The sequence below is a fragment of the Lepisosteus platostomus genome, chromosome 27, assembly GCF_059453375.1.
Source record: "Lepisosteus platostomus isolate fLepPlt1 chromosome 27, fLepPlt1.hap1, whole genome shotgun sequence".
NCBI lineage: Eukaryota > Metazoa > Chordata > Actinopteri > Semionotiformes > Lepisosteidae > Lepisosteus > Lepisosteus platostomus.
Genome location: NC_142637.1, coordinates 7,798,156 through 7,905,960, shown reverse-complemented (window position 1 = coordinate 7,905,960; position 107,805 = coordinate 7,798,156). Strand labels below are relative to the sequence as shown.

General features: G+C 46.5%; 4 protein-coding genes and 1 long non-coding RNA gene across 9 annotated transcripts; 2 read left to right on the top strand and 3 right to left on the bottom strand.

Annotated features, from left to right (window-relative positions):
- Positions 1 to 1,584: 1,584 nt before the first annotated feature.
- Positions 1,585 to 11,540, top strand: LOC148639229 (uncharacterized). The gene is made up of 2 exons (XR_015930763.1): positions 1,585 to 1,935; positions 11,346 to 11,540. It is a non-coding gene; the product is annotated as an uncharacterized LOC148639229 (long non-coding RNA).
- hcn2b (hyperpolarization activated cyclic nucleotide-gated potassium channel 2b) lies at positions 5,246 to 54,801 on the bottom strand. 2 transcript variants are annotated; one of them, XM_088621711.1, is made up of 9 exons: positions 54,549 to 54,801; positions 50,594 to 51,766; positions 43,328 to 43,751; positions 35,556 to 35,717; positions 29,199 to 29,417; positions 19,490 to 19,636; positions 18,593 to 18,833; positions 15,957 to 16,121; positions 5,246 to 13,309 (listed from the first exon to the last, which is right to left on the bottom strand). In XM_088621711.1, exons 2-9 carry the CDS (start codon positions 51,730 to 51,732, stop codon positions 12,345 to 12,347), a joined length of 3,462 nt encoding a protein of 1,153 aa, XP_088477837.1. In that variant the 5' UTR covers positions 51,733 to 51,766; positions 54,549 to 54,801; the 3' UTR covers positions 5,246 to 12,344. The 2 variants fall into 2 exon arrangements, with proteins under 2 accessions (XP_088477837.1, XP_088477836.1); XM_088621710.1 differs by lacking the exon at positions 54,549 to 54,801 and having other exon boundaries at positions 50,594 to 52,240.
- A 5,754-nt stretch (positions 54,802 to 60,555) lies between these two features.
- Positions 60,556 to 74,267, bottom strand: bsg (basigin). Of its 2 annotated transcripts, none has more exons than XM_088621729.1 (9): positions 74,041 to 74,267; positions 67,580 to 67,930; positions 65,792 to 65,957; positions 65,077 to 65,165; positions 64,732 to 64,868; positions 64,186 to 64,462; positions 62,489 to 62,501; positions 62,189 to 62,261; positions 60,556 to 61,812 (listed from the first exon to the last, which is right to left on the bottom strand). In XM_088621729.1, the coding sequence occupies exons 1-8, from the start codon at positions 74,126 to 74,128 to the stop codon at positions 62,201 to 62,203; spliced, it is 1,182 nt and encodes a 393-aa protein (XP_088477855.1). In that variant the 5' UTR covers positions 74,129 to 74,267; the 3' UTR covers positions 60,556 to 61,812; positions 62,189 to 62,200. The 2 variants fall into 2 exon arrangements, with proteins under 2 accessions (XP_088477855.1, XP_088477854.1); XM_088621728.1 differs by having other exon boundaries at positions 62,489 to 62,513; positions 74,041 to 74,265.
- A 4,804-nt stretch (positions 74,268 to 79,071) lies between these two features.
- rnf126 (ring finger protein 126) lies at positions 79,072 to 89,632 on the bottom strand. Of its 2 annotated transcripts, none has more exons than XM_088621997.1 (9): positions 89,506 to 89,632; positions 85,990 to 86,048; positions 84,604 to 84,664; positions 83,339 to 83,574; positions 81,955 to 82,023; positions 81,256 to 81,325; positions 80,906 to 80,999; positions 80,657 to 80,772; positions 79,072 to 79,872 (listed from the first exon to the last, which is right to left on the bottom strand). In XM_088621997.1, the coding sequence occupies exons 1-9, from the start codon at positions 89,578 to 89,580 to the stop codon at positions 79,723 to 79,725; spliced, it is 930 nt and encodes a 309-aa protein (XP_088478123.1). In that variant the 5' UTR covers positions 89,581 to 89,632; the 3' UTR covers positions 79,072 to 79,722. The 2 variants fall into 2 exon arrangements, with proteins under 2 accessions (XP_088478123.1, XP_088478125.1); XM_088621999.1 differs by having other exon boundaries at positions 83,339 to 83,529.
- Positions 89,633 to 93,684: 4,052 nt separating this feature from the next.
- Positions 93,685 to 105,256, top strand: fstl3 (follistatin-like 3 (secreted glycoprotein)). Of its 2 annotated transcripts, none has more exons than XM_088621973.1 (5): positions 93,685 to 94,133; positions 96,916 to 97,101; positions 101,430 to 101,645; positions 102,365 to 102,592; positions 103,493 to 105,256. In XM_088621973.1, the coding sequence occupies exons 1-5, from the start codon at positions 94,058 to 94,060 to the stop codon at positions 103,543 to 103,545; spliced, it is 759 nt and encodes a 252-aa protein (XP_088478099.1). In that variant the 5' UTR covers positions 93,685 to 94,057; the 3' UTR covers positions 103,546 to 105,256. The 2 variants fall into 2 exon arrangements, with proteins under 2 accessions (XP_088478099.1, XP_088478100.1); XM_088621974.1 differs by lacking the exon at positions 93,685 to 94,133 and adding an exon at positions 94,143 to 94,727.
- The last annotated feature ends 2,549 nt before the right edge of the window (positions 105,257 to 107,805 follow it).

Sequence of the window (107,805 nt, the reverse complement as noted above, 5' to 3'; positions counted from 1 at the left end):
CACCTGGATTTACTCTAATGCGTCCTACAAGGGAGGCTCAGTACTGATTATTTGACTCTGTTTTTTGGGGTAAACAGGCCGAGATCGGTTTCTGCCATTTTATTTTATGTAGAACAGGAGTTTAAGGAAGGTTCTTAACCTTCTCTGGCTGAGGTACCCCCCATTTTGTGATATCAGTTGCGATAAAGAAACCCCAATACACACCACCAATTATATAATTATGACAACGCGACTGATTAAAAGTAAAAAGACTAATCTTTAGCAAGCTCTTGATGTCAGGGGGCATCAACTGTGAAAGAGTATTCATTTTACAAACTGCAAGATCTGAGCATGAAACAATTCCTGTGTTTCTGGGGAGCCCCCAGACCTTGGTCAAGAACTACAGCCCCGATATTTCATAAGTGCAAAGGTTAGAAAGCTCTCATCTCCAAAAAAGCCAGATATAAAACAAAAAATCATTAGGAATACAAAAGGAAGCTTGTAAATATTTTTATCCTGCTACCCTGCCTCAATGCAGAGGAAGGCTCAGTACTATATTCTAATAGTATTTTATAATATATAATATTATATCATTAGGCCCTGAGGAAGGGCTGTATTCCCCCCTCTCCTGTCTGGATGAGAGGGAGCTGTCCTTGTGCTGACCTTGTCTCAGCCTCGCACTGCTGGGCTGCCTGTGCACACAGAGGCCTCATCACTGATGCAGCGAGGCTGCTGTCTGCAGAGGAGCTCCTAGAGACAGTCCTGTCTGCAGAGGGGGGGGCTGTGCACAGCTCATCTCAGCTGGGAGGTGGGTTAGCTAGCCTGAGTGCAAAAGGTAACATCTACCAGCATTGCCTTGTACTACGATAAATCGTAAAGAAATGTATATCCTGTAAATATACACCCATATGCTTAGTCCAGCATCAGATATATTTAGTACTTTTAGAACATTACTACTGTGTATTGATTCATTTTGTAATTTTCAATTACTTAGACTTCACAGGCAAGGAAAAGGCCTTGACTTTTCTTTAAAAATGAAGTTAATTTAGTCCTCATTTCCCAGCCTCAGCTACTCCTGGATGGTTGGGCTGGGCCGATCTATGTTGAAATGAGTGAGGGGATTGGAGCCGGGCAAAAGAACGAGCGACACCAGTTAGTATGTCAATGCTGTCATGTTTTATTGTGCAACGGTATCTGCCCTTCCTCCGAGAACTGCGCTGTTGATTGGTGGACGGGGGTGGTGTGTTCTGCTGCCCCGTGGACGAGCGTGGCTGAGATGGAGCTGGACATCAGTGCAGACGGCGCAGGATCTGAAGCTTCTACTCATATTTGAGGGGTTTCCCCCCCCCCACACACCCCGAAATTGATACTCCCGACCTCCCTTAACATTCGCCACCAAGCACCGATCTAATTTGTCCCTGGGACCTGAAGCCTTCCTACTTGTGAGTAGCTGCTGACATGTGCTGTTTCCTCGTGGGTCCCCCTCCTGCCCACTTTGTTTAGCAGAGCGAAAGAAGCAGTCTACATGACGTTGCACAAAATTCAGGGGATCCCCTTGCAGATAGCCCTCCCAACATGAAAGCGAGAGACCAGTCACAGAAATTGTCCCAGGGAGGAATTAAGGGAAATGACACGGGTAGTATTTACAGCGAAGATTGTTTCTCTTCTTGTGCCAACCAGGAGAGAGAGGCATGTTTTCAAATACACAGGCTTTGCAGCACTCCTTAACATGATATCTGGGATTTTCTCTTTACAGAACTCCATCGCTGTTGCCCAGGTCTCTCTTGCTCGATTTCTGGCACAGGTGTGCACATTTTCAAGACCCGGCCTGAGCTGGATTTAAAGATCATCACCTGCTCCTGACCTCTGCTGTATCTGCACTGATATCTACGGAAACCAGGAAGGAGATGCAGCATGCCCCCCTATTGCTATGTCACATTTACGGCAGCACAGGAGGTTGGTAGTTGCGTGCCCAAGCACAGAGTACAGAGCTCAGAAGGTATATTACCAGGCTTTGTGCTGAGGTTTGAAAGTAGAATAATTAACCACATACCACCAGCTCATATGACTAGTTAAACCATTTTGCAAGTTTGTTTTCTCCTGGTTACTTATTACAATAAATTCTTAAGATCGTTATTAATTCTATCCAAAACAAATCTCAGTATAGGTTTGCAATAATAAAATAATGGATGGGTTTTCTGTACAGGAATACCGATTTCCAGAAATGAAAATATTTTCAGACAATATGGCATTTTGAGTGAACCCCAGGCACTAGGTATAAAATAGAAAAACTATTTGCATCTTACAACATATACTTGATAACAGCAGGCAAGACTCTTATGTGGATTCTGCACAGCAGTTACAAGTCCTGGCCTGTTCTCAATCTGACTAAACTCCTCAGTTTCAATCGGAAAGACCTCTAACAGGGATTTCAGGCTCCTGGAGGAGCTACTGTCCTCTGGTTTGCATTACAGTGTGCAATCATTAACATGATTAACCTATCTTTGATATATAGAGGAAGTTTTCTTAAGGTATTTTACTGTTGATCACTGTAATGAGGAGAGCATTTACTTCATTAAAGCTCTCCAGGAATTTAGTTTAACCCACTGATCTATAGGGTCTACTGGTTATTATTCTGCTTGAGGGTTTCATGACTAAATTAAATCAATTAGAGGCTTAATTTATCTAATTATCCCCTGTGTCCTGGTTTTTCGCTATTGAGGATCTTCCACTACCTGTCAAAGCTGGATCAGCAGTATCACTGTTACAGAAGACCTACCTAGAGCTGACCTTCAAAGACAAGTGTCTTGCTGACTACTCCCATGTATCGATGTGAATAATAACTTTCTGCTTGATCTCGAATCATGTTAGCATGTTGCTATTGACCTCTCCTTCTGCAGAGGGGAAACAAAGTCTTAGTGAATGAGATTCAATTTTGCAGAATGCAATTTCTGGCGAACAGCCACTTAATCTTGACATGCTACAAACGAATATGACTTTTTTTTTATACTAATCACAGGGCTGTTGAGCTCGGTAAGGTGTTTGTCCTCCACTGAAACGATCTAAATTTTGAGGATACAGTCCTGAGATTTGGAGGATACTCTAATTGCTGCAAGGACTGGAAAAAAAGAACAAAATCATCATGATATTTATTCAAGAACTACTTGTAGGAGCCCATGAAAATAACATGGAGAGTTTTTTCCTCAGTCTCGTAAGATTAACAACTGTTTTGAAATGTCATTCAACAGTGCCCATTTAAAAACATTTTAGCATTAGCTGCAGTCACCAGGGATTCACCGTTTCCCAGAAGCAGCCCCACTGCACAGACTGTTCAAGCTCAGAGGTGAACTGAGCCAGGAGGCACTGGACTCCAGGGTTAACAGACCCTACAGACAGGATCTTTAATGGCCCCAGCTGTCAGGACATCTTTTCCTTGTTTGCTTTTCTTAGCCAGAAGCCCTTATCCAGGGTGAATAATTAGGAGAAGAACATGTCAGCTCCACACAGATGGCAGCCCAGGATGGGATCAAACTCAAACCTCGAGGGCTGAGAAGCAGCAGCACTAATTTTCATGCCTCCACACCTCCACAGTTTCATATCTGTGCTGAAAGATGGAACCTCCTACAGCACTGTGTGCCGTACTGGGACACTGGATTGGAAATTCTGGCACAGAGGTAGGAGTACCACCTACTGACCTGCCACAGACAGGTCTGTAGGTCTATACCTACTGTCCCCCAGCAGTACATATAGTAGCAACAAGGTGGAAATGCTGCTGGCCACATCAGAGGAACTAAGTAGAGTAGAGTTTATTGTCATATGCACAAGTGTACTTAAATGCTTATTTGCATGTATGCTCCTAAACAAAGACATCAAGGAAATACCAAAAACACAGAAAAGCTGCAGCAACAACAACAAGTTAAATAACATACATCTTAAGAGACAAAAAAAACATCAGTGTGAGTCAGTGGTGGGGGTAGAGTTCAGTAATCTGACAGCTTGTGGGAAGAAACTCTCTCTGAGTCTAGAAGTTCGTGCCTTTATGCTCCTCTAACGCTGACCAGAGGGAAGGGGGAGAAAAGTGAGGAACCAGGAGGACTAGTGTCCTTAACGATACAGCTAAGAGCTGGTTTGCTTTTGAGGCCTGATAGTATATAGTGAGTTCTCACCTGCTGCTTTAATATCACTGGGAAAGACCCTCAGTTTCTATCGGGGGATAGCAAATTACTGAATAGCGAACGTGCTCACTCCCTATTGGGCAAGCCATGGGTTTGGACAGACAGCTGCAGTGTTAAGCCAGCATCAAAGATCATTTTGTTCCTCCTTCATCACAGCCTCCCAGCACTCCCACTGCTGCTCTGTCTTCCACTGGTATCACTTAGCAAGTTTCCAAGCCTTAAAAGAGGGTTGTAGGAGTGCAACATATCTTGATAAGTTGTGGACTGATGGGCCGTCTACCTAGCTCGATTTCCACAGTGTAATGCAAACGGAGCGCATGAGAGTCACCCCATGGTGACCCCCAGGAAGCACTGCTCCCCATTCAATCAGCTGGGTGGCTTGCCAGCAACTGGGGTAAAGCGTGTTGCTCAAGCTACAACAGCAGTGTCTGCACTGTGGACTCGAACCCACTGCCGAGCAGCCATGAGCCCAGAGACCTACAGTACCAACTGCACTACCCCATTTCAGAGTAAGACAGTCAAGTAAGTATCATCCAATTAATATACATGCTTGCTGGAGAACACACCATTGCACACCTGAATGAATTCTCCAGTGTGGCTGTGGGTGCATGGATCTCAGCTGTCGAAAGGCATTTAGAGAGCAGTGGAAATACTCAGAGAACCCCTGGGAAATTGCTGTTGGGACACAAGAAGAAAACAAGTGCTTTGTAATTAAGTTAACCATCGTACTGAAGGACGATGACAGTGATATCCCTTCCTGGTTCTGGAGGGTCCACCTGTCCACCGGGTTTAATAGGCATCGTTTAAGCGTTATTGTTATAGACCTGGAAATGGGGATAGACCAAGTGACCAAGGGTAGAGCTGACATGATCAAGTCACATGGACTGAAAACCAGAAGACAGTGCCCCCCCCCTCCAGGCTCTCGAGCGACAAGCAGTGGACTGTGGGGTTGGAGGAGTGCAACAACCCCAGATGACTGTGGGGACATGCAGTACCAGTGCAGATCACTCTTGCCCCAGCTGAGTCTGATCCCAATATTCACCCACAGGGCCAGAGCAACAGGCTGCTCACACACTACAGACACACGCTAATTAATATGGTTTCCCTTTTAATCAATTTCTGTTTGTTTTTTTTCGTTGCTTGTTTTTGAATTACAGTGCATGAGTTATTTTTCTGGTGTTCATCATCATTTACATACATTCAACACAAAAAGGCTACAGATATATTGAGATTATAGCTGCAGTGGTTATTGTAGGTCATTATGACATTTTTTTTCAGTATGTTCTTTTAAGCTCTATCCCATACCCCCCCTTAGTCCTTTTACAATTCCCCATAAAAATGACCCAATATAAGTCATTAGAATAGTAACAGATCCAGAAAAATACAAAGCCTTTCCCATTATAGGTTTATAAAGCAGAGCATCACAACATTTTAAAGCATTGAAGTCCTCCTCTTACTCACCACACACTAGGATGGAACCAAATACTACTCAGAGAGACTGGGTGGGAATCAGTTTTGATTGGCTTATCTTAATTTCCAGATGTTCTTTTTTAAAGAAGTCCAGAGTTTGGGCCTCAAACACTTGGCTTGAAAACCTGTTCCCTACACCCGCTACTCTTTGTGTAAGATTGGCACAACTGTGGGGACAACCAGGCCAAAATTGATAAGGTGCCAGCTGAAAACATAATGCAGCACCCCCCACTCCATTGCAGATGGGAGTCAATGAAAATCCTTAAGTCTGAAGATTGAAATGTAGCCACAATATTTTGCAGATGATATGAAATGACAAGAGCATACCGTTTCTGCTGAGGTGGAGACTAATCTGCATTAACCCTAACAAAGGAAAGGCAGGAGCCTATTCAAATCTACAAGTATGCAGTAAAGTACATAATGAAATTTCCTCCAGTACAAATCTTAGTGTGCATTTACGGCTTATGAGTCACTGAAGAGTTAGATCTTCCCTACTGGTGTGCTGAATATTGCTAATTATTACCAACTTAGAAAAAGAATGAGGTTAGCACTTTGTTTTTGAACATTTCACATATGTGGTTCAAACTTCAGGAGTTCAAACCAGGATCGTTGTGCTCCATGGAACGTCAAGAATAAAAATAAACTTATTCCAATGAAAAAGATTCAATTCTACAACATAGCTAGAAGCCACTGCAAGAATTGACACAGAGCTCAGAAGTAGAAACCCAATTTGAATGTCACCTCTTTGCTGCCTGCTTTTCAACAGGCAAAAACACTGGCTTCACTTCCCTCTGGGTGCAGGCCTTTTAAGAGGGCGCATCTTCTGTATTAAGCATTGTAATGTTTCATTTGTGAGGCTGGCTTCCATTAAATCATAAACATTACAGCGAACCGCAGTGCCCTGTCCTAAGCCTGTTCCAGCTGGATCATTTCTCTGTACTCTAATTACGACCAGCCGACGTTCAAGAGCAAAATTAAAATCAGTTTTTTCCCCCCCATCCCCAAATTAAAAACATTATACAAGGAATCTATGAGGGAAAGCACGTGAGCTGACAGTGGGATGAGGCCGTCCTTGTGGTTCCCAGTCCTGGTCCTGGAGAAACAGTGTCGTCTTGTTTTTCTTCCAGCTGAGTGCTTAAACACAGGCTCACTGATTTCAGTTTTCTACAAGCAGCATATTCATAAATTAGCTTTCAGCTCTTCGAAATTCAATTGGAATTTTGTCCTCTGCAGAAGGAAAAAAAACACACTGTGGGCAGGTCTGATGTGATGCCACACCCTTTGTGGGTGTGTCTGTTACAAGGCACACCCACTGTGGGTGTGCCAGACAATACCACACCTATGTAGGTTTGTCTGATAGTGTAACTTCCTGCTGTGTTTGCTCATCATCAATTCACCTACTAGTAAGAGCTGTTTATTCAGAAATAACAGAAGGCAAGTGGACGAAAAAGCACTCTGTTGTTGGCAACAGTGTTCTTAAGGTGGGGGTATTTTTGACACTCAGGACTGAGCGAAGAAACAAGTCAAACAAAATCGAAACAAGCAAGCGGATCATTTAAGACATCAATGAGCGCTGGAGATGTAGAGCTCAGCTGGAATGGAATCCAGCTCCTCTGGAACCAGGGTTGTTAAGCACTGCACTGGCTTAGCCTGACAGCGCATAAGACTACTCCTGGATGGAAAGCTGTTCCACTGTGGACCAGTCCTCACCAGCCAGTCCAATACCTTCTTATACAACCCAACTGTTGCAGATGGACAGCAGCAATCAGGTTGATGAAACTTGGTCCTGAGTGGAACGTTCCTCCGAACTGTGAACCACAAACCAGGCATCCAGTGAGGAAATACCTGTGGTTTCGTCTGTTTTGTTGCTGTGCGCCACAGAAACACAGCTGCTGTCTGGTCAATGCAACAGCTGTGCTTACACAAAACGGCAGGCTGATTAGAGTTCATGGGTTCCTAAAGGGATGTTAAACCGATGAAGGTAAAAATGGTGTCTCCTGCAGACTTTCTGAGTAGTATTTTTAGGAGTGCACACTTATTGCAGTGAGAATAGCTCACATGATATGCACAAGCTAGAGATCAACTCTTGACATTTATAGTATACATATTGCACTTGGAAAAATTCAGGAGATGCTTAAACAGAGACAAAGGAAACCAAATCTTTTTTTTTAAATCCACAAATCAGGAAGGGTTAATTCAAGTTCTAGGCTCAGTGTTCAGCTCTATATGCACAAGGAACAAAGAGAGAATAAATGACTTCAGTTAGGCCCCTCCAATCTCCCTATTGCCTCACCTTAAAAGAGCACTAATACATTTAGAAAGCACTGCTTCGGCAGACATTAAAGATAACTTCATGTCTGATACCAGTCAGGGCTTCATCTCTGCCATTCCAATCTGTTGGCTGTTTCATTAAATTTAGAAGGATTTCCTTCGTAGGCCTCTATTTGTAATTCAGATCACATTTTGTCATATTAAACCAAAACTGCCAAATTGAACTGATTTCTGACTAGCTGCAATTTTTCAAAGAAGCATGCTTTCTCGCATCTTTTAAGCCCCTGCACATAACCCTTGTCCTCATGCATACAGTGCATAATCTTTAATCTAGGTATGAATTTGTACACGACAGCTGCTTTGGTGGAAACAATACACTAGTATTGTTTATATACACTAGGTTTCTTCTTCCGGTTAAAAGCATTCATTTCAGAGTTGCAGTATTACAACTCACAGAAGGTGAGAAAACTACTGTACAATCTTCAGGAAGGCCCAAAGATGTTTTGCTGCAAGCTGTGATAGCATTAAATTTAACACAATCCTGAATTCAGTACAGAACACTTAGGCCTGTCTTTCTCCCAGGAAACAGCACAAGCTTGTGTAAGACTGTAGTGAACCTTTACTTTAAGACCAATCTTTTACATCAATCTAGCAGACTCTATGGCAAAATGTGCAAAATGCTAGCAATTTTGAATATTTTTTGTTGTGGTTAGTTTTTGAGTTTTGCTTTTTTTTTTGTAAAATCCTCTGCGGTAATCAGGATCTTATTGCTTTAATAATTGGTCTCTTCTGTGCATTCAGTTTGTTCAGACAACACAGAGTGTGTACCAAGCTGGTGACATACTGTAGTTGCTGATGCCCAGTACAGGGACAGAACAGCTTAATTTTCAGATGAGCTGGAAATCGCAATCTAATGGAGGGAGAGGAAGGGATGTTTCCATGCTTTTCTTGTTCTTAAACTAAAACAAAACTTAAAACTGAAAAAAGAGCACTAGCAGCTTTTTCTGAGATGATTTCAGAACATACACACTCTGCCCTGTGATAATTCAAGGTGCAGTTTGTCTTTTCTCGTAGGATTAAGAAATTCTGGGTAGGGCAGAGAGCTTGGCACAGGACTGACAGGACTGCCACAGTCTCTGGGTAGGGCTCCAATCCATGCCATTCACTTTCACAGGCCAAGTGACAGGCCAGGCGTTTTTTTTAACACTGTCACTGGAGCTGAGTTAGCACAGATGCAGTGGGAGGTACTGTTTGTGTTGTCCAAATCCAATTGCTCCAGATCCAGTGCTGTGTTTTTTTTTCTTTTACAGTTCTATGCTTCGTATCCCAGTTTTACATCGTATCACGTACTGAATACAGGTTGTTTTTTACATATAAAATGGGTGTCTGGATCTCCAAAACACCTGCAGTTACTTTATTACAGAAACACTTTTTCTCCACTGTAAAACCTGTATAAATTTAACAATAATGGAATGCATAATCCTTAACATCCTTGAAGCCCACAAATCAAAGACCCATTGCTGCGTGTACAAACAGTTCATTGCCCACAATACATTCAGGCTGCAAAATTTTATACTGTACTGTACTTCAGTTAGGAAACAGGGAGTGAAAATTAAGATCCCCTTCACAAATGCACAGGCTCTGATGTACTCTGCGTCAGTAATTCAGATGTCAATTAACATTTGAACTACTACGTCCAACTACACGTTCCCCCAGTTAGAATCCACACTTCTGAAAAGCGCCACTCAAAAAAGTCAAATTGCTGAACTAGATTTTCAGTCAAATTCAAACTCCCCTGCTTGAGACTACTCTCACTGAATCAGTCTGATTTAATCCACCTAGAAACGCTACAGAACAAAACCTGCCATTCCAGTCCAGCTCGACCAAATCCAGCCTGGTCCAGTATGTGATCCCGATTAAAAAAGGCGGTGGCTGAAAATAAGTGCTGGCCCTATTGAAGAAAGCTGCAAATAAAAAGAACTTTCTGAAGAACTGCAACTAGCACCTTGGGATGAGCTCATTTTGCGGTCTGCTTCTTAGAACAGGAACCAGACTGAGTCAGGTACTCATTCCTCAGCTGCTGACAGCACTGCTCATGTGTGTATTGCTTGCAGGAGTGGGTCACGAAGGGATGTTGAATCCTACTCCTAGCCATGGAGACCTTCATAAGCATTTGACCCTAGGATTGAAGCTGTCCTGCCTTGGGCAGAACTGTACTCTGCAATTCTCCGTTAATCACCAGGGGACTTGGGAGAGGTTCGAAAATGGGAAACTATTCTTGGAGAAGATTGCTTTCCACTCAGGAAATGTGCTGCTACTGCCGCCAGGGAATACCTGGGCATCACAGTCAACTTTGGAATGATGTCGATGCTGGAAAGACTCCTTGCAAATTTGGGAATTCAAATGTCTAAACCTTGCAGGATACACCAGCCAAAGGACAGGCACATGCACACGCATAGGGTTACTCTGGACGTGTCCGAGTGACGCAGATCCCACTGTGTTTGCAGGAAGGATCTGTGGACTACGCCTCCGGAGATCCAGTGACCGTGGGCTCGTTTTGGTCGCGGGGGCAACATCTGGACAGTCAAGTCAAACGTGCCAGTGGGAATAAAGTGGCTACCAGCTGCTGTTCCAACTGGCTGTCAGATCTACTAGTTGTATCTGTAAATCGCAGACCTTCCTAAGCTGATCAGTATGTTAGGCACAGATATCCATTCCCATCAGCCCTGTTCAGCATGGTGAGACTTGATCCGTTTCCTAAGTAAGGAGTTTTTCTTCCTGTAGCGGGTTTGACTGGGCTTGCTCATTCATCGGTTCTGTACATATATACAAATGCATGTCTGCATGCGTGCAGACTTAAAATATTGAATTTTGGCATTAATATGATTGCATCTTTTCACTACGAATAACACCACCCAAGAATTAGATGTACTGAAAAGATCATGGTTAATCCAAATTTTGGCTGAAGCCACTTGGCTGTGGGCCGACCTCCTGCCCAGAGGATGAGGAGGCAGAGAGACCCCCCCACCTCCCTGCAGAGTGAGGGGTGACCAAGGGGCAGCTGCAGAGGTGCTGATGGGGTGGAGGAGGGATGTAAAAAGATGTGTGGGAGGGAGAGAACGGGATCACGTACAGTATTTAGTGTTTTAGGAGAGGAAGTGACAACAGAATTGATTGTGAATGACTGACAGCCAAGTCTGACTGAACTAGGCTGTTGTCATCCCTCCCAAACTTTCATTATAAACTCCATTTTGTGGTAAATGCTGAACTGTGTATTTTAAAAGGGAGCATTTCCAATAGATCCCTTACTGAAAAGCCGATGAGTGGGGGACATTTTTTTGGCAGTTTAAGATCCTTGTGAAGCGATTTTTTTTTTCTTGGGCATTATGGATGACCGGTAGTTTAATGCTCTCTGACTCTCCTGACATTCGACTTTTCCCCCACTGCCAGGATAACCCGCTGACAGCTGCTGGGCAGCACTCTCCAGGCTGGGAGAACAGACAGAGCCAACTCAGCACCAGCATTTGGAAAGGAAAGCAGAAGGAGGGAGGAGAGGGGGAGTTGAGAACAGGCCTGACGAACCTACAAAATCGCCACTCTTGTAACATGACAGAACGAAGCAACACACACACACACACACATACATAAAACTAAGAATATGGCTTCTAAAGTCAGAATCAAGGCAGTTAAATAAATGGCATTTTTCGTCGTCGCCGTCGTAGTTTCTTTAAGATGACAGACATCCCAAACAGTGTTCAAGCTTAACTTTGGTCTTGAGAATATACAACGAAGATTCAATTGCCAAAAAAAAAACAACACATTTCCCTTTTTTTTTGTAACCTATCGATTGAAGATCGACCAGCGGTCTAAAACACTATCAGCTCTTTTTTTTTTTCTTTTGTTTTTTTGTTTTTTCCAAAACGAATGCCAGGAGATAACCATGAGCAGAAACACCAAGTTAATTAGCTCGTTGAAACAGGGAGAGAGGAGACACTGACACCACTCTGTAAAGCGTCGACAACACCACTGTCGCCAGTAGCAGGTCCCTGATTACCCTTGTGTCCAGCTCGTGGTAGGTTGCATTGTTTGGATTCTGTACAGTATTTAACCGATACAATATTTATGTGTCTGAATACACTTTACAGGAAAGAAAGCAGAAAAAGAGGTGGAATCAGAGACAGGACGTGGGGAGAGACTACCGTTACGCATCTACGCTTGTGGGCAGAGTAGAAACATCCCATCAGTTTTTAAAATTGGTCAGTAGATTTGTACAGACTTCAGATCCTTAAACACACACGTCTTGGGCGTTCCTTTTCGGCCCTCGCCCGACAAACATTTGGTGGATTTTCGGATTCGGGAATAAGGGGAGGAGGGTTGGTGGGGAGGGGGGCAAGACCCATTTTGAGCTCAAGAAACGAAAGACCCCCCACGCCGATCCCACGGTCCAGGTCACAAATTGGAAGATAGCCTAGATTTGGCCAGGTCCGTATCGGGGAGGCTGACTACCGAATCTTTCTTGGGCGTTCCCGAGTCCCCTGGCGCCGGCGCGGTGCCTGCTCCCATCCCTGGCGCGGCGCCGGAGGGGGGCGTGGGTGGGTAGGACGCCACGGACATCTGATGGGGCAGCACGACCCGCTGGGGCCCCGGACCCCTGTACCCCGAGGACACCGGGGTGCCGGGGTGGGTCTGGGGGGGCCCTATGGAGGTGGAGGAGACGCGGGTGGACTGGGGGGGGCTGGGGGCGCCCGGCGGCGCCCCGTCATGGGGGAGGGAGGGCTGGGAGGCGGAGAGCGGCCGGGCGTCTTGGCTCAGGCTGCCGGCGTGCAAGGAGTGGGTGCTTTTGTGGGCGGCGGGGCGCTGCGGGGGGCTGGGGGCTCGCTGCTGGACCAGAGAGAGCTGGGAGCCGGACTGGGTGCCCCCCCCAGGGCTGGAGCTATACTGGAAAGTCCGCCCCGCCGCTGCCAGGGGGCTCTGAACTGGGGGGCTGGAGATGGCCGAAGCGAAGGCCCCGCTGGACATCTGGGGGGGCTGGGGCGGGGGCTGGGGCTGCAGGGGGGACATGGACACGGGGCTGGACAGGCTCTGCACCACCTGGAAGCGGCGCACCATCCGGGGGGACTGCAGGGCCACCGAGCCCACCAGGGGGCTGGCCATCTGGGGGCAGAAGCTCATGGCCACTGCCTGCTGCAGGGTGGCGATGGCGGAGCTGACCGGAGGCTGGCCGGGCGGGGCGAACAGGCCCCCGTGGAGCGGCGGGGTCATGGACATGGCCCGGGGCCGCTGCAGGTCCACCTGCTGCGCCATCTCACGGTCGTACTTGACAATCTCCTGGATGATCTCGTTCTCGCGGTTGTTGAAGACGCCCGAGTTGAGGTCGTGTTGGACCTTGTGCATCAGGATGGAGTTCTTCTTCCCTGGAAGGGGGGGGGGGGGGGGGAGGAAAACTTTCAATACAAACCGTCACCAGGAACACTGCGACAACCCGAAGGCACCTCTCTCTGGCTGTGTGTGCAGCTGTGTAGGTAAGGAGCTGATAACCTGCACCATTATGGCTGAAGCTGACATCGTCCTCTTCCATCAGCTCTCATTTCTGCACTTAAAGAGCTGATAGGCTGGCAGGTGACAAGAGCTTCTTACAGGCTTGTCCCGTCCAGGAGGGACACATTACATTGCTATTAAGTTAATGTGCGACTTAGCCGTCAACTGTAATTAAAATCCCATTTTGTAATTGGGCCCTACACAGAGGATGGGGACAGTGACCCTGCCTTACAGAAAAGAGTGAATGTTTGTTTATCTGAAGGAGAAGACAGCAGGCTGCTACAGTTTACTGACATCCCAATTATCTTCTCCCCTGGCTGTGTCTGTCGTGCCCCCTGAGGGACAGGTCCTTCAGTCTTCGTTGCTTTAGGTCTGACATAATGGAGGTCAAAAGTGGGAGCTGGCCTGCTAGCAGGGCTGGCTGTCACAGATCACGGCAAACACAGTTCTGTACTGAGAGAAAAGCAGCAGCCTGAGCTCGAGTTCCTTCCTTCATGCAGTCCAAAGCTGCAGACAGAATTGCTATCACACAGGAGACTGCTGGTCCAGTCCTCCCTAGACTTGTCTATCCCTCCCCTATATCTGGCGAAAAAAAATTAACTAGGTAACTGGACTTAGAAATAAGGTGCAATGCAAGACCAAGCACAAAAGAGAGGAGACACAAACACCACAGCACCTGGTATGATTTTGCCTTCTTTGGCACAGAAGAGCTGTAAGAAAACTAGGGAGCTCTGCATGTACTGTATGTACAGTATGTTAGAGCTATCGCCTTCTGCTTCAGCTCTGTGCTGAACCTAACTTTTTCATGTGAAGGGTGTCCTGAAAACCGGCAGTCCGTCACTGATGACAGTTCAATACTCTCAGTGCACAAAACACTGCCCAGGGTTAATGGAGAAGTAAAACCAGCATCTGCCTGTTACAATGACCCCGTTCATTAACCTATTGATGGGCAGAAATCTCCAGGCTGGCTGGAGAGTTCTCACTGTTTTCTAAAGCAGTGTTTGGGTGGAACTAATTTAAAAGAGCTGTAGCAGTTGCATGATAAGAAAATCAGGTAACTCAGCTAAGGTGGAAAAATGCACTCAATGATGGAGGAGCGGTCTTCTCCCTGCTGCTGGAAGAAACTGCTGATGCACATTTCAGGGTGAGCTGCTGGTGGTGAATTATCAGCGTTGATCTGTCTTAGGCCTTGGGTCACCTGGGTTCACATCAGATCCTGTCCTGTATAGCACTCCGTTATTTGCAGGGAGCAAAAAAATGCAGCATCTCTCTCTCACGACAGCAGCGAACGGCTGTGTTTTTATTTTTTAGGCGGAGTGGGCAGTAATTGTCCCCCGTGTGACAGACAGGGGCTGCGCTCCAGTGACGAAGTCGAAGACGCCGTCTGTGTGCCCAGTGCGATCCTGACTGGGATGCGGTCACACAAGCTGAAAGTCGACACTGCAAACAGAGAGACGGGAGCTCTGTGCAGCAAGCTCAATTTATAAAACGGGCCAGTGAAATATTCAGTTATATAGCCGCGTTTCCACCCAATTATCTTCCTCGACCAGCTTTTAATAAAGAGCTAAATCTTTATTAACGTCTTCAAATGCTTCATGACGTCGTAGCAGCAACAGGCCTGGGAACGAGGAGACTGGTGGAGTGACTTTCATGAAACATCTGGTGGAAAGACGAGACGTCCCAACCTTGGAATTATTAGTACTGGGGAGAGAGAAGAGGTTTGTGTGTGTGTTTGGGGGGGGGGCGTGTTACTGCAGTCTAGGCAGAAGATACTGGATCAGCCACTATAAAGAGGTCGACGTCATAGACAGAAATTAAACCACTTTCCGGCCTTCCAAATGGAAAGATCCAGTTATATTTCACTAGTGCACAGACTGAGGCAACATGGTCAGAGTCCGTCCTTCGTCCCCAGAATCGGCTTGCTTAAGATCAGATCACTTTATTGGCCATTTACAATTTCTTGTATTAGGAATACCCCAGCTTGCTCTCCATGAGACACACAGACAGGGAGAGGCGCTAGGGGTCAGAGCGCAGGGTCAGCCATTAATACGGCGCCCCTGGAGCAGCTGGGGTGAAGGGCCTTGCTCAAGGGCCCAACGGAGTAGGATTCCTCTGCCGGCCGCGGGATTTGAACCAGCAACCCTCCAGAAACAGGCGCAGATCCTGAGCCACAGTTACTCCCCTCCGCAAGCTTCTGGTCTTCCTTGCGAGCTCCCGTTTCGACTTTGGCCTGCCTTGGTCTCTCTGCTAGCGCCGGCTCAGTTCGTTTCAAAACTCCAGTTTCGCAAAACTGCGCCACACAGTGGAGAAGTGCTCTTCTGTATGCAAAAGTTCACATTGCAGGTCCCGTAAGAAATATCAGAGCTAAGCCGTCTCTGAGCTTTTAAGTAAGGAAAGGTCACGTGTTGGGATGCTGACACATTGCCGATGAGGCTGGAAAGAGTAGCCAGAGATTGGCTCTCTACCCGGCGCTGGGGTGTCCCACCAACAGCGCCCCTAAAAGCAGCCCAGCGGTCGGCGTACCTATGCGGTCCAGCCGGTCGATGGCCACGGTCTCGAAGGCCCTCCTCATCATGGGGTACTCCTCCAGGACCTCGTTGAAGTTGTCCACGGACAGCGAGTACAGCCGGCAGTAGGTGTCGGCCCTCACGCTGGCCGTGCGGCGCCCCCGGGTCAGCAGGCAGATCTCTGGGTGGGCGGAAGAGGAGACAGGAAAGGCGTTAGTCTGGAGTTTCGCGACGGGAGAGAACAACCCTTTGAGACGGGCGAGACTGTGCCCAGGAGGGGAGGCAGCAGAGCTGAGACAGCGTGTGCAAGTGTTTTGGGAGTCTGGGACAACCTACCCGGCCATAACATTGAAATCCTTGGCTGAATCAGATACTTCCCTGCCAAAAAGCCAAGATTAACCAAATGGTCCTCTTGGCTGTAACCAAAACCTCTTTTGATTTGAGGAGCCCATGGTGCATCTGTGGGATTCTGACTGAACACCTCTAAGTCCAACTCCCCCCCTTATCGGACATCCTAACGTTTAGAGTGGCTTCCTTTCTAACAGCACTCGGCCAGTCTTGTAGTGGCCTGTGGGTCAGGAACTGCTCCGATCGCATCCAAGGAAACTCGGACCAGCCACTTGACCCCGCCAACTCCTGTTATCGCGAACATGACTTCATGTTTCCTTGGAAGAGCGAAAAGGAAGCTCGGTCTGGATGCGAAAAAGTGGCCACCATGTCCACCTGCTAAGCAGGGCGGATGAATAATGAACAAGCTGCTCACATTGTTGGCCAGGTTTGATGAATCCCAGTCACCCCGGAATGGAATTTCATTCTTTCAGAGAGAGAGCAGCTACAGCGAAAATCAATTCGGTATCAAGATCTAGACAGTCTCAGATATCTCCCAAGGGGGATAGGAGACGCAAGGCCTCTTGATCATTTTCCACTGAGCGCTGAACTACTCCCTGCACCAGTGTCCTCCTATGCAGAACCACTCGCCAGTCTAGAAGGCGAACAAATGAGGACCAGACTCTTGCATCAGTCCACACAGACTGCCCCAGAAAAGCTTCTGGCTTTGATGTATCAGTAGATTAATAAACCCCCTTTATATTAGCATGGGAGCAGTGTAGTGTAGTGGCTAGGGTTCTGGGTTCCCTGAAAGGTTGTGGGTTCAATTCCCCTCTAAAGACAGCGCACTCACCAGTATGAACAGTTATGAGCTCTGCTGGGGGTAACTTGTGATGAACTAGCATCTCATCTGCAGAGGACTCACACACTGTTAGGCTGCTTAATGCAACAGAAATTGGTATAGGAGCTGCATCGTAGAGATCCCTCTGCTAAAGCGAAGACTTCACAACTACAGACTATACAAACTGCACCTCTGCTTCCATCTTTAAACATTCAGGTTGCACACCCTTTGGATAACCTCTTTCACCATATTTGACAGAGCACTACTGGAAACCAGGGGTTAAGTGGTATACAGTATATATATATATTAGAATAGTGCATCATTATGCCACCAAACCACAGAAGCAATATTATACCAGAAAACCAGGATAAAATTCTCATCCCTTCCACGTTCTCAAACTGTTAAGAGTCATTTCAAATGCAGTCATATATTTTTTTTCTTCAGAAATGAACTCCCTTTTATTGAAGGGACTGCAGATGTGGGCCAGCTCTTTGCATTCACAAAATGTTTGTCCTTGCAGAGGACAATCGCGCTGTAACCTTGAATCCCAGCGCAGGCGTGTTCTTTTTCTCCTCTCGGATCGTGCGTGTGGAACACTGGGCTAGAGGATGTGGGTGTTTCCGACTCGGAGACAAAGGCAATCTGGAAGGAGTTCATCCCAAAGCCACTGTTGCCTTCCTGCCTCACAAGCACACCTGGAGGGGTTATTTGCACAAAGACTCAGCCAATCAGAAAATGTCATCCTCCATAGTGAACCACCGTACACTTCTGAAACAGGAATATTGCAGCTTATTGCACCTGCGAGATGCAGAAAATGTGTCCGAGAGCCTTCAATATACTGAGCCCCAGAAAATGCCTTACATCTTCTCGGCTAACGCAGTCCAAGCAATCTTTGCTCAGATTTCGATGCATTTCGGTCCTGATCAAAATGGCACCCGTATGTGTCTTCATGACAAGCAAAAGCAAGGCTTTGAACCACGATGTGGCTTCAATTGCACTCTTGAGATAGGGATCTAAACACCCATCAGCATGTGCGAGGTAGCTCAGTTATTTAACAACTGCTTTCAAGCACATTAGTGTTGGGGAAGAATTCATATTAGTGTAAATTACAATGCCCAGCTAATTGGGTATTATTAATTGACTGAGGTCTAACAGCATTCGCGTTGGCCTTACTGCCTCACCGCTTCTTGCTGAATGCTGTACTAGCCCCCTATTATTTAAGAGATAAATGGATAGAAAGAACTTAAACAGGAACATGGGTAAAAATAATAGGCACAGGGGAAAGAGAGACCAAAACTCCAGGCCAGGGAAATAACCAGTGCTGAGCAACATAGCCAGTTCTAGCCGTCCTTGAGAAGAAAAGAGGTGGAGCAGCCACCCACACTGACTCCTTCATTCCCCTGCAGAGCTATAATGGGAAAAGCAGGGGACGCCATCTGCACCCCTCGCTGCCGAAGTGTGCGGTGAAGAGCCAAGAGCCGTACCTCCGAAGTAGGAGCCGTCCGAAAGCTTCATGCCCATGTTGCCCTTGGTCAGCACGCTCACCACGCCGTGCTGGATGAAGTACATCTTCTTGCCGATGGTGCCCTCGCGGATGATGTAGTCGCCCGGCTGGAAGACCTCGAAGCGCAGCTTGGTCAGCATGGCCGTGACGAAGTTGGGGTCGGCGTTGGCGAAGAGGGGCATGGACGCCACCAGTTTCCGGCAGTTGAAATTGACAATTTCCTGGGAAGAGAGGAAGGACACGCCCCCCTGAGCCTGCTTCCCTGTGTTTGCTTTGGAAAATCAACTGGCTACCCTCCTCCGCGCTTGCCATCACCAATCCCTAATCAGCTCACCTCACTGCCACTGCCAGCAGAGCCAAACTGTAACTGTTCGCAAATCCCCTGCAACCTCTTTCTCCCCTGCACTTTGTCTCCAATTCGACAGTATCAGAACATGTTTCTGATGCCCGTGTCCCCGCTGCGTATTACAAATAATTCACGTTTTTGTCCAATAGGACTTGCAGTCGCAGGAGAAGGGCTGTAGCATCAATAGCCAGTGGAGCAGAGTCACTGACTCTGGCAGGCATGCACTGAACTTCATGTTTGATATCCTGTGTGATGGATGGTGAACACGGAGATTCGGAGGCCCAGAGATTCTGTGTCAGCGACACAGCCATGGTCTGAACCAGGAACAACCAAGTTGGCATCTTCTCCGCTTTCCAGCAGGAACTGGATCTCCTGCTGGCCCCACAATCCTGTTGCAGATGCAGGGTGTTGTCATAGTCTTTATGCAACACTGTGGGAGGTCCTGGTCAGAGCAATGTAAATCAGAGCTAAGTATAGGCCAAACAGCAGACGTGCTTGTAACCAGCTTAGCCTGGCCAGCTCCTGTCTCACCTCGCGGAGCGGCTCGTTCAGCTCTCCCAGAATGCTCTCCTCATCAAACATCTTGCCCTGGTATCTGTGCTCATAGTAGTCGTGGATCTTCTGCCGGAAGTCCGCGGGCAGCTTGTGGAAGGACATGTACTGCTCCACTTGTTTGTACTGCCAGGGACAGACAGAGAGAGGGAGAGGGGAGGGGGGGAGGAGGAGACATGGGGGGTCAGTCAGGCAGAGATCTGACAGTTTTAACATGCTGTGCGTCCGGGCAGCACCAGAATCCTGCACAGTCTGTTCCAGCCTGAAACAAAACAGATGAGAAAAAAGACTTCTGGTACTACAAATATTGTTGAATAGTAGCGCACTGTCCGTCAAAACATAGAGAATGCATTTTCTGCGTGCAACCCTGCTTCATGTTTAAAGCTTTCTGTGGAAAATACCTCATAGGCACGGAGGGCGATGGTCTGATTCAACCAGCTGTGAGGCTGGTCATGCACAAGAAATGCAGCTTCAGTTACATATACCTCCATTAAAGCCTGAAAGCCACAAAGAGATCTTCAGAGCTGCGTCTCTGAATAGCATCCAGCAGTGTTGTCACTGGTATCCATGGGTAAGCTTCTGCCTGAAGGAACGGGATGATATAAAAAGACGCTCTTTGAAAAAAGAACACTGACCTATTTATGGCCGCTGCTTGAAAAAATAAAAAAGGCGGGTGTGGTAGCATAGCTGTTGTAGCAACGCAGCTAAAACTTTGTCAGCGCCTTCTGTGTTAATCTTCTGTTTCCAGGGCTGCGAGTGCACTGTACCTTGTAAATGTAGCAACACATCAAGTGACAGGCGGTTTAAGGCAGCGCTCTGTTTAAAGAAAGGGAGCAGGCATTGAAATTCAGGGTGACGGCTTTCTGTCAGCTGTGCGGCTGAGCCGCGGGACTGAACGAGGGAGCGTTTCAGCCCCAGGGCAGCGTTCACACTAGGAATAAAAGCTCGTCTGAAAAGGAAGTCAAAGTAAAAACTGAAATAATACTGAAACTTAAAAAAACACTGGCACCCTGCATCTCAGTCTCCAGGCCTCCTGGGTGCCAGCTCTGGGCACCTCCAGACTGACCGAAAGCCTGTTCAAGCATTTAGTTTGTGAAGTATGTAGGGGGGCTGTTTTGATCCATTTTCCACTGTACCCCAGTGCTGGCTGGTGGGCCACCTAGAGAGATTCAGGTTTGCGTGAACACCGGTGGCAATCTTTTTAATACATCAGAAAAAAACAGCAGAAAATCCACAGCGAAGGGCCATCACCGTGCTCCTCAGGTCCTGCATGGATTAAAACCCCCTGAACGCCAGCGAGAGTCCAATCTAACCTCACCTGCATGTCATCAGGACAAAAACCACAGTCCCTGGTGCAACCACACACAGACACTGGGAATTAAACACAGGATCCTGCTTAGCAAAGTGGTTAAACACCAGGGGCACTCATGAGAAAGTGCTCACATGTGGCATTACAGTGTGGTTTGGCAGCAGCTCGTCGTCTGACTGGAAGGCGTTCAGGGGGTGGTCAGGTCAGCCCAGTCCATCACTGGAGTACAGCTCCCCTCTCTTGTGGACATCTTTACAACTCGCTGTCTCAGGAAGGCTGGGAGTATCCCTCAGGATACCAGTCATCCTGGTTTCTCCCTTTTCTCCCCCTGCCCTCTGGTCAGCATTATAGGAGCATAAAGACACGAACTTCCAGATTCAGAGACAGTTTCTGCCCACAAGCTGTCAAGTTACTGAACTCTACCCCCACCACTGACTCACACTGATGTTTTTTAAGTTGTATGTTATTTAATTTGTTGTTGCTGCTGTTCCATGTATATGTTTTTGGCGATTCCTTTAATGTCTTTGTATTGGAGCAGACATGCAAATAAGCATGTCATTGCACTTGTGCATATGACAGTAAACTGAACTGATAAACTGAACAGAACTGCAAAACCAGACCCAATAATTAAATCTTTCCAAACCGAACATAGATCAACCAATGTTTTCAACTGGGAAAAATAATTCTACGATGTGCAGAAAATATTAAACTGATTGAACTATGAATGGTGGTATAAATACCTACATCCAGACTCTTTCTTTGCCTGTGTCTCTGGGCTTCTACCATCTGGCTTCCCTAAAGCAGTTCCTCCACCCCCTGAGCTGCTAATCAAGGGGGTCAGCCCTCAGGGGCAAAATGGGTCCCCTCTTACATGCGAAGTGCTTTTGGATGAAAATAAATGCAGCAAAGAATTATTAGTATTATAATGGACAGGTAATGTAAGCATAAACTCAAAAAAGGTAAGCTACCCAGCTGAGGTGCTGAAGCCGATACCCTGGTTTCGTTCACTGAACAGCTGGATGTGATCCTGGGATCAGTGAGCTACTAACTCCCAAACAGGCTAGATGGGATGAAAATGCCCCCTTCTTGTTTTCTAATAGTTCTTGTGCTCCCATGACAAGTCCTGCTCTACGTTTACAGAATGAAGGGTGCTTTTGAAGCTGCTAAACCACATTTCATATTTTTTCAAGTGTATTGAAATAAGTCGGGCTATTATTATTTTAATAAATAGAAAAATGCATTTTCTTGGCATTATAAAACCAAACATTCCAGAACATCCCATATCATTGCCACACACACACACTTACAGACAAAACACACATCTCCCCACGCGCTAATGGGGGTAAAGATTAGCGAGCTGGGCCATGTATGATACCAGTTCAACCTCCCTGTGACCTTCATCAGTGATTCGAGAAACAATTAAAATAAAACTGCATATTGGACAGATGGATGGATGCATGCATTCTAATTCTGAAGAGCTTAGCTGAATAATTTACAGGCCACATGGGCTGATAATGGTGTTCCTATGAGCTCTCTGCAGAGATCCAGTAATTCTCCCTAATTCTGGAAACCAGTTACATAACCAGACAGATCTGTTCTGTAGGGCAGGGTCCCTGCTATATCCTGTCGGACCAGTGGAGCTGGTGAGCTGTGACTCACCACTGCAGCACAGCACAGGGGCTAGTGGGTTACACCACACAACGCAGGGGCAGAGGTCGTTCTAGGAACTATCCAGAAGGCTCTTGTTGTCGCCAATTTTAACCCCTTCTAACAACAACCAGTTTCCTCCAGCTGGAATTTCCTGCACCTTAACCAGCAGAGCCTCTGCTTTCTTGCTCCGATAGCTGCTTTCCCCAGTTGTGGACCCCCCTGTTCATACAGCCCACTTTACCACGTGCAAACTCGACAGTGACAAATTTTAGCAAGGGAGCTGAATTGCAGCCGCACAAGGAAGTGAGATAAAAACAGCCGTCTAAGGCAGGCTGACACAAAACAGATTTGACAAGTAGGAAGTCAAACGTTCTGTTGCTCACATGCAGAGGGACTGAGCTCGCTGCAGGGATGGGCTGTCTGGGACTGTGAGGCGAAACAAGGAGTCTCGAATGAGCTCTGACCACAGTGCCCTGAGCATCAGGGTTCAGCTCTGCATTGGAGAAGGTTTGTGCCAGTGTGTGGATGGCAGGGGTGTGGGGATCAATATGACTTGCTAAACAAGAAGCTGGCTCCCTTTGCTGCTCTTTAATCTTTTAAGGACTCATCTTAAAGACTCCTGCATGTCAATGACTTGCGAGAAATCACATCAGGAACAGATAAACGTTGCTTCTACAGGCAGGCGAAACAAGGGGTTAACTGGCCCTCAGCTCATTCACTGGTGCTCCTGTACTGAGCTCCCCAGAGACCGAGTGCCAGAGACTAGCCCCTTTCTGCTGCACAGAAAGCAGACTGCCGGGCAGTACTGTCTCAGCCCTCACCCACTATGTTCAGTGCGTCTGACAAGTTCGTAAACAGCACAAGGATGCACACCACACTCCCACTGCACAGCAGGGTGATCCATTTCAGCATCTGTAAGCGTAAATGTTTGCTGACACTAATATTATTGGACATAATAGGTCAACACCACATGCAGAAGCTTCCATATTTGTACATTAGTGGCAGCAGTTGTGCATGGTAGGACAAAAATCTTTTTTTTTTAACTTTGGTGATAGTTTTATCCAAAGCACATTACAGCTGTGCCTGTGTAAAGTATACATTTACCGATGGGCATTTTGCTGGAGCAATCTGAGTGAGGCACCATGCTCAAAGACACTCAGAGGCAGGACCTCACCTACTGGACCAAGTCCAGACCTCTAACCACAACTCCAGAACTCCATGGGACTTCATCTGAGCTCCACATAAACTAGCTTCAAACAGGTGCAAGGCAATCTGGGCTCCGTAACCAAAGTCTTGCTAACATCAGCTCTGCAGGATTCTCACGGCCAGACTGCCCCTACCACGTGGCAGAGTTCCCTGGTCTACATCAGGGTCGTTTTAAACCCAGGAATGAAACTACCGCTGCTTATTCTTGCTGTCAGATTTCAGGCCAGCCCTTGTGATTAAGGACACATCAATCTTTCAAAAAGTGTATTTTCGTCTCCTGCACTCCGAGCAGAGAGATCCGCAACCCATTGTCTCGGTGCTCAGGGATGCTCATTTGCCTTTGAAACTATGCAGATGTATAATTTATTGGCTCATCCTGAACTGGAACCTCCCTTGCTACAGCTCATTACAGTAGAGAGTCGGACATATTTAATACTGTGCATTGCAGATCTCTCAGCATAATAGGGTGACAGGTCCCCTGCTTCACCTAATTGTGAGGCTCTTAGCAGCCAGGAAGACAAAAATGTTCCACCCTTATGAATAACACATTATCCTTGTTATGAATAACACATTTTGTTCTTCTTTTATTTCCTTTCTTGGCGTTATTTGTCATTAAATATCAAATAGGAACTATGGGCCTGAATCATTCCTAATTTCTAGGTACGATGGGAGCTCTCATTCTCTCTTAGCCACCTGCTTTTAAAGATGGAGTACCACGCTGGTGCAATGAGTGGCTAGTTGACCAGTAGGTGGCGATCTTCCAGCAGCACTAGAAATTCCAAACCAACACCCCAGTATGGAGACAGGAGACACTGTGATGTAGGAGGTGCCGTCCTTCAGGTGAGATGTTAAACAGACTAATAAGTCATTAAAAATAAGTCCCAGGCCACCATTTCACCCTGCAACTCACAACTGGCAACCCATTGAAGCCCAGCAGGTGTGAGTCTGGTCAGTACCTGGATGGGAGACCTCCTGGGAAAAACTAAGGTTGCTGCTGGAAGAGGTGTTAGTGGGGCCAGCAGGGGGCGCTCACCCTGCAGTCCATGTGGGTCCTAATGCCCCAGTATAGTGATGGGGACACTATACCGTAAACAGGCGCAGTCAGTCCTGACTCTCTGTGGTCATTAAAAATCCCAGGATGTTTCTCGAAAAGAGTAGGGGTTTTACCCGGCATCCTGGCCAAATGTCCCATTGGCCCTTACCAATCATGGCCTCCTAATAATCCCCATCTCTGAACTGGCTTCATCACTCTGCTCTCCTCCCCACTGAGAGCTGATGTGTGGTGAGCGTTCTGGCGCACTATGGCTGCCGTCACATCATCCAAGTGGGGCTGCACATTGGTGGTGGTGGAGGGGAGTCCCCATTACCTGTAAAGTGCTTTGAGTGGAGTGTCCAGAAAAACGCTATATAAGTGTGAGGAATTATTATTATTATTATTATTATTTATAAGAGTTGGGGTGTTAACCCTGGTGTCCTGGCTAAATTCCACTCATGTCTTGAGCAATCTTGACGTCACACTTCAATAGTGGATGCTGTATGTGTTTTTGGATCCTTTGGGGGAAAAAAAGTGTTACACAAATCCATTTGATTATTATTTACTATGTGATTGTGGAGAATATCACCTTTCCCTGCTGTACTGTAATTAGAGCCCTACCTTCAGACAGCAGCAGATGTGAGATTGAAGTTTAATCAATGTTTAGATGTAAAAAACGACTGAAAGCGCCAGGCTTCAGCACAAGAAGACAGCTAATCCTGAAAGATTAAACTGTTTGACTCTTGGAGAAAACCACTGAAAAGGCCTTACCCTCATGGTTAGTTAAGAATCTAATTTACAGCCACTCGGTTTCTTGCTGCTGCTAAAACTGCTGCCTGGTGCGTCACAGAATGATGCATATGAAGGTCAAGCATTGCAAATCGTCACATGTGTCATTAGGGAACACAGTCCTCTGTCACTGCAGCTGTAGAACTCCAAATAGGGTTAAGAGAGACCATTTACCTTAATTACCTGCTCATCAACCTACTCCGTATAGCCAGTTAATCCAATCCCCTTTAGGAAATAATCTGAATTAATCCTAATCTTAATTGATTGCAATGTGTCAATGTTTTTCGGCACCAAAAAGTTTAAGTGGCCTTTATCACTCAGACCAGGTCAGAACAGGGCATCGCGGTTTTTAGTGATGTTTGTCCCTTTTAAAAATCAACTTCAAAACTAGCAGTATCCGCTAAAAGGGATTAACAGACCCAAATCACTGTGAGTGAAACCTCAGGCTAATGAAAAGAGACACCAAAACCGTAGCTCTTTAGCTCGTCTCATACCCAGTTTGCAGTGATTTTCAACACATTATTCCAAACTGATCTAATCAAATCAGCTTTTTTCTCCAGTACTGTTACACTATCTGATGGTCAGGGTGGGGTTTGCAGATGGTGTGTTGCAGAGTGAAGACCAGCAACCATTTCTCCTCTCCACTACATAACAGAATAGCAGTATTTGAGGGAACTTTCTTACACATTCAAACAGCAGAAGGATTGTTGTAAAACTGAGGGGAGAGTCATTTAAATGTGTTCAAATGGAGTGATGAATTGGAAGGGACGAATACAGATGGAAACACTTTTAGTTCTGACCCGGGTATCGACTCCTTAAAGGTGTGATGATAACAAGTGTGGCCGGGAAGCGATTTGCAATGAGCAGGACTGAAATAAACTTAAAACAGCAAAGGCTATTTTGAAAGAAACCGGCTCTGGTAATCAAGAAGATTCAGGCAGTAGCTGCAGAGCCCTCAAGCTGTCAGACAGGGAACAGCCCCTCTCTGTCCACTGCCAGCTCAACACCATACATGCCAGTGGATGTCTGTGGATGCACAGCACAGAATCTCCATGCTCGGAGGCAGATGTTGAGTTTGGGAAGCAGATACGATTATACCCATCCTTATGACTCCCACCTGCACATTTGGAAAGAGAATATTCCAGCCTGCCCACCACAAGACCTACGTGATGTAGGCATAGGAGTTCTATTTTCATCCATCCATCTTCTAACTCTCTCTCATCCTAGCGTTAATCCCGGATCAGCAGGGTCCGCTTGTCGGCGGAAACACCCTGGGACTTTTAATGACCACAGAGAGTCAGGACCTCGGTTTTACGTCTCATTCGAAAGACGGCGCTCGTTTTACAGTATAGTGTTCCCATCACTATACTGGGGCATTAGGACCCACACGGACCACAGGGTGAGCGCCCCCTGCTGGCCTCACTAACACCTCTTCCAGCAGCAACCTTAGTTTTTCCCAGGAGGTCTCCCCTCCAGGTACTGACCAGGCTCACAACTGCTGGGCTCCAGTGGGGCTGCCAATTGTAAGTTGCAGGGTGACATGGCTGCTGGCCATCCATCTTCTAACTGGTTTATTCAATACGGATCGAGCTGGAGTCTATCCTGGCAAGCAACAGGTGCAGGGCAGGACACAGCCTGGATGGGACACCAGTCCATCGCAGGACACACACACAGACACGCACAAGGCCAAATATCCCATGAGTCACTTAACCTACCAGTACTTTTATTTTACTTTAATCCTACTAATATGCAGTGCTGCAATGTTGCGTTTACTGTATATGAAATAATTGTATTACTATGCCTTGGGCTTTTAGTGTAGTTTTACACAAAAAGCGCAGTGACATCTTTCTGTCTGCGTGGGGAGAAGCAGGCAGTTAGTGAAGGGTGGAGGGGGTGTTGACAGTCTTCAATGTGTTGCAATGTTTTCGAAGAGTAATAGCAAAGGAGCGTACTGAATAAACAGCTACAGCCCTGGAATAAATCAAAGTGATATGTGGGAAGACCAGGGAAGACAAATTGCTGTGGCACTATGGCAGCAAATATTTAACAGTATGATTTAGCAGAAATAACTCTGGCTATACTGTCTCTGCACTGGAAGGCAACAGTGTTTCAAAGCTCTGGCCACAGCTACAACTGGGTGCCTTGGAGAAAGAGCCATGTGATCCCCCTCCCTGTGATCCAACCCTTAGAAGCTGATGAATACATAAACTTCTCTTTCGAGGTGGGTTCATTCACCATTCCGAACATTTGTCAGCACATTTCACTAAAGCTCACTTTAATGAACACTTTTCTCTTACAAAACAAAGATGCATTAAAGATATCATGTAATTAGAGGAACTCTGAAGTAGTTCCAGTTCACAGCAGACATGCCTGGCTGTACAGCACGAGTGACACTGCAGTACAACTTACATAAGAGTACAGCTCAAGACAACTTGATCATTGAAAAGTCAATCCAGGTCATTTTTAATACATTTTTCGCATCGACTTCTGGGATATCTGTTATGGGAGGGCTGCAGGTCTTGAAAGGGTTAATTACAGATGAGTTCAAGTGGTCAGCAGTTGGCAACAACTGTTAGCCCGAACACATCTCAGTTCAAACTAACCGGTCTGAATCCCATCCAGCCCCGTCCTGTGCAGGACGAACTGAATTATTAAAAAGCAATTTTCTTCACTGCACGACTAACGAGAGAGGAGAACAGCAAACGCTCCACTTCAGAAGCTCTCCCAGACACTTTACAAGGAAAACAGTGAGACCCAGAAAAAATGAAGGAAAAACAAGTTGGTTTTAGGTAACTACAGAACTCACAAAACCCAAAATAAAGTTGAGGAAAGGCTGTGCACTCAATGAGGACCAGAATATAGAGGGTATAGCCAGTTTATGTTTGATATTGGAAACTAAATTTCCCAAGGTAGGCTACAGCTATGTATGTGTTTTGCACAAATTCTAAATAATATGGATCCAGCCTGGGGCACCAGATGATCCTTTTGTTAAAGGAGCAGTCATTGCTACTCCCAAAATCTCTTTATTCACAGGGCTGTAGTAGAAGCATTTTCCTACTTTCTACTTACGCCAGCAGCCATATCAACTCACAACTGGCAGCCCCACTGGAGCCCAGCAGGTGTGAGCCTGGTCAGTACCTGGATGGGAGACTCCTGGGAAAGCTGAGGCTGTTGCTAGAAGAGGTGTTTGAGGGGCCAGCAGGGGGCGCTCATCCTGCAGTTTATGTGGGTTCTGAGGTCCTGACTCTCTGTGGTCATTAAAATCCCAGGGTGTTTTCCCAAAAAGAGTAGGGGTGTTACCCCAGTGTCCTGGCCAAATTTCCCCCTGGCCTTTACCAATCATGGCCTCCTAATAATCCCCATCTCTGAACTGGCTTCATCACTCTGCTCTCCTCCCCACTGAGAGCTGGTGTGTGGGGAGCGGACTGGTGCATCATCCAGGTGGGGCTGCATACTGGCGGGTGTGGAGGGGATCCCCATTAGCTGTACAGCGCTTTGAGTGGAGGGTCCAGAACAGCACTATAGAAGTGTGAGGAATTATTATTATTACTTTTTTCCACAGGGATAAACACCAACTCCCCCTTTTATAAGGGAGAGCCGAGCCAAACAGCCGAGGAAACAAAGACTATGAGGACCCCACCTGACACAGTACTCCCAAACCCACACCGATGAAGAACGAGAGGCCTGGCCCTGCCACCTACCTTCTCCTGGTACTGGCGCCGCGAGGAGTCGAGCGACTGGATGAGCGCGGTGGCGTGGCCGATGAACATGGCGTAGCAGGTGGCGCCCACGATCATGCTCAGCATGGTGAGCCAGATATCCGACATGCTCTCTGGGGCCTGGCGCCCATATCCAATACACAGCATGTGACTCATGGCCTTGAAGAGGGCGAAGGAGTACAGCTCACTCCACGTGTTGTTCTGGGGAGAGAGGACAGGGAACAGGGCGCCTTAAACCACGCAGACCCAGACTCTTCCTCCATTAGCCTTGAGGAGAGACATGATTCACAGAGGCTTGGTAATGGCTAATGGCCGCCACAGGAACACCCCCTGAATGTGGCTGACTCTTCCTCAGAGTTCTGATCACGGTCTGGTAACTAACGATCTCTGACCCTAAAATTCTCACCAATACTATTTGAGGCTTTTTTGTGCTCACCTTGAAAAAACAAAATATAAGATCAAACTGATCTGGCAAATGAACTGGCTGGTCGGGTTGTGGTGGGGTGGGGTGGTGAGGTCGTTATTTGGGTGAGTTGGATTGGCTGGTTGGTGGGGTGGTCGGGTGTTTAGTTGGATAGTGGGGTGATTGCTTGGGTGTTGGGATGGTTAGTTGGGTTGGTTGGTTGGGTGGAGGGCTGGTGGGGTGGTTGCGTGGTTGTTTGGGTGGTGGGGTGGTTGGTAGGATTGTGGGGTGGTAGGGTGGTTGGTTGGTTGATGGGGTGACTGGTTGGTCGGGTGGTGAGTTGGGTTGGTTGGTTGCGTGGAGCAGTGGTTGGGTGGCAGGATGGTTGGTTGGTTGGGTGGGTGGAAGGTGGTTAGTTCAGGTGGTTGGTTTGGTGGTGGGGTGGTTAGTTGGGTGGTGGGATGGTTAGTTGGCTTGGTTGGTTGATGGGGTGACTGGTTGGTCGGGTGGTGAGTTGGGTTGGTTGGTTGGTTGTGTGGAGCAGTGGTTGGGAGGCTGGATGGTTGGTTGGGTGGGTGGTTGGTTGATTAGTTGGGTGGTGGGGTGGTTAGTTGTGTTGGTTGGTTGGGTGGGTGGTGGGGTGGTTAGTTGGGTTGGTTGGGTGGGTGATGGGGTGGTTAGTTGCGTTGGGTGGGTGGTGGAATATCCTGGTTAGTTGTGTTGGTTGGTTGGGTGGGTGGTGGGGTGGTTAGTTGGGTTGGTTGGGTGGGTGGTGGGGTGGTTAGTTGCATTGGTTGGGTGGGTGATACAGTTTTTTGCCTGCTGATATGCAAATGCTAAAAAGCTATGACAGCCCTCCCTGAAGGTGGAAGAGCAGTCAAGAGGGAAAGGCTTAAAAACAACTGCAAAACAAAGGTTTTGTGAGGAACAGACGAGCTGGGGAAGGATCTGCACAACAGCGGAGGTGTCAGCTCTGAGCCGAGCCAGCGTCCTGGCTTGGCCCTGCCAGTTTTGAGAAGCCGGTGCCTGAGGCATCTATTAGTGGAGATTCTCGACCTCCTGTCATCCCAAACAGAAGGCAGGGCTTGTGGGGAAAAGGTGGGGGTGGGGGCTGGCAGTAGGCTCTTTCACTGCAATAAAAATTGGAAACAAACATAAAAACAGAGCTGCCCTTCTGCCTGTCAGTGTAGGAAACCAGGATCATGTCAGTCAAATCACACCACAAGAAACAACATACAAAAGTAAAGCGTTTTTTCTGCCTTTCCTTTCACCTCATCTCTGGAGCTTTTTGGGAAACAAAGGTTAGCCAGTACTGGAATATCCTGGTCATAATCTATTCTCTAATTTTGTCTAAAAAAAATCTGTCATTGATCACTGCAGAGCACGGCATTCAAAGTACAGGTGTACAAATAGATTGAACAAAACATGATAAGAATAAAACAAAACAAAACATGATAAGCTGCACAAATATTAGCGATTTAACTCGCCATAATAAAAGCAACAGTTGTTCCTGGCTCTGTAATACACAGTTGTCCCGGCTTATCAGAAATTACAATAGTCATCCAGGCTCTGCCCTGTTGTGCTGCTTGACTGTTTTGTGTGTGTAGCAGCGATGTACATTCTTAATCTCAAGGTAAAGACTCAAACATCCTCTCTAGTCTGTTGGCATTGAACTCAGCAGGAACAATGCTGTATCTGTGCTGCGGCATTTTTCAGCAGCACCGGATCTGTCAAATCACACCTGGAGCTCGTTTATTTTAATGCACCTGGGAATAGGCAGGCTTTGACTTTGTCAACAGGTGTTGTAGAGTGATTTAAAAACCCGAAGAGGGGCTTTGATCACTGCAAAAATGATTATGAACCTTAGGTTCTGCAACAGAGGGAGCTCATGTTAAATTAGGGGATTTCATCTGCTGGAACACAATGGTGTTTTTGACCCATTTTGTTCTATTTGCAAAGGCTTAAAAAGGGAAGGTATTCATCCATCTTAACAATAAGACAACTGCAACGCTTGGCCATCAAGGAGCCTGCAGAACTGGGGTACCATTATAACAGGTGTTCAATCAACCCATTTATCAGGCTTCACCACAGTGTCCTGCCCTACTGAGTCCGGGGCTCAGAGTGCCTTGTCCCATCATGGTTTTAACTATCCGTATTCTTAGTTCTCCGTGTTCGTCTTGGATGAATCACCCAGCACCTGGACCTTGGACTGCGCCCCGATTTCCCCTATTGGACTTCCTTTTGGACTCGTTCGCCTGCGCTCCCCCCACGCACCAGATCACCCCACCCCCCCCCACCGTGTTTCTACCCAACCTGATCCTGCTGCATCTTCCCCGATGTCCTACTCCAGTCCCTTCCGGATTAAACCGTCTCGCAGAGGGGCTTTAACTAAGCATTTCACGGGAGTCAGACCCAACGACCTTGACAATCCCAGGAACCACATTGTGCCCCAGACCCCCCGAACAGACCACAGGCACCCCAGGATCTGTGGCACCAAGCCCCCCGCATTTTCAAGGTCTCTCTGGAGCTGGCGCCTTAAAAGGAGCGTGCTCTTCAAGGTGTGCATGAGCTGCAGAACTGTCTCGGGCTGCAGAGGACATGTCCCATCCTTCCAGGTCAAAGCACGAAAGCAGGGTGGGCTCTCCAGAGACTGCAGTGGGCAGAATAAGGTAGAACTCTTGATAACAATTAAAACCCATCCTCTGGCTACTGACAACCCCCTGCTGGGCTGTTCCAGAAGCAGGAGCCCCAGCCTTTGAAATCCTGCAGAAGAGTATTAGCTCCGTCTTTCTCTCTGTTAAGGAAATAAAAACCTTAATGCCTTATTGTATATAATCCATTTACAGAGCGCTGACAGCAGCTCTCATCTAGACCTTGCATGATGTAGGACTGCACAAGCACTGGTAATTAAAGATTAACACTCATTTTTTCCAATTCCTAGCAGCAAGGGGGAGCAGGGAGGTGCCTATAGAGAATGGAGGGGAGGGGGGGCTGTATAATGCGACCATCTCAGAGAGCGGTGTTCTGTAACAGAGTCCAGCAGGACTGCATGATGCCACTGAAACGTAAAGGGGGGCTGCGGTTTCTTAAACCTGTTATTAAATCTCGGTAGCAAAATAAGCAAAATAAATGAATTTAACAAATTTCGACTGAAGTGCTTTGTGAAAGTGCTAGGAGCTATCACAGGCAAGAGTGGGCGTTTGGGAGAATTCTGATGTGAAGCGGACCTTCCTGCTCGCTAGTCACTGTAGTGATTAAGGTACTGCGATGTACGAGTGTGATAAGTACAGGTTGTGCAGCAGACACTGCACCGCAGAAAGGTTTCAGCATGATCTGCATGCAGAGTTAACAAGCAGCATTCGTCAGCAAAACCGTTTCAAAGTCAAGAGCAATTTTTCTATTGGATTAAAAGAGACGGATGCACAAGCCTGCTTGTTTATAATGTAACAGAGCTGCTTCACCTCAGCTGAAGTCTTGTTCTGAATGCAGAATATAGCACTGCACATACATGGAAATTTCACCTATTTTGTGATGCATGGACGTTTTACACATTGCTGTGTACATTTTAGTTTCACCGTGGTTTGAAATGCACTCATCAATGCTGATTCTTCTGAACCCCGAAATATAAAAATAGTGCTGCAGTTCTTCTTTAACCCCCAGTATCGCCGATGGCTGAAAGAGCAGGCGCAAAGCAACAGCAGTCTAGACTGATGCCAGGGAGGCATGTGTCTTCAACACGTCTAGACTGGACTGGAGGTCACAGCAGGGAGTTGTGTGTGTGTGTTTGTGTGTGGGGGGGGTGCCCTGGTGCCCGTGGTCACTCCTGACTCAGCGAGGGCCGAGAGAACAGCTGGCACGCGATGCCCATCATCACCTGGAGGAAGAAGCAGCTGTCTGCGATTAGGAGGAGATTATCACACTTAAAAAGTGTCCTGCAATTGTGAACAGCTTCTGTGGTGCTCCATCCCCATTCTGGCTTATCTCAGCAGGGCGCCCAGAGTTCAGGCTTTTGTTTTTCTCCTTGGACTAAGTTTTCATGGAAAACCGTAGTCCCAGATTCTCAGACTGGTTATTAAACCTCGGCGACAAAATAATGTAAGTGACAGTATCGCAAAATTTGACAAATTCCAAATTATGCACAAAATCAGGAACTTCGTGCAAGTGCTATGCCATATTGTCGCAAACCCTTGGTCTCACCACGGGCAAGAGCGAGAGTTCCCACAAATTGTATCATGAAGTGGCCCTTCCTGCTCGCTAGTCCCTGTAACGACTAATGTGATGTACAAGCAAATAAGTACAGGCTGAGTAGCAGATATATTCACCGCAGAAATGTTCCAATGTGGTCTGCATGCAGAGTAAACAAATAAGATGTATTTGTTGGCAAAGCCGTCTCAATGTCGAGAGCAATATGTCTATTGGATTAAAAGAGATGCATTCACAAGCCTGCTGGTTTACAATATAATAATTCATGTCATGCTTTGTTGCCTCATTCTGATTCACAGACAATAATGGCATCATGGCGCTGCGCACACCTGGAAATTTAGTCTATTTTGTGATGTAAATTGGAGGTTTTACAAGTGACTGTGTACATGTTACTTTCACCGTGGTTGGAAATGCAATCATCGATGCCAGTTCTTTCTAACCCCGAAATATAAAAAAAATTGTGATACAGTTCCCCTTTAAACAGTAATTGTGAGCACAAGAGCAAGACCAAAGCACAGCCAGGACACAGGCAGCAGGAGGAGAGACAGCAGTGTGATCTTCGAGACTGACACACAGCAGTCTCTCCTGGTCCAGGAGGGGGCTCAACATCAGGGCTTCTCACTGTGGTGGATGGAGGGATCTACACATGGCTGAACCAACCTCGCCTTTCTCCCAAAACATAAATCAACAACAGATGGGGAGATGGTGGCAGAATCTGATTAAAGTAGCCCCAGAGCTATAAAGAGCTAACAGGCCATTCACCTTCTAGATCTCATAACATGTCCTTGAGAAACCTTTTCATCAACACCTACTAGATGCCATTAGAGACACCCCCCTCTCTGATGTCTAAGCTCCAGATCTATCTGCTTTATACTATTCATTGCTTTTTCTCTTCTTGACCTTTAAGTGTTCTTATTGCAAGTGCTGAAGAGTGCGTTTTAATTAAACGCACAGATGCCTGACGATGACACAAGGACCTCAAGCTGTCCTTTTGTAAAGACTACCCAGGTACCAAAGCATGCAGTGCAGAGCAGCACAGTGGAATGATGATGAAGCACAGGTGAGACATACAGTATATAGGAACCTGAGTGACACAAGAGAAACCTGTGCAGAGGGCCTCTTCCAGACGTGTCTTGAAAGAAGCCAGAGAATCGGCTTCTACAAAATAACTGGGTTAGTGTGATCCAGACTCACACAACCCTTTTTGCGAAGAAGTTTTTCTGTTATAGTAATAGCAGTAGCAGCATTAGTAATAGCAGTGGTAGTAGTAGCAACAGCAGTGGTAGTAGCAACAGTAATGGTAGCAACACATAGTAGCAGATCATAAAGTCTGTAGCTGGGGTGTGTGGGGTCTTTGATGATGCTTAGAGCTTTCCTCAAGCACCGTCTGTCATAAATGTCCTGGATAGATGGGAGGGTAACCCCAGTGACGGACTGGGCAGTTTTCAAGAGATCGCAAAGTTCTCGTGGCACTTTGCTGGCACTAATGCATGATAGATGGGTTGATCCTCGTGTTGGAGGTGTGTTGTGGGGTGTGATTCTTTCCTTTGGGCTCTCTGCCTTTGCACGTGCGCTTAAATTGTGAGTTTGTGCACGCATCGAGCGATACAGAGGATCACAGGTGCACAGCCTCCTGAAGTCACTGGGCTGACTTGACAGCTGGCTGACAAAGACATCCATCTAGAGCAGACGTGAATGCATAATCGTGACGATACTAAAAATAATGTACTTACCACCATCTTATTTAAAGACACCCAGCAATCGCTAGGGAAATCTTGCAGCATGGGCACCAGGAACTGTAGGCAACCATCCCAGTGGCACAGGAGAAGCATCATCCCAATTAGATTGAAAATCCGCATCACTGCACTGGCGAGGTCATAGGTCATGTGGAAGATCTGTCGAGGAATGGGAAGAGTGCTATTAGACCTTAAAGTGCACAAGTGATTGTGCCTTCACTGCCAATGAGCTATCAAGCTAAAGGAGCAATTCAAGATCCAGATGAATTGGTGTGTGCCTCTTCAACAAGTGGAAGGCTGGTTTGTTTTTTTTAAAGTAACTTCTCATTATAGCTCAAGTGCAGGAGGCAGCATGAGGTATGAGGCAGTCTGAAATAAATGAGCAGGAGTTTATGAGCCAGGAAGCAGCCAGGCAAACAGCAAAAGAGCAGAGCATGTTTATGACAGTAACCTTTAACAAGCACTCTGCTGTCAGTGGGCTAAGACACTTCAGCAGAAAAACAATATCTACATCATTATCAATCGCTGCTGTGTGAGCTGTACTGGTTCCAGAGGAGAAGCACTTGTATTGCCACAGAGAGCTGCTCTTGCAGTCTGACGATTCTCCTCTCCTGCCTCTGCAGAAGAGACTAGACTCCTAGACCCTAGGCTTCTTCAGAGAGTCTCAGAGCTTCTTAGTGCTGTCCCTCGAGGGGAAAAGTCTACAACGCACTTAAATCCTAATCTTTTAAAACTTTGGAATTCTTCTGCACAAAAGATTCTTCTGCACAAAAGAAAAGCTCAGCCGTCGGAGGCAGCCTGGATATTTCACATCAGACGGAGTCAGACAGAGGTTTATGACTCTGCCTCGAAGGCCACAGTGAGGAGATGAGATACTTGAATCAACCGGGCTCCCAACATCCTAACTGGCCAGCCAGACTGACTGGCCTCCTCACTTTTGTAATCGCCCAGGTGACCTCAACTCCCTCTCCGGACCACACGATCCCAGACAGTTCAGGCCCCAGCCTTTTTTTTGTTGCTGAAACCAGTTTGCACACGGTTTCAGGAAAGAAAGGATTGCAGACAGGATCACTTAAGACATCAGGGCAACTTGGAACAATACGGCAACCTGTATACGGCAAATGTCATCTCTGAATTATGAGGATCAAAGCATGGGACTCTTGGAAAATGCACTCATATACTGTACTGTATACTCTGCTTTGGTTTGGTTTTGGTGTGGGACCACTGTGGCTCCTCTGGGAAAGGAGTACAAGGGAGATCAGTAAGCTCTTTATGCACCGTTGCTTCTCTGCAGTCATCTGTCCACCAGGTGTTTCACTAGGATGTACAATTTGGCAAGGGTCGCCAAGCAAAGGGTCAGAGGAGAAAGGGGGAGAGGACGGAGGAAGCTCTTGTCAGATCGCACAAGCCGGCCGGGACTAATGGGCCTCAACATGATGGAATCAATCCATCAGTCCTGAGCCCAGCTCTCGAGAGGGGCTCGCTCATGTCAAAAACCTGAGCAGGGATCAATCATGGCGAGCACAGACATGGAAAAACAGATCGGGGGGGTGGGGGGGAGGTTAGGAAGGGGAACAGTACAGGAGCTGATCTCTAACTCTGCTTTTCCGACCACAGCAAAATCACCAGGCCAGGCAAAGAGATGGTGACAGTATTCTCCATCAGCTTCATAATTCATTCAGATGATACTATTATCCAAGGATTGGTTTGGCTGGGGGGAACAAAAATGGAAGTGGACTTTGTGAATGGAAATCGCAAAAACGAAACAGGCGGCTGATCCCAACACTGAATAGTTAGAGAAGTTTCTCCCACTCCCAAAACAGAAGCCACAGATTGCCTGGTACAGTGGCATGTCTGCTCTTTGTTCCCCTGGAAGCAGAGCAAAGCTGAGAGGGAGGATCAGGCTTGGGACAGAGACGACTCAGAGTTATATGAAAGTAGATTATTATGTTCTTATTATCATCATCATGCAATGAAAAAGTGTGCACAAATACAAAACTCATGCACACACATTTTCTGGGGACTCCCCATTCACACTTATTCTATTTTATTTACTCATCGCCTCCTGTACCAAAAATAAAACTCCACATCGGGAGAACTTTGACCACAAATGAACAGCGTTCAGATTAAAAATGCATCGACCTGGTGGTGGCGTCTTTGCATTGTCTTTTTAAAAAAAATATTTTCTCAAACTTGGTCTCCACAGTGACAGAGAAGCATTCTATAGATGTAGATGGACATACAATTTAGATCTGGATAAAAAAGCACACTCGCAGGGGGTGGAGATGCTCTCGCAGCCTGGAAGCTATGACTGGTGAACTGTGGCCAGCAGTACAGTGCATTTTTCTTTTTTTAGGACAGTGAGCGGCCAACTCCTCAATTGCAGAGTGTCGCACGGGTGCTGTGCTGGGCTCTGGGAGGTTGATTAAATAATTAGGGGTCATGTTCTGCGAAAATAACTGCTCTGTAATCAAGAAAATAATAGCTCCTATTACCAGATAGCAGACTTTACACAATTGAGTCATCAAACCTTGGGTGCTGAAATTTTAATTTCTTGGCGACGACACAGACGCGCACTCTGGTTAATTGTTTCTCGCTGTTCGGGATTAAAATCTCTTTTCCACAGAACAGCCAACTTCTGAGTGTATCCTCAATTCCTGGGCTCCCGATCAATCCTACGTACCTCGTTTTCCCTCCAGAATGGCGCCTCTGACGTCCATTAGAAGCACCGAGTTTTAGAATAAATTAGTCTGGCTGAAGTAGACTACCGTTTAAAATGCAATCAGTTCACTTTTTTGTATCCTCCCACTCCTTCGCCATTCGCTCATCTACAAGTAAGTTTTCTTTGCGTTTACAAGTGGGCAGCACGGAAACAGAAACTGAGGCGCAGCAGGATAATCAGTTATTTGGGATTTTGCAACAGTGGATATGAAAAAAAAAAACCTTGCCTGTAAAACATTTCAAACTTCAAACTTTCAAAGTCAGGATGGCAATTAACACTATTAAATTCCATTCCCAGTACTCGAGCATTAATGCCTGTGTAATTAGCAGAGAAATCCATTGTTCTTTAGTCTTAGGCAGTAATTAGTGCTAAAATATTTCCCTTCCGGAGCTCACATCACAGCCCTTCCCACTGTCTAAAAGTCCCCTCTGCCTCCATTTTATTCATGAGCTCTGGTGCGGATGCAGGCAGGAAAACTGATGGAAACAGAGAGTTAAACAGCTACTGGAAATTAAAAAAGGAGGAGCCCAGCTGTGCATTAGGTCAGCCACTGGAGCACAAGTCAGCAAAGAACAGGCAGCTTGGGGACAAGGGCCCAGCCAGGCACAGGAGTGGGCGATCGATGTCAACAGCCCCTCCTCACCCAGCGGATACGTGACTGACACCTGTCAGTAGACCCCCTGCTGCTCTGCATGCGTATTCAGAATAGCTGTGCAGGCTTGGCGAGAGTGAGTCGGGACAATATCCCAATATCCCAAGGTTTGGGGGGGGGGGAGGCTGTCTCAGAACACCACCTCACATCAAATAAACCATCTCCCACCCCTGTCTGCTCCCAGGCGAAGACGAAAATGCCGTAGTATGTAAAGGAAGCATATTCTTCCTGGTTCACCTCCTTGTGTCAAGGAACCAATACGTGGAATAGGAGGATCCTTATGCGTGACCGGAATCCCACAGGACACAGAGTAGCAAGGGGACAATCCAAAAGACAAAATCCAAAGGCTGGGTCGATAAGGGAGGCAGAGGGTCCGGTAACGAGAGATATTCAAAACAATTCAAAGGCAAAATCCAGAAAGCGAGGTCTAGAGGCGGAAGCAGAAGATTCGTAACGGGAGATCAGTCAAAAGGTTAGGAAACACGCACTGGAGAATACTAAGATAGGCTTCTCAATAGTGAGCGTGGGAAGGTGTGCGAAGGGGGTTTAAATACTGAAAGGAAAGGGGTCTGATTGGATGATTGGTTAGGGAGTGAGAATTTGAGGAATCTGATGCATGTGAGAATGTGCTGGGTTCAATCAGGAATGAGATTGGGAAGCAGAGGTTCCGGGAATGTAACGTCGTTTGCGAGGGAGAGTGTGGGCGTGACACCTTGGAGACATGACCTTCCCTCATTGGTGGGAGAAGTGGGATATCCATGGGAGGAGGCAGTCTATGACAGTATAAAAATGATCCCTCCTGAAACCTAACAGTGGAAAACTTACACTGGTCAAATTGGCCATGTCTGCTGACTGCTCAGCCACCCTGCTGCACTACTCCTGTGCAGCTTCCTCTATGTTCTGCTACCACTAAACAATGACCGTTCTGTAAGTGTGGTACCCCTCCCTCCTGGTCACTCACAGCTCAATATCTAGCTAATTCTTAAGCGGCAGAGAGCAGCAGGTAAACATTTAGAAAGGAATTAGGTGAAGTTCCACACGTGACACAAAATGCATAAATTCACCGATCAATAAAAGCACCCAGCATGAAAAACAACAACCTCACACTTGTGCACAGGCTGTCCTTAACCCTGAAATGCACAGTGCAGAGCCTGACTTGAGGCTTTACCTTTCAAAATAACAAGAACAAAGCACGAACAGAAAGAGCAAGGCACTGAAGTTTAATCTGACAACACTGCCCGCAATCGATCTCTTGGCGCGGAATTGATCCAATGTTTTGGGACAGTACGATCAAATAACCACCTCACCACCCCCTCCCCCAGAAAGTTTAGCGCAGGTCAGTAGTGATGAGCTCAGCTCAGAGAGACAAAGAGGAGACTGGTTAGGTCCAGAGGGAGGTGACCTGTCACCTGTTGACAGACTGACCGCTGCTGAAACCAACATCTTTGTACAAGAGCAGAAGACAGAGTCCTAAAATTGCTCATATGCCTCACACCCAGCCTGGTTAATAACCCAGAAAGCAAACACAGTGGCCCCCATTTTTAAAAGAGATTCTCTGCAGAAAAGTGTTGAAGACGTTACTGGGTCAGGAAGCCACTGGGAACAATCTGTTTATGGGGAGGAGTTAATGTTGAAGGCACAGGACTTGGATTTGGAGTGCAAGCAGTTATTGGAAAAGTTCAAAAGTCATTTAAATACCAACAATGAGGCACACCTGACATGACCCACTCATTTCAACAGTCATGCCAGTTAGATTGACCATCAACGTAAAAAAATGCATACTAAAAATCGCCCAAACTGAAAAAATAATCAAAATAATCCACAATAATCAAGAGAAGCTGTCACAACAGCAACAGCTGGCCTGGGAAATACAGTCAAACTCTCTCAACATCTGGATGAGAAGTCTGTAGAACTCAAGACACTCTCCGGTGATAAAGCTTCTATATTTAGGATAACCTCAGGCTCATAACAGAAAAGACTGGTGGTTTATGTAATCCACAGGGATTTTCCCAGTGCTGATAAAATGCCCCAGTGGTGATTAATTCTGGAAGAGGTGGGAACAGAATAACCCATTCACCATAGATAAGGTGCTGCGAGACTTTTTTGGGAGAGTGAGAAGCTGTGGTTGAACAGCTCGCCTTAGCACCCTGCACGGGCTTAGTATTAAAAAATAAAATTTAAAAAAACCTGCCGGTCGATTCACACACACAGGACGTAACCGAGCTGGACTCACTGAGCCACTTCGCAGAGACATAGCGATCCCAGATCGCCCTGAAACAAGTCGGCCTGACTGCCTCACCAGCCGCCACTGTCAGAAAGGATGAGTGAGTCACACAGCAGCAGCACAATGAATTCATCCTAGAAGGAGGGATAATGTCTTGGCTGACGGCAAGGAGTTGGCACTAATTGATTGTAGGCAAACGGTTCATTAGTGAGGCTTACTCATGACCCCCCTGATATTGGAACGAGCCTTCGTTACAGTTTAATTGAGAAATTCTGCTCTTTCCTATACAAACCTTCTTGCCACGATAATTCAGACAGCTGTGAGGATGTCCAAGTCTTGAACTAGGCAATGGAGGCTGATGAAGTTTTTTGGATTCAAAAGGGAGTCGGAAAAAGTCTCGAAGGTTTTGGACATGCTGAGATCACAAGATAAGATCAGATCACTTTATTGGCCATATACAATTTCTTGCATTAGGAATTTGTCTTTTCAAAGACCCCAGCTTGCTCTCCATGAGACACACAGACAGGGAGAGAAGCTGGGGGTCAGAGCGCAGGACCAGCCATTCATACAGCACCCTTGGAGCAGGTGGGGTTAAGGGCCTTGCTCAGGGGCCTGACTGAGCAGGATTCCTCCACCAGGCGCGGGATTTGAACCGGCAACCTTCCAGTAACAGGCACAGATCCTGAGCAACGGAGCCACCTCTCCGCCCGCAGCTGAGCAACTCACTGTCACAATCTCCTGATGAAGACCTTGCACCGCCCCATTTCACACAGGCAAAGAAAACCAATGTTCTATTAACAAACCGCCAGGAGAGTTTAGAGCTCACCAGGGACAACAACAGCCAAGAATCCGATGCTTGGTGACGGTTCGGATTATTTGGTGGGACAGGTTTGTCCGAACCCGCTTGGTAAATGGGCAGCCCCCTCTCTCCATTCAGAGAGGAGTGGCCCAGGGCCGCTGCAGGAGGGATCACTGAGACGACTGTGTTTGATATATATAGAGCTGATATCTGCGATGACGGTGATCAGCAACAGTGGTGTGACTTTTCATTGTTCTCCTGCCCCAACTTCCATTAATAACTTCCATGAAGTGAGACAAAGCGACGCAGGTTAACGGAAGAAAGGAGCCTTTGATAACAAATTGTGAAATCATCCACTTGTTAATGCTGGGTAAAATCAGAGCCACTGCTTCTCCTAAACACTCTACCAACAAGAGCAATCAGTCCTAATACCCAGAGGGTCACAGTGTCATCTAGCAGTAGCTCCATGCAATCTCTCAACTGCTTCATTAGCCTAATCACTTAAATGGAATAATTATGCTACTGGGAGAAAACTGGACACTTTCTTCGGGGACCTACAAATGTTGTCAAAGGTACTGTGACAAAAGCGTCAATGACTTCTGAAAAAATGAAATGCCGAGAAAGATCGAGACCTTTAATCTGAGTTGAATGCATGTCTAATCCAACAACCACAGTGTCTGGACTTCGGAAGGAAAGTCAGAAACCCACACATCACTGCAGAACTGGTCTTTTCATGCCCTGGATCTGCAACAGTCCCAGGAAGAGTCAGCCATTTAAAAAAAACTCGTCCTTGTACCTCCAGGAACCTTATTTACTGTGTCTCTTGCAGTAAATGCCCAGCCATCTACATTGGAGACTCGGAGACCGCTTCGGAGAACACGTCAGGGCTGTGAAGATTAAAGATCTCTCCAAGCCCATTGTCTCTCATTTCACCTTTGATGGCCATGACCACTCTCATCTCTCCGTCTGTGTTCTCAAAGACGGTCTTCCGAACTCATACATCAGAAAGACTACAGAAACCAAACTTATCCTGCAGCTAGGATCACACCTTCCCCCTTCTCTTAACGACAGATGACTTAATTCTAAAATGTTCTCCATTCATTGGAAGTGTCATTTCAAACCTCTCTACACCTATCCTGACTTCACACCTCCCGATTGGCCTCTCTTTCTGTCCCCTGCTCCCGCCTCTCGCTCCTCCTCTCTCCCAGCCTTTGGTCTCCCGCTACATTACCTTTGCCTACTGCCCTGTCTTTCTCACACCTGAGGAAGGCTCCACGGCCGAAACATTGTGTTTTCTTTCTTCTTTTTTTTCAGCATGGAATAAACCTCTTACTTGGACATTTAAAAAGCCGTCCAGCTCAGCCCTACCTACCTCCTCCCACTGGTGGATGTATCTGATGAGCCTGGACAGCCGCAGGAGGCGGAGCAGGCTGAGGATCTTGGTGAAGCGCACGATCCGCAGGGCGCGGGCTGTCTTGTACACCTCGGAGTCGATGCCCTTCTCCACGATCAGGAAGATATAATCCACGGGGATGGAGGAGACGAAGTCCACCACGAACCACGTCTTCAGGTACTTCTTCTTGATCTTCTTGGGGTCCAGGATGATCTCCGTGTTGTCCTCGATGACGATGCCCGTGCGGAAGTTCAGCACCAGGTCCATGAGGAAGAAGGTGTCGGAGACCACGTTGAAGATAATCCAGGGGGCGGTGGTCTCGTCTTTGAAGAAGGTGATCCCCACGGGGATGATGATCAGGTTACCCACCATGAACAACAGCATTGTGAAATCCCAGTAGAACCTGCAATGGAAGAGAGGGTGAGAGGAAGACAGACCCAGTAGGAAACGGCTAAGCACACAGCCTCATTTCTGGGAGCTACAGTGAAAGATCTGTTTCTACTATGTCTCCGCTGTCTGTTAATAATAATAATAATAATTCCTCACACTTCCACAGCGCTTTTCTGGACACTCCACTGTGAGCGCTGTACAGGTAATGGGGATCCCCTCCACACCCACCAGTGTGCAGCCCCACCTGGATGACGTTAAGGCAATTTAAGGGCTGCTTTCAGTGGCTGGCACATTCAAATAAATGAGATTTTAATGATTTGCACAAATAAGGTCAAAACTAACGGGGCGCACCAACTGCCATTATTTTCAGGGCTTTTAATGATTGTATTGAATCACATTGGAAGTTCAATTGTGCAATTAACAGCCCAGCTGAGATTAAATTCTGCGCTGTGTGCAAGAGTCAACCATAGACCATCTTATCCCACCTGTGTGAGCCTATGAAGAGCTACCAGGATCATTCTAGGCCGCCTAGAGCACATCTTTTGGACAGCTTTAGGACAACACATTCAAGGAGCCAAACAGTACACAGGAAATTCCCAACATGCCAATGTCATTGGAAAGAACAAGCCCAGCACTTGAATCTAGGTGTCTTTTAAGTTATTTTATCAACATTTACTCTTCTGTTCCATCATTTGTATTTATTTACTGTCGGCATAATTAATATTGTTTTGACTGTTTGGATTCTAGAGGTAGAATCTGCAAAAAAGGAAGAGGTATATTTGATGTCAAATTTACAAAGGAATCACAAGAGGTCAGGTCCCTTTTAAACACGTAGGAATAAGAACATAGGCGGTGCTGCAGATGCGAAGACTTCTTCAGGTGTGTTACGTTACACTAGTGCGTCTTTAACAGTTTAATGTTAAACCTCTAGACAGTCTTATAATAAAAGCAGGGGACACATCAGGAATGATGTTGGAGCGCGTGGCGGACACAGTGCGGGTGCACGAGGTAACAGGGCTGTGCGGGGTGCCCAGGCACGCGCTGCCATTTCAATGGCATCACGTACAACTGCAGGAGTCGGTCTGCTCGGGCTGGACCCTGCACTGACCGCGAGGGGCAAAGCGAACTGTGTGACAGATAAGATCTTAGACAACAGTTAAAACTGCTCCGGTGGTGAATCCTACAGAACAGAACTCCGGGGCGCGGTGACGATCGCCCGATCATTCCCTGAGGGCTGTCTTTGCGGCATTCTGATTCTGAGATAAATGACGGGCATTTAAAGGAGATAACAAACCGATGCACCTGGGTAGGTAAACTCGGCGTTTACAAAATGCATCCTCTGCCGCCTGCTAAGCCGCAGACTGCGACTCTTTCAAACCCCGAAGAGGAGACCCTGACGATGCCCTTGATTCGCACGCACACACGCACGGACGGGGGGGAGGCGAGGGGTGTGGCCCTCTGTAACCGCGGTTTCAGGCGCGTCCCAGCCGCCCGCAAGGTCACGGCAAGGACAGGCCCCGAGAACGGAATATGAAACCGGAGACGCCGAGCGAATTAATTGATTCTCAAGCCGTGCGCGGCTGGAGCCTTCTTAAGGAAAAAAGGGAGAAGCGAGAGAAACTCCACGACAGCAAGAGCAGAGATTAATTTCTGCCCTGCGGCCGCCGCTCACCCAGGCATAGCATAAGAAGACAAATGAAGGCTGACGCTTTTGAGATCGCAATAGGCCAGGGAAACTCGGACAAGACACCGAATTACACAGTGGGGCTCTGCGACAGACCCGGGAGAGACTGGAGATGGCTGGATCTTCTTCCAGTTATTAAACTGCTGGAGAGTATCTGATAACGCACGAGACGGTGCGTCAGCGCAGGAAGGTGATTTATGGATCAAGTCACATTTCCGCGCTGTCGAGGACCACGTTTCGTGCTCGACTCGCGCACACAGAAAGTCGTCTCGAGCTGTGCGCTGCTGAGTCATGTAGCTCTCAGTGATGCACTTTCAGACGCAACTGTGGTGTCAAGGAGAGAAAGTCGATTTTCCAGCTCGCAGCGTGTATGAGCTAATTGTCACTGGTGGTGGGGTTTTTTTCTTCTTCCTTGCTGTACAGCACATGCGACCTTACTTGAGTCTGTGAGCTTGCAGTCATCTAAGAGTTGTCTTAGAGTCGATAAAATAAACAAAAATGGAAAAAATGACAAAGTAAAAGCATTAAGTCATATATTATATTTGAACTAGAATGCCCATCTACAAATAATAAACGGAGCGTGACCTTTTAATTTTATACCAACTGCAATCCCAAAAGTTCTTAGTTCAGCCCATTGAAAACACGAGAGGGAACCACGAGGGCGAAGTCGGCGTTTTTTTCCTTCTCTGCAGATCCCCGCGCGTACCGAGGAAACGGGATAGGGCTTCATTGATCGACCAGTGTTTCCTCAGCGCACAGGCTGGTGATCGGGGAACCTAAACAGCGTCCTTGATGGACACCTAGTCCCTCCACCTCCTCGCCCATGTGCGCGCTCCCCGCCTCGCTGTTGGGGGAAGCCCAGCTCGGGCAGCTGTACAGGGCTTTCTCTCAATGATGGCCTGGAGGGTAGGGTGTCGTTAGAGAACGAAACGGGTGTTGCGAATCTGTCACGGAGCCGGTGATCCTTTTTCCTCTTCTATATTGGTATTGAACCCCCAATTAAATACCAATCACTCTCGGAGAATGAACCCGAGACCCCGCTCTTGCGCCTGAAACTCCCATGCTCTGTCAGAAGCTATACCAACAACGCGCTGAAACCACTCCCCCACACAAGAGCGCGTCCTGAACGCTGTGCGACGCACCCAGTGGGTGAATTCTACACCTGTTACAGCAAAACCAGTTTGGAACAGTGCACTAGCGGAGTTACACGCTGAAAACACGCAACGCATTGATTCTGATCTCCGCAGGCAGGGAAACGCGCTTCCGATAGTCCTTTGCCGTATGTTGGAGAGCTGCACGTCCACGACCGCCTGTCTCTCAGCAGAAGGGGGACAGACGGTCGAGATACGCGTTTGTTTTACCGCGCAGTCAAGCGCTTAAATCCATAGGGACACCGTTTTATTGTTGTTGTTGTTGTTGTTGTTTGTTTGTTGTTTCAATTTCTTTCTCTACCGGCACTGCTTGGCCAGGCTGTATTCTTATCGTGTTCCGCATCCAAACAATCCTGGCTCAAATTCGAAACTATTGATGAATCGCAGTCTTTTTTTTTTCCTTCTTCCCCTCCGCCTCTCGCAGGTTTGTAAAGAGTAGAAGACAGTGTGCGTGCTACCCCCTCCCCCCATAAAGCAGGCGAAGCCCCTGTGGGATTTGCGGCGGGGCAGGAACTGTCCTTGGTGCTGAAATCTAAACGCCAGCAAGACCAAGTATCGCCAAACGGAGTGTCAATTGCAAGTGGACCTCAACACGGGGGCGTCTTTCAAAACCCCAGAGCAATCTCAGGCGTGATGACAAACAAGCTCGGCCCATTTATACACCTGGATAAAAAGAAGGGATACGGAGAATGGTTAGGGCTCTAGACTCATAACTGGACTGTATAGCCAGCAGCGAAACCCCCATGCAGCTCACCACTGGAGCCCAGCAGGTGTGAGCCTGGCCAATACCTGGAGGGGAGACTCCTGGGAAAGCTGAGGCTGCTGCTGGAAGAGGTGTTAGTGAGACCAGTAGGGGGCGCTCACCCTGCAGTCTGTGTGGGTCCTAATGCTCCAGTATAGTGAGATCCTGACTCTCTGTGGTCATTAAAAATCCCAGGGTGTTTCTCAAAAAGAGTAGGGGTGTTACCCCGGTGTCCTGGCCAAATTTCCCCCTGGCCCTTACCAATCATGGCCTCCTAATAATCCCCATCTCTGAACTGGCTTCATCACTCTGCTCTCCTCCCCACTGAGAGCTGGTGTGTGGGGGGAGCGGACTGGAGCATCATCCAGGTGGGGGTTACTCACTGGTGGTGGTGGAGGGGATCCCCATGACCTGTAAAGCGCTTTAAGTGGAGGGTCCAGAAAAGCACTACATAAATGTGGGGATTATTATTAATTAACTGGAAAATTGTGGGTTTAAACCCCAGGTGGAGACACAGCTTTTGAACACTTGAACAAAGCGTTTCCCTGAGACTGCTCTAGTAAAATGCCCAGCTGTGTAAATTTGCACAGATGTGAGTCACTTTGGACGAAAGCTTCTGTCAATTATTATATACATGCGTCAGGTCACGGTCTACATCCCTAGTCCTGGGGTGTCACAGTCCCTACAGGTTTTGTGAGGTAGTTTTAAAATGTTAATTATCGGATCTCTGGAGAGCCCATTAACTTAGTTAACTAACACTTAATGATCGTTCAAATATATAAGTCAGGACTCAGCTGGAATGAAAACCTGTGCTGCAGTTATAGATAAACAAGCGCCTACATCACCTTGTTCATCCACGGCGAATGGAAAGTTTCCAGGTCTCTAAACACAAATAGAATTGTTTGATTTACACTGTGAAAACGGGCGATAGCGCTGGCTGGTTTTTTACTTTTGGAATCTGAAATTTGAAGTCGGATTGTAATCTCTCTCCCTGAGCCGACTTCCAAAATTCGTTTTTCCCCCAAACTGAGTGACGTATCGCCTCTTTGTGTGGTCCTCCGTAAATCGTCGTCGTCTGACGTTTTTTTTGTTTCCAACGCGTCGGCTGCTGTCAATTGGAAGAACCCGCACTTATATTCTTATAAACAATATTTTAACCCAGAGAAAACCCCTGGAATCTAACTGCGGGTGTTGGCGGAAGTCAATTCGGTCAGCGAGTTTAATTCTACGGCGTGGACCGTGGTGCATACGAAAAGCAGCACACTAATTAAATGACGGCATCAAATCTAAAGCGCTCATATATATATAGATGTAAGTCCCTTAGCACTCTCGTAAAATACCCGTCTGTATTTCCCCTTGGTCGTATTAATGTCGCCGGCGGTTATATGGGCGCTGAACAAGGCCGACAGAGAATGAAGAGCGAGTTTATTACGGGGGGGCGGGGGGGCATCTCGAGAACACGCGGTGCTTCTGAAAGCCCCATTGTTGTCAAGGTGACATTTCTCCGCGGGAGTCTTCGGCGTTCCTGCACTTCAGCATTACATTACATTACGTACATTACAATACGCATCGGGCTCTCCCGCTGCCTGGATCGGCCCCGATATTCACGGGGTGCAACTGTCTCCCCCTCGAACGCTGCGCTTCTGATCACCTGCATGTCGCCAGAGAGCACCCACAGGGTCCACAGCCCCCGCTATCTATAAGGGCCTGCGGTTTCTGGGCTGGAGGGAGCGAGGCTCACATACGGTCGGTGGCGGCTCACAGAGGTCTCATTGCACAGGTCTACCCCGGGTACAGGGCAGGTGGCTTTGCATATCATATTCCTGATATTGCCCCGTTTCCTGAACCGATATGGCGGATCTTTACATCGACAAGGTCACCCCGTGGCCTGTAGCTTTGTGGCCATTAAGGTAGAAGAAATAAAACCGTGGAAAACAAGTAATCTCGTATTTCGCCCGCCAGCACCTACTCGCAAGACGGACTTGCTAAAGACCGTTAACAAGGAAATCAGGCAAGAGTTTAAGAGTCCACCGTGCTCCGGGTTTCACATCTGGACACGGGTTCATTCGGACCACAGACTTTGGGAAGTAACGCAAAATAATCTGCTCTTACGCGGGCCAGCAGTCATAGGGGGATTTCAGGCGCACGCTTGTAAAACAGCAGAATATATTTTTGAAAGGGGGAGGAAGAGACTCAGATTGTAAAATATTTAACCCGGTGAGGTGAGATCAGATGCTTCTGGTTAACACGCTCTGTAGACCGGGTGCTTCAGTTAGAGAGTGTCATTCATCGTCTGACACGTCATGTGTCATCTTAGAGATCTCTCCCTCGCCCTCCTCCGTCCTGAGCACTGGAGAATATCCCACACCTGACGCCTGGGGGGTATCAAACGACACAAAGCGACACTGTAAAGCTGGGAGCATTCACCCAGCACGACCGGTCTTCTGTCACATGGTCAGGCCTGTAAAATAATGTCGGTGCTTTTACACAGGATTTATAAAAACTCAAGGCCACGTCGGACAGACTCCTCAACCCTCAGTCCATTAAGGCTCGGTTTCCCCCCCGTCTAGAAACATCTTCCTGAACTCGCGCGGACCTGGGAAGTTGACCACCCGCGAGGGTGTTTCAGCCATGCCCGTTGCGCGAGCGCGCGCGCGCGCGAGCTTGCCCACAGAGCCACCCCACGCATAAGACCAACTCGCAGCGACCGGGGCACAAAAGCCACCGTGTCGTGTAGTGCGCACACTACAGGAGTCGAGACCCGCCATATTCCACAAATCCCACGATTGCCGCCTTCGCCATCCACCTATTCCCGGGAGGACGAGTTTACACGTCCTGCCCGCCTGCACAGGTGCGTTTCACGAGGAGTGACGCACAGCCCCGAGCTCAGTGCGCGGGCAAGGCGCAGCAGGACACTGTACTGACAACCACCAGCGCTGCCCAGCTGTGTGGGTAACTCACCCAGCCTGGCAAATTAACCCAAAGCACCGCACCGCCCGCCCGGCTGAGCTGGCACTACTGCTGCCCGGAGTCCGCAGCGGGACAAAGGGCTTTTAGGCACAACTGGGGGGTTTCTGACACCTCTGCTCGCGAGGAGACACACCGCCGGCAGGCGCAGACTCGGCCCGCTCCGCCTGACCTGCCCGGCCCCGTGACATTGCTCTGACAGGTCACCCCTGAAGTTTCCACACCCGCTGGCAGGACGTGTCGCTACTTACACGGGCCGTGAGACGACACCCCTGGAGGCAAGCGCCCGGCCGGGGCAGCTCAGCCCTTACCTGAAATCGCTGTACGGGTGAATAATCCAATTGCCTGCAGACTTAACCCTTTCCTGCTCCCGCTCCACCGCCTTTTGGCTTCCAAACATGCGCAGGGAGAATTTGTTGACCCCCGGCTGCAGCATGGCACTGAACTGCCGCTGCATGAAGCTGGCCTGGCTGCCGCGCTGCTCCCCGTCCTCCGCCACGATCTGGGTCCCGTCCTCGGACTTGACAAACTGGACCGAGTTCCGGGGCTGCGGGGGCTGGCCCTGGCCCGGGCCGTACACGGAGGAAGAGGCTTTCCGGCTAGGCGCGTTGGAGAAGGACACCCTGGAGTCCTTCTTGTCCGCGGCGCCCGGGGCTGTGTTGGCGGCGCCGGGGCTGGCGGTCTCGCCCCCCAGACCCTGCGAGAGCGACCCGGCCGGGGTGGTTGTCCCGTCCATGCCGGCGGTCGCGGAACTGGAGGCGCCCGACTTCCTCCTGTCTTCGGCTCCCGATCCTCCTCCTCCCCCTCCTCCTCCCTGCTTAGAGATGATAGAAGATAGACTCCCTGTCGCGGCTGGGTCTCTCCGGCAGTCTCCGTTTTTGTTGCATTTCATGCCTGTGCTGGCGGCCGTGCTGTTGCACCCACCACCACCGGCGGCGGCGGCAGCTGCTACTCCAGCGGCTCCAGGTGCCCCTTCGCCTCCTCCGCCGCGGGGTGCGAGTCCCACACCATCTCCCTGGCCGGTGGCGGCAGAGGTTGTAGTGGCAGCAGCAGCAGTAGCAAGTGCGGAACTCTCGCCTGGCGGAAGGCAGAGCTCATTGTTGTTGGAGTTCTTGCTCGCTGTGGACGCGGCTCCCCCTCCTGGCGTAAAATCCTTCATCCTGATGCTGCCGCCGCTGGTGCCGCCGTTTCCTCCCGCGGCCCGGCGGAGTCGCGGCTGCTGCGACCTGGCCTCCTCCTCGCCGCCGGTCCCGTCGTCCACGCCGGCGCCGCTGTCCGCACCGCCTTTCGGACCCGGGCCCGGGTGGGCGGCGGCGGCGGCGGCGGAGACGAAACCGAAGCAGCCCTGTCGCCCGCCGCCGCCGCCGCCGGTGGGACCGACCCCGGCTGCGTTGCCATGGCCGCCGCCCGCTTTCTTCCTCATGCTCGCGGAAGCCTCTTTTTTGTCCATGACATTGGGAAGATCAAATTTGGGCTCCAATGATCTTGAGAGGAACACAGGCAGGGAGAGGGAGGGAGCCGAGGAGAGAGAGCGAGGGGGGAAAAAACAGAAATATACGTGACTTTTTTGCCAACCGCTGTCCGTCCCCACAGAGCGCGTCCTTCCGAGCCGCATTCTAGCAAGGTTAGACACGGGGTTCGCTAGGTGGTTACCAGCAGAAAGGGCATCTGTTCGTAAATGTTCACACTGGCATCGACATTGGCTTGTTTTGTTTGCATTTCAAAGCAAAAGATACATCTGTTTTATCACTGACGGCGATTTTCGACTCCTGCGTGAATGAGACCCCTGTAAACGGCTTTTGAAGCACAGCAATCTAGCCTCTATTGTTTTAAATAGGTGGTTTAGCTCAATTTTAAAAGCATGGTTTATTTCAGGATCCGTTTTCAGTTTAATTTTAACCCCTTGTTGCAATCTGTATATCGAATAGGGATGAATCTAGTGGCACCTGTACGCACTGTCAACACAACACCATAGGATTGCTTGCACTGTTTGAGTACTTACAAGCGTTATCGCTGAGATACGTGGTTAATATTTACGGAGGTATTGAAATTAGCGATATATATAATGCTGTTGTTTTAATTATGACATCACTTTCAGAAGGTAGTTACTGTGCCAACTTATCAGAACACCGGCTGGAGTAATTCACGTCTTTAAGTGTGGGGGCTTAGCGCCCTCTGGCGGCCAATAGAAATAACAGCAGTTGTCTTTGCCCTGTGCTCCACAAATGGCTGTCATAAACAACGAGGTTTTTCAATATAATTTGAAGACGGTATTGTTTTTTTTCCCTCACGTAGTAAACACCACAACATGGACACTTGTGTAACCGTGAAGATTATTTTCTGACGTGAGAAGACAGTTATAAAAACTCATTGCTAAAATTTTGCTCAAAGTCAACTGAGTGGAGTGTCCAGAAAAGTGCTATATTAGTGATTATTATTATAGTTCCACCCCAGCTCTTTACCGAACTGCATCCTTACTGGACCTAACAATTTGCCTGATTGGAACTTTTGCACGTTTTTTTTTCTTTCTATGCAAAAATGAGATCTTAGACTCTTTGGTAAACAGAGTAGTGACCTCCAACAAGTATCGGAACAGAAAACAATTGAATTGGAATCGCTGGTAACATTAGGAGAGTTAACAGCCGAGCAGTGTAAGTGAGAGCTCAGCTGGTGGGGTTCCTTCAGGACCAGGGCTCGAGAAGCCCTCCTGTTAAGAAACCGTATCCCAGACCTTCCAAATCGAACCCTGGGTCTTTCCCTTTGACCCGGGTAAGAGATTGACCCAGCCCCATCTGGGGACAGTCTAGGCTTGGAAACCCTACCCTGAAAAGAGGGCTCCGGGGCTATAGCCAGATCCCTACCGATACTTTTTTATTGATTTCTTTTAAGTCAGCGTTAACCTCTAACAAGCGGCTCTAAAAGCTATAGAGAAATTAACTTTTAAACACTGGGAAACATTTTTTATCCTCTGCATTGATCAAGACTTAAAACTATTTTAATTGCTGACTACAATAGTCGTACTTCCTTTTCTCCCCTTTGGATCTTTTATGTCCCTGCAGAAAATCAATAAAGCCATGTCTACTGGATGCTCTACTTGGAAGAAGCTTGATTCCCTTAGTCTAAAACCTTAATCCTCCGCTTTCTAAATGGCTGGCAAAAAGCCCTGGCTGAAGGAAGCCAGGTTTCGGAACCAGTGATACAGAAATCATGATGCGATATCCCTGCCAATAGAAAGTCTCAAGTTATCAAGGATTCCTACAGGAACCCTTGTCATAGGATTTTGGAATAATAAAAAGGAGTCTTTCTTGATTCTTGCAGGAATCTGTACGCTTTTTAAGAAGTAATGCAGGATTTTGCGTTTGTGGGCGAGGGCAGGGATGAGAGTTGTTGTTCAGCTTGGGGCTGTTCTTTGTGAAGACCCACATGGAGATCGTTGTTTTTTGCACTGGTGAGCAAGGCAAGCTGTGTGCATCTTTCTGTGTGTGTGTGGTGGGGCAGGGTGTTACAATTTAGTGTATGTGAATAATTAAAGATGAACATAAAATGAATGGCACATTATCATTTGAAATTCAAAATGCTATTCTTGGATTAGATTTGCATCTGAACGCTTCCAAACTGAAACCGTTTTGATCAGGGTTCTTTTAAAGGTAAACCCTGCTCTTATAGGTTCGGTTTGGAAGATCATGGTGGAAAGTTTCTCAGCTCATTTCTGGCTAAACCACACAGTTCCATTCAGTTGATATCTCGCCTGGGCAGCATGTGCATCACCTGAGGTTTAAAATATGAAGCAGAAAATGTGGGACTTATGGGGGGACACTCTATGCAGGTGAATGGCTCCTGTTGGCTTGTGTGCAGTATGAAGTCAGCACTGAAAATCGGACCCCTTCCATTCTTCTGTTCAAATGTAAATCTAGCCTTGATAGGGTTGTGCCAGCATAAGCAAATCACACATTTAGCACCAGAATGTGGAAAAAAAAATGCTATTCGGTAATGGTTGCAATGCCTCTATCCTAGTTTCATACCCAGATTTCCCTGCACACTTCTCACCCATGTGACAGGGACAGATCTGTGTACATGATCACTTTCGAATACTGGGAAGATCATGACAGGGCACAGCCCATGTTAGACAGATACGGTCACTCCACGATATTAGTGTGCCTGGTTTGCCATTTCCAGCACGAAATAGATTGAAAAAAGTCTACGACGGTCGTTCATTAACAGATGACAGCAGCATCAGGCAAGCGCTCTTACGACTGGGCGACTTACCTTGAGAGAGGATGTCTGTGTCAATGACATGAAAAGGTTGTTCACTCTCGTTAATGGGCTGCAGATGCACCAAATCAACGATCCTAGGGCCCTAATGCAGTATCCAGAGGTCATGAGAGGCCATTCCACATGAGGGCTCTGTCAGACAATCACCTTGAAATCTTTCAACAGCCAGGGATGCTGATATCAGGGACGCTGTGCCTGCAGTGCCAGCCTCACTTCCTGGTATGACATATTTAACATGGTGCTCCAGATTCATTTGCATAAAAGGCAGAGCTCCAAAAAAAGGCCTAAATAAACCTGGAGATGTACCACCTAGAGGGATCTTGCAGACACTCTCCCCTTTCTCATTAACACTCCTGCAAAGAGACAGGAAAGTTCGTCCCCTCGTCCCACACTTAATTATCAGCCTTTGCCCTCTCCCTGTGTCTGTAACCGCTTAATTGAGGCTGAAGATGCTCCATGAATGAATTTCAAAGTCTACAAAGGTACATGGCTTCTAGCCTGGTCTCGTTAGGTCTGTGAGGCTCAGCCAGGCTGGAAGGGGAGGCCCCTGAGCTCCAAGGAAGACCAGGTTGCTGCGGTAAGTGGTGTTGGTGAACCAGTAGGTGGAGCTCTTTGCTGTTAATGTTCCAGTTTGGTGACCCAGGACACTGCTCTTGGCACAAGACATTCAGCTGAGATCCTTAAAAGTTGGCTCTTAAACGCTGCTCCTAAGGGTAGATGGTAATAACCGCAATGTCCTGGCTAAATTCCACTCTGGGCCTGAATAATCTGGCCTCTCTAAACATTCCCGTTAATTTGACTGGTTTAACAGTGTTAGGATGCAAAACAGTATATAAAGTCAAGGAATTATGATGACTGAAATGAAAAGGGGAAGAATTGCAAGTAAGATAAGAGGAACAAGTAATAGGTTTATTCCATGCCGAAAAGAGAAGAAAACAACGGAAGGCTCACGCCCGAAGAAGGCTCCACGGCCGAAACATTTCGTTTTCTTTCGTTTCCATTCAGCATGGCATTAACATATTACGTGTTCCTCTGAGGCCTACACATGCTGACGCAGCTCCCCACCCGAACTACAGTCAGATAAGAGGGCTGGCTGACTGACCGCACAAGTCCAACCATTTGGAGCAAACTTTCACTCACTCTGCAGGCGGAGACTTCCAGACGGCAGACAAGTTCACATCCGGACTGGCTAGCAGGGGCTGGGAATTCCCTCAGGCAAGGGGCTGTGCTGCTGACAATGCACTGATGCAGTCAACTGGAAGAACCCCTGGCCTACAGGACTGGGTGCATCAGATCTCTCTCTCTCTCCATCCCATACTGTCTGCCTTGGAGAACTGCAGCACCCAATCGACAGTGCTTGTGCATATCCCCCCCTGTGCTGCGTGGTGTTATTTTGTCAGGTGGTATTGGTAGGGGTTAATTATAGGTGTTAAGACACAGCTGAGGGTTATATCCACATGCTATTCTGAATTGGAGCTTTTCTGCTTGGTTTTGTTAGGGTGAGGAATGAACCTTCCCCAATGTCTTCCTGCTGTGCTTTGCTTTCAGACACGGTTTGAATGAGGTGTTTTGAAACAATGCGTTTTGCACACTTCCAAACTCCACTAAAAAGTTACAATAAGCTGTGCTTGTTTTTTTGAATTCACAAAGCATTGATGTAACTAATGTTTTGACTAGTTGTCAGGACATCTTTTCACAGAAAACCGTAAGCAATAGTCAGCCACTCCCCACAGGCTATCTGCACTAGTGCACGTCCTGCTATCGCAGCTAACTGCATGAAGAGGTAACCAGTCCTGTTTGTCAAACATGGATAACACAATCTCATAATTACACCTCGAGTTGAGATACTGCAAAATCCTTACATATACATACCCTTATGCAATTTCATAATACAGCAATAAGACATGGATTCTGAGGCACAGGGTCGGTCAGGCTGCGGGTGTAAAGGTTATTACGTGGTGATTTTCAAGAGGAAGAAGGCAAGCCGATTCACAATGGGGAAAAAATAGCTCTGGATTGCATTAAATGATTTGGGAAGAGGCTTCGTTGATCATTTCACTTGATCAACATTGTAAAATGCAAAGTGAGATCAGGAACAATGGTACTGAGGTCTTAAGTTATTGAGCTACAGAGTATTTGCCTGGCCAAAGATTACATTAAGAGTGCATTGTCTGTGAATTTTGGGAGATCTCCAAGTTTACTACTGAGGTTGAGATCATTTAAAGAGATAGGTCACAGCCACGCAGCTGAGCACAGCTAGATATGGGGCCCTCCAGCAGCCAAATAATTTTTACAAAGTGCTTGGGATGTACTTATTACATCTCTAAACAAAGTGAATCTAAGCTCCCTTCCATTTATAATTACTCACACATATAGCACTGTTCTGGACACTCCAGTCAAAGTGCTTTACAAGTAATGGGGACTCCCCTCCACTACAACCAGTGTGTAGCCCCCTCCTGGATGATGCGACAGCAGCCAGAGTGCACCAGTATACTTACCACACACCTACAGTATCAATGGGGAGGAGAACAGATTGTGAAGATTAAGCTTCTGCTAGCTTGTCTTTCTCATGGAATGCATGTTGATGCAGTGCTTCCCGATTCTGATCCTAGTGACCCACATACGCCTGCTAGTTTTTCTTATAGCTGGGCACTCAATTACACAATTAAACCCTTCATCAGCTTAATAAGATTCATTCGGATGGCTTGTACCCAGATCTTTAAACATGCTGGAGCTTCAACTGTTTTGTCAATGAAATAAAAACCCAAACTTGTGACTTGAAACATAAAGCAAATATTCAATCGAAGCAATTTCTCAGGTCAAGTAAGGCTTCAGTTATCGGATGAAGGTGGGCTGAATGAAAACCAGCACACACGGGTCACCAGGACAGGGTTAGCAATTCCTGTGTTAATGGCTTTGGGCTTCCTTAAATGCATCGTGTGTGGTATCGCGCCTTTCACCTGCCTGCAAAGCAAATTTCCCAGCTGGGATAATGAAGTTAAGGGTTGCTGTTGAACTGCTTTCTCTTCAGTTGGCTTTGTTCAACGTCTTTCTTTCCAGGCCTAGTAAAACGCTTTTCTTCAATGCACTAGAGCTTGCAGCAAAATACATCCATGTGCTCAGATTAAAACACTTATCAAAGAATATAGGTCATTGCAGAGCAGAACGACAGAACAGCACTGTTTAATGTAAGGGAATATTAATTTGTTAATCTTCAAATAATCTTCCAAAGCATGCAGAGATCCTTTGGAAACTACCCGTTCTTAAAATGAGGCTTAAATAATACATTATCCCATTCAATTAAGTCTGCTGGTAATGTTTTCAGTGTAGTTCTGGATTGGGCAGTGCTGGGGTGGTTAGCACAGGTCTGTGATTCTGGGTTCGATTCCAGACTTCAGTGCCCTGGTGCCCTAACAGGAGGCAGTAGCTGGACTCCCCATCTTACCGTGAGCAAAACAACTTCCTCACTCCTTTTCCCCCCCACAAAATTAAATTGCTTCCAGTGGGACATGTAGCAGACTCCTTAGTCAGGGCTCCTCTTCCATTGAGCCAACAGCCATTAACTGGTGAAACAATTGTTGAACTCCACTCCCTCAGACCCCTGATCACAGAACAATAACCAAAGATCAGAAGCTATTGTTTAGTTTCTGCCTTGTCAAGAGCACAGCAGTTAAAAGACAGCAATTTTCCTTATTTACACACAATGTTAACTTTGCCTACATTGTCAGCCATCCCTGACTTAGCCCCCCTGCTACACAAATAAGAATGCTCTGGTAGTTTGCATTCAATAACTACCACACTTAAGCAGTGAGTCCATACCTTTAGTCAATAGCTCTTACACAATTGACAATACCCGCTCATCTCCAGGAATCACTGAACCGAGATCCCAACCTCCACCACACTCACGGGCCCCTCTGCGAAGACGACTAACCATTCAGTGCTGACATCGGCTCCACATATCCTCCATTATTAATTTAGCTCATACATAACCTGGGCTCAGGTGCTTCTTTTAGCCTTCCCAGGAATCCTAATGCACAGCAGCTGAACAAGGCTGCAGTCTAAGCAGGAGCGCTTCAATGATTAATAGCAAGGATGGGGGACAGTGGCACTGATCCAGATACAAAGTGGGGTTTCAGCTCTGGAGCAGTTACATCACCTTTCTAACCACTTCACCCAATTCAGGATTAAGGGGGCGCCAGATTCTTTACCACCAAGCAAGGGGGGTAAAGTGGGGTGCACACTGGACAGGATGCCAGCCCATCATAAGACAGACAGACGCACTCACACCAGTTAGTTTTCCCCAGAAGCCAATTAAACTACCAGCATGTCTGGACTGTGAGAAGAAAACAGAGCACCCAGAGGAAACCCACACAAACACAGTGAGAATATATCCACTCCATGCAGATAGCTCTCCAGGTCCAGCAGTGTGAGGTAGTAATACTCACCCCTGGAGCAGCTGCACACTGGAAACCAGACAAGTGAAAGGCTCCAGAATCATACTGTACCACAGGTAAGGCAGACAGGTTTTAAAGGAGCCAAAAGCTGACATTTCTTCAGCTCCACTGCTTCATCACTTTAATAAGAATGAGAAATGCAATATAAATGTATCCACCACGCTGATCTTTATTTCAGTTTGTATTTGCATCTACCTACTGTAAAAAAAAACATTACAGATACTGACAAGCAGGAGTCTCTCACTGCAAACAATTCATTAGGTGGGATGCAAGTCCATTGCTGGGATTGTGCAAATAAGGAGGGCGATTTAGACACCAATGAACCTGGACAGTCTTGTCCAGCTTGTAGGAATAAACCAGGAGAATCTGAGCCAAAACAGTCAGTAAATCTTCACCTGCTGAAAATACTTGAGTGCAAAGGTTTCTTTAAAAACCACTTGCATACTAACCTTGTATGATGACTGACTTGAATTAGTCCTTATAACATGCATTGGTCTTATACACCATGATAAACAGTAATGAAAACCATAATTCTTTAAACAAAATCTGGATCTAAAGTCTGCAAAAACACATTGGATTTAAAATAACTGAATTAATATGCTTTTACTGTAAATGGAGACCTCTAATGGCCAGGAGAAACACTACATTGGTGGTGGTGGAGGGGAGTCCCCATTACCTGTAAAGCGTTTTGAGTGGAGTGTCCAGAAAAGCGCTATATAAGTGTAAGCAATTATTATTACATAACTTTAAGTACCCTTAAAAGGCAGAGGAATTCTACTCCGCAGGGCCCCTGAGCAAGGCCCTTAACCCCAACTGCTCCAGAGGCGCTGTATAAATGGCTGACCCTGCACTCTGACCCCCAGCTTCTCTCCCTGTCTGTGTGTCTCAGAGAACAAGCTGGGGTCTGCGAAAAGAAATTCCAAATAAATTGTATATGGCCAATAAAATGTTATCTTAATGTATCCTTGCAACTATTTGTCCTCTAGCAAGATACTACTGGAAAGGTATCTTTGCACATAAGCAGACCTGAAGACACTTAAATCAACACCAAATCAAGACAGTGATCCTAAGAATGTGCCACAATTTATACTTACATCTGTTTGCAGGGATTGCTGCTGAACCTCTGAGAATGTGAATTACAATCACCACACTGAGAACCTGCACAATGTGGTTAACCAATGTGGTTAACCTCAGACTGCAGGATATCGCTGCCAATGCAGCGATCTTGATTAGGAGAGATCAAGAATACTAAACCCATACCACACAACCACATCCAGGTGAAGCGTTCATACCCAACAAATCACTTGCTTTAGTTTGGTCATTATGAATGCTAGCCCAATCAGAAATGAAATAAACAAGTAGCCAGTTCCCCAGCATTTACAGGACTTGCATCCACTTGTACCATTAAAATAATTCCTGTATGAATGTTAAAACAGTACCAGAAACGCAAGTAGGTCAGTAACTAGTCATGTCTTTTTACTGTTGATTTAGTCACAATTTGCTGTATAGTAAGAGTTGCATGTTACGCCACTGATGACAGACCACACTTGTTAAAATTAAAAATTTTATTTTGTGCAAGTTTTTACAGAAACAACTTAGCTATCATCTTGTGCAGGCTCTGGCAATACATTTGTAAGAATAAGTATTGGTTTCTGAACTTCTTTAGATTCAATATATGGTTCAATGTAGATCAAAACAGCATTACAACCCTAGTTACAATACTAATTAAGTCAATGCAAGGTTCATACCAGGTTCATCAATAAAATGGGATGAAAACAGGTGAATCCGACAGGACAATTCACCTGGCCTGAATGACCAAACAAACACTACCACTTACAAGCTGTGCAACACTTTTAAAGACTTTAAAATTGTGAATAGACAAATCTTACTAGAAACATATCCCAATATCCACGTTTTAAAGAAAATGTCAGTTACACTTCGTGGCATGGTCCACCTCCTTCACAGGGCTATGTTGAAATGTGAAAATAAGTTACCATTACACGATGAATAGTTACATCTGCTAACTTCTTAAACCTTTGCAAAAGAAAAAAATGCATGTTTACCATAAATTACAAAGCAGCATTCACCCCAGTCTAATTTAGAAAGTTCCAACAAGCAACTGAAGCAAGGAAAAATCAGTATTTTTATTAGGATTTTGCCAATTAAACTGACAATTTTATTTATATAAAAAATGGAAAACCAATTCATAAAACATGCAGCTTTTAAAACCAGAATGGGTTTTCCATGGATCTGTCAGTTCTATACAGTCTCATTTAGAAAAGTTACACAACTCAGCTCCACAAAGGCCAAATGTTGGTCCCCCCTCACTCATCTGTTCTTAGCCACTTAAATAACAGCTCCAATTTCCTCAGCTGGGTTGGCATGACCCTTCTTCTTGGGTCCTGAGCTGGAAAAACCTTCAAAACCTCCATGACTGCATGAACCCTTTGAGGAACGGAGTTGTGCATTTGACAAAAGCCACTACTGCTTATTTTCACAAAACATTACAAAGGTTTCACTACCAACACTGTTTCCCCCCCCAAAAAAAACCTAAAAAATAATCATGCAGTTTTTCCACACACAGACTCAATTGACACCTTCCCTGCCAGCACAATGGAAAGTGACTAACAGAAGAAAAAAAAAGCACTTAAGAAATCAGTTTCTCTGGACATTGTGAAACTCACAAAAATAAAAAAACTACCCCTTTACAGATTACTTGTAGAAAATTGCGAGGTGCACTAACGTTGTGTACTCAAGAAACTCACTGCTCCATTTAAAAATCAAGATAGTAGTCATGAGGATACCTATTGGGGGAAAGAAACAAAAACACATTAGGCCAGAGTTTTCTCAGCAGACAGAACAATACAGCTGATAACCTAGATTTACAGTTGGATCGGTAATTCATTAAAACTACTCCTAGTTTGAATTTCAATGATTAGAAAGAGCCTATAAACTAAGTATGTGTCTGCATACTGTTCCCAGAGATAATGACAACAATAGGTGACTGGAGGCAGCCCCCTACTCCCACCAGGGAATCTGTTAGCACTTGGGCCAATGTGCATTGCATACAATGAAAAGCCATTTCAGACACCACCCATCTAAATGACAGACTTCTTTGGCTCAACAGCCCAAATGCTGCAGTCAGGATATGTATGAAGCAATATAAAGAGAAATACTCACCTCCATGTCCTCTTAATTGGAGTTTCTCTGCCTGACATTCTTATCCTTGTGATTAGCAGCAGCATTGCTCTTCCTGCAATAGAATTGTACTTCAATCAGATTTCTCCACCAAGTAATGAAAGTTACAAAAGTCATATGCAATACTCGAAATCCCTTCAAAACAAACTCACTGAATATAAAAGCTCCAAAGGACATACAAGCATACTGACCAACATTTATTCCTGACATTTTAAGAAGCTTGAGGTCTACTTGTAATTGTAAAATCACAAGTGGTCAAGTTACATTTAAAGATGTACTTACAGGGGGGCAGATCCTGAGTCGTCATCTGGTAACAGGACATAAAAATGTAAAACAAGGGAAAATTAGAACCTTAGCATCATAAAGAACATTACAGTAAAAGACTGGACAAATGCTACAAAACCCTAGTAGCTGACAGGCTGAGGTATGCTTGCTTTAATTTACAAATAAAACCCTGATAAAAACTGCTCTCCTATATGAACCATTGACTTCCATCCTTCTGCTCTATATTGAAATGTATGAAATCCTTTCTAGATGCAACGCAAAAATAAAACCCAAAACATACTTGACAAACCCTCCCTGTTAAAGGAAGTCATATTTCAATCCTTTACATACCAAAGTGGAACTGCATAATGTAGTGTATACATTTAAAAGCAATAAAAATTGATAAACTGCATTAAATGAGACCTCTTATTGAAAACCTCTTTAACCAGACTAACTAAAACCATGCACAATACTTTAATGTTATACATTTCCTGGAACATACTAAACAAAAACAACCAACAGGACTAAACTGTGAGGAATGCATACAGGCACTGATCCTTAGTGTAAGGCTACACACAAGGACAAGACTCATAAAATGTACCCCCCTCTACAAAGGCAACCAGATGACAACCCGGTTAATCCACAGTATTTTAATGATGCAGTTCCATGCATGAGTTATTTTCTGATGCAGCTTCACATGCAAAATAGGCTAGAATCTCAAACAATGCAGCACCACTTTCTGTGCCCCAAATGGGCAGCATAGAAATGAAGGAGAAGTAGGTCTTCAGTGCCATGTCAGACTAAAACTGACCCTTTCACTGGCAATATCAAATCTCCAATTAAAAAAAAGCTGTTTCCATATGAACATTGAAAACAAGTTATTTAATCGCACCCCATAACCTCAATTGAACCAGTGAAAGAGATCTTCATTGGCAGTCTCCTGAATTTATATTAATGGTTACTTAACAGAAGCAATGCATTAATTACAGAAACACTCAATGTTTTCTGATCATCTCAGGGAGAAACCACTTCAGTCTGACATGCAGTATTGTTCACTTACCAACATGTAATAAAAGCAGCAGCAAACAAAGAAATAAAAACAAAATAATAAAAACAGTACCCGTGGAAAACAAACCAAAGAGAAAAATGAAACTTCTAATTTAAAATTTAAAAACCTAGAGAAAAAATGTACATTTTGCAATCAAAACAGCTTACATCTGCTACATGTATAAATAAAAGATGAAATAGTTTTAATTGAAGATTTATCTAGGAAATATAACTTGAAATGTTAAATACCAGAAAAATATCCCTTCCTACAATTCTTTAAAAAAGGCAATTCTTCAACCACCTTTAGTGGTTAGAAGAAACATGCATTTCATTTAACAGCAAGTGTTAAAAAACCCCTAAAGAGCTACCACTCAAAATTGCAAAAAAATTAACTCACTCAAAGCTGGGAACCAAGGAAGAGAAAAGGTGGACATGGTGAAATTGTTAAAAGCTAAGAAGAATCGCTCTTCCACCACTAGAGGGTACACGCGTTAAAGGCTGAGGTCTAGAAACATTTCAATGTGTATATGAATGGAACAAGAATGCGGAAAATTAACTCAATAACTGGCACACAAGACAAAAAGACTGGAGCACCTACTAAAGATGCTCTCCTCGCTGTTAAAAGCATCTTGCCTAATCCCAAAACACAAAGGAAGCAGCACTCGTACCGTCAACGATCTCATCGGGCTTTCTCCTCTTCTCGTAGATGAAGATAATGGTGACGAGGATGATCACTTCTGCAACGATGCCCAGGAAGGGCCACAGGGCAGCTAGCCGGCTGCGCACGCGCAAGAAGATCTTGTCAGTGGAATTGCCAATCTCATTCTCCGCGTAGCAGATGTAGTTGCCCATGTCCAACTCCATGTCCAGGTTATCAATATACAGCGTTGTCTTCTCGGGCGTGCTCTTAACTTCATACTTGTCAGAAGTCCCGTTAACAATAGCCTTCAGGCAAACGAAATCAAGTTTTAGTCGGTGATAACCAGGTAGCCAAGAATATACAAGGACCTGATAGCCTCTTTTCTAACACATCAAAACTCACCTTATTGTGCCACTGCAGCAGTGTCCCAACATGTAACCCATAAACCCATCAAATAAACATCTACATCTACACGGATTAGCAACGCTACACGTTGATGGAAACTTTCAGAAACCAAATGAATTACAAGTAAACCAAGATACGGTCCTGTACTAAACCTGAGAAAGGGACATACCTTTTTCTCATCATCTTGCATCATGTACCACGACCAGGTTGTTGGCAGGGGATATCCATGGCCAACACAAGTGAGAGCTCCTTTGTCCCTTTCATTTCCATGTTCAGAATGTTTGTAAGCTTTAGCCTGAGGCTTAGCTGTTGAGAAAGACAACAAACATGCAGTTTCACCAAGACCATATAGAAAGCACTGCATACAACAATGGACTAAAAGTGTATCCAGTTTAACAAGCGAGGTTTCCTATAGTTTTTGCCAAAACTTAAGCAAAGCTACAATAAGGTGCCTTCAAAGTATAAGCCTTGATCTTTTCACTCAAGTACTCAAAAAAGCATATCCCATACTTACTTTTTACTTCAATAGTGCCATTGGCTTCAGGAGTAGTGAGAAACACACAAGTATATATGCCTCCAGCATCACTTTCAGAAGTCTTCACCCTAGAGAGAAAGCCAAAAGCAGAAAGTGTTTGAAAAACAAAACCCCATTCAGGAAACCAAAGACCCCTTTTTGAAGTCCTTCAAACCTAAACTCCAGACGAACTATGCTACAACACCCTTCATGTTTCACAAACAGACAGCTAAAAAGACATCCTGCTAAGGGAAATACTAAGCTGAAGAAAAACACTTTCACAGGACTTTCCAAACAGAACAATAAAGTGCTTGTTATCTACAAAGTGCAAGCCTTCCAACCTCACGAGGAATTGGGGTCAGCACAGAAGCTGCATTACAAGAGCACTAATCCTCATTCTAGCGACTACTGAGCTTGCGGAATGCCGCTATGGGGAGAAACGCACGTCTGCCCTATCCGGCTCAGCGTGTCATTTCTTTCCAAGTGCCTGGGCCTCTGCCAGAGCAAGCACCACCATTATAACAGGCAGCATAAATATGGAGAGAAAAACCCTGCTAAAAGAGCCCTTGGACACCAGTTCTCCTGCAAGACCCCTTGAATGAAAGATGTTCCTCCCCCATAAACAGCATAGGGAAAAGGCCAAAATGCATTCTAGCACAATTGCATTCTACTAATCATATTTCATTCCCAAATATAAGCCTATGAAGTGCCTTACACGTGCGTCATGCTTTGGTCTGTGCTCCCGTCCTCTGTATCTTTCAGCTTCTTCCCATTTTTCGCCCAGTAATGACCTTTAACTGGAGATGGTGGGCTCGTTAAGTTGCAGGATAGAAGGGTTGTGTTATCGCCAAGTGCCACAGAAGAGGTGTTTATCGGAGGAGCTGTATGCATCCAAGAGAAAGATGTTAGAAAACTGTGCAAGTGCACATATACATATACCAGGTACATAGCATAAAATTACTCAATTAACAATAATAGGCCCTTTAGACTTACCTTAAGTTTAAAATTGATTTGATAAATGTAGAATCACCTTTAAGCTGTTTAAAACCTATTTTAGAAAAATCTGAAATGTTTCTGCCAACATCGCTCGAACACTGTTACAGACACGCTTCATAAGGGTGAGTTAAACTCTGCATAAACACTTGCGTAAACTGATTTTCAAAACACTAAAGCCTACATGAGGAAAAGGATTTCACCTTTGGACTGGACAACTAAAGCTTTAAATCTTTTCTGCAAGCGTTGTCTCCAAAGCTTAAAGCACACCAAGGCGTGTGGATAAAAACACAAAACATTAAAAACTACAGCAGTCACATCACACCACAAAACAGATTCTAAATGGAAAAATATAACATGGTTGAGGGCAACTGAAGGGAAAACTTAAAGGTCTCGAAATTCCACAAAAACCTAAGATGAAACTAAAACACCATGGTGGTTAACACAGTGAGAATATACCCTGTAAACAGCCATATTTATTGGAATCCAAACTTCCAGAAAAGATGGGTTGTCTACATGAAGATGCCAACCCATTCGAAGGTTACGTCAGGGATATTTATAAATCCTTAATATACTGCATCAACTCAAAAGACATTCTTGTACAATTTCGAGCCCAGCTACCATACGAAATTGCTAACCAGAAATGCTGCTTTTACTAAATTTACTAAAGGCAAAGGACGGTGATTAGGCAATGCTTAAGGAAAGAGATAGGTAGGGAGATACTCAAATTGGAGAAGTTACACATAAAAATCAACATCGGTCCAGATAACATACACACTGGACTCAGCTGCATTATAATACTGAACCATAAATGAAAGATTTTTGGAAACTGTCAACTGTTTACAGATCCAGGAGTCTATTAAGACTGTTAGCAACCATAACTGCCAGGGCAATGATTACCTTAAACCCCATTTTTGTTAGGAAAAGGCTCATGCGCAACAGCGAGAATAGTCCAACTGCTGGCAGCGCTTGAGAAAAGTGAAACGTTAGCCAACGTCTGACTGCTCTAAGTGTAATCCCCTTAATTCTAAAACCGATGCGGCTATTTGTGTAGCACACACTTTCTGTCCAGTATTATAAGGCACAACGCTGTCCTGCCATATTCGTTCGGAAGACAGCTAGAGGGCTGATGCTTTACTGGGACATTACTGGGACTGGGATTTGGAAGGCTCACACCCAGGGTAGAGCTTTCTGCACGACGGGTGTTTGAATAACAGGAACTGCCCACAGACGGAAAACTGAGAAAGATCTTTGTAACATCATGGGACCAAAGACCAAGGGACAGCAGTTTTCATTCAAGTTTACACGTATCGTTTCCTCGTTTAGAATACTACAGTACATCTACAGACAATTCCTGCTATAAAGCGTTGAGCACTGGCATTACTCTACTGAGCTGTAATCTAGGGGTATGACATGGAGGGGGGGGGGCAGGTAGAGCAGGAGGTTGTAGGAGGGGAGCAAGTTGCTCGCCGCCGCCAGATTTCTCTGGTGGCCCCCCACCACCACTCACGTTCAAACACGAGAACGTTAGCCTGCGAGCGGATCCACTTGATTCGGGGGGTCTTCCTCAGGTCGTTGCGGTCGGGGTCATTGGAAGCTCGGCACTCGTAAGTACCCGAGTCCCCCAGCGTGAGGTTGGCGAGGTAAACGGCACTGGTGGCGTGGAGGATGTAGGTCGCGTTGATCCTGACCCGCTCCTGGCGCGCCCCATCAAAGAGCTGCGTGAAAGTCTCGTTGGGCTCCTCGCCCTCCACAAACCACCACTGAACCTCGGGGATGGGGCTGCCAGTGACCTCGCAGTGCAGCTCAGCACTGTCTTCAGTCAGTTTCATTTGGGACAGGGGGGACTTGATGAACCCCGCTGAGGCCAACAGGCGAGTCGGTGCATTTTATTCAGAGCATTTGGGGTTTTTGAGGAGTGAGTTTTGTGGTTAATTAAAACAAAGCAGGCAAAAAGAAAGAGAACAGATTAGAGTTTAGAATAAAGTTAAATGGGGGGAAAAAAAGCATAAAACAGAAAAGGCCTTGGATTTGCAGTACCATCTGAGGTTTAGCAAATGCAAAGAGCATGCCACATGCTTATTAACCTTAGCATCTGCATAGTGGCTGTTATGATGATACAAATTGTATGATCATTTCCCTTTGTGTTTGTAAAGCTAGCAATCAAGTTCATTAAAAGGAAAACCCTTCCATCAAATACCAATTTAACACGACAGTCTGCATCATGGAATGCAAGCTTTGATGCTGACCGAAGAGCTATTTCATATTCATTCTCATCCTCAGTATGATGCTCAAATCCAACGCCAGGTAACAGAAAGCAGAATAATGAAACAAAGCATTAAAACAAATCAACTTAATACAAAAGATGTTCTGAAAACACACTGAACTCAAAAGAACAAAAAGAGTAGTGGGTGTCAGAATGACAGATCATTCAAAATATGTCTACTAAAGCTTGCAATTTCATTCAAGGACGTGGCGATGTCAGCAAGCTTTTGACACCAGTAATTAAAAGGATATCCTAAACTCTAAGATTTATTTAAATAAAGTGAGAATTAATAAACTGGCAGATCACCCCCCCCCAAGACAGATGGGCAAATATCCTGCAGGTGTTCCAAAAAGCAGAAGCTGCTGTAAAAGTGGATTACAGGAGAACATGAATCTGAAGCGTTCTGAACCTGAGGCACTTCTAAATTGAACAGGCACCTTTTTATCACAAAGGCAAATTTTATACACACATTTTGTTTTCATTGGTGTGTGAACTACTTAGTATATTTTCCCTTTCAAATAATTGTAACCCAAAAGCTGTTACAAATGCATATATGCACAAATGCAATAGAAGAACATTACAGCAGAAATGTGCCTTCCAAAAAAAAGCTTTTCAAAACTCAAAACAAATGCATCTAGATTTTCAACAAAGCCGTGCACCTAATATTCCACCACCATGGGGAAACTGAAGTAAACATATCTACAATCTCCATAAGTGCTGAAGGGCAGAAGTCTTGCAGGTTCATTCAAACTCTGAGCTCTGCCTATCCACTTTAAAGCCTTAAAATATTTCTCATGAACACAAGCAAGTCTAAAACCGGCAGGACTCCCAAAACTAGAACCGTCAACCCCGGGAGACAAAAATGCAAAAAAGCCAGCACTAAAGCTGTGAATTAGCCTGGCAGCTATAAAGAAAAAATCTTTTGCCATGGCAATCTATTCAAAAGGAAAATCCTTACATACTCAACAACTGCAATGCCTCAAGCTGTAAATACCATGTGACCTTTAATTAGAAGGCACTGCATTTGTTTTGCTGAACTGAAAGGTCACCTTCATGCCAGTACAGTCTCCAAAGGGAAATGTATGCACTGCCTACTAAACAAACCCTGTCCGTATTAACATACATGATCTGGTCAAGAAATAGATTTTCCCCCATCTACACAAAAATGATGCTTTGATCACCAAGATCTAAAATATTTTGCCCATAAAAACACTACACTGAAAAAGATAGCTGCAAACAACCTGATTAGTTCAGCAAAACACAGGGTAAGTTAACTTCAGATTCTATGGATTGTATAACATGAACATTAAGTTCAAAGAGTGCTATATTTTGTATCGGTAACTAGGAAACGCAGCTGCTGAAAATTAACCAAGCAAACTGTCCCTACCCAATAGAATCTAATTAAAAAAAACTTACTAAAAATCATGAAAAAACAAAATATCCCAGCATGTTAATGTTTGTCGAAGGAGTAAGTATATAGAAATGAGCAATTCTCAAATGGGTTTCAAAGTTAATAAACTACACAAGGTCTATGGACTCCATCACAGTAAGGGCAAATTCCAATGAAGGGCAACTGTTTACTTACATTACATTTGAAAAACAAGGACCTTGTGCCCGATTTAAACTTTTGGATGGGGCTAGTAGGTCATTGCTTGTCAAATAGCAACACATTCAAAATTAATGCAAAGTTAATGCAGTTTAATGCTGAAGCAACCTATTAAGCAGTCAGATGCAGAAAAGGCTACTTTGCCCCCAAAGAATCTAGGCCCAACTAGGCCAGAATTAAAAACTAAATACATAAGTATGCTGAAAGAGATTCTAGCTATACACAAATAAACCTTTACTACAGAAGTGTTCACTTCAGGGAAATGAAGTGAGTATGTAGCATGTTCCTTTATTGTCTGATACAATGAATACTGGCAAAGGCAAAAATGTAAGAAAATTAAATGGGAAAGTTTTTTTTTGTTGGGCAAATTCAATGGAAGTAGTTCAATACTATGGTTGATGATTTATAAAATACTCTTACCACTGCCATGCTTATGCAAAATGCCTCCACGAAATCAAGTGCAACCAAAGATTCTTCCATATAATACACAAAGGACTATTTTTAATTTATTTTACCAGGAAGAACTTAAGTGAAATCAGGTGGATATTGTACTAGGATAGAGGAGGAAGTAATCTGCAACAAAAACAGTATGAACCAGCAGACATTGTTCTGACTTCTGTTATTTGTGCTTGCCAAAATATGACCCTGGCCAATATTAAAACTTTCATTTAAAAAGGTTTACTGCAACAAAGACATCTATGAATCACAGGATTTATGTTGCTTCCTGAACAGGGGATCAAAACCAATAGCGGCACCTAAACAGCTTTTTTATACATCATTTCCTATGTTAGTGTCTGGAGTCTTTCTGACACAAAGTGGACCCAGAGCAGTGCAACAGGGCTGTTTTGATTACATTAATCTATTGCAAGTACCATGCTTTGATACTAGCTTAAAATTTCAACTGTTACTGCTGCAACTCACCACTGAAATGGTATCCCTACCAAAGGACAGGAATCACCATTTGTGTTCAAAAATATTAGTTCAGACTTCAATCACATCATAGGGCTTTCGACAATTACCAAGTTCCATGCTAAGCAAAGCAACTTAAATTTTCATCTCAATGCCCCCTTTACTTGTTGGCTGAACTTTAGCCATTCTCACCTTTTCTTTTCCATACAACACTCCTTCAGTTAAAATAGTTTAACCGAAAAACCTTCCCAGTTCGCATTAAACAAATTACCAATCTCACCCTCAGGAACCCCCTTTTCAAAATCAAATCTCAGTTCCCATTCACTTTGCGCATCTCACCACAGTCACTTAACATTTAAAAAGGAGCCCCACAAGTGATCAAGAGCCAATTGTTTTTCTTTACACCAGTAACATACTATATAAATGCTATAGTACAAAAATACAATATGGGAGCTTGAATGTATTATTGTGCCCATTGTAATCTGTTTTTTTGGTGAAAAGAAATGCAATAAAAAGTAACACTTCCATGGCATTTCATAAATGGGAAGACACAAGAGACTAATAACCCCATCTTTAAAATCCCAGTTAGACTACAGCCACACAGTGCTACAGTGAAAGCTAATTTTACTTATGAACTGACACTGCCATTATAGGAAAAGTTCAGCTCTGGGACTTTTGTATCCCTCGGTATTATTGGCAGACAGCAACCAAAAGCACTTGTCATTGCATAACGAGCAGAAAACGATTTACCTAGTAACAGCACAGTAACTCCAGTTCTAGAAAACAATTCCCAAGAAGAATATTATACATTTCACATAAACCGTATACCAATAAATCTTCTCTTATATAATGCTTTAGGCATAACGTGAATAAAACTCACTGCAAAACCTGGTAAATTCGTCACAAGGTCTCACTCCTTACCCTTTTAACTGAACAATTTTTCATTGCTTGCTCTACACAAACAGAACCTGATGTGGACAGTGCAAGCCACAATTTCAAAACACCATTTAAATCATTTACATTCCCACAACTTTCCGAAAACACGGTTTGTGAATGTATAACTGTCCCTGTTCAATTTAACTGTGACGGCTTTCTTGGTCACATTCATGACGCCTCCTTAGCACAATACCGAGCACCCTGTCATCTTGCAATGACTGCTTTAGTATGGAAAAAGATGCAGCCACACTGCTGGTGAACAATAGCTGGGCATGGCTTCATTCAAGAACAGATAGGTTCTCAGACCCATCAGGCCTTGCTATGCACAGTACACCAGAGACATATGGGTATAAACTGAAAGATATGTACCGAGCCTCTACCTCCTTAACAGACTATAGTGGCCCAAATTACTTTTGTATCCTTGACTATGTTACACAACTCTACAGTAGTCAAACCCCTATGAGTGGGCCTCAATTAGTTTTTACCCAGTTAAAATTAAATTCCCCTCGTGACCGGTTACTGACACAGCTTGTGGCTTCCTGCTTACAAACTCAGTACGGCCCTTTCAGTCACGGACCTTCGGCATCACAAGTGTTGGAATAATAGCAGATAATGAGATTTAACTAATCACATGCCTCTCCACCATCCTGGAGGCCAAGACAGTGCTTCCAGCTGCCTAAGAACAAGGGATTTTCAGTTGACATCACCTGGCTCCGGCTCAACGTCAGACTGCATCAGCGCTCCTTCACATCTCTCCAAGCAACAGGAAAGGAAAACGGTAGACCGCAGTTGTAAATGCTTAATGTGAATATCAAGCACGGAAGCAAAGCATTTTAGTTGTCTCCTCTCCTGGATGCAAAAAATACATCCTGAAACTCAATAGCATATTTCAGGTGAGGCACCTACAAATAGCTAAACCTGCTCTTTCCTTAAATGGCTCTTTTCTCGCCCTTTAACGGTGCTAAATTTAAACGAACATATCGCAGGCGTACTGAACACCGCCTAATCCATTGTTATGCTGAAACGGGGCTCCTAAAGCCCTACATCGGAAGACGGTGATCGATGCGGCGATAAACCCGACAGATCGGCCTTGCCTGTTTGAAACGCTCCTTCTTAAGATCGATCAAATTAGCGACATGAAGCCGCCACACATTCCAAAAACAGGTCGTTCTGATTTAAACCCCATCGGGAAGTTTCGTGAGAAGTTTTACCGTTTTTTTCTAATTCCTGAAGGCACGGGAGGTAAACTGGGTTTATCCGGCGGATTAAGCAGCATGTGGTGTTAACAATTCTACAACGGCCTCTCCGACTATCACAGGAACATTATTACAGCTACCTTTTCTGAAACTTTTTACGATCTAGCTTCCATATTGACTGCAAAACGAATTTTATACGTTAATACTAATAATAATAATTATATTAAGGTCGGTCCTGCGTTATCTTACGAAAACACGTTGCCTCCCAAGAGCACCACCCATTGTCGCCCTCATTACGCAGTAACAGGCCATAAGTAAAACACATTTGCTTGAACTAAAGTTTGAACCGACCCCGAATGACTATCGGGGTACGTTTGACCATTTAGGGACACTAAAAACGAAAAAAAAAATGAAACATGCTTTAAAATCTCACGTGTCTATACGTAGCGATTACATATCCGACGTATACGTAGAGATTGTTCACCACACGCCAAATTACCCACCTACTCGTATCACCGTATCCCTACATGGGAATAACGTTTATACGCCGTGTTTAAAAAACACACCATTTAAAACACAAATGACCTGTAAACATCGCAAAAGAACGTAGCTCACGAAAGAAAACAAAACAAGTCAACCCCCCCCATCTTAAAAAAAAACAGACATACGTGCCTCCGTCGCGCCTCTATGGAAAGGCACGCTTTCAAAAACGTCGATATTAAAAAGAGTCTTTTCGAGCCCGAGGGTCATCTGGACCTGAAGGCTGCTGTAACACGACCTCGGCCATTTTCTTACCGGCTACCGCCACTGTTTACCGAGCCGCCTCACGCTCACCCGACAAAAAAAAAACAACAGATTATTATAGGCTTGTGTTCACCAACGTTTCACGGTGGACCTGACCATCGCATTTATATTTCTACAGTACGGGGGGAAAAAAGAAACAGGGGGACCATTGTACCCATTTCTGTTGACCGCGGTCAACCCATGACATTCTTGTTTGTTTTACAAAAAAAGGGGTCTACCGACGAGGGGAGGAGAAAAACAGACGAGCGTCTTACCTGTCATGGCACTGGCCCCGTACAAGAACACCAACAGGACACCCGCTGTACAAAACACCGCCATCGTACGGGCTTTGTCACAAACCATCACGGCTCAAATTAAAAGTCGAAGCGCCTCTGGATCAACTCGAACCAACGGACGGCTCCGGCTCTGCCCTCTGCCTCGCACTGGCTCGAGCCCCCTCCGTCGTCCTCTATTTGTTCCTCGTCACGCGCCGCGCCGTGCACGCGCACGTACCCGCCCATTTCCGGCCGCGTGCGCGCGTCACGCCCTGGCGTGGGCGGGGTTGAGGTTACGTGACCGAGAGCAGCAGCAGCAGCCGCCGCGGCGTGTGTTGGAAGACGACGGGACCCAAGTGTTTCAAATGGATCTTTTTGGTTTTTTTTAATATAGGAGTGGTGGAGGAAAAAACATACGATTTCCGCGGGCGAAGTACATATTTAAGGCATTCCCGTACCACATAGCCAGGAAATCTTTGTGCAGCCTCCCCTGTCTTCTTAAAATAACAATGTTAAAGCCCCGAGGAACAGCTGTGGTTTCAATAATCTTTTAAGTTACTGGTAGAATATGAATGTCATAACTTCCAATGAACTGAATTGCGTTTTATATATTTCAACGCCAAAAAAATCTCATAAACCCCTCTTTCGAGCCCTGTTTAGCACCTACCTTCAGTAGCTATAAAACTACAAAGCACAGTAAGATTACTGAGATAATACCACGGCACAGCCAAATTATCGTTCTACGTGACTCAAAGTCCAACTTGCTATTGTTTAACGAGAAAGAATATTCTCCGTCTTAAAATCTCACGAGGTGGATTCATACGCGAAACAGGACGGTTTTACAACATCGCTGTTCTGGTTATATTAGACCTTGAGAGTGAACTCGTTGTTTGCACTAGACTGACGGCTTCGGGATCACGACCAAATTAAGAACTCCTGATACTTTCGCTCCGCGAACACGCGATTGCATGATAAATAGCAAACCGAGTGTCCCAAGTAATTTACCTACTCCAGTCTTGAAGCGTGAGATCCTGCCGTTTCTTTGAGCCACGGCAAACTGCTCTCAAATTGAGAAACGGCCGATTTCAGCTAACGAAATGCGAGATCTGATCCTGTAGTGAGTACAATCGGCATTCTAAAACAACAGATCTGCTCTGAATCTGTTAACGGTGGATCTGCTGACCTGTATCAGATTCAGAGCAGATCTGTTTAATCTATTATTAAAGCTGATACGTGCTTTTCATTTCTTATAGCCAGGATCAGCTTTAATAATAAAGTTTTTCAGCTCAGGTGACAAGTTAAATTGAAGTGTTCAAGAGTTTCTCATACAGGGTCCCATTATTAGCTGATAAAAACTGGGAGCCCGTCCGCCGTCCAAGTTAAGGAAATGTGGTGGAGGTTAGCACTTTACCTTCAGAAATGGGGGCACGGGGGGGGGGGGTTCTTAAGAGATAAGATCACTTTATTGGCCATATACAATTTCTTGCATTAGGAATTTGTCTTTTCGCACACCCCAGCTTGCTCTCCATGAGACACACAGACAGGGAGAGAAGCTGGGGGTCAGAGCGCAGGGTCAGCCATTTATACAGCGCCCCTGGAGCAGCTGGGGTGAAGGGCCTTGCTCAGGGGCCCAGTGGACTAGGATTCCTCTTCCAGCCATAGGCGCAGATCCTGAGCCACAGAGCCACCGTTCCGCCCTTAATTTGTGCTCACTCCTTGCCTGCAGTGGTGAAACCCAGCTAGCCATGACTCTCTGTTCAGTGGTGTCAGTGCTGGCAAGACACTGACTGACCCCCTAGAGACTCTTCTCTTATGGTGGCCGTCCCCTGAAGCCCTTTCTTTCTGTCCAGCAGGTTTTGTTTCCCGTTACAGCTGTAGTTTACGGGCCAGCCGACTGGTTTGTTCTGAGGTGCTGCTGCTCCAGCATACCCCTGCTTTCCCACAGTCTGCGCCCAACCCCGATTCAAGCTCTTCTTGCACTGTTAATTGCAAAATAAATAAAAAAAACCTCCAGAATCCACATCGCTATTCATCTCAGGCGCGTTCGGAGCAGCCAGGACATCCTTACCCGCAGCAACTCGTTAGGAACAATTAAAATTACAGGATCGAGTGGGAATGAAATCTGCAGCCCCCTCATTATTCCCTTTAGGTTTCTGCCCCTTGTGGTAAAGAGCCCAAAGGGATACCAGACCAATTAAACTAATTCAATGTTATGTGCAAGGGAAGAACAAAGACAAAGGAAATGAAATCGGATCACCTCGAGAAATGATAAGAGAATCAGCTCAGTGTGTATTTGTAAAAGGAGCCTATTGTAACGACTGGATGTCGTCTCCCCTCTACTTTTAACACGTCTGCAAAGGAAGTCTACGTTCTGCCTATAATGCAATGCAAGAGGCGTAGGCTTTAGGTACCGAGGAACGGGTGGAAAGAGGAGGGGAGGTGTCAAGAGGGGTGGATTTGCTATTTTGGTCAAATATCTTTGTTTCACTGAATAATGCAGCTCCTTTCCAACTGAAGGGCCCGTTCCAAAGGCAACACTATTGTACTGTGTAGTGATCTTTAATCCACCGATAATGAAAAATTCAAAGCAGACTTTATGTTATTTTACTAATTCATAGTACAGTTGCAGATTCTTTGTGGTGTACAGTTGTAAGCTGTGCCTGCATTACTTTGGCTCTTGGCTGTGCGACACAATGTTGTTCTAGGTCATGTTGGTTTAAGACAGGGTCTGTTTCTTGTGTCGCTATCGCCTGCCCCAGGTTTCCTCTATTCCGGTTTACCTCATAATGCTGCAGCCTTAAAGGTAATTACACCCTGAGCCTCTTTGTAGGTTACACTGTTAAAGCAATTCAGTTATTAATACAGGCCATGTCACTCATGCAATAGCACGCAAAAACATCAACTGGGCGCCGAGGAGAGACTCAGAAACAGAACTCGCTAGTTTTCTTCTCTTTGTGAAATGCCTTGATCATTTCAAGTTTTTCGAGCACATTTAAAAATGAATTCACTTTCTTATCGACAAGAGATCTTAAAGGCATCTATCATAAACTCCCTCCAAAGAACCTTTAGACTATTATAGAAGAAGAAAATGTGTAATATTTTAATATTTTAAGTTAGGTCTTCTGACCAGGAAGCAAATAGGAAGAGGCACTAGGAATTGACAGGTGATGTGTAAAAACCCGGTTAAGGGACACCATCGCCATCTGGTGTCTTCTGCATATAGTGCAATTCCAGATTCAGTATTCTTGAAAATCTAATGATGTACTATATTCTATTTTTGCTGATAAGATATCCTAGATCTTTGCTGACTGCCCTATCTTTCTTACACCCAAAGAAGGCTCCACAGCGGAAACGTTGTGTTTTCTTTCTTCTCTCTTTAGCATCAAATAAACCTTTACTTGTTCCTATATTCTATTCCCCACTGCAGTTATTATAAATCATGTCCTGTCCAATGCTCATCCATCCACTTAAAAGTCAAATCCTAACAGCTTGTTTAAAACTAACTTTGTTCTGGAACACAACATCTTTAAAGTACAATGAAAACAATCCCCAACATATTTTACAACCGGAAAATAATGTTTTTAAAAGTAAGCTTTAAAAGTTCATTTCTTTCCACTAAGAAATAAACTGTGTGCATTGTCGACAGAAGCACAGGATGAAGATTACAATGGTCGGCTTCCTTAAAGAATAGCTCCAATCACATCAGTGCTCCTTCAGCAGTCGGCTCTCCTGTAGGTGCATGTAGCTCTTAATGAATAACAGGAAGGTTGAACTTTTCCTGACTTTGCATAGAATATAGAACTTATAAAAATGTAATAACGTTAAATCCACCACTTTAACAAATGTCCTGACACTCATCGTGTTAATAATACATTATTTATCTCGTTAATTAGTAATACATTTGTTTTTCTGGAAAAAGTAAACTCCCTTTTCGGTTCCTGGGCTCCCTCCCTAGGTGTTAACTGATCACATCATTCCCTTATTTTTTGCACATTAAGGCACGGGATACATAGGAGCAGTAACATAAAGGATCGTATTTTAATAATGATCTTGTAACTGAAAATTCGGATCAGACAGTACTCAAAATAATTGTTGGTTATCAAGAGCAAAGCCAGAGCCATACGACTGAGACTAGGGCCTGGGTTAGCTCTAAAGAACTGGCAAACTGTGCTGAATTTTGCTCGAAGTGTCTTTGACAGGGCGCAGAGTATTAAACAAGAGAACTTCCTAATTTTTTCACTATACCCCCCCCCCTCCCCCCCTCCAAACCATTCATGATTCCCGGATAGTTCATTTTATTTTTTTTTATTATGGTTTAAAAAAAAAATGATTCCTTAACTTAGAATAACTTAAAAAAGGGAAAAAAAAACACTTAGGTTCTGAACCCGATTTCCTGGAATATAGCAGACAACTCAGAAGAAGAAATGAGTGTAGGAGTGTGGCTGGATGCTGCTCATGCTACACAAGTGCGAACCCTTTCCCCCATTTAATAGGAGCTGCTGCCCCCAGAGCACTAATGCACAAAGGCAGCGTCTTCGTGTTTCCTTTGCCGCCAGATTCTGCGAATCCGATGCACTGGTCTTCTGCAGGCGCGGGACTAGTCAGGCTTCGCTCTTGTGTGTGTGTGTGTGTGTGTGTGTGTGTGTGTGTGTGTGTGTGTGGGGGGGGGGGGGGGGGGAACTGGACTTGGGAGAGACCCGGAGCCGATGGGCTGTTCTTCGCTCCCTCTGTTCCATACGGAGCGGCGCGTTCCCAACCCAACCCCCCCCCCCCCTTCACCCCGAGGAGCGGCCCCACACCCATGGAGGAAGTCGGGAACCAACCAGCAGCGTCCGAGCGAGTTCGGCGTACGCCGCGCGGGGAGGGCCGCCAGTCAGCCTGCTTCAACGCGCGGCCCTGGAATTCATTATTAAAACTGGCTTCCCCACCAGCGCCTCCCCCCCCCCCCATTTGGATCCCCCCTCCCCCAGGCGAACACGTCCACGCTGTCAAGACGACCGAATAAATCTCAAGGAAGGGGGGAGGGGGGTGTTTTGCTGGAGTCTTAAAAACAAAATACCTTTAATCCCAGTGTGATCGCAACTTTCCAATTTAGCACTTTTTTTTTTCCCCCTCCACAAGATTTCCTGCTTCCCTCTTGGCTGCACAGAATACAGAGCAATTAAAAAAAATTAGGCATCTATTTACACATGTCAATTTTTCCTCCATTGCCACCCTTGGCTGTACAGCCTTAGGAAGATTCTCTTTTTTAAAAAAAAATTACACATTTTTATGTAAAACAGAAGTGTCTTCCTTGTCCTCTGAGAACAGAGACCAGGTAAATGACTCCCCTAGATTGCACAGTACTCCTGGGAATTTTTTTTCCTCCTCATAGCGTCGACCGGAGATCTGACTCGATCCGTCTCCTGATTTCCCGAAAGCACCTGCAAGTTTTCTCAGTTTCCTTGCTCTTCCGGCAGCTGCGTCTCTGTTTAGTTTGAAAACAGGGGCGATGGTTTGTTCTTGCGCTGAAAAACGAAAATGGTAAAAAAAAAAAGAAAAAACGAAAGCTTGGTGCCGTCCGCATCCCTCCTCTCTCTGGGCCACGGGCCGCACACGGAGCCCCGAGCGCGCGACGGGGTGCGATGAAGGGCAACGGGGCCAGCGGTCCCCCTGCTGGTCGGGAGAGGGAGGCGCCTGGGCTTACGAATTGTTGGTGGTGTTCTCGTTGCTGGGCGAGCTGGAGGACGATGAAGAGGAGGAAGAGGAGAAATTCATCCCTGATAGGCCCGGAGGATTCGTGGCCGTGTTCTGTCCGCTTAAACTTTTCCTGCACACGGGGCAAGTGTCGTGCTGGGGAGGGGGAGACAAACAGAAAAACAAAGAAATGAATTGAAAAATACTACCGCAGTGGGGCTCAGAGGTCTCACCTACAGCACATCACAAAAACACATACAGACGGCCGAAGAAGGCCTTCTCATTAGCGTGGAATCAATCTTTCCTTGTTGCTTTGTAACCTACAGAACTGCGCTGAGTGCACTAGCTCAGCTGGAGCCTTTCTGCAGCAGGACCATTTCACAGCGACCTACAAAGGCCCTTGAGGATCAGAGTTGTGCGACAGTCGCCAAAGGACCAGAACAAGTTTGCCGAACACTTTGAAGCCAGACGGAAACGCCGGCTGCTCACAGAGATGCCGTTGGCCAAGGTATAAGTCTGAACACCTTCCGCCTCACTGTGAGCGTCGCCACATGTTAGGATCAATATTTTAAACCATCTCACAAATTCCTTCCCAACCCAGACTGCTGATTTGCCATAGGTCCTGACCAATACAGCAGTCAGCTTGAATGCAATTCAATAAATACCCAGAAGAATTCTTCTACTAGTTAGTGTAATGCAGTACTGATATTGACAAATATCCCCCAAAACATCACTAATAATTGGGGTTGGGGGGGGGATGCAGTTTTGCAACAAGAACTGCATATCAGGAATTACCTTCCACTTAATTTACAATGCACAGCAAAGAAAAGAAAAACATTTGTACACAGCTATGAGAACACATGAATGTAGCAATGCAGTCTAATAATACGTGCAGCACTACCTGACACGATGTGCTTGACGGAAGAGAAAGGAGTTTTACCTGTTCCAGCCAAGGTACTATACAGTCATTATGAAACAAATGATTGCATGGAAGCTGCCTAACGTTTTCTCCTACACTGTAATCTTCTTTACAAACAGGACATTCTAGACCAGAACCTGCAAAGAAAGAAACACAAAGTCAATCGCCACATGCATTTCAACAACGGCTGCTTTCACCCCCTTTTTAACTTAACTGATCCAGCTCTGAAGTTCTGACTCCAGGCCAGCTCTCCACCAGAGGGCCACGTACCTACATGTTCTTCTGTGATCTGTACTGTGGGGAGGGTCTTAATCTTCTCCCGGTCAGCAGGGGGCGGGCCGGTGTTTTCAAACTGATTTAAAAGCTGAAAGAGGCGGGTCACAAAAGAGGGGAAAAAAAGGAGGGGGGAGTCAGAACCGACGGCAAGGCATGAGCTGAGCTCGCAGCTCTGAAGAAAACAACCTGAGTGGGGGAGATCCGTCCGAAATTCAACTGAAAGTCAGCCTGCAAAAGCAGAGGTCACCGAGCATGAAGGACCCTGCTCCTCGAACCGGATGCTTCAGACAACAAGACTCTGCGCTGCAGGCTGCAGCTCTTGATGACAATGTGAGATCGTGTACCTGTGTTATAATTGCATCAAGTCCATTGGCACCCCAGGCATAGTCCATTGGATTGGAGTGAAGCATGCCCCTGGAAAGAGAAGACAAGGGCTCAGCAGTGCCAGCCTCACAGGCATACAGTTCAGAAGGCCCTGCACGCAGCTCCCAAAAGCACCCGCACTGGTGGTTTCGGAGGAGTTAACACTTCAAATGGAATTATTTCAAATACTGATGTAAGCAAATGTATAAGTGATTATACTGAGACCCGCTTACACCTTCCAGCAAACGCAGTGAAAGAAAGTGGGGACAGTGTCACTGCAGATAATGCCTCCCACCTACATGGAAGAGCTCAGAAATAACTAAATCAATTCAAGCCTTTGAAGGCAGCTTTCTCTTTTTTGATTCAATTATAAGACCACTTCGAAATGCCTAATTAATAAACTACTGCTTTAATAAACTACTATCCTTCACGCCCCATGAGGAGCATTTCTTAGTTCAGTTAACTGTTTTAAAGAGCATGCAGTTCAACACTATACAGCATATGCATTTCTCCATATACATCTTTTAAGAAAATTTCCTGCACATTTCATTTTTGTTATTCTACTCAGCACAGAAATCTACTAAACGCCCATAGGGCATACACAGTACATTTTCATTATAAAATGGGGAAAAACATAACGCATGCAAAAACATTCTTGAGATTCTTGAGAATGTACATACCAAGGACCCATTCCTATGTTTGGCATTGCTGTTGGTGCAATAATTCCATTCACTAACTGCTGGATAATTCTGCACAAGGAGACAAAACAAAACTGAGTTAAATCCAGAAACAAATTGTGGATGCACAGTGGCTTCAATAAATTCTGATTTTGCATTTTTTGTCTTGTGGCTTTTTCAATGTTCAAGGACTGCAAGCCAAAACAAAGCATCAGGAATGCAGTGCACTCTGCAGCAAGGAGCTCGGATCACGTTTAAGTTTAATAAAAGTAAAGTTAGGAACAACAGTGGTATCCTTATATTCAAGAACGCTCCACAGCCGAAATGTTCTGTTTCTTTTCTTCTCTTTTCAGCATGGAATAAACCTTTACTTGTTCCTTAAATTCAATGAAAGTCATAATAAGAGTATTTTCCTTAAATCAAAATAAAGTCAGAAACAACAATTTAGACTCCTGTGGTCCTATAGAACTTCACTGCTTCTTTAATCTACTATTTAACAAAAAAGTTCTTCACTACAAAGCAAGGACATTAACACAAGGGCCCTTATCTTTTCAGGTCTAGAAAACTCCATGTAAAGTACTGGGATGATTTTGTTTGAAAGAACAAAATATTCCCGATAATAATTAACTGGGTCCTGCAAAAAAAAAAAAAAAAAAACAGATGGAGAAGAGAAGATTCCAGAATTAAAACGCAAGACAGGTCGATATGTAAAGTGCGATGTAAATTACTCTACACTTCAAAGCCCCTGCAGTGCTGCAGTGATGAAAGAGAGGCCCGGTAATGCCAGTTATGCCTGCAGACAGCTGGGTGGGTAGTTAGTGTTTCTCTGCTCCTTGCGAGTGGATTGGCTTTATTCCAATCACTTTATTGGCCATATACTGTATTGGGGTCTGTATATCTGGTTGAGCCCTTACATGAGATAAGATCACTTTATTGGCCACATACAATTTCTTGCATTAGGAATTCATCTTTTCACAGACCCTAGCTTGCTCTCCATGAGACACACAGACGGGGAGAGAAGCTGGGGCTCAGAGCGCAGGGTCAGCCATTTATACGGCGCCCCTGCAGCAGTTGGGGTTAAGGGCCTTGCTCAGGGGCCCAACGGGGTAGGATTCCTCTGCCGGCCGCGGGATTCGAACCGGCAACCTTCCAGCCACAGGCGCGGATCCTGAGCCACAGAGACACCGCTCCGAAGGCAGAGGGACGGGTCAAGACTTCCAGTGTATGTTTGTTTCCTGCCACATCAGTCAACATTTTTGCAAGCTTACTTGCCGCCAAGCCGCCACAACAGAGGAGCTTCAGTGCCATTGCCCAGCTGTGGGTTCCGGCTCAGTGCCCTCGCAGCATGATCCGCGACCAGGGCGGGGGGGGGCAAACGGCCGCTTACCCTTCTAGCGTGGGCACTCCCTCGTGCCTCCCCGTCTGCCGCCGGGGCAGGTGCCGCGCCCGCGGCTGCCTGGCGCCGTACCGCTGCCGCGAGCCCAGGTCGCGCTCCCGCCGGTTCTCCGACTCCCGGTTGTCCTCGGAGGGCAGGCCCGCACCGAACTCGAAGCCCTCGTCGAAAATCCCCAGAGCAAACTGGCCGTACCCGGGGGGGAAAGTAAACAGGTGTTGGTCCGCGTTCTGTGGGAGGGAGGCAGGCCCACACACGGTTAACAACCAAGCTGGCACCTTCTTTCCTTTTAAAACTATTCATCTCCAGCAAGTTCGTTTTTGAACCCTTCCCATCATGTTCTTTTTTTACTCCAATTTGTACTTGCCTGCTGTCGGTTCGTATGCCGGCTCAAGCTAAAGAATCCTGTACTGGTCAGAAGACAAGCTCCTCTGTCCTGCTCACCCATTAAGCCCTTCAGTGTTTCATATGTTGCAAGTTCTCCAGGGCCTTACAGAAAGGGAGAGACTCATCTCTTACTGACGTTGCAGCGAGCCCGCAGGGTCCCAGGAAGCTGCGAGAGTTGTCAGTCCGTCTAGGGCATGACACTGGCCAGCTACGGCTAATCCTATAGCTGCCTCTACCATCAGGAGAATTACAGTCAGCTAGTCACCTGGGCTCAGACGAAAGAATCCCAGTCACAGTCAACTACAGACCTGCCTTAACCTGAGAAATTCCATGCAATTGATCATGCTCTTTTTTACAGCTTGACTGGCTAAAACCACAAAGGCACCACACAACACCACGCTGAGACATCCATTCTGCAGTGTCTTGTAAGTGACCTCCTTGAACATTGTCAGCATTAATGGATAAATACAACAGAACCATTTACTTTCAAAATACCGCCCTTCCCAACATGTTTAACTTGGATTTTTATCTGCATGCTCAAGGGAGACAAAAAGTACATTTTATTTAAATTACCTTAATCCATTTTTTTTCTCCTCGGTTTTAAAACCAAATTTACGATACCAATCTATAAACCAGAAACAGAAGCTCTCAAGTCAAAGCAGAACATTTGATTGTAATTTCCCATTGTTTCATCAGACAACACAGAGGCAGCATTGTACCACCTTGTCTCTCTTCCACACCAGGATGAATTCCCTAAAGGTTCCCCAGACTTGACTTTCAGCTCAAATGAACAAAGACTCCTAATGTCAACCTCTCAGACAGCCGATATCTGCTCAGACACGCCACAAACAGAAAACAAGCCGCTCACAAACCTCAAATAGGTGTCGGTTCTCATCGCTGGTAGAGGTGGTGGATGTTGATCCATTTTCAGTGCTGGTCAGACAGACACATCGAGAGGAAATTGAGAAAAAGAAAGAGAGCTGAGGCCTGAAACCTCAGCGTAGCACATTCTTTCCTACTGTCACAGCCATTTCACCCCCTTCCAAAAAAAATAAAAATTTGGAAAAACGGGCGCCTTAACACCAGAGGGACGCAGTAAAGCACGAGATCGATAGGGGCGAAACCAGATTAGCACTTCTACCAAGAAAGGATTTTGAATTTCAGAATTAAAAACGTAATTATTTCTGGACACGGAGGTGCAGGCCCCAAGAGGAATATGCGGTTGTATATCAGCAGGGCTTCTTCACATGCTTCCAGAACCACACAGGCAGCTCAGGGCAAACTGGTCAGCACTACCGCTTTGCAGCTACAGGGGCTTGGGTTCGATTCCAGATTAGGACGCCTGTCTCTGTCGAGACTGGAGTTTTCTTCCCAGTTTCTCGTGGGCTGTTACTGCGATCGCCAGTTTCCTCCCACCTCCCATCCAGACTGAAGAGAGAGCCAAGAGACCTAAATAGCACGAAGGGAAGAATGGACTCCTCTTATCTGTGGCCATGCTGATGCTCCAGCACAAAAGACCACCTGACTCCGCATCATGACTCATGCAATGCATGGTGAGGATCTGAAGTGGGGTGACGAGCCTGCACACATCACGTTAGCAAAGCAGGAGATTTACATTCTGTGCGTCAGCAGTGGAGGGAAAAACATGTTACAGTAGGCACTGGTTCTGACCCACAGCAACAGCCATGCTCGGTTTTGTCGTCTGTGTACGAACTAGAGCAAGGATACGTGGTTCTGGAGGACCAGAATCCCGATTCTGTTAAAGGAATCACTCAATCATCAGCTGCTTGAAAACAGTTAAAAAGTTTTTGAAAAACCAACGTCCCAAGACCCTGCATTGTACCATCGGTGGGTATCAACAATGTTATAGAGGACGGTAAGACAATTCTCTAAAAGATGGGTTGGGGAATTTTTTCCCCAACCAGCTCCTTCAATCAGAATATTGAATATTAAATTTGTTAAACAGCTATTTGGGCAAGACAATGATTTTTCTTATTCATATGCAGGCTATACCAAGAGAGGGAAGACAAAAGCTTAATAACTAAAACCCTATAAAAGTTACAGATTTTTTTTGTGTGAAAATGACTGTGTGGCTCTATACTTCCATTTTGGTTCATTATTGTCCCTAGTTCACTCATACTACTCTACCCCAGCATCACATTAACTACAGACAGGTTGCTCAGGAAATTCTCCCTGTGTCTGAGTACTGTGTGGCAAATAAGAGTTAGTATCCCCCCCCCGCTGGCCAACAGGAATACCTTTGCTCCTCTGGCAGTTCCTCGATGAACCCAGACTCACACCGTGGGCAGGTGTACTCCTGCAAGCAAAGAGGGAAGAAATTAGCAATAGATGCGGAGACACATTCGTTTGTCGGGTTACTCATTTATTTGCTTTTATACAAAGAGCAGTTTACATCTGCACCCATTTCTGCAGCTGGGTATTTTACTGGAGTCATTCGGGGGATGTGCTGAGCTCTGCACTACAATAACGGTGTTTCGCCTGAGATTTGAACCCACCACCTTTCACTTACAAGCCCAGGACCACTTCGCCACACTGCTGCCTCATTTCAAAGAGATGTTCAATTGCAGCAGGCGCTGAGAGAATGGTATCTGGGGTTTCTGATGGACCCCGTTTCCTTGTAACCCTCACAGGGATTAATACAATCTAACCTAATAATAATAATGATAATAATAATAATGGGGCAGAGCTGTGGTTCTGTGGCTAAGGATCTGTGCCTGTGACTGGAAGGTTGCTGGTTCAAATCCTGTGGCTGACAGAGGAATTCTACTCCGTTGGGCCCCTGAGCAAGGCCCTTAACCCCAACTGCTCCAGGGGCGCTGTACAATGGCTGACCCTGCGCTCTGACCCCAAGCTTCTCTCCGTCTGTGTGTCTGTGTCTCATGGAGAGCAGGCTGGGGTATGCGAAAAGACAAATTCCTAACCTGCACAGAGCCAGAGTGGGGTCTTTTTAGCTAACTCCCACCCCAGCCAATACGAGAATATCCAATACAACTGGAGCACCAGTACCATTCCAATATGAATCCAACAATGTTTTCAAGTTTAGATTCTGCCATTAAAGTGCTCCAAAAGACATAATTTTCCAATTCTATTCTGCAAAATCAGATTTGCACATCTACCAAGATCTCAATGTATAATCATCTATTGAGGTGGACGCACAAAGAGCAATATAGATGTGAAAGAAAAAGTGGAATTATCTGGCTTTCTGCATGAATGGCTCCTTAAATGTGATCTGATCTTCATCTAAGTCGTAATAATAAACAAAGACAGTCTTATTTAACAAACAACACATCTCCTCTATTGGCAATAACCTCAACCAAACGCTTTCTGTAGCAGCTGATCAGACCCGCACAGTGGTTAGGAGGTATTTTGGCCCATTCCTCTATACAAAACGGATTCAGTTTAAGTATATTTTTGGGATGTCTTGCTTGAACGACCTGCTTTAGATGGGATTGACGTCAGGAGTCTGACTTGGCCATTCTAAAATAAAGAATTTGTTCTGTTTGAGCCACTCTGTTGTTGGTTTATTTACAACTGTACACCGACACTTTTACTGTAAATTAAAAAAATCGTTTTAGCAGGTGTGCTTCGATATCCGGTATGAAATGACTCCAATTCTAAACTTTCTTTTTTTCGTTCTTACTTTGGTGTCACCCAGCACCAGTTGTCAAGACCTTTCCTGAGAATGACTTCTCACACTCAACCCCAGTTCACGGACATAAAAAGCACTGTAAGTCTAGATGGCAGACCTGTCCTGTCACAGTCACTGCAGCAAGGGTCTCCTGCACTGACTCCAGGTGTTCACAGACAAATTAAAACTATTTCAATACCAATGAGGATGCCAGGAGTTTGTTGAGAGTATTGATGATGAATGGCCAATCACATTTTCCCAGCAGTAGGCAAACAAAAACAAAGGAAAAAAAAACAAAACAACGCCAGGTCCACATGAATAGGACCGTGTGGTGTTAAGGATCGTTCCAGAACCCGAGCCCACTGTTCCAAAAGTTAAACACACTGAATGGCACTTTTGGATAGATGTGGTCAGGTGCTTTTGTTCAACAGACCAGAGGGTTCACACAGCTTCAGAACACATTCTAGTCTCAGGAACAGCAACACTGAACAGACCTGGGCAGTGTTTAGATTCAAAAAGGCTGGCAGTAAACACAGAATGGAACCCCTCCCCAGACAAAGGGGCAAGGGATTAGTTCAAGAGCATGCAAAAGCACAGACCTGATCAAGAACTGTAGCTTGAAAATACATTGTCAGAATATCACTTGCATATAATATATACCTGAATGCAAAGATCTGTTGCCAATCAAGTTCTTTGCTTTTCATTAAGGGATTCAGAACAACTCTGGTGCAGTTCAGTGCTGTCACACATGTCTTATAATAAAGAACTGTAGCAGCCAGTAACTGGAGGTGGTGGCAATATGAAAAATGCAGGCTGTAGATTCCCAAGCCCAGAGCACACCGTGCTGATGTGCTCAGGAAAGGCAGCAGAATTTGTAGGACAGGTTTTTGGAGACTTTGTCTCAGGATTTTGTAAGCAAATGAATCACACTTAATGCAGCTGGCTTCAGTAACGCTAATAACAATAGGAGAAGCCTGAAACTTTGACAATTTATTTTAACAAAGCAAAAACGTACAAGTAAAACTAAGATTCCAACAAGCGCAGATCATTTAAAGGAACAATTATGATCAAAGATAATGTGTTAAAATGTACATTCTTTTAACATAATTGCACTTACAGAATTTCATCTTGTTAGTGAAAATGACATGACTTGAATGAGATTCATCATAACCATGCCGGTAAATTATTCATGCATTATCTAATCAATAGAAAATGACAATCTTATTTAAGTACCATTTAAGTCAGCCACCCAGACTCGATAGTAATGACAGTACTTGAACCGATCTCCTGATCTACCTCTAAAGACAAACGCACCGTAGTGCTCTAGGACAAATATACAGTAAGAGCTTGAAAAAGAAATACTTTGTCAGACGCAGAAGCCCGAAAGATTTCAAACAGCACACAGATTATCCAACTGAATAAAAAGGGTCTAAAGATTTTGGGGAACAGAACAAAAATAATTCGTGCAAATAAATAACTGTGTTCTGTAAAAAAAAAAATAGACGTAGCAGAGAAGATTCCAGAATTGAACCAAGTTTCGTTTTCACTGAAGCTCAAGACACGTCTCGGTCTCTCTTTGCAGGTTCCAAACCCCCAAAAGCGTCTCTTCGACACACTTAACGTAAAAACAGCAGACGCACATATTTCGCACACACGCGTTTGTAAAAACAATCGCTTACTGCAAGACGAATTGTCCCCTGGGGATGAGGAGGACGGTCTCCCCGCTGTCTGTTCTAGGCTGTGTGAATTCAATATCACGCTGAAGGAACGAACTCGGCGGCACGGTGTTCGGGTCGACAAAACACGAGCGAAATAAAAGCTTCGTCTAATCGTCATGGCTTTAAGCGGCGCGTTTCATTTCGCCTCCAAGCCCGAAGCGTTGAAATGACACTCCGCACTGCTCGCATCGCTGCTGAAAAAGGCTGGGCTCGGCTCCTGGGCGCTCGTATTGTAGCACGACTCGCAGAACTGGAAACGGAGAGGCCTTGCGTACCGATTAAATCAGACGGCGCCGGGCAGCCACGGACACCGAAAACCGCCCGCTCCGGCGCCGGCTTTTCACATAACCCGACCGCCAGTCGTCGGCGTCTCGCTACCCCGTCCCACCCTCGACCACGGCTCTTACCGGGATGCGGGGGCTGATCTCTGCCGAGCACCGGTGACAGAAAAACCGGCCGGGCCGTGGGGGAGCTTCCGCCATCTTCCAGCTCTCTGCGAGACAGACACACACACCGAGACAGACCGAGTACGGACAGCCGGCGGGGACAAAGATCATTGACGGCAGGGGAGGAATTACGGAACGCGTTTCAGAGCTACGCTTTGCGCGGTCAGCAACATTGAGGTCTCAACAGGAAAGCAATACTCACCATCTCCAAAGAAGAGCCACGGTGAATGTCTATTTAACGTGCTAGACATCCTTGAATACACAAAAAGGCAATATAATTAAAGGAGTTTAAGTTTTTTTTCGTCTTATGTATGATTCTTATTTGTTAATGGGCTCGTGTGGTGTTAAATGTGTTACGTATTGCGTCATGTTTTTTTACCTGCCTGAAAACCCAATTTCCCATCGGGGACAATACAGGAATACAAAGTTATAATAAAGGAATAAAGTTATTTTAAAAAATCTGTAGGAAACAAATCATATTTGTCCCTGACAAAAATCAAAGCTTATAGCAGGTGAGAAAAAAGTTCGTGTCAGCCAGTGTAAGGATATTATACTGCCACGCTATTACTGTGAAGATCAATGGTTACATTTATTTTACATTTAGTTACCGATTTATTTTCAAACAGAACATTCTATCGTGTTTTAATATGCGTACAGGACAAGCCAAGCGGTTGGTTTATTTAGGAATTGAAAGCGGAGAATCAGACTTTAAATGGGGATTTAGAATTACTTTAGGGCTACCGCACTGGATCAAAATCCAGTAGGATCACTGCAATTAAATATTAATGCAGTAACTGATACCCGGTTCATACACCCCATGTAATCGTCTCTGTAACTCTGCGGTACATAACGTGTTCTGCCACCAGAGGGAGCCATCGCACCTGCTGGGAATGACCAGAACTGCACAGCACAAAATGACATTTTATCTCCGTTTAACGGGATAACTGCACAAATACATCACTAACAATAGTTCGAAAGAGAATTTTGTGAGGAAGAAACGTAGGTAAAGGTAAACATCGTGTAAAGTTCAGTTGTAATCGAGGACACAGCGAGGGCACCTTCCAGATGTTACCGGTGTGCTACCCAATTCCACACACCAGCTCTCAGTGGGGAGGAGAGCAGAGTGATGAAGCCAGTTCAGAGATGGGGATTATTAGGAGGCCATGATGGGTAAAGGCCAGGGGGGAATTTGGCCAGGATGCCGGGGTTACACCCCTACTCTTTTCGAGAAACATCCTGGGATTTTTAATGACCACAGAGAGTCAGGACTTCGGTTTTACTTCTCATCTGAAGGACGGCGCCTGTTAACAGTATAATGTCCCCGTCACTATACTGGGGCAATAGGACCCACACAGGGGTGAGCGCCCCCTGCTGGCCCCACTAACACCTCTTCCAGCAGCAGCCTCAGCTTTCCCAGGAGTCTCCCCTCCAGGTACTGACCAGGCTCACACCTGCTGGGCTCCAGTGGGGCTGCCTGCCGGGAGCAGCAGGGTGAGATGGCTGCTGGCGAATTGTTATATCACGGTCAGACTGGGCCTGTGCCCGTAACTCTTGACCAAAGCGCAGCGTCTTGAAACACTGGCGAGATCGAGGAACAGGACGGCTCTTTCCCGGGCTGTGCTTACGGGGTGGGTGCAGCTGATCCCCGCACCCCACCGCGGCGGCCTCGTGCCCTCCACGCCCCAGTCCAGCGGTGTCGCAGCGCGCGGATCGCGGAGTGGAAGGGTGGCGGGCGCGCCGTGGGGGGAGGATGCGAGAGCACAAACATGAATGCGAAATGACGTGTACTCAGAAACACTCGGCCGCCGGAGATCATTTTCAGATGTTCCGAGCCGTATGTACGATATTGCGCTCTGGGTGATCTGTAGTGTCCCGTGCGGAAACGTGGCTGAACCGGGGCCGGCTCCGTGCACCGGCCGCGAGCGGGTGGCCAGTGTCCCCCGAGCCGCGGCCTTCGACCCCCGTAAAAAAAAAAAAAAACGTTTTGAGGCTCGAGAAGGAACAGCGGTGGCCCAGGTGAAGGGCGCGTGTTTGCACGCTGTGCACAATCTGTTTACACGCCCAGAAGATCGCTAACAAAGAGTTAGGGAACATTTTTTGAGGTTTTTCTCTCCCGTAATAAGTAGATGTCGGTGGATATCGTTGTAAAACGCTGAAAATAATGATTCTAGACCGTAGTTTGTCGGCCCCCTGTGCGCCGGCCCGCAGGGTCACCTGAGCAATGCTGACCGGTCCGTAACCTGACTGTGGACGGCGACCTTAAGAGAGCTGGTCCCTAGTACAGAAACGGTGGAGAAACACTTAATTGAACATCCCCCTCCCCTTTAACCCGAGGTTCAACAATCCGGTCACACCGCACGCGTGGGGGGTGCACGCGTGACCGCGGGTCTCCGCGCTCGCTCACCTCGGCGTGGGATGGGCGCAGCGCCCCCGGGGGCGGACTGCGACGCGCATCCCCCGGCAGCGGCCGGACATCCCGTTCATCATCTCCGGGCGGGAGCTGCAGCGCCGAGCGGTTTCGCGGCCCACCCGGTCTTTCACCAGGCTTATCTTCGAGATAATCGCGCCGGGCCTCATTAAACCCCAAACAAGCGACGGGGCGACCGCAAACTCGCCAACAGCACCAGGCCGGATGTTTTGTTAAACTCTGGCTTCGTCTGAGCTGTAGCAGAGCGGGGCTCCGTTGGCAGCGGGTGTCTGTCCAGGCCGGGGGCTTGTCCGGCGGGTAATACGCGCTTGTGAGGGTCTCAGAGTGGGGAGCTGAGGCAGGGGCTCGACTGTGCAGGCTCTTCAGTTTGTGTGGGGGAATAAGAAGGAGGTATATGAGGTTGAGAAGGGGGACATCTGGAGGAAGGTCAGATCTGTGCTGGAGCCCTGGGTTCGGTTCCAGACCTGAAGTGCTGTCTGTGTGGAGTTTGCATGTTCTCCCTCAGTCTAAAGATATGCTGGCAGGTTAATTGGCTTTCGGGAAAGCTGGCCCAGGGTGTGAGTGTGTGTCTTTGTGTGCCCTGCAGGTACTGGTGTCCTGGCCAGGGTGTGTGTAAGGGCCCCTGAGCAAGGCCCTTCACCCCAACTGCTCCAGGGGCGCTGTATAAATGTCTGACCCTGCGCTCTGACCCCCAGCTTCTCTCCCCGTCTGTGTGTCTCATGGAGAAATTGTATAGGGCCAATAAAGCGATCTGATCTTATCTTAACGTGAACCCCCTACATCCCCCAGGAATAAGGAGGAACAACTAACGCGCCGTTCCATAGTACACCACAGATAGGTACCGCACGGGGGGAGATGGGCTTTAACGACTTTATAAGAGCGGCCCAGGCGCATCTCCTTCGCCTCTCCTCGCCGCCTCCAGGACTGTGGCGGCTCCCCGCGTGGCCCTGACTCACGGCCCCTGCTCACGCGTGGGACCGCCCGGCCCGACGGGCTCGGTTTTAACTAGTGGGGAGGGAGAGAGAGAGACCGAGCAGCCCATCTTTCCACCTGCAGGCAGGAATGCGGCCTGCATCAACAGCCAGCCCCGCGTCTTTTGCGAGCGCCGGAGCGGTCAAAAGGGAGTCTGGTGTAAACTGGACCAGCGCCGCCGCAACGAGAGAGCGCCCCTTTCGAAAAGTCCGCGCACAGCAACCCTTTCTGGGGGTGTCGCTCGGGCAGCCGTCCTCCGCTTGCGCAACGTTCACCCCGGATGAAACAGTCTATTCACTCCTAGTCTCTCCTCCGGTGGGAAAATGCCTGGACTCGCTGTAATAATTACTATAATAAGCACGTTGTCTGCTCTCGGTGTTGCAAGAGCGCCCCCGAAACAGATACAGCGAGTAGTAAATAAAGGAAGAATGCGCTTCCGTCTCGATGTGCCGGGATGTCCAATTTAAGATGCCAACGGCTCAATCAGAGCGGGGCGGGTTTGAATCGCCAACGAGAGCTTTCCTCCGGGGCGGGGGGCACTTTTTAGTTCGAGTCCAGTAGCGGTAGCGCCCACAGAGCAAAAAAAACAACAACAACAACAACAACAACTTTTACTATACATCTCCGGAGAGGAGGCGTGTGAGAACTGGGAGGGTAGCAATAGTTTGGCGGGACAGCGGTTAAAAAAATGTGTTTGGGGTGGGAGGAGGAGGGGGTATTATACAGAAGAGGGCCGGTGTAAAATCCGGTGCCTCGTTGCTCAGACACGGGGTCGCTTTGCGCTGAGAATTGCCTCAGACTGATGATCAGGCGGCCGCCCTCCCCGCCTCCTGCAACTGGCTGGGAGCGACGCCCGCCCCAGCCGCATAATCCACTCCAGCCAAAATATTTATACACAGGCGGAGCGGACTCGCCCCCACACACTCATTCACCAAAGAGAGGGCCGCCGCCGACGCGACCCATTCAGCGACTCGGACCGTTATCCGCGCTGCCGAGCCTCGAGTCAGCGAGCGAGACGCTCCAAAACCTCCGGGCTCTGACTGTGGAGAGACTCACGCGCGTTTAGCACCGGCGCTGGTGATTCATTTTGTTAGGAACTTTAATTTTCACGCCATGAGCTGTTTCATTGCCGTTAACATTATCATATTTGTCGCTTTATGCGACTTTATCGGACGCTACCCAGCAAACGGTGAGTTTCCTGCTTTTTGATTTTTTCTTTTTGCATTCGTTAACGTTAACTTTTCGTTGTTGTTTTTTTTTTTAATTATGAGTTCCGAAGTTTTAATTTCCGTCCTTCCCCACTAAGCAATCTGGATTTAGGCTTTGTTTTTTATTTCACTTTCGGCGCTTTTTGAAGATACAGGACGGCTGTAATATCTCTGCTTCTGTTTAGGATAGATGGAAACGATCTTTTGGAGGAGAGGTTGTGATGCTGAAACGTCGCGTCTGCCGTGTGCAACCAAAATCTGTTTATAAACAAGGAGACCTATAATTTAGAAACACGAAAAAAAAGATTAAAAACATGTCACAAAATCGAAAAAAAAAGCAGAATCAGTGTTTCATTCAGGAAAAAGAAATGCAGTTGAGTTACTGTTGTATATTATTGCACAATGGTTACTATTACAGCGTACTGCTGCTACTGCAGGTATTAGTATTGAATCTGTATCGTCGGCACTGTCGTCATTATGAGTGTTAGTTTTGCTGGTGGCGCTGGTGGAGTCCGGGCAGCGTGACCTGACGTGAGCGCGCTCTGTCTGCTCCGCGGCGCTCTTCCGTCCCGCAGGTGAGCGCGCACTCTGAACCACGGCCACTCTGTTGGGGTTCCTTCGGTACCAAGGGCCGTGGTGAGGAGGGGTCAGGGGTTTAAACTGGAGTACAAAGTGTGCCGCCATCTATTCTCCGGACGTTTTCACCGGGGATAAAAAGGTGTCTTTTTTTTAGCGGGTAGGAATATATACAGGCTACCTTTGACAAATAATGCATTTGGGGGTAGATTGTTAAAACTTGTCAAATGGACGAAATCTGTAACGTGTCTGGCAGCAATATTTATGCAGTCCGGCGTGTTTCCAGCCAGATCCTGTTTTTAACACGCGGTGTAGAAAAAGAGCTCCCTTTTTAAAAAAGTCGTCAATTCGACGTCAGTACGTCTGTCAATGGCTGGTCCACAACCAGGTATAATATACTCGCCCGTTGCTTCCCAGCTGCCGAGTGGTAGTTACTGTTGGCAGGTTGAAGGCATGATTTCTTGATTTCTCCTAAACAGTCCGGGAGACCTCTGGTAGGTGTCAGTATATTTATAGGCACCAGACATGCAGCTTTACCACGATCCTTTGGGTGTTCCACTGCCAGACATAAACAGGCACTTTTAATCTGCTTGAGAAACCTATTTGACTCCATCTGACAGAACTGACCAATCTTCTAAATGACCGCAGCTTTCTTTAGAGTAATTCTGTGTTAAAGCAATTTCTCACCGATGTTTGTTTTTCTGCATAAGGGAGGGCTGTCTATCCATTCAGACCCACAGACGTCACTAATTAAAGCCCAGGTCAATCAAGTCTTCTTCGTTGATTGCTGTTTTTTATTCCAGTGTTCTCGGAAAAAGCCCTGGAAAACATTTTGGCTAATACACACATGCAATTTATGCAATTATCAATACATTATGCTAATATATATCTACAGCTGCATAGGTGCATCGCAGACCTGTTTTCGGTGGTGCACGTCAGCCTTCCTCCCTTTCTCCCTATAACCAGGGAGAAACCTTTTACTTGCAGTGTTGCAAACTCTTCTTTTGTAACAATAAAGGTGCTGAAAATGATGGTATCATCTTCTTGTTTCAAACCAACCAGCATTACAAAGGAAAAATACTTGTGCGGAACTGGGATGTCATGTCAGGCTCAACTAGATCACTGTTGATCGAGACCGAAGGCTGCTGGAGTTAGTGTAGCGCTAACCTTTTCTGCAAATACGGTTTAAGATGGTATTGCTGAAGCATTGAATGTGGAGGAAAACAGACAATATGAACATGTAAAGCGCATGTGATCCTGCCTGACTCCATGTTTCTGTGTGATCCTGCGTGATCTCGTGTTTCTGTGTGACTCTGTGTGATCCTGCATGACTCCATGTTTCTGTGTGATCCTGCGTGATCTCGTGTTTCTGTGTGACTCTGTGTGATCCTGCATGACTCCATGTTTCTGTGTGATCCTCTGTTTCTGTGTGATCCTGTGTGATCCTCTGTTTCTGTGACTCTATGAGATCCTGCGTGATTCCATATCTCTGTGTGACTGTGTGATCCTGTGTGATCTTGTGTTTCTGTGTGACTCTGTGTGATCCTGTGCGATCTCGTGGTTCTGTGTGATCCTGTGAGATCCTGCGTGATTCCATGTCTCTGTGTGACTCTGTGTGATCCTGCGTGATTCCATGTCTCTGTGTGACTCTGTGTGATCCTGCGTGATTCCATGTCTCTGTGTGACTCTGTGTGATCCTGCGTGATTCCATATCTCTGTGTGACTGTGTGATCCTGTGTGATCTTGTGTTTCTGTGTGACTCTGTGTGATCCTGTGCGATCTCGTGGTTCTGTGTGATCCTGTGAGATCCTGCGTGATTCCATGTCTCTGTGTGACTCTGTGAGATCCTGCGTGATTCCATGTCTCTGTGTGACTCTGTGTGATCCTGCGTGATTCCATGTCTCTGTGTGACTCTGTGTGATCCTGCGTGATTCCATATCTCTGTGTGACTCTGTGTGATCCTGTGCGATCTCGTGTTTCTGTGTGATCCTGCGTGATTCCATGTTTCTGTGTGACTCTGTGTGATCCTGTGCGATCTCGTGTTTCTGTGTGATCCTGCGTGATTCCATGTTTCTGTGTGACTCTGTGTGACCCCGAGCCATCCCGAGTGATCCTGTGCAATCCCACGCTTCTCCGATCGATCCCCCGTGATCCCGAGTGATCCTGTGTGTTTCTGTGCCCGCGCAGCCGGGATGTGCTGGCTGCAGCAGGGCCGCGAGCCGCGCTGCGCCATGGTGCTGATGCGGGGAGTGAGCCACCAGGAGTGCTGCGGCAGCGGGAGCCTGGACACGGCCTGGTCCGACAGCACCCTGCCCATCAACGAGGTCAGCCTGCTCGGATTCCTGGGGATCGTGCCTTGCAGGCCCTGCAAAGGTAACTGGTTCCACTCCCCCTTGTCACTGTGCACGTCCGAGGGCTCTGTCACAGCAGGTGTGCTTTCCCCCGTGGCCGGGGCATGAAGAGGTTGCATCACCTTCGCTGTTATCGAAGGTGGCCACATGGAGGGTCACTTTGATCACAGGGCTGTGATCGGCAGGCTTAGACAACTGGCTTTGGCAGTACGGTTTGTGCCAGACCTGCACACCACCTCTGATTCTGCCTCCGTATACAGGATATTTCCATTCGCCAAAGTATCTGAACTGCAATCAGATCAGCAAATATATTCTCTATCTACTGTGTTTGCAGTGCAGATGTGCACATTGATGGCAGGGTATGTTGATTTCATTATTCCTCGATTGCATTAGTACAACAATGGCCAAGAAGAGCCACCTACTTCCCACCTTTCCAGCCCAGGCACAGGCCAGCGAGCAGGAGAGGAGCAGTGGGGACCTGTTGACTCCCATTCCTCCACTAACACCTCTGCAAGTCACTGCCAACAAGATAGACCCCCCACACACACACACACTCACCAGCTTTCATTGCAGAAAATGTCTTGTTCAGTTTAAACAGAGTAACGGGAAGGGATTTTTCGCGAAGCCGTATTTGAAAGCATTTCTCTTTTTGTTTTTTATTGGGCCCTGGACTGCATCCAGATGTTTCAAACGCAGCCAGCTGTTTTCGACTAGACTACCAGTGCAAGCCATTGGCGAACTCTCAGGGTCACTTGAGGATATTTTAGGTTTTCATTAACTCGCGCTCTGAAAGTGCTTCGGTATCTTGAATACGATCGCTGGCCGGTGTGGGGAACTCTAATGGGGGTGATCGAGAGGGGTGTTTAGTTAAGTGTTTCTTGATGGCTGAAATGCGTGCATGTGGCGGAACGCTGCAGTTGGCCATAAACCCCTTACCGGCGAAATGCCCGAGATTGGCACGGGGTAAGAACTATGCGTGTGACTGGGTTTTTACGTGCTTTTTCACTGCGTTGCATCCTCTTCATCATCATCATCATCTCTTTATTGGTACCATTAGTGCACACAGTTAGCCACAGCTATGGCAAGATTCTCATCTTGTGCAAATGCTGTGCAAACTCGTATCTGCAAATAATAATAATAATAATAATAATAATAATAATAATAATAATAATAAGTACTGACCAGGTTCACACCTGCTGGGCTCCAGTGGTGAGTTGCAGAGTGATATGGCTGCTGGCAAGTGTGTAAGCAGCTGTACAGTCTTCAACCCCTCATGGCAGTGTTGGCTTATTTACCCAGTGACCTGATTGAGAAGTAAAGAACTCTCTTGAAATATTTAAGATTTTTCTCGCTCTCATCAGAGTGTTGTAATATATAATCGTATAGGTTCACTTTAGAATCCTCCTGCAGATAACAGTGTTATACAATGAAGTAAAGATTCATGCTAAAGAGGGAATCGCACACGATGGCCAAATCTGTTTGTCTGTAGGGGCAAAGTTCGCAGCGTACCGCAAAAAAGAAGCAAAGAAAGTGCTTCCTTAGTCCTTAGGGTGTGCAGAGAGAGGGTAATCCTGGTCCTGCAGGGCAACCGCAGGTCTTCATTCCACCTCAGCTTTTCACAGCCAAAACTCAGTTCACTGTGGGCGCTGTAGGATAAATCTAACAGCTTCTCCCAAACCTCCAAGCACTGGTGGTCAAGGACTGGACACCCTGCAGACACACTGACCCCTCTAGGACCAGGACTGGACACCCTGCAGACACACTGACCCTCCAGGACTAGGACTGGACACTCTGATGACACACTGACCCCTCCAGGACCAGGACTGGACACTGATGACACACTGACCCTCCAGGATCAGGACTGGACACCCTGCAGACACACTGACCCTCCAGGACCAGGACTGGACACCCTGCAGACACACTGACCCCTCCAGGACCAGGAATGTCCATTGCTGGTTTGAGAGTTTGCTCCCAGGAAATGACAGAATGAAAAGACCCTTTGCTGTGTGAAGTTTGCTTTTGGAAATGATTTTTTCTGAGCTGAACCACTTGTAAGCTAATTCTGGCTGTTCGCTGAAGCAGTTCGGATAACCGCTGTGGTAGAACAAGATTCCTTTATTATCAGACACATATACCTGATGCAGGCCCCTTCAAACCTGGTACTCATGCCCCTACAAAAACACTTCTGCTTCAATCTGCGTGTTTTTTTCCCCAGCGCGCATTAGAATCAGTCAGGCTGGCTTGTTCTTCAGAATGAATTCCAGTTTAACGCTTTCTTAGAGGACTGTTCCTCATAACTAAGAGCACTGCTGTGAGCTGTGGACTGAATTAGTGGAAAAACACACATTAAAAATGAGGCCTGTGGGCTTCAGTTCTCTTTTTCGTTGGCGCTTGCTGTTCTGTTATCACTAAGCTGCACGGTGTTTTGTACCTCGCAGGTAAAGTACAGTAATATTTCTCACATGTGGGCTCTTTCTGTTAAGTGGTTCAAAGCATTCTTTAAACCTGACTCATGTTGACCAGTTCTTTGCTGTACCCGAGGTCTGTAAAAACGTAAATAAATCGTGTTGTACTGTCAGCAGACCTGAAAAAAGTAATCCCCTCCTTTTTTGCAGGGTGGAAAAATTCCTGTGTGTGTGTGTGTGTGTGTGTGTGTGTGTGTGTGTGTGTGTGTGTGTGTGTGTGTGTGTGTGTGTGTGTGTGTACTTGTGCACTCCTGGCTAGATGCAGATGAGGAGCTGAGACAGAGAGGGCACGGGAAAAGAAATATAACAGAATATTAAACCACTGCCAATGGGGAAAATAAAGTAGTTCCTTATATGGCATTTTGGGGATTTGAAGTTAGACTGCAATATATTTCAAATCAAAAACGGATTCCACTCTTAAATTGTGAAGCAATTGTGCATTTTTAAAGGGTCTGTGGTGCCACGCGTCATTCTGCTGTGTTCCCCCAGATAGACTTCCAGTTGGGCCAGTCTTTGTAACTGGTGGGCACCTCCCAATATGGCATCTCTGGCTCCTCCTGTCACAGAGAAAGGCTCATTGCCTTAGCAGGTCTCCTTGTGCACAATTCTCACGGGCACCACCAAAAGCCCTGCCTTCGGACATTGAGAGTGGAAAACCGACGTGTGTTAGCAACACGCCGGCTGAGTCAGGCTGTGCCGGAGTTTCAGTTCAGTGGCGCTGGAGGTGAATCAGAACTTCTGCACCCCGCCTGCAAGTTTCAGAATGCACACTTTGCGGTGCCACCAGTATCTGTGTACATTCTTCTGCGCTGGAGTCAGAGAATGGCCCATTTTCACCGTCCCAGTACAGCATAACCAAAGCATGAGTAAGCCACTTCGTGGTTTCCAGCATGCAAGATGAGAAGCAGTATGCGCACTGCCTGAGGATGCCCCTGAAAAAGAATTGAAAAAAAAAATACACAAACCTCCAACCATCTCTTCCAGATCATGCAGTGACAAAGAGGCTGGATACAAATCCACATGTCTTCAGTTAGCGCTGCCGGTTACATCTTAATTAAAACAGAACCCAACTGCGGACGCAGGCGGGTAAATCATTTTTAATGGGGTCTCGCGTCAGATTGCAAAGAATAGGATCAATGTTCAGGATTCGTCATCTGCAGAACGAGATTTACGGCTGTGGTCCACCACTCGCCCACTCGCGTGTGCCAGAACATGACAGAGAACAGTCTTATGTCACTGGGAGATGTCGCAAGATGTCTTTGGGAAATGGATTGCGTTCTGTGTTGTGGTGTTTTTCTCTTCCAGTAATTCTGCCCGTCTGGAGAACAGAGCAGTTGTCAGTGAAGAAGCACGCGCTCGGTTATATCCTTTTGTAACAAGGAAGGAGTGATGGAGCCTGCACTGCCTGTCAGTGGGTGATGCAGCAGTTATCGTCAGTCAAGGTTTATGTATCGGTGCAGTACAGCGGTGTTGTCGGCAATGAAATGCTTTATCCGCGAGCTGGTTAAGAGGGATAGAAGAGTAGGAGGAGAGAAGTTTATAGGGATTAGGTTAGGATCACGATACAATAAATTATACAATTGCTATTTATAATACAGTTACAGACTGTGCGAACAGAACACGAGGTTAGGAGGTATTTAGCCCTGTTCGTATGTGTCCTGAGAGTGCAAAGTGACAGGAGGGTGCCGGTGCACCCTATCAGTTCAAGGACGTTGCCCGTTCGCCAGCGGCCGTCTGGGTAAATGCAGGCCTCTGCTGTGTCTGGCTGTTATCATCCCTGGCCTAGAGGACTGGGCTGCAGCTGGACGGCACCGTGCATGCGTCCTCAGCGCCGGAGCGGTTTCGCGATCGGGCCCCTCACTCCCCTGCTTCTGCGCTCCTCCAGAGTCGTGCGAGGGGGTGGACTGCGGCCCCGGGAAGGTGTGCAAGATGAAGCACAGCCGGCCCCAGTGCGTGTGCTCGCCCGACTGCTCCAACGTCACCCGCCGCCAGCCCGTCTGCGGCTCCGACGGCAACACCTACCGGGACGAGTGCTCCCTGCTCCTGGCCAAGTGCCGGGGCCTGCCCGACCTGGAGGTCATGTACCAGGGGGAGTGCAAAAGTAAGCAGCCCGTCCTCTCGGCATGCCCACTAACAGGCCCGCTCTGCGGCTCCTGGAGAATCGTGTTTCTAAATATGACCTCACTGGGAACCATATCAACCCTCGTCCAAAGACTAACCGTGCCTCTAACCCCAGACTGTTCTTAGTTTTATCACTAACTGTTAGCATAACCTCTACCCTAAGTCTTAACCTAACATGAACTGTACCCAGATCTCCACACTGAATCTTAAACTAACCCTGACACAGAAGCCGGACTCTAGCTTGTGTAAGTTTGTGGGTCTGGACAATCCTGGAGGCTTTTTAAGTGATAAGTAAGGGTTTATTCCATGCTGAGAAGAAAAGAGACACGACGTTTCGGCTGTGGAGCCTTGTGACACCTAAAGAAGCATGTAATATACCCTTACTTTCATTTGCAGACAACGCATGCTGAGACAGCTACCTGCTTGGCTTTTTTAAGTGTGGGTATCACATGAGCTTGGCTGATACCGTGTTTACCCTTAAACAATCTTTCCAGGAGAGTCCCAGACACCGTGTGCACGCTCACATCCATGCACGGAGCCTCCTAGATTTGTTAAAAGGGGTCTTTTTAAAAGACCTTCACTCCTTTCATACATGCTGGAAATGTGCATATATATCAGACGGAAAGCTGCACCGTATTTCCAGCTTGCGTCGCGTGTGTCCCCCGAGCCTGACCGCTTTCTGAACGCCTCTCCTCCCAGAGTCCTGCTCCAACGTGGTGTGCCCGGGCACGCACACCTGCGTGACCGACCAGACGGACAGCGCCCACTGCGTGATGTGCCGCACCGCCCCCTGCCCCATGCCCATGGCCTCGGAGCCCCCCATCTGCGGCAACGATAACATCACCTACCCCAGTGCCTGCCACCTGCGCAGGGCGACGTGCTTCCTGGGCAGATCCATCGGCGTCCGCCACTATGGCCACTGCACACGTAAGCCAGCGCCTCGTGGTTAGGTCCTCCCTGCGGCGGGCTCACTGTGCCACTCTCTTGTAAGCGATGGCGAAGGACTGGGGAGCCATCTTACAAGCACGGTACAGCACATTCCTGACAGAAGCAAAGCAAGGCAAACACATTTCACAGGCACACCAGTGCACGTCTGTGTGGCAGGAGTGCAGACATACAGTACACATTTAGAATAATAATTCCTTTTACTTACATAGCACTTTTCTGGACACTCTGCTCAAAGCCCATTACAGGTCATGGGGATCCCCTCCACCACCACCAGCGTCCGCTCCCCCACACACCAGCTCTCAGTGGGGAGGAGAGCTCTTTATTCTGTACTCTTATATGCAGGCTAGCTGGTTCTTGTTTTCTTGTGTTACATCATCATCATAAGAACACAAGACAGGTCAGAGATGAGAGCTGGCCTTTTGGCCCAGCTAGCCCATGTGGTAGTTAGCATCAATGCTACAAGGATCTCACCCAGCTGTTTCCTGGAAGAAGTCAGAGTGTCGGCTTCAGCTTCATGGCTGGGTATATTCACACGTGCTGCCTGCTCTCGGTTTTAAAACCTGCAGCCCTGAAGGGATCCATCAAGGAGGAGGCTGAGCTGAGTTTTATTTTTTTGTTCCCTTTGCTTCCTTCCCATGAATCCGGCCGTCACGTCAAGCTCTTCCCTCTCCCCTTGCGGAGTTCGCTCCCTCTCTCGCCTCTGACGCACAGACTTGTGGGGACGCAAGGCTGGCTGGTTCTCCTCTAGTGGCGCTGCCCTAAGTCAGGTCTAGCAGAAAGGCTGTATGGGTCACGGGGCACTCCGGTTCCAGCCCCCCGGGGTGCCCGCCGTGGCAGACTCCCGGCTCCCGTAAACCCGTGGCCCTGCTTTCCTTCCAGACGTGCCGAGGCCTGCGCTGGCGAAGGGGGAGAGCGAGGAGAACGCGGTGTAGAGGCTGGCGCCCCCCCCCACCGAAGCCGCAGGTCTCTCGGTTAGCTGTGGGGAAGGAAGGGGATTAACCGAAGACCTGGAGCTGCACCCAGGAGAGGACAGGCCCTCCTGCTTCCACCCTGGGCCTCTACCATGATGCCCAAAGGCCTTTGTGCTTACTTTCGTCTCGCATTTCGACCCAGCTGCAGTCTTCACGGTGCTGTTATTTAGGGTGCAGAGGGCTTGGAACAAGCTGGGAGAATGCAGATCTTTAACTCTTGCAGTCATCCTCTGCTCCCAGTCATCCAGCCTCCGGAGTCTGCCCAGTTTCCAATTTTAGATAGATACTCGAATTAATCCCATGAGTGAAAGTGCAGTGCAACAGCAGCCTGGCACAGTCAACACAGCACAGTGTAAGGAAATGATACAATAGTACAACAATACAATACAGTCAGTACAGTCAGTTAAAATCAACCTTCCTTCTTGCAGCCTGATCGAGGGAGGATCAATAGCTTTCTTTAGGGTACCTTTAAGATTAAAAAGCGGATACAGGATGGCCAAACTTTGATTAAAAACGAAAGCACAGGTCTGATCACATAAAGTAGATGAGTCTTGCTTTCGATGACTCATGCAATGACTGCATTCTGAAACTTCCTGGTCTGTGTCTCAGGCAGTGTTGTTCCTTCCCAGAAACCTGCAGCCACACTAGAGACCACGACAGACAAGGCGTGCTGGAATGTGAATATTGTATATTCAATGCCACAGATATTTATTGGAGCAAATGGTATAAAAAATCTGATTTATTTATATATTTGTTTTTCCTGTATACAATAACTACTCTCTTCTTTCAGAGATATATTTATTATTTTTTCTCCTTTGTTTATATGTTTTTTTTATAAAACATAATCCTGGATTTGTTAAAAGGGATGATTTTAAAAGACCTTCACTCCTTTAATATATACTGTAAATATACACATATATGTATATATCATATGTAAAGCTGCACCATATTGTCAGCTTGCATTGCATGGCCTTGTTTAAGCATGATACTGTTCAATATGCTTCAACCTCAGTTCGATCTTGCAGACTGGACAGACTGCATTACAGCTTTTCAATCACAGTTCTCTTCTAATACCCCTCCTGCAGGAGACTGTCACATGCAAAATGATATTTTAATATTAAAGCCATTAAGAGTTTACACTGGGGCTTCTGATTGAGTATAGCCTTCATTTCTCACAGTCTACCATTATCGTAAGGTTGCCAGAAACAGTAATTTTCTGTAGTGCTCAGGTAGACAAAGGCACAAACCCATGATATCCATGAGGAAGAAATCCTCTAATTCCCCTAGATGTTAAAATAATACATCTTCTGGGGTGTATTTTATTTTTCCTGGACAATCCTGTCATCTTTTGTCTGAAGTAAAATCCGCTCAATGCTTTTGTAATTAAATTGCTTATACTGTGGAAGTATAATATATAACAATAGTAGTAATGTATAAAACAGAACCACCTTGAACTGATTAAGGATACCGACTTTGTTATCACTATACCCATGTTTATAAACAACTTTTTATTTTTGAAATTGTATGATTATATTTTGCAGTATATCCACTATTTTATTGGCTGTAAATAGGACCGCATTTACCACTGTCAGATTTGTATGTACCAAGTTATTTTTGTATTTTTGTACTGCTCTTTTATCCCCAACATAAATACTCATCATTCTTAAGACTGTCCTTGCCTGATTGTCTTTTTTTTTCCATTTCCAAACTATCAGAATCATCACGGTTTACAACTGGGGGTCGTAGTACCCCGGAGAAAGGTACCAATGTAGAAATGATGATGATAATAATAAGAGATCACTTTATTGGCCCTATACAATGTCTTGCATTAGGAATTTGTCTTTTCGCACACCCCAGCTTGCTCTCCATGAGACACACGGACAGGGAGAGAAGCTGGGGGTCAGAGCGCAGGGTCAGCCATGTATACATCACCCCTGGAGCAGCTGGGGTTAAGGGCCTTGCTCAGGGGCCCAGCGGAGTAGGATTCCTCTGCTGGCTGCGGGATATGAACTGGCAACCTTCCAGCCACAGTGCCACCACTACAGGGCAGGTCTTATATCTCTGGGGAAGAGCCTGTCACCCATAGAGGGTAAATGAGCTTGGGTACAGACAAGTGACCAGAATCGAACCAGACAAACAGATTGTGAGGTGAGGTACAGAGATTGAGTACCCGTGAGCATGAATACATGCAAGATGAGCATGAGGATTTCGAAATCAACACAAAACCTGACTGGAAACCAATGCAAGGACTCCAGCACAGGGGTAATGTGATCACTTTCTTGCGACCTTATTAAGGAGTGACACTCTGACAACAGGTTAAAGGGGGTTTTCTTGAAACTGAACTGTTTCGGGTCTACTTATACCTTTGATTCTGCCCTCTTGAACAAAGCCACAATCTCATGCTTTTCAATCCATTCAGCTGGTTTTAAATGCGATTTTCCATGCCTTCTTGATTTTGCTGACAGTTAGGTTTTAATCGAATGAAGTACAAGCTAAACCAATTGTAAATGAAACCACAACTCCGCTCTTTTTCATGCGTATAGAGTATCTTCAAAACACGCTGTGTGTTATTGTGTTTCGGCTGCCAGGTCAGCCTCTTGTTTTTATATGAATGCGTTTGCAAGATGTCCAGAAAAGATAAATTAAACCTCACACTGTGGGCGACGAGAGCGCTGTACGCTACATTTGAACTGAATCCTGTGATTCTGTCAAAGCGGGTGAGCTTTTCACTAACAGCCCTTGACCAACAGTGTGCACAGGGCTGCACTCTTCCTGCTCGTCAGATTGAGCCTGTCCCCTCTGGGGTGCCCGGTGGTCGGTTAGTCAGCCAGGGTCACGACCCATCCTCAGCTCATAACTGTGCTTCTCTGCGGAGTATGTGTGAAGACCACTCTGGTTAGCGACACTATGCGTCCATTTCTTGTCCAACCTACAGGTCAGTTTAAGCCTTCGGATACTGATTGCCCAGGAGGAACCCTTCAGCACTCTGCTGTGTGACATCTGTTTTCTAACAGCTTCTTCCTATTCAGGGTTGCGGGGGGGCTGGAGCCTATCTGGGCGCGAGGAGAGGTGCGCCCTGGACAGGACGCCAGTCCATTGCAGGGCACACACAGACTCTGACACAAACATACACACTCACACTGGGGACAATTTTCCTCAAGAGGCCAACTAACCTACCTGTAGGTTTTTGTATTGTGGGAGGAAACCGGAGCACCTGGAGGGAACCCATATGAGCTTGGGGAGAACATGCAAACTCCACACTGACAGCAAGGGGGAGAACATGCAAACTCCACACAGACAGCACCTCTGGACTGGAATTGAACCCAGAGACCCCAGCCTGAGTCCCTACAGATCCCCTTCGCATAACTGGGCTTCTCTGCCGAGTATCTTGCGAAAACCGTCCTGGTTAGCAACACTAAACATCCACTGCTTGTCTGACGTACAGGTCAGTTTAAGACCAAATCTTGAAGCTACTGTGCACATTCATTTCAGATATTAAAAATGTGGAATGGAAGGGAGAAAAAAACACAAGAAAACGTTGCCCCAGTCTGGTTCCATGGAGAAACTCCTAGATTGAGGTGGTGGAGGTAAGCGCTGTTAGGGCTGTGAGTCATTTTCCTGTATTAAATTCCTCTCTTGTTTTCCCCTTTTCCAGAGGCACTCCCGACTGCTCTAGCATCTGTTTTAACTTTGCGCGATGTTTTCATTCAAGGCCAAAGGCCCTTCGGTGAAAGAGAGAACGAAATGTGTTCTCAATAGCAACAACAACGCCACAAAGGGTTTGGAGAGCGCTCTGCTCGTTTCTTCATTCTCATGTTGTTTCCCATTAAAAAAAAAAAAGGTTTTGTTTTTCTTTTTGATTGATAGGGACAGAACGTCACCCCAGGCTGAGACCGATCTCGGGCGCGTGATTCGGATTGCCGATCGCCTGTCTCTTCCTGCCGAGCCCTCTTAGGAAGACCACTCCTCACACTGAGCGGCCCGCTAGGCGAGGAAGACAAGAGTGACCTTCTGTGCTAACAGCACAAACCATCAACTGCGGATTCGTTTCCCTCAGAAAAATTATGGAAGGCTTTGTAAGGCCTGAACGCCTCCCAGGGTAAATGTCCAGGGCCATCGCATGCGCAGCAGTTACCAAGAATGGGCAAGAAATCAAACCCCCCATTCTTGTTTTGCAATAGTCACTCAATTATTCAATCAAATCTCATTCTTCTGTTACAG

Coding starts and splice junctions, on each gene's coding strand:
- hcn2b (XM_088621710.1), bottom strand. CDS start 51,897: ATGCGGCTCGGAAGGACGCGCTCTGTGGGGACGGACAGCGGTTGGCAA. Junction 16,122..18,592: donor GGACGGCTCCTACTTCGGAG/GTACGGCTCTTG, acceptor CCGCCCACCCAG/AGATCTGCCTGCTGACCCGG. Junction 13,310..15,956: donor CGACCGGCTGGACCGCATAG/GTACGCCGACCG, acceptor CCCCCCTTCCAG/GGAAGAAGAACTCCATCCTG.
- bsg (XM_088621728.1), bottom strand. CDS start 74,128: ATGGTTTGTGACAAAGCCCGTACGATGGCGGTGTTTTGTACAGCGGGT. Junction 67,931..74,040: donor CGGGGCCAGTGCCATGACAG/GTAAGACGCTCG, acceptor TGTTGGCCTCAG/CGGGGTTCATCAAGTCCCCC. Junction 65,958..67,579: donor TAACGTTCTCGTGTTTGAAC/GTGAGTGGTGGT, acceptor GGATGCATACAG/CTCCTCCGATAAACACCTCT.
- rnf126 (XM_088621997.1), bottom strand. CDS start 89,580: ATGGCGGAAGCTCCCCCACGGCCCGGCCGGTTTTTCTGTCACCGGTGC. Junction 86,049..89,505: donor AGATCAGCCCCCGCATCCCG/GTAAGAGCCGTG, acceptor CTTTGCTTGCAG/GAGTACACCTGCCCACGGTG. Junction 82,024..83,338: donor GGAGTGCCCACGCTAGAAGG/GTAAGCGGCCGT, acceptor CTCCTTGTGCAG/AATTATCCAGCAGTTAGTGA.
- fstl3 (XM_088621973.1), top strand. CDS start 94,058: ATGAGCTGTTTCATTGCCGTTAACATTATCATATTTGTCGCTTTATGC. Junction 97,102..101,429: donor GCCTTGCAGGCCCTGCAAAG/GTAACTGGTTCC, acceptor GCGCTCCTCCAG/AGTCGTGCGAGGGGGTGGAC. Junction 102,593..103,492: donor CCACTATGGCCACTGCACAC/GTAAGCCAGCGC, acceptor CTTTCCTTCCAG/ACGTGCCGAGGCCTGCGCTG.